Genomic DNA, 144,179 nt, shown 5'->3' with positions numbered 1-144,179 from the left:
ACTCTCTCGCATACACATTTTCTTTAAAATGGGCGGCATCGAGCAGGTGGAAACATTCTTTTAACGTTGGAAAACACGCTGTTAATACCCGTTTTCTATAGGGAGAACATTAAGGTATCACGAGAATTTCCTGCGCGATGTGTCCTATCATCAGACGGAATTCCGGACCAGTTTACCCTTGACGAGTTGGCCTATGACGAGTGGCCTTATAATTTGTAGGGCTGGACCCACTTTGGTTCAGGAGAAAAAAAAACGTGGGCATTTCAAAAACCCACGTTTCTCGTCATATCTGTGAAGCGCTGCTTAGACGCATACCCCTTGCTACAAATTTTTATTGAAACAACCCCACTTCGTGCGACAGCATGAAAGTAGCCAGCAATCCCACTAGGCTCAACCCTTTATCAGGCAAGCTAGGGCTGCTATCGCCTGTATGCATTTTCTATGCGAGGCTGTGTGTTTTATTGCTTCAACTTGTGACAGACAGAAAAACAAAAAGTTGGACCGCCACAGCAACGTTCTTCGTCCGGCCAACAATTCGTCTCTACCCACACCTCGCTATCAAAATGTAGCGTAACGGCTACTGTTTGCCAGTCGTGCGCTAAAGCTGCCATATTCATTCGCAGTCCACCGTTAGTCAATGCTGCCATAAAGAGGTCGCCTATTATGTTTGTACTTTTATGCTTGATAAACCAACGCTTATGCTGAGACCGCGAATTTTAAAACTGAACTGCATGCCGCGCATGGTGGACAAAGCCCCGGTACTGTCCATGAGCCGGAAAGCTGAACATATAAAATTGGCATGTTCGAAATAAACGTGAGAATATTTTGGATGTAGCTCCCATCTTGTGTCCATGAAGCTAAGCGAATAACAGAAAATATTACGGCGATTTCAGACTTCGGGTGCTAAACCAAATGCCACATTTCCATAAAACGCTTGTATAGGAGCTTGCTACCAAATTGTTTTAAGCGAAGGAGATGCGTTACTAGTGCGTTGCCCCGCAAGGTGCATTGCCTGGAATCTTTGCCCCACAAAGTTTACTTTCTAGTGTTTAAAGTGGCGAAAGGGTTTGCCCCGGCTGTGGTACGCGGATGTCGGAAATCTTGTTTAAAGAATGCGTGTAACCCGTATACAATTATAAAAACTGTGCTTGATCACTGACACATTCTTGATACATTGTAGGATACTAAATAAACATTTACAGGTAAATACATATGCAGCAAACACCGTGGCGGTAGATTAGCCATTTCTGTAAGCGCACGTTATTTTCACGGTGGTTTATTCTTTCGGTGTTACTCGCGAGCGCGAGTTCATTAAAATAAATTGACTCAGTTTAAGAACGCCGTGTCTTCGTTGGCTACGTGACAGCATGCCTAAATGGCATACCTCGTTAACGTACAAAACTCATCAAGGTACATTTTTCTGAAAGCCTAGTTAAAACCGCCTGTCAAAATATTCTTTTCAACAAGAAACAATGGTTCATTGAACTCCAGCAAGGTTTTGTTGTTCCAAAAAAACTGCAAGGTGTATTGTTCAGGAATTTTTAACAGTATCTCCATTATGTCAAATAAATATGCTGCTATAATTCTCCTTTCTGTGGCAAGTATTTCGAAAATCTAAATCAATTAGTCTAGAGAAAATGACGGACACCAATTCCTAAGGTTGTTCACATTTCGCTGGAAATTATGTATGATCTGTGCATTAATCAGAGCTCCGTGTCAAACAAGCAAAATACAAGTAGGCCGGATTTATCTTGGTATGACCTCTTTGGAGCATTGTAGGAGGCATAAAGGGGCCTAATTATCTCGACGCGAGTGTTAATCGACAATTTTTGCCAGTTTAGTACTAGAAAACATTGTTTTCGCCTCTGAGCAACCCTTGATTTTGCTAGAGACATTTTCAATTACACATAATTTTGAAATGTACGTTACTTTTTTAGGCTGGGAAATTCTTCGTTCTGTGCTTATTCATAACATTTAAATTTTAGGCTTTCTACTATGCTGAATAGATTTTAAAAATATGAGGTTGTCGAAGAAGTTGCCGTTTCTGCAGCTAAGCGGGCGTTCGCTTATCTACCAGTTAACACCCTTACATGTTGCCGTATCTCGGGTGGTCAAAACGCGCTGAGGAAAATCCCATTGATTAGCTGAAGACTGAATTTGGAATTGTGATGGAAATATTTAGGAATTGTGTTGCAAAAAATGTGGCTTCGCGCAATCAATCCTTGTTGGGCTGTGAAAAAACTAACTATGGGCCCCACAGAAACAACCTCGATCAAGCAGCAGACATGAATTCACAATCCCACCCTTTAACAAAAAAACGCGAGGAGGAATGCGCTGCTTCTCTCTACACTGATTCACTTGATTTAGCATCCAACGGCGCATTCGGCACACTGCCAAATTACGCATCGTTAAGTGCTGTCGATCTAGTTTTTGGAATTTCGCAAATTTCTTCGTACGTTTTGAGGGTTTGCGGTTAGCCTAGAGAATGAAAACTATCCCTAAAACAATTTCCCGTTATGCACAACTGCGCCCTTACGACCCCATACTGATATCACATACAAAAGTTTTTTCTGCGTTTTCTTTATCGTCTTCGCCCAAGTTTACATTTACAGACCCTGGAAGGCCGTCTTTTCTGTGGTATCTGCGTTGACAAATGGCGAATGTCACTATGCCATCTTCGCGCACTCTGGAAGTCGATTCCCGTCGTTGCCTCATTATTTGTGCTATATGAATGAATTTAAGTGGGAAAAGTCACCCTACTTCACGACCTGTCTTCGGTGTTCGCCATCTGACTGCGGGATTTCCCCAATCTATACACAAGATATAGTAATAAATTGAATTGGCGGGAAGCGAAAACTAACACGGGCACAAGAGAAGAAAACACAAACATCGACGAGACCAAGCGCTACCATCAACCGAAATTTTATTTTGAATTAGGTACTCACAATACCGTTGCGGAGCTTCTTGAAGCACAACGCGCGTCTCAAATTCATCGCCTTCAACTTACTCCAACAGGACGACACCTGCTCCGTCTTCTTCGACATGACACCCCAAAAGCTCAGGACAAGGACCACCCCATCCCTATTTTTGTGCGTCAACAAATTCACATCGTTCCTATTCTGAGGCACATGCACCGAAGACACAACAGGGGTAGATGACTAGCTCGTGTCCGAACGCTACAAAGAATACTTGACAGGGATCAACGCGTCCAATATACAGATATTGCGTGTACTCACCATGGCCGGCATACCAAAATTGTGCTTCTCGATTCTACGGGTACCACGATGACTGCTGCCACGTATCGCGGAATCTCCTCGACTACCACTGAATCCATCGTCATAGCTCATGCCGCGACCACGAACCGAAGTGAACACCCCTGACGATTGTTACGGAGACTCTCCAGGCATGCCTGCCCTACCGTCATGGACTAGCTCCTCTCGCAGCTATTCTCCTTCTGCAAAGGCTTCCCACTCTAGTATTCATAACAATATTATGTACCCCTGCTCACAGCGGCCTGCTGGGGAATAAACCAGCCCATGCTGCCGCCCGCGAGATGCACAACCGGGTATACGTAGCATCAGAATGGTGAGCCACTGAAGACATCACCACCGACCCTCTGACCACCACTGAAGCAATTCTCACCCACTACAGGCCCCTCAGCTACAAATATCCTGCGCCACACCCCTCCCTCACGCACACCCAAGCATACACCTGGCGACGCCTGCAAACAGATACTTACTACAACTGTACACAGACGCCCTGTTGCTCCAACGCTCTACCCGGAAGCCTTTCAACCATGTAATATCCCACTAGACACTTTCCATCTTGTCAATTGAATGCCCGCACTCTCCAACCCCAGCTCCCCGACTGACACCCACCCCTTCCCGTGAGCAGTGGGAGAGGTTGCTGAACAGCTCCAACCCTGCAGATGAAACTATGCTGGTCGACCGGGCGGTAACGGCGGCGTCCTGTCGCGGCCTCCTAGACATAAGAGGCTGACCAACACCTCTTCCTTTGCCCCTTTGCTCTATAATAAACGTTTGTTTATCATCATCATCATAGCAACACCGCTGATGCACACTAGCATGGTCTCACTGCAACGCAAGAAAGACGTCAGGGAGCCTACAGAGACTCTGGGAACTGGGAACTACGAATAGTCACTTCTAACTATGTGTAACAACCTGGAACACTAAGCCGTCTTACACCTAGTCGCCACGAATCAACAGATCGTGCAGTTTTTTTGGCAACAGTGATACAGACGGAAGGTTCATACGGTCATCACCTAATCAAAGAATTACCGCGGCTTCCATAATTTCTCGGTTAGTCTGCTCTCTGTGTCGGCCTATTACCCGGCATTCTTCAGAACACGGCCTGCACCGGAGCCAATGCAAGCCCAGATGGCCATTAGCAACATATGATACGTTGTTGCTGTATTCGCCGTTTTTCATTAAGGCAGCGGCTTGCTTGACCGATGTAACACTTTTTGCATGGTTGGAGGGGAAGCGAATACACAACTCCTTTTACTCAGGGCGCACACTTCGCTCTGTGTTGTTTATCGCACTTCTGCCACTGGGAAGGCTCACTGCTAAGTTTTCTGAAGAGTCGAGAAAGTTTGTCGGAGGCAGGGGCAACTCACAGACTAAAGAAAATTACGCAGAGATCAGGAGTCACAACAGATTTTTCTGCCTCCCACAAGCTGCCGATGTTTTCGGCTTTCCAGATAAGACGTCTTTTATTTTTCCAGGAGCTCATTTGTAGACACGGATACCCGAGGGTGCGACCATGGTCCAATGTACATTTTTCTGGACGGTTTTTCTACTGGTAGCCTCACACATGGAGATTCAATTACTCAACTTCTAACCTTACTTCCGCAATCAAAGATAGTTGGAACTTTGTAGTTATATTGCGACATTAGCAACAGTGCCACAAAAGAGCGGATATTTTGCTAAAAAGCTGCAATTGATTTATTCATTGATTGATTCATTGAATTATTGATTGATTGATTGATTGATTAATTTATTGATTGAATAAAGTTTATTGAAGACAGCGAGCGCGATGTTAGGGTGCAAGCCCAATGACAGGCGCCCTAAGTCCAGGATGCCTTGGATGTGACCGACTCGCACTGCCCTCTCTACCAACATGCGCTGCGTCGGAGATGTCGAGCACCTCCACCCACTGCTGTGTGCTAATTTCGGAGAGTGGTGGTTTGGTTGGGTTCGGGAACATTCCGCGGCATTGTAATAGAGAGTTTCCATGTTTGAACAAAACTGACATGTGTCTGGGTATAGTGTAGGAAACATGGCGTGGCAGAGTGTATTTTGGGGAAAGATATTTGCCGGTAGCTTGCTCAGTGCAACTGCGTCTGTCCTGAAGAGAGTATAATAAGGGGGTGTATATATCCGTCGTAGCTCGTTGTGGTGGAGGCCAGAGTACGGGGTTTAGGGCATGGCGAAGGATAGGCGGCCACTGGGGCTGTCGGCAACGGCCACAAGCACATGTTCGCGGGCTGCGGCATGAGCTACAAGCCCTAAAAAATTGTAAGGCGTGATACGGCCGGTACGGTAGTTGCGACAGCCTTATTAGGAATCTGGGAGTATCGCGATGTACTCTTCTGTGGTTTGTACAGCGAGGCCATGACAATGTCTTCCGATCTGGTGTGTTGTGTGGTCCGAATCGAAACGGTGGTGATTCCTTGCCACTGGTAGTTGATGACGCTGGCTACAAACGTTTTTTGGGTTGCATGGCGTGGTGTCTCCGTACCGAGTGATTGTTTTTTTGGCATATGCAGTCGAAGGCTGGTGACCTGTGGCTTGACGGCATCCGGTGTGGCGCGCGCCATGTGCTACTCTCAATGCATAATGCGTGGTATGGTAGTGATCTGCACGTGGTGGCAGATTTGAAGAGTATTTCGTTCATTTTGCTCAAGGCGTGCTTGAGGTAGATAGCCGAATGTGGTGAGTAGGCTTCGACAAGTTGGTCTGGGGGTGAGCCTACGTAGCATGTGCCTTTGTGGGCTTCGGTAAGTTCTTGCGGTTTGTTGTAGATACCCCAATAGAGTATAGTCTTGGTGGATGTAGCAGCAGGATGGCCAGGTACTGTCTTGTAGGCTTGCCGGTATAAAGTGTCGCTTTTCTTGGTTTCTGTAGTGTTGGGGAGTAGGTAAAATATACCGTACATGCTGCGACTCGTCATAAGTGGTTGAATACGTCTCGTGATGTCATGTCATTTAGGACAGGTCGTCTTCGTGCTACGCGATGTAAAAGGTGTGTTTGCTTGGTTACTGTACGCTGTAATGGCAAGATTATTTGTGCCCCGGAACTGTCTTCTAGGATATTGCGATCCAATATGGCAAGTTAAGAAGCATGGGTGATTGCTTCTCCGTTTAAGTTAAGTGGAAAAAGAATTTTATCCCTGAGAAGCTGTAAGATGCGTTTTCTGAGAGGCATGAGCGATGCGTTTTTGGTGAACATGTAAGATCCTTGGTCGCAGGTTGTAAGCCCACTTCAAAATTGTCTTTTTTTAGACGCTCGGGCCACTGAGGACGAGGACAATGCACAGCAGCTCGTGATGCTCAAGTGCCTCGGTTAGCATCGGCATCATATCGTGGCGCCACGTACAAAACCGTAATCGGCATCGTAACATCGCGTGTTGAATTTTTTTTTTGTTTTGTTTGTTTGGCGTGAACCAATCCGGGCTTAGGAAATTGATGTCCTTCCCTGATGCCAGCCTTGATATCCACCTGACATCATGTGAATAGGAACGCCAACAGGGGCACTGGCCAAATCCTATATATACCAAAAACCCCAGGCCGAAGGTGAATTTTGCTTCTCGCAAGCGCCACCCACCACCGGCAGTGCCGACTGATTTTCTTTTTAAGATCCACCACTTGGGTCTATTCTCTTTTGCAGAAATGTACGCTGTGGTTCTCTTCTGTCTTTGTACACGTGTGGTGTGATTGAATGCAGTTACGTTTTGTTTCCTTGTGCTCTTGCCGGGTGGTGGATTGCTGTGCACACTATGTGATGACGGTGGCTTTGATTGTACATATATACGAATGCGTGTCCACGAGTAAACTTTTCTGTTGCTAATAGCGTTCCGTCCTGTCTTCTTTCTTGTCGAAATATTGCTCGCGCTTTTCCCAACATGAATCTTTAACAGCACGCTCAACTGGCAGTCTTCTGTACCTTCGGCTATGCAGCGAGATATAAAGAGTTACCGCGTTTTTGGTATATAACGTAAATCTTTTTTTTGTGAATAGGTTGTGCATATAAAGTCCAAACTCTACCGTACCCAAGCATTTGCCTTCTTTCGGCCAGAAACCTTCAACCATCGACCCTTCGACTCCTCGAGAGCAGCCTCTGCTGACTCAACAGATCTACAGCCGCACCTACAGGCCTCTCGTTGGAACCTCCTTGGCTGACGGCGGTTCCAGCGGATCTACCCGAAGGGCGGAAGTCGAAAGCAAACTTAACTCATGTAGTCTTAAAAGATGTGGACAGCTTCTATAGACCCAGTAGAGGTGCATAGATGGTACACATAGATTGCGTGCTTGAGGTGCGGCAGGCATTGCAGAAGCGGAGGTAGGTCCTTCCTTTATTGGCAGGTTAAACAGAAGGGGGAAAATCACCGATTGTTGGGGCATGCCTTGTGGACGTGTAAGAAAAGGGGCAGTTCATACGTGGCTCAACCGCACTGTGGTTGTACGGTTTGTTAAGAATGCTTTCATTTATTGTATGTTGTCTGCAGTTTGTCGAATTGAGCCCCGCGTGTATGGTTCCATGGGGCACATTGTAAATTCCGTATTTAGTATCAAATGCCAGGATTGTATAGTGAGTGTGGGATGTATGGTGGCAGCGAAGGTGTTCGTTTAGCTTTAAGATATTATTGTATAAGGTACAACAGCTTCCGTCCCCACCTTCGCTGTGAGATAGGGACGGAAGCCAATCATGGTGTCTGGGAAGTGGTGATCTTCTTGTAGGTTGTAAAGAAGGGTTGAAAATGTTTTTCCACCCAGGAGGTCAGGAGGTGTGACTTAGATTGTTCAACTTGAGAGCTTTGTTGGGATTCGGTATAACGGTGCTGTCTGCGTGCTTCTATTGCCGAAGGATAGTGCCGTGTGCCCATGGCGCATTTAGATATTCCAGATGGTGATAAAGGATAGCGTGGTATAGACTTCTGAGGAGCGTATTCGGTATCGTGCCCTTGCTAGGCGTGGCACTGCGCGTGAGTTTGCAAAGGGCGACTTCGAGTTCGGAATTCATGAACGGGGCAGCCAATTTTGAGTTAGGTCGTCCTTTGTAGAGGGGAAGGGGGAAAGGGAGTTTGAGTGCGAGCTTGCATAGCGTTGGAGGAGGTCATTGACTATCTCTTGTTGCGAGCCCGAGTAGGTACAGATGAGGCGGCAAAATTGGAGAGTTGTTGTTGTCTTTCTTTCTGGTGAGCCTATAAGCCTGCAGGGTATATGCCATCCCAAGCGTATCTTGCAGCTCGTCGCAGAGTTGGTTAGAATTCAGTCTGCTGATTCCTGCCGCATACTTGGCTACTGCATTTGTTACGTGTGCGATGCGTTGTTGGAGTTTTTGATTAGTACGATGTTTTTTCAATCGTTGTACTAGTCCGGCGCGTACATCCCATAGATGTTGAAAATGAGTATCTATTGCAGGGTAGTGTGGGGTGAGGGGCATTTCTGTGGTTTACGGTCGAGTCTTGGCTCTATTGTCCTTGGCTCTATTGTCTTGGCTCTATTGTCTTGGCTCTATTGTCCAGCCTGTGATTGGTCAATTTTGTTGCTGATCGCGTAACTTCATCCAATTGGTTATGCTGGCAGTGTCGAAATTGAGTTGAGCGCATTTTTGATGGTGGTCGTCAATGCAAGAAGATAGTGATCCCGGCCCAGGTTGTGTGGCGTATGTTCTCAATGGGCGTCCGTCATATATTTCGTCGCCATGAGTGCAGGCGTGGTATCTCGGGCAACGCTATTCCGTATTGGAGTTCTCGTTTTAGAGTGGTTTTGAAGCATAAACTAAATTGTTGGATAGCCTCTTGTAGTCGGCTGCCTTTGCTAGCACTGCGTCTGTAGCAGGAGGCAGTCTTTTAGCCTTCAACCCAGCGTCCCCGCTAATTGCGATGCTAGCCATATATTCTCCCCTCGTCAGCCTGGTGAAACATTATTGCGTTACCGTTGCCAGAGCAACGGCGCGCTGTATTGGTCTTGAAGGAGTTATAATTGTCATGGCAACGATGCGAAGGAACGTAGCTTCAGTGGCGAGAGCTGATGGGCTCGCCCTCTCATACTGTTTTGATTCTGTGCCCCCCCCCCCCCCCCATCCTATTCCCACCTGAAAAATGGCGCTCCGCTCCCTCCACTGGGCTGCCTCCTCTCCGACCGGCACCCAGCCAGTGTAGCGAAGCTACGCTGTCCGGCGTACGCCGCTTGGACAATAACCACGCCCGCCTAAATATCACTTGAACACTTTATTCGCGTTACGTGCGCGAACGCAACGTCCGGCGAAAAGCACTGATGCGCAATACAATACAAACAAGGTTGTCTGTCATCAAGCCTAGCACACGCGCGCCACAAGTCCTGTCTTTCAGCTCAATTTCAAGGCATACAAACGAGGTTCTCACATTGCGCTAACAGCACTCAAATACTTCTTGATGAATTCTTCCTTGTGTTGGCGTTCATTTTACAACACCATAATGTCTGAGAGAGCACACGCGAGAGCTCTCTCACTAGACGACACGCGCATCGGCCTCGCCACCTGACCATACGCGAGCGGTCGCAGCCGTGACCGTTTGCGCGCATGCGCGCCGACAGTCACGCTGCGGAGAAGCAGGGAGAAAAAAAAACTGAGAGAAGGAGTGTTCCTGCAGGCCCGCTACCTCTAGGAGCGAAATACAAGAACAAAAACTAGAAGAAGTAGCATCGGCCTGTCTGTATCACCAGGCATTTTGTGAAGCTTCAGAATAACCCAGGAAAATGAGCTGGCAGTGTTTCGCACTAGTCGTGGTGCGTTTTAGTGGTCCACGGTGCCGGAGAGAAGATGCTTAGGAGGGCTGTTAATTGTAAGTACGAACAAGCTGGGAGGTGATTTGTGGCAAGGGGTTCTATAAACCAGCCGTTTACTGCGCTGGGTAGGGTTACAATTTGCGCAGTAAGGATAATGAGGAGTAGGATTGCAGAGCGGGAGTTAGGTTTGACGTATAGCCGATCTGGTTGCGGTCATCAACAGGGAAAGTGCCGGTTCGTTTTATTGCGACGATGTCTGGTTTGCCCTCTCGAACGAGCGGAAGACGTTGGGCGTGTTTATTGATGTACGAGCGACCATTCCGTTGCCATAGAAGCAATGAGATTGCAGCTACAATGGCCTGCTGTTCAGGGGGAAAATTGAAACGTGCAGTGCCCGTCGCCGCAATCAGGCATTTCCAGTTGTTTAGGGCCAGGAGGCCGGGGGTGTTGCTTGGATTTCTTGTTTTGGGCTCTGGGGTTTTTAATCTAATCTTCGATGTTTTGGAAGCGTTCTTCTATGTTGTCTATGTTGGAGTGTATGGTCTTGACAGACTTTGTCATTAAGACATTGATGCTATCTGTGGCGATTTTTATCAGTTCTTGCACTTGTGGTGAGGTGGTTAAAGGTGAAGGCATCCGGTCATCTTGTATAGCATCACCATGGGAGGGGCGGGGTTAGAGAGTCCACAGTTCTGCATTGAATTGAGTTCTTGGCCGTGATGGGTTGTTTTAGTTCAGTGATTTGGGTTTGTTGAATGGGATGATTTTGAGAGACGTGCATTTTGTTGTCGAACGATGGTTACTGTTTAGGGTTCTAGTGTGGTAGTGTTGCTTGTGTGAGGGGTAGTTGGGGATATATTTTATGGCGCGGCAGTAGTGGGTGCATGAGAGACAACTGATTACCAGCTGACCTTATTTGACTCAGCAGGGGCCGTCTTGGGTAGTTAGCTTTTGTAGGTAGGGATAAGGTGACAATGTTTCGAAACGCAGGTAGTCGTAACGGCTCCAACTGGCGTTCGCACTCGCTGCTGGTGGTAGTCTGGGAAGTCCACAATTTTTGCACCAAGGTCATGGGCGGGAGTGGTGTCTGGGGGGGGGGGGCACTGCGGGCCAAAGTTCCTGTGGGGATCGGGGCAGATGCTTTACTGGTAGTCAAGTTCGTCGCTTTGAGCGTAGTAGTGATACTTATTGCGATACGCGTACAGCGCTTTAACTCACTGTCGCACCCAGGTAGAATGACACGTGACGTCGGTCGAAAGTAATAACTGCTGCATGCGACTTGCCCCGCATTCTGATCTCTAAGATGGGTGGTCCAGTAATATGGATGGCCATGCGGAGTTCGTGCGGCTGAGGGGGGGTCCCTCCGGTGATGCCCTGAATGTCGTCCCGGGAAGTACCGGGAGGGGCCTTCATGTAGGCCGTGACTTACAATGTAGAGCCGAGGTGGGTAGTGTTCGATATTGCTTCCCGCAATCAGGTTCATTTGTACTGGCTGTTGTACTGTGACTTGAGAGTATTGCTGTTGGGCTGGTACGTTGCTGGAGGTTTTCAGACTTTGGTTTTAGTCAGTGGTTCAAGCTCGGACCCGAAGAGCCGAGCGCGGGCGAAGAATTTTGTAGCCTGTGGCATGCAGACGAGCAGCGAGTGGGGTACGGGAAGCAGGAGGCTGAGTGCTTCGTTCAGGGTTTACTTGAGGCGTAGTCGGAGAGTTGAGGTCAGTGAGGGTGTGTAGTGCTCAGTACTTTTCTCCATCCAGGCGTCGTCGCGTGGCAACGACAGTCTGCTGAGGGGGTAAATTGCTGGTGCGTCTGAGGCTGGTGTAATAGCGCTCGGAGGAGGGTGCATACGGGGCGTGAGGTGTGATGCCGGCGTAGCTACTGGTAGCAGAGAGCGTGCCGGCAGCGCGCCGCAGTTGGAGCTTGCGAGCTATAGACTTGATATGCCTAGTGAAGTCAGCAGCGTGGTCTGATTTTCAAATTGTGATTGCAGACTATTAAGACTACGGTTCGTCTTGTTTGTGGTGTCCATGAGATCAGGGTGGCGTAGCCAGTCCCGTGTTATAGGCTTTACCGTGATAACTGGAAATTGCCGGTCAAGATAGCAATCGATGGAGCAGACGATGGGAAGCGTGTATGCATGACGCGGCCCCCTCGCTGCCGTACTAGGGTGCCAAGCAAGTTGAGAATTGTAGACGTTGAGTAGGATAATAGCGTTCTCCTATTGATTATGGTGGTTCAACCGAAAAATACAAACTGCTTGTGCATGGGAGCCGAGCTCATGTACTTGCCAAGGTTGTCGGAAAGAAGATGGCAGCCAAACCGCTGCAACACGCGAGTCGCGCGCGGACAGTTTTGGGAAGCACCACATAATTCCCGCGACGAGCTGCCTTGTTCCGTCTAGCCGAGCAAGTTATGAAAATTTATATTGTATACATTATACAGTGATTTTTGCCTGGTTCTTCTATGCCCGAATTGGTGGCACCGGATTTCGTTCCTTTCCTTCAAACTCCTACGGCCGTTTATTATCCTGACCTGGAGGTGAGGCATTGCTGCCGAAGCTCCCGCCCTCTGAATATTTTTATTACCATCCAATAATTATTCTGACGTCAACGTCTAATCTCGTAGTCGAAGATATTCTACTACGTCGTTAGAGCGTTCACGCATAAAACTGCTGTGGTTGTTGGCGACTTAATACGCTCACCGCCCGCCGGTCGCCCTTATGACCACTATAATGCGGTACTTATCCAGCGCACTGCCGCCAGGGAGCCGCCCCGACTGCAGAAACTCCTCCCATCAGAGAAGCTTGGCGACCACAATCTCACCGAGATATTACGTTGAATGCAATGCTTGGCTGAAGGTTCGAATGCATTACGAAGAGCACCCTTCTGCGGAAAACCTCAGTGTTTTGCATCAGAGGAGCACATCATTCTGACACTGTCTGTTTCCCGAATTCCTGGCTCAGTTCGCCGAGAAGGTTCTAGATGCCAATGTTCCCTCAGTGGTCAAATATCATCGCCCTCTTTTAGCGCAACTGTTGGCGACTGCTACGAACACCTGATGGGTGCTAATGCGCAACTGACGCGCCAATTCACCAAGCTAACAGCTTGAATGGTCCACAGGAACATTAAGGTGCCAGTCACCGAGTACACGGTGTGGTCGTGCTGATCGCACCTCCCCTTCTGGTTCGATTATGATGTTGATGTTCTGATGCGACAAACCTGGAGGCCTAAATGAGTGTGGCGATTGCATCGCGAACACATTGTCGTGTTAGGGACATTATAAATAGTAAAATAACTCAGTAATCGGGACTGTAAGTTTATAGTGCCCAAAACGCAAGAACTGCACAGCAGACAGAGAAAAACAAACGTACCATAGGGAACTATGGCCAACCAGTATGGACCTTGGTAAAGAGTTCAAGCAAAAAGGGAGAAGGTCCAAGTCGCGAAAATAGGGCCGCAACATTATAAAGACAGTCCGTGTGTGCCACCTTTCCCAATGCACGTAGAGCGAGACACTAAGTCCTCACTGCGCTGGATCGCCGTTGTCTAACGGAAACCATTTGTTCCAAGAACCTCGGCAAGAGTAAATTTTTGAGAGCGTAATGGAAGGCTATAAGCAAGCGTAGTGTATGCATGCCAATCTGCCTGTGATGCTTCTTCAAAACCGTGCCTTCTAAACCGTGCGTGTCCCCGCGACGAAACAAGTCAGCCTAGCAGTTAAAACCGATCGGAGCGGTGACCCCTAGATTCATTTTTAATTTTTGCAAGCGCATGAAAGCTTTTCCATGGAGTATAATATTTCATCTCGCGCTACTTGAAGTGCACAAAACACCTTTCATCACACCTACGGTGTAACCCGTTTTCCACCGTTCGGCGCTCCCACTGAGCCACCTTTTCTACTCCTGACGAGCGCAGAAACCTGGCTTCAGTAAAGAATTCACAAGCTGCCTCGCCTTGAGGTCTCAGGTTATGCACGTTGGCGACGCCAACGGCAGTTACCTTGAGCCGGAGGCTGCAGCTTCGAAGACATTTCGCACAGTGTTAATGTGTGCGAACAAATCCTATTGAAGAAAAGTGTGTCGACAACCTGCTAAAAAGCGTTTCATCTACGTGGTTGCTGTGCACGTAGAAATACAAAGAAGTGCCGCCATACAGCTGTGAAACGCGTGAATAGGAAATTAGGCCGGGTTGAGGCTGTCGTCGGAACTGTCGCCACACCTTTAAAAAATGACGTCCCATGACGTCTTCGCCAACCGAACTGCGTGAAACACAGTTTTTTTTTTCACCTCCATACCGCACGATATGGCTGTTACGTCGGTAGCCTGAACATAGAATTAGGCAACGGGAATCAATAGAAACATAGCTTTAATGAGATTAATGTGCCCTTTGTCGGGTCTTTGAAGGTGCGCACACAATGGAGAGTTTTAGATAACAGTTTTCGACGGCCCGCTCCGGTATCACCGGCAGGGTCAGGGCAACTAGATCGTTCGCGGCCAAAGCGCGCCACGCATGCGCAATGGCGCTCCCACTTGCTATCGGATTGGAGCGGACCGTGAAACACTCGCTAATATCTAGTCGTCCGACAAGTTCCCATGCGCAGAGACACTCGAATATAATCGCACAATTCATCCATGGAGCTGCTAAGGAGCTCACCGATGCTCCCTGTCCCCATTGAACGCAATATGGAGGAACGTGCTCTTCAAGGACAACAATGGCGATTGACGTTATAGTGTTCAAATTGCTGAGCTCAGGTACCCGCTCTATAAGTGGTTTATACAGCGGGGGCGCAGCGTAATGTATGTCTCCAAAAGTACCAGCTGGAAGGACAGCTGAGGACGCCGGGACTCCGACGGCGTTCGTGCATCGACAGGTCTACTTGGGTTGCGGCCGGATCATGTACTGCGCAAGAGCGCTCGGCGACGGCTTACAGGAAGTCCGTGTTTCTTGGCCCCAGTGAAGTTAGTTTGTTAATGTCTACCCAAATCAGGTTCGAAACCTTCTCTGTCCGGGTCAACGCTAAACGGCTGGATTAGCAGGTGTTACTGTTCTTTTTCATGCCAGTGGTGCTAGTGCGTTTTCGACGTTTCGGAAGTCTTACTGCGCACGCTTAAGTTCTCGTGCTTTCGCACCTTATTGTGCTGAACCTCGTTTTCTACGTCTTTCTTTTTGAGAGGATCTGTTTAATGAAATGGACATCGTCGCCGCCGGTCACCCAGCAAGGCAAGATCAACACAGCAGATACAATGGATACAGGAACTTGTGACATAATTTGTAATCAATTCACATACATCATTCTTATTGCGCCGAATCTATTAGTAAGTAATACATACTGTGGTTTGCTAGTGTGTGTCACTGAAACAAAAGACTGTTTGGAGTGATTGTTTCTATCATACAGAAGATTGTGTAACGCACGAATGGATTGCCGTGCGCTGTATTTAGCCGCGCACTGCACTGGTTACGTTATCCCTTTACTGGTATGTAGTGCGGCGCCAAAATGAACGATATATTCTTTTATTGGGTGGCGTAAATACAGCTTGAGTAAGCCAACAGAATTTACAAGTTACCCTAACGACCAGTTAGGATTTTACGTACCATTTACGATTTTTGGTATCGTTACAAGACGCCTGCTACGCCGTTTTAGTATTACATACAAAAGATATTTTGTAGGTGTTTATAAAAATTGTGGTTATTTTATTACGTATTTTAAAGCGGATTTAAATCTTATAAAACGGGTTAGCCAGGACGACGTTAGCGGGGTATACAGACGTCTGCGCAAAAGTGGGTTTCTTTTCTGAGTAGCTCTAAAGATGTTTTATTCGCCTGAGATTTGCGCAGTACATACGCTTCGCAACCGTTTTGCGTGACCTGAAAAATAACTACTTAAGCTGAGAAATTTTTAGCAACCCACACTAAGTTTGCCACGTGCAGTTCTTTTTGTAAAGTTTCAACGCGGTTCGTGAAACATTATCATTACGCACTAATAAGCGTACGTACGTCTACACGTTTCTTGCAAGACACCCTCCCGAGCATATAGCGCAGTTGTCAAGGCGTATGACCTTTGCGCCTGATTTATTGCTTTAATCCGCAGTCTGCAGCCTAAATGTTTTTACAGCAGCACGAATAAACCTTTAGAAAAGAGACTTCCAAAATATGGATCTCACTACACATCAAAAATTGTCTATTTGTGGTCATTTATTTCTCGACAGCTAAATACAATTCGCCGACTTTCGGCGCCTGTCACTTAAACGCATGGGGAACGTCCATTTGCAATAATGAACAAACCTTTTAAATTTGCACGGTACTTTATTCGAGAAAACCGAGTTAAATTTATTTATTTATATACCTTAAAAGCCCAGAGGGCATTACTTATGGGGGGATACATAAACCGGGTAGAACAGTGTCAACTATACATTCCGAGAGAGAACTGTAACAAAGTGGTGAGTCAACAGCCTGTAATGGAAGAAGAAGAAGAAGAAGTTTATTAAAATGCAGTAGGCAAGTGTTACAATAGTACAAAATTTTACAGACAAGGGTCCCAAAGTCGAAGACTGTACCGGGACCCTCGATAAGCTAATAACAGGGGTAATCACTGATTAAATTTCAGGCAGCAAACAATAAACAGCGGCAAGCAATTATGATCTAAAACAACAATAGTAGAAAAAATTTCAATTGGAATTGTATGGCAATTGCAGCATAAAAAGAACTACAACATTTTGAGGAAACCATAGAAGCAGAAAAAGCACGAGGTAGGTGTACAAGGTCGTCATATCAATTATACAATGGGAAAGACTAACAAGAAAAAGAATAAGCGATAGAAACACAATTAATAAGACAACAAATGGTTTTTCAAGGATGATTTAAATGAAGACACGCATTTAGTGGATTTAACAGCAGCTGGTAGACTATTCCAAATTGATATGGCTGTGAAAGTTGGTCATTTTGCCGTAATTAGTGAAAACACGTGGTAGCAGAAAATATTTATTTGAAGCAAATCTTGTGGTGTTCTGGTTTACTAAGAATTTTGGGTCGACAAAATTGAAATGTAGTTGGGAACATAGAGACTTAAAAAATATTATGCTTAAATTATACTGAAACAACTTGTTGATTGGTAACACATTTTAATGGCGCAATAAATCCTGGGAATTGGACTGAGGATGGCTCCTGGTGATAATGCGAATTGATTGATTTTGGATATGTTGTGCTGATGATGTATGACAACGATAGGTGTTGCCCCATGCTACGATCCCGTAATTTAAATGACTATGAATGAAAGAAAAGTAAAGTGATAAAAGCGCATCATGTGAGAAAAACGGACGAGCTTTAATTTGGGCCCTAATACCGTATGCAGTTTTTTTCTTGATATGGTTGATATGAGAATTAAATTTTAGGTTAGAGTCCAGTAAAAACGCCAAGAAACGACACAAAGTCACAAGCAGCGATAAGATTGGTATCAAGCGTTAAAGCAGGAACGGAGGGTATTTGCCTTTGACTAGTTTTAAAGATCATATACTTCGTTTTTTCAGGAATAATATATAAGCAATTATTACGGCACCAATTAACCACGTTCGCGAGATCAGTGTCTAACTTAGATGTAAGGCCATCGATGGATTTGTCAGAAGATGTTATTGTAGTATCATCCGCATATAAAACGCAATGGCATGAATTCAGGCAATTAGGAAGATCATTGATGTACAGTATGAACAGAAGTGGTCCAAGTATCGACCCCTGAGGCACGCCTTGATTGATAGTTTTTGATTCGGAAAATACACCGTTAGTGCACACAAAGTATTCCCTGTTTTAAAGATAGTTTTTTAGAAGTGTTAAGGTAGGGCCAGTTACTCCAAACCTTTCAAGCTTTGTAAATAAGATGCTATGATTTATGGTATCAAAAGCTTTGGTGAAGTCCAGAAATACTGAGCCAACTAGGTAACCAGTGTCAATTGAATGTTTGATGTGATCAGTTAAAGAAAGTAAGGCTAGACTAGTAGAACTTCCCGAACGAAAACCAAATTGACATTGTTTTAATAGGCTAAACTTATCTAAATAATTAGTTAAACGCTTAACAAACAACTTCTCAATAATCTTGCTGAAGGAAGAAAGAATTGAAATAGGTCGATAGTTTGAAGTTGCCGTTTTATCACCGTTTTTATACACCGGAATGACCTTTGCGCGTTTTAACAGGGGGGCGGGAAATGCCGGTTTTGAAAATTAGATTAATGATATGGCTCATGGGTACTCAGATCAAGTCCGCCACTATTTTTAGATGACGTGCGCAGATATTGTCTAATCCGGGACTCGTATTTTTTAAGTTGCAGATTGTTCGATATACTTCTTCAGACGTTACTGGAAAAAGAAAAAATGAACGCGTGGGACGAGGCAAGTCTATTTGATACGTTCCTTGTTTATGTACGTGAGATAATGAAAAGTAGGCACTAAAAGCGTTGGCTATGTGGCCAGGCTGACTATGTTTCGTTGTTAAATCAAATTTTAGGTATGGTCTTAGGAGCAAAGGACGGCTTCAAAAATTCGTTCAAGAGCTTCCATTGATATTTGGGATTATTTTGGTTATTCACGAATGCATTGCTATAGTAGCGTTGCTTGGCCACTTTCAATAGTTTGTTCAATACGTTACAGTATTTTTTATATCGTTCCGCTAGAGTTGTGTTGAAAGGTTTTTTCTTAGTTTTTTTATACAAATTTTCTTTCTTTCTTAAACTAGTTAACAGTGCACTCGTCATCCAAGGGTTAGTAGGAAAGTTATGTTGTTTTTTGCACTTCACTTTCCTCGAGCTGACAAAAACTGCTTCAAGGAAAAGGCTACAGAATTCAGTTACTGCTTCGACGGGATCAGATGATGAATTAACGTTAGACCAGTCAGTGGAAATTATGGCGTCAACAAACTCATTCTTATTAAAGACCGTTGTGAAATACGAGGACTTCATTGGAGAGGCCTCACCAAGGAAAGCAACAAAAATGGGAAAATGATCGGTAATGTCAACTTCAACTACACCAGAGACTGAGGGTGGCGTAACATTTGATAGAGCATGATCTAATAAGCTCTTTGTCCCATGAATGCTGCATCTTGTGGGAGAAGTAATTAATGACTCAAGGCCATAGCCAGTAAAGCAATCGGTATAAGCTGCATACATATTGGAAGTTTCATGTAATAAATTTATGTTTATATCGCCCACAAGTAAGATATCTTTTTTTTTAAAGGATAATTTGTTAAGAATTTGATCCAGAGCTAATAGAAATTCAGTGACCGAAGATGATGGTGACCGATAAATGCAGCCGAGAATGAATTTTTTGCCACTATCTGGAATGAATGAATGGTCGGTCTCTATCCAAACTGATTCGCAGTTACTGACGTCAATGGCAAGGTCATGCCTGCGACTGTACGCAATGCCAGAAGAAACAAAAATGGCAGCACCACCATGACTACCCTTTTCGCGGTGACAGTATTCAGGAACATAAGATGGGAAACCATACAAATCAGAGTCATCGTCGCAGAGCCACGTTTCAGAAGTACAAATAAACGAAAAAGAGTGATTTAGTGATGAAATAAAGTTAGTGATACCATCAATGTTTTTCCGGAGGCTTCTTCTGTTAAAATGAATGACTGATCGGTGATCGTCGGTGAGCAGAGTTTTGCAGACACCCGCGGACACCAAAGACATCTCGATTTGATAAGCACATGACATTCTTCAACACTTTACCTGAAAATCCGCAGGTCAGCCTCGGACGAGATGCGGTATACTTTACTATCGCATGTTTTCCTAGCTTTGATAAGGCAATTGTCAGTCCAGAGGAACTGCCAAGAGTGTTCTTTCTTCAGTTTGAGGGCCATAGCAAACAGTATCTTGTTTTCGTGCGTCAGATGGTCATTCACGTATACCGGCTCGTGTTCCTCGCCAGAAAAGCCAATCTGATTGGTCCTCAAACGGGCTTTTCGTGCTTTCCGGACGAAATCATTTTTCTTGTCCCGGCAACAAAAACGGGCAATAATGTTCAGATCGTCAGATTTCGTGGGGACCCGGTGAATGGCATCCAAGTCAGCTGAAGAAATAGGACAGTCGATAGCGTCCCCAATGGCCGTCAAAATGGCTGCACAGTTTTCGCCTTTGGTGACTGGAACGCCCTTGATTTCGACATTATTGAGTCGAGAGTACTGTTCCAGGTTAGCGACACGCTTGTCCAGCGCTGCATTTTTAGCCACAAGTTCCTTGTTAGACGCCACGAGCGCTTTGTTGGACGTCACCAACTCATCCCGTTCCTTCACCATGTCTTCGTACTGTTTGCTCATGAATTTTACACTCTCCTGCAAGTCAGCGACTTCATCAACATCTACATCTTTGTCTATTGTTTACGCCTCAAACTTTGAAGCGAGGTCTGTAACCAACGTCTCAAGCTCTTCAATTTCTTTAGCAAGTTCCGCATTAGTGGGCATTTTGCAATTCAAGGTACACACAAAAACTCTGATGGGGCAGCAGTTGCGGTGTGGGAAAGGCCAAGAAGTAGACTATACAGTACCGAACAACTAACCTGCAAATATGCAGCACGAAGATTAGGTGATGTTCACCCGCCGCAACTGCGCTGCCAACTCTCGATCTTGGGCCTTGATGCGCCTTTATGTCTCCTTCGGTGAGGTCCCCTGCCGTCCGCGCAGCCGCAAGGGATGCTGAGGAAAGGGTCACGTGGCGGGCCAGGCAGGGATGCTGGCGACAAATCCACGGCGCTAGATCAAGGCACGGCGATGACAGCCTGCAAATATGCAGCACGAAGATTAGGTGATGTTCACCCGCCGCAACTGCGCTGCCAACTGTCGATCTTGGGCCTTGATGAGCCTTTATGTCTCCTTCGGTGAGGTCACGTGCCGTCCGCGCAGCCGCAAGGGATGCTGAGGAAAGGGTCACGTGGCGGGCCAGGCAGGGATGCTGGCGACAAATCCACCGCGCTAGATCAAGGCACGGCGATGACAGCCTGCAAATATGCAGCACGAAGATTAGGTGATGTTCACCCGCCGCAACTGCGCTGCAAACTTGAAAAGAATCGAGCACACATTGTCAACACGCGTAATACACCTTAAACCAAAAGAATCGCTACATGCCTTCACCGGTTTCTAAATAAGACAATAAAGAAGATTTGAAACGCGATGGATCAATGAGGGAGACTTTGGCTGAGGGTAGGGCATTCCATTCGTTTATACACAAAGAAAGAGGTGAAAACTGGTATTTCTTAGTGCGCCCAAAAACTGGTTTAATCCTACGCGCATGGTCGATTCAAGCAGATACGTGAGGAGCAGGGTTAATGAAGCTTCTGGAAAAAGTTGTGTCACTATTATACAATGAGTGAAAAAAGGAATGGCGAATCAACTTTCTCCGCATGGCAAGAGAAGGAAGGTTCAAATTATGCTCTAGTAATGAGACGCTTTGATAGCTAGACTAACAAGAACAGAGGATCCTGGCTGCTTTATTTTGCACTGATTCCAGCATATCAGTGAATATTGCCGTAGGAGGGTGCCAGATAGTTGACGCATACTCCAAGAAAGGCCTGATAAAAGTTTTATATGCCTGAAGTTTAGTGTCCTTGTTTGCGAATTTAAGACGACGCTTCAGGAGACCGAGTTTTTTAAAGGATTTATTAGTAGTATACTCACGATGACTGTTCCATGTTAAATCACAGCTTAGAAAAATGCCAAGGTATTTTATTGATGACACCGTCTCAACTATGGTGTCATTAATTCCATATGTGGGAGGAGCGTTGGTTGTACCGGAGGAAAATCTGATGTGTTTGGTTTTTCAAATATTAATTTCTGTTCGCAACAATCGGCACCAATCCGCGAGGTTCATTAAGTCTGATTGTAGGGTAGAAACGTCGGTTGGTTTGGTTATTTCCCTCTATACGGCACAGTCATCCGCGAATAGACGTATTGAAGAGGCAATGTTAGATCCGATGTCATTAATGTAAACAAGAATAATAAAGCGCCAACAAAAGATCCCTGGGGAATACCTGATTTGATTGGGCTTCTTCTTGAAATTATATTGTTGGATTTTACTGATTGGTGTCGGCTGCATAGGAACTCGGAAATCCATTGTGTCGTTTTTTTGTCAAGCTGAAGGTTACACACTTTGGTTATAAACGTTTGTGTTGTACGCGATGGAATGCCTTAGAAAAATCTATAAAGATTGCATCAGTAGGAACAGAGTTATGCCTGGATTTATGTAGGTCAGTTAACCGTTAAAATAGTTGGGTGTTGCAGAAGTGCTTGTTGCCAAAATCATGTTGGTTCTCGATGAGTAAATTGTTTCTGTTTGCGTGCGCTATAATGTGTGAGTGAAGAATATGCTCTAGTAGCTTGCAAGAAATACACGTTAACGAGATAGGCCGGTAATTGTTAGGAAAGGACTTTTCGCCAGGTTTGAATAGAGGTTTAACATGAGTATATTTCCAATCGTCCGGTACAGAGCTCGTATCAAGGGACTGCTGAAAGATGAGTGTAAATAGGTATGCTTATTCGTGGCAGGTTAATTTGAGAAGTTTGGCACAAATCCCACCAGGCCCCGGGCTAGTTTTGCAAGGAAGACGTCCTATAGCACGCGCAACCCCATTTTCGGTTGCGGACACTGAAAGAAAAAGGTGGAGAATGTTAGGTTGGGCCGGCATCGGAAAATTTAGTGGAAGTTCGTCCGCAAATACTGATGCAAAATGAATATTGAAGTGTTCAGCGCTTTCCTCTATTGATAAGATGTCGCCTTAATTGTTCACTAGTTCTGAATCAGTACTACGTTCTCTAGGATTGACCACACGCCAGTATTTTTTGGGATCGGATTTAAGAAGGTTGGGTAGAGTGCAGTTGAAACATTTGTCCTTGGCCTCTTTAATAGAAGTTTCAGATTCCTTCGATATATTTTTATAACTAAGCAAGTCCTCCAGTAAATTTGTTCGCGTAGCCTTTATGAATGCACGTTTTTTCCTGTTCAAATTTCTTTTACACCACGTGTAAACCATGAATCATTAGTTTTAGAGCTGACGGTTAATTTTGGGTCGCAGCATGCTTCTATTTGTTTCAGAGTGTCACGACATGGGTGCCAGTTTTGATTTGTTGTGCGATTTCCAAAATAAGATTCGAATCTGGGTATAAATTCTTTAAATATTCTATTCATCCTTTCAGTGTTAGCGCATGCGTAGTTATATAAGTGCTTGACAACCTTAGCACTATGGACGAGTGGTAGGGAAAGGGAACAGAGAACGACCCTGTGATCGCTAATCTTTTCCAGAACGCGGGTGAGGGGTTCCCAGAATGGGTGCTGGAAAGCAGGTCTAAAATAATAATGCCCCGGGTGGGTTCTTCGACTAACTGGGTCAAATGGTGAACATGTGCCAAATGAAGAAAACGCAAGCAATCGTGGCGATGAGATCTGGTTCTGGGAACAGATGAGGCCGACCATTCGATGCCGCGTAGCTAAAGTCACCACCTAAAATCAGGACAGCATTTGGATAGTGTTGAGGCATATACTCGAGGGAATCGTTTAACAAGTCTCTAAACTCAGGACCGCTGTCGGGTGGACGGTAGCACGCGCGAATAACGAAAGTGATATGGACTGACCGTGCAGTAACCCAAATAATTTCGAGGGGTGTTTCGTAAACGATAGCCGACGGTTCGAATTCTTTTTAACTACTATAATAACTGCTCCTCCTCAAGATACTCTGTCCTTGCAAAAAACGGCAAACTGTGTAGAAAAGTTGAGTTCTCTGTTTGAAATTTCGTCACAGAGCCACGTTTTCGAACCAGTGATTATGTCAGCCGAACACGTGTAGATAAGTGCTTTTAGGTTATCGAACTTGATGAAGATGCTTGGGAAATTGGCTAACACACTGATACATCAGATCTAGCCGTTGGTTTTCGATTAAGTGAAACGGATTGTCAATCTGCGGAAGTAGGGTGCAACGTGGGCACGTGTACAATAGCGCCTTGTGGGTTTGTTACATTCGTTGAGAATTCGCGGTTAGTGGTTAACTTGACAATACTGTCGGTGCCTGAGTCATATCAAAACATGCGATCCCAAATGTAAAGGCAGTTGAAGTGCAGCGAAAAGCGTTCGTTTCCTTTACGGTTTTCTTTAGCAAAGTCCCTGAATTTTTTGTGCGCTAATTGCACTTTAGGCGAGAAATCTTCATCTACCCAAACTTTTGCTTACTCGAGGTTCTCCACTTTTGGGGCATTCGCAAAATGTCGGTTTAGGACTTGAAGTTAGGAAACTTAACAATAATGGTTCTATCAAAGTCGGGTCGCCGCTTCCCTACCCGATGAGAGCGTTCAATATCGTCAGTTTGTACTTCAAGATATGTGGAAAACAACTCTTTAACTATGTTTTCTGATTCCTCATAATCCTACTTTTTGGTCTGAGGAAGACCTCTGACTATAAGGTTGTTTCTTCTCATTCTGGTATTCATGTCGTCCACTACGTCAGTCATTTCTTCGTTTACCTCGGTTATGCTCGATTTCACTTCATGGACGGAGACACCTACGCCCTCGCACTTGGTCTCAATCTGCGCCATTTTTTGAGGTCGCCCTCAATTACAAGAATTCGTGAGTTAATACTGTGAATGTCCTTTTTCAATTCTGCCAGGTTAGCCGTTGTTTCACCGTGAAATTCCCTCATTAGAGCTAAAACGTCATCAATCTTAGGACCGGGATTTGCTTCCACATCGCCTGCGCAAAGGAGCAGTAGTGGTGACAGCGGGCGGCCAGGCAGGAATAGGCGGCACGAGGCAAGGGTTCCTAGATCATCAAAAAGTTGACTTAGCCATGGCAGACAACAGCTGCGAATCCCCTAAATGTTCCCTTAAAAGATTTTTTGTCGCATAAAGAAAAGCTCCGCAAATAAGTGTGGATTTTTTATTCGCATTACGATAGCGTGGGGCGATCAAGCATGTCGAACCTGAGAACCAAAAGCAAAATTTAGCGCAAACGACTGCTATCTCCAACGTTACGCGTTCCGGCAAGAGAAAAATGTTGGTTTCCTCCGCTTTCACCGGATCGCCCCAGAAGGCTCACAGCGTGTCTTCACCAGACGCAGCGTCTTAAACACCTGCACCCAAAACTAACTGATAACAGAGTGCTACAGTTTCACAGCTATGCAATCAGTAAGACGTAGGAAGAACATACGGAAAACAAATGCGGTCTTCTTTTATACCTGCGTGTTTATCGCCCGAGCAGGTTTGAAGCAGCGGAAGGGTACCATGCATGCAGCCAGCCGGAAATTGTGGCATAAGGCAATGGATGCTGTGTGCTTAAAAGAAGAAATGCATGTGCAGTCAAACTTGTATGTCACGAAGCTCAGTGTAACAAATTCCGGTGCTTAACACAGTTTTTCGATTCCTGATCTCCGACCCTATTGAAGCCTATGTGTTTGCGGCCTCTAAGTAACAAAAACACTGTGACAGTTAACCTTGATGAAAGGAATTCGCAATAGTGATGAGCAATGGTTTTTTGGACCTCTTCCGAAAAATCGGCAGGATAAATCTTCATCATCACGTCTTCATTTTCATTTTCTTACAGAGCATGAGCCAATCACAAAAAAGAGAAATGCACTAATTTAGCGAACTTGGCCTGCAGCGAATACCGCGCGTTTGCATTGTGACTGCGAGGTCGGTTAGGGGCTAGGCCTGCCTGTCGGCGTGTAGTCGCACGACTCCACTGCTATCGGTGGTGTCGGTTCATCGGTGATGAGTTCTACTGAGAGAACTCATGACATGCTTGCCAATTACATGCCGTCCCCGTCGGCGAGAAGGAAGAAGGTGTCCGCCCGGTTCAGTATGGAAGCTAGCACCCTTTCAACAATTTTGAGTGCCGCAGAGAACGCCACGACTGCAAAAAGGCGCCCCTTTCTTCGTCCTTCAATAGGGTAGACGCATAGAAAATTGTCAAATGATAAAAGTGACACTTCAATTGCGTTTGTGAATATGGGGTTACGTAAACTTGCTTCTTTAAGGTGCCGTGTAGTGCCCAAGCGAAAATCGCGCAGTTTTTCGCCATGAAATAAATCTTTGAAGGGTGACTTCACCACCACTGATGTCTGGTATTTTGGTTTAGCTTCTGCTTCCTTCACGCGAGCCTTAACATGAAACCTGCATGTAACAAAAACGTGCATGTAACAAAAAATTGCGAATCTTTATCAACTGCGTTATATCCACGTTTAACTGTATTATATTCTTGCATGCCCATAAATACGTATATATATATTAAATAGGCCTTGTTTCGTGACACGGCACTGATCTCTGTCCCGCTGCCACGTTTTATTCCGTGGTTTTCTGTAGACGTTTACTCCAGCTTCTGCGATTCCTCCGGGAAATGTTTACATGCGACTGGGCAGTTCCCGCTTTCAGATGCGCACTTGGGTAAATATATTCGTATCCGACCTATTTACTAGCGCAGCCCTACTCCCGGATACCGAATACTTTGAGCGCAATCACTATTTTCGGATGTTGCCAGAGGATCTCCCAACTGTCGAGAGTGAAGGTGAACATGACACAGGACGCCTATAGGACATTGCGCTACACCTTAAGACGGAGCGGGTACCGTACCTATTTCACACAAGCGAGAATAGAAACGAGTAAACGCGAGGGAGGAAGGGAAGGCAGGCAACAAGAGATCGATACAAACACGCGAAAATTAGGTAACGTTCGCCCACAAGTTTTACTCAAAGGACATGTCAATGAACCCGCCGAACCACATTCGATGCACTTACCTCCCGCCATCCACGCATGTCGGTGACGTGACAAATAAAGGGACCCGTGTTGAGATCTTGCTGTGGCACCTCGGGCCATCGCCGCAAGTGGTGACGGCTAACCCGTCCAAGAAGCACTCAATTCGGCTGACGAAGTGCTGCTCTGGTGCGGTTGTCGCGTTCAACGCGCCTCAAACGAAACCTGGCGAGTTGGAAATCCGGCGAGTTACTGTGTCTCGACTCGGGGCTACACCAAGAGCTAGCTGGGAAACACGAATGGCCAGGGCACCCCATAACACCCAGGCAAAATACACCAGGAGCCGGGGATTTGGCGAGGCTGTCGAGAAGGCATTCAACACTCCAGAGCCCGCACAACACCCCACCTCGAACTCCAAAGCCTCATCTCGAGCGCGACGTTTTTCTTCTTCATCTTCTTCCTTCGTCAAGGCAGATATTGTGTTTTTCTCCGCGTGGTTCCTCACACCGGCACGCAGAGTCACAGCACACCGCCACTGTAAATTACTCCCTCAATCACTCGCTATTGGCCGCTGCTTCGCGGGTTTGTACGGTGTTGTACCGGTATTTGAGATTACATGCAATAGAACCTGCATATTCACAGGCATAAATGCTTCTACGTAAATGGTTTGAGTGCTTCATAGATTTTTCGAACACGGGACAATTTTAGGCCCATTGCCGGGAAATATCACGAAACAATATCTTACGGGACAATATCATGCCCCAATATTTTGTAGGAAATCACTGCTAAGATTCTTCATTGGGGTACACTGTTGGAAAAAGGGAATAAAAGAGAAGGAATACAGCATATTGCAATCTGTTCGCCTCTACCTTCAATATTGAAATATCGCATTTTAAACTTCAGGAAGTTTTATAAACAGTATGAAACCGCCATAGTATCAAAAAGCTAATACCACTCAATCTGTCTCTCAAATGAATAGGAATGCTTCTGAAATTTTCTAGGCAGTTTTACTTTCCTTAGAGACTGAAGTTCGTCAAAGAGAACATACTTTTCTGCTTCTGCGCACGTGCACCGTAGCATCATCAAAGAAAACAAGCGTCTGGTCACTCCTTCGTTCAATGGGGCGGGCGGAGAGGGGTTTAACGGGAAAGATTTAGGGCGCGTTATATAGAAATGTGTGTGCTTATAAGGGGACTCCTTCGGAAAACCTAGCTCTCAGTCGGAGAACTTCACCTTCACTCTTAACTGCGCGCGTTCACTGAGAGTTTGCGCTGGTAGCTCCGCTGTGTCCATGTGTTGCCAAGGGCAAAACTGCAGATGCTGTATTTGCTGCAACAAAAGCGCTGGTTCCTTTGTCATTTTAGAAGCTTGAAATACCCTTTCAGATGCACCATTTCTTACATATTGGAATGGGCGGTGAATGTTTTTGCAGATACATACTATTTTGTTTCAATGAAAAGGGATCCAAGACCCATATCGAACCCTTCACAAAGCGATCATAAGATCATACTATCATAAGATTTTCCAGATGCGTTCACTCCGAATATTGAAAGCGATCATCAGCAAGGCAAGCCAAATGCGCCTAACCTTTTATGCTCTTCTCTAATCACGAGAAAAAGATGGTCTTGCAGATGTTGTTTATTGGTAGCCTATGATTCCACCATTTGGCACGTGTGAGGCAACGACAATTCTCCATCCATTATGTATGACAGCGCTGCAGGAGACCAAGACCGCATTCTAGCCTTCGGTCGATAGAAAAAGTTTTGCTGCAATGCGCAGACAATTATTCGCTTATGGACGTGCCATTGAAAATGCAGCTATTTGTATTTCAGCCGGTACACGCCGTCCTTGGTGTGTATGACCGTGAAGTGAACCCTTGATTTATGCGCTGCTTCCGAAAGAAAATATAGTACTTAGCTCACAGCATGTGAACTAGGCGCTTTGACGTAGAGAGTGGTTAGCACAATAAAGAAAGTACTCATTATATTCCTTCTAGGGCTCCTTACAGTATTGGCTTACATTTTGACCAAAGCAGCATACCAGCCAATGGTCTGAGCCTTTCAGGAAGCAACCGGCGGTATCTGTGAAGGCATCATTTGGAACACATTCTGCTTTTAAACATCCCTTTCCTGCAATGCGCCGTCGTTAGGTTCCAAACAGTTGCAGGCAAGCCATTGATAAAGCTTGCATTGATGCTATATAACAGAAAAAGGCAATTCCAAACGTCAAAAAATATAACGCTTATTCATATTGGTTCGCCATATTTGGCTACGATGTCGCAATTTCTGCGCAAAAGTAGAATTTGTTGTTTGTGTAGGCCACTCCAGAGCATATTTAAATTCGGTATTATACTCCGAAGTTCACAGAAACCCGCCCTGAAAGCACAGGTGTGGTCTCGTTTGCCTGGTAACCAGCAGACTGAAGAAATCGTGTGTAAAAACCTAGTTGCGGGGAAAACAATTCCTGACACCATTACAGATATTTCTTTGTATTGAAGAAAGATTACAAAAAACAAGCAGAAAACGGAATATCCAGATGGAATAGCTGTACGGAATAACTGGATAGTCCAGCTATTCCGAATAGTTATATGGAATAGATGGACCAGCACATCAACTGTTCAAAATCTTGTTATCTGATAGTCGGCAAATTGTTTGCGTCAATGGGACTTTTTCTTCCTCTGCTTTTACCAGGAAAGGCGTCACCCGGGGCTAAGTTTTAGGGCCATCTTTTCAGACAACCCTGACATAGAAATATTATTTTTTTATTTCCAAAGTGACTTATCTTCCCCTGAAAATTGGTGTGCTAATGACACGCTGTCAACTAATTGGTCTATATTGTCCCTAATGGTATATAACAACTCGAATAAAAAATGCAAATAAATGCTTGCAGCCATATAGGTCGCAATCGCATTTCCCTGCGGAACCAAACGCCCCTTTTAGGTTCAATCTAAGACACTCACCTAAGGTTTCAATGCCATTTTCCTCCATTTGCAAAAATATATCATTTGGAGGAAAAAGATATTCAAAGCCACTACAACAATTCTATGATATGCCGGGTATGATATGATAGTGAGGGTAGGAGGACAGGTGAAGCCGTTACGGTGCTGAACAATGGACACTTCCTATGTTACGGGGGTCTAGAGGACAGAAGAGAACAGGGAGTGGGATTTCTAGTTATTAAAAGCATAGCGGGCAACATAGACGAATGCTATAGAATTAAAGAAAGGGTAGCCGGTAATGTAACTAGGCTTAATAAGAGGTACAATCTGAAGCTGAATACAGGGCCACGCGCCTACGTCCAGCCACGACGACCAGCTAGTTGAACGCTGCTATGATGATGTGGAATCGGCAATGGCTTAAGTAAAAACACAGTATACCGTAGTTATGGGAGATCGCGCTGCAGAACCGGTATTAAAGGAGCCATGAAGAGAAAATGCAAGTTGGTTTTATTCGAAAGATTTCGTGTTTTATAGTGCCCCCAGCGCTTGTCCGGATACAAACGGTGCTTTATTCACTGAGAAATTAAACAATTTAGGTTAAAATTTTGATTTTCCCGCTCAATCGTGCGTTTTCGTGGTCCCAAGTGACATCACAGGAACCGACCGCTCTGCAGCCTAGAGTACCTTCATTCACGCATCCGCCGTACAGGGTAGAGAAACGTAACGCTGGCGCCATGAAGGTTAAAGGAGCCATGAAGAGAAAATACAACTTTGTTTAATTTGAAAGAACTAGGATTCAGTATCTCGCTCAGCTCCATTACAGCCACAAAAGATGTTTTTTAACGAAAAAAAAAGCAAAAAGTATTGAAAAACTTTCAATTTCGCGCCACAGTGACGTCATATGGAGAAGAGTGACGTCATACGGGCCAGCACTAAAAACATAATTTTCAGTGCGTTAACTGCACATTAGCAGTCAAGTGATGCGGTCAAATGGACCTAGAGGCCCCGTTACAGACGTCCAGTCATGTGTCGTCGCGACAGCTCAGTTAGGAGGCCGCCAATCGGACAAACAAGGTTCCGTGACGTCATAGAAAAGTTGCGGGAAATTGGCTAGGGGGTCGCGACTGCTTCACACGTTTTCTTTAATATCTCCGTTATTTGTTCGAAGGTTGCGATGATATTGATAACATTGTTATCGGGACTAAGCAGTCTTTCTAATAAACCCAACTTGTATTTTGTCTTCATGGCTCCTTTAACTTTTCGTGAAAACCCATCATGAACTTCACACACAGCTTGTCTTAGAATAAACCTTCTTGGAGCGGTTAGTGCGCAACGGGTCTCAGGTACTACCTTCGTGTAATTCTAAAACGTCAAGTTTACTACGCGCTTTTATTTGCGTGGAAAAATTATTGATTTCAAGTGTGGTATACCAAAAAGCAACCAAATCTACATAACCCTACGCTACTTCAAACAACCATCATTACGAGTTATTTCATATATAATGTAATAGAATACTGTACAACGTATTTTGAAAAGTATGAAATATAACGGGTACGACTAATTTAGTTAAAAATAAACCAAGGTACTACTTGTTCACTATAATTGTGACAATATGTGTTGGAATCAAAGTACCATGCTCATAATAGCCCCTTTAAACATAGAAAATGCTTAATTGAAAGGTGCCGTTTCGAACAGGGTACGGTGACCTGAAGTTATTTTGGCAGATTTGTCACCTCCTCAGTCAATTTCCTGACATCCTATACCTCATTCAATTCCGTAGATTTAACAAAGTAAATAAAAGCATCAAAAATTTGTTGATGAAATAACAATTAGCGGTGACGCTTGTTGTTAACTTCGTTATCTTTGGTTACTGTTCAGGGGCTGAATGATTTCAATGAGTCCATTAAATGAGATTCACTTGCGGCTTGTTTTGCTGGTTGTGCAATCATATGTGTGCTAATTACTTTCCACTGGTATGCTACGACAGAGTGCACTTCTAAAGTTTATTCTGGCACACGTACGTTCGTGTTTTTTTCTCTCAAGTTTGCAGAGAATTTCTGTTCCTTGTGATCCCGCTGCTTCCTTTATGTAGTGCGTGGCGATACCCTGTAGTGGGGTTCAAGCCCCTGTTTTACCGTTAGCCATGCTACTAAAGGCCGTTTGTATGAAATTGCTTGACATAAACACACACAACACCAACAGCAATAACAGCAACAACAAGTATGTTTGCTGACCTAGTTTACATCGTACGACGAAGAAACGAGAGCGCGAAAATTGAGCCTCGAGCGCAGCGTAATAAATAGAGGCAAGCCTGGCAAAGAAAATTCTCTCCAAAAAAAAGTGAAGAAGCGACCAATTTACTATAAAACACTAAAAAGATATTTGATGTTATGTATGGCCAGGGTTATGTCTCCAAATTAAGTAAGCGGACTTAAATGCCCCAAACAATTTTTGGGGGTCTTTTTTCTCAGCAGAGCTGTTTAGGTTTACACAAATCCCTCCGGCAGACACAGAAAACTTCGAGCGCGCGTAAACGCGTTCCTCGCCACGACTTCCCAGCGTTTCCGGTCCGATGCGCGTGGCACGACCTTCCCGCAATGGGTTTACCAAAAAAGAGCAAGCTGACGTGAGCGCGTCCCTCGCGGTGACCTCAGGGCGCCGTCCAGGCTTGCACGTGGGCTGACGCAACATGAGGAGCTCCCGCCTTGGCCGTCGTCGTCGTGTAGCGACCAGTGAGCAACCGGTCCGCCGCCCCGAAGACGATGACGACGAATATGTCAAGCAAATCCTTAACAGTCCACACGTGGAGACGGCCGCCGTACCACCTGGGAAGAATTGGAGGTCTTCCGAGGTGACGAGGCGTTACGAAGCTATTTGCCCTACGCAGCTGTGCCGTCGGAAGAGGACGACGAATGGGATGACGACGATTTCTACTGAATACAGCACTGCACATTCTTAATTTTCTTTTATTTACAGCGCTGTCCAAAGCAGCCATTCACTGTTTAGGTCCGTCTAGTCCCTCTCTCTTGAGATTCGCTGCCAGTGTGAGGAGAAGCTAGGGCTACCTCCAGCTCCCCTGTTTTTTCAGCGTTGCACCTCTAGTTGAGGCTGCGCCAATTTTTGTCTAAAGCTCACAACGCTCGTGCCTGAAACATAAACAGGGAAAACGTGGCCTTCAAAATTTTATATATTAAAGCTCCTTAAGAGGAGGGCATGGAAAAAAATTGGCGAAGCTTGCACTAAGTGGCACACAGCTTGAACCATAGTGAACCTGTATGATTTCTTTCTATATAAGCACCGAAGGACGCCCCACCACACACAGCATTAGGTTTAAAATTGTTTATTAACGTGTTCCGGCATTGTTTGTCATTGTGGTAGTAATTGTCGTCGTCACAGCCATATATATCGTTACATTCCTCATGCATGACTACCAGCCCGGGATCATTTTGTAGCGCGCTTTCCCATTTCTCCCAAAGTGATGCGCGTCAGCACGCGCGAGAACCGGTGGCTACCGGCTTCGAAAACTGGGAGTCTGTAGCGCGAGATGCCCTGTGCTTCCCCTTTGAGGCACGGACGAACGGTGTTTTCTCGGTATTTCTTAGAGCGCCACACGCAACCCTTGTTGACGCCGAGCGCTAATCGTGACGGTAAGCTTCTTGAGTGACTATGACCCAGTTTTTGTTTTATGATGGCGCACACATTACGGCCAGCAACAACAATTCCGCTGCTAAAAAAACTCATAATGGGCCGCTTGCTCTTTTTGATTCGATAATTTAAGCACTTTTTGGTTGAAAACACGAAGAAACGCTTTCCCAGACGTGTAGAAAAAGTTTAAGCCTAAATTAGGCTTGTTTTCAGCTGCAAGTGATTTTATTGGTAGATAGGTAATATGGTTTAACTCGCTTACGCTACGCCGGCGATGAGGCGCACAGTAATGGAGGACTCGGAATTAATTTGGACCATCTGGGAATCTTTGCGTGAACAGAAATCTCGAACACACGGGCGTTTGGCTTTTCGCCTCCATTAGACAATCGGCCACCGCATTCAGCTGCCGTTTGAAATGGTTAGGCGCATTGTTTGCCATTTGTAATAAGCGCTGTGACTCGTGGAAGTACAAAATCATCACTTTGCCGCCTTACGGCACAAAAAGCAGAAATAAAATAGCAGGCTATTATACTGCTGTAAGAGAAGGAGGCTGAGGTGGTAGGTATTTTGTGCTTGTATTCCGTAGTTAATACTCCGCAAGCCTTTTTATAACAATTAAAAGCATAATATCTTGCTCTCTTCCTGGAAAAAACAGAGATAAAAAGAGCAATGTCTCCTAAAAACTTTGCTTGCAGCTTATTTGTTCTCAAAGAAATGCAAATGCAGTCCAAAAACGTAACTCACTTTACACTTTAGAAGGTTTGATCTGCTCACTTCTTGGGTGCGCTATTGTTCTCTCTTTAATTCATTTAGGATAATATTTTAGCTGCTATTTGTGAGACGCAAAATACCACAACTGAGAACTGAAGTGATATAAAATAGGCCTTCCTCCTATCAAAAAATCCCGACTAAATATGCCACACACAAAACAGAACCGGCTTTTTGTCTGCTATATCTCATTAAGTATTTTCATCTTCTCTGCCTTGGCTGATGGGTCGGAAGAAGACGAGGAGAAACCATTAATATGTCAACATAAACCGGGCCAGCCAGACGGATGGAATGTAAGTTTAGAAGCTGTTTTCGGGAAGTAAGCTGACGGATTGAACTTAGGAATTGTAAGTTGAGAAACTGAATTCGGGAACTGTTTTACTAAGACATCATTATTTATTTCGGCTTTGTGCGCTCATCAGCAGCAGAAGGTAAATCCCTCAGCAACTACCAAAAATATACCGGCGGCGGCTCTTTTCTGTAAGTTAAAAATAGAAATGTGATGTGCATTCAAATGCAACTGGCGGGCACTGTGCTCACACAAATACCATGTTTGTGTAGGTTAGGGGAGGAACCTGCTTTCGCGCTGGGGTTAATTTCCGCGTAAATTGTGTGTATGCACAGTTATTCAGTCCGAAGATAACACTCATGCTGGTACTATGTTTACTCATGCCATGCGCTATGCATTTTGCTGTGACCCGACCACTAAAGTTGTGTTCGCCGAATTGTAATACCCAGCTGTCGAATTTGAATTGGTAAACTGGTCAAGAAAGAAGCATTGTAAAGTAAACGCCACGATGGTAATTATGTAATGCACCCGCTGCTGCGGTTGAAGAGCTGAGGAACTGTACTGTCAAATATGAGAACGGGAGCTAATCCTGGCGGAAAAAAAGTGGATTTAACATTTTACGTACAGCAGGAACAGCCGAAAGTGTAGTGGTGCAGCGGTGGCAAGGAGGTAGAGCATCCGTAAAAGAAAGTTTGACATCCACCTAAATGCAGCCACATGGCTACCAAGGAAAGCTATACAGCTTTCTCAGAAACTTCGCCGTTGGAGAAAAATTCGTTCTGGTCCAGGATTCAAACCTGGGACCACCGCTTAACGAGAACAGTCGCTCTACCAACTCAGCTAACCAGGAGGCTAGTCGTTTGCAACGCGAGAGCGAACTGCTCAACAACTAGAAGTGAAGGACAGGTATTAATCGAACAGATATAGGGGAAATCCTCAAGGTGGAGTAAGTTTTGGTAAAAGAAAGTTTGACATTCACCTAAATGCAACCAAACGGATACAAAAGAAAGCTTTCCTTTGTAGCCATTTGGCTGCATTTATGTGGATGTCAAATTTTACAGAAAGTTACTCCACCTTGGTGATTTCCTCTAACTCTGTTCGAGGTAGAGCATCCACCTCGCGTGCAGAAGGACCATGGTTCGAATCCCGGTGCCGGACAATTCCCACCAGATTTTTTAAAATCTGCATGTTGATATAATTGCAGAATGAGGCTTGTGGTGCAGCCTTACCCCGGCGAACATTGCCGGTACAGCACTCCCTCACCAGAGCAGGACAGGCGACCCTGGTGCAGCAATGGCCGCAACATCTCATGAATACGCCAATTAACACACTTCCTTCCGTCTCTAGTGGCGGCCAAGCAACTCACCACGGCAGCGGTCAGACCTGTGACGCAGCAGAGGGTGCCAAGAATCGATGGAGCCGGACAGGCCGCTATTGCAATCTGAACCTGGCAACGTTTAACACGAGAACTTTATCTGGGGAAGCGAGTCTAGAGGTGTTGCTCGAGGGAGTAGAGGGCATTTATTGGCAAGCAATAGGGCTTAGTGAGGGTAGGAGGACAGGTGAAGCCGTTACGGTGCTGAACAATGGACACTTCTTATGTTACGGGGGTCTAGAGGACAGAAGAAAACCGGGAGTGGGATTTCTAGTTAATAAAAGCATAGCGGGCAACATAGACGAATGCTATATAATTAAAGAAGGGGTAGCCGGTAATGTAACTAGGCTTAATAAGAGGTACAAAGTGAAGCTGAATACAGGGCCACGCGCCTACGTCCAGCCACGACGACCAGCTAGTTGAACGCTGCTATGATGATGTGGAATTGGCAATGGCTTAAGTAAAAACACAGTATACCGTAGTTATGGGAGATCGCGCTGCAGAACAGGTATTAAGCTCTTACCGAGGAAGCAGACTTGACGACACAGGAAGCCAGTGACAATCCTACATGCATTATCACGGAGTGCGCTGTAGAAGTCGGGGGCACGAAGGCCAAACAGTATACTGGCAAACCTTTCCAGGAGAAGAAAGATATAATGAGGAAACACCAAAGAGTGACAATTTCAACCGCAGCTGACAGAATAGAAGTAGCGGAGCTTTCGAAGTTAATCAATAAGCGTAACACAGCTGAGATACGGAAGTATAATATGGAGAGGATCGAATATGCTGTAAAGAGCGGAGGCAGCCTGAAAAAAGTGAAGAGGCGTTTAGGCGTGGGGAACAATCAGGTGTATCCACTTAAAGACAAGAAAGGCAATGCCATCACAAATATAGATAAAGTAGTCATAGTAGCCGAGAATTCTAATAGGGATCTGTACAGTAGCCAGGACATCCAGGATAATGCCGAACGAGAAAGTAGCTCAGAAGAGATAGACCTTCCACCAGTAAGGGCAGAGGAAGTTAGGAAGGCTTTGAAAGAAATAAAAGGGGGCAACGCACCTGGTGAGAATCAGATAACAGCAGACCCCTTGAAGGATGGCGGAGAAATTGTACTTGAAAAACAGTCAAACCTGTACACGGAATGCCTAATGAACGCGGGTACACCGAAATCTTGGAATAACGCGAACATCGTCCTAATTCACATGAAAGGTGACATGAAGGACTTGAAAAATTACAGGCCGATCAGCTTACTGTCAGTCGTCTACAAGGTACTTGCGAAAGTAATCGCTAACGGAATTTCTGCATGCGTATATTTCAGTCAACCTAAAGAACAAGCAGGGTTCCCTAAAGGCTATTCAACATTGGACCATATTCACATGACCAATCAGCTGATAGAGAAGTGCGCGGAATATACTAAACCCCTATATATAGCCTTCATAGATTGCGAGAAAGCATTTGACTCTGTCGAAACCTCAGCAGTCATTCAGGCACTATGAAACCAGGGTGTAGATGAGCATTATGTAAGAATACTAGAGGATATCTACAATGGGCCCACAGCTACCATAATCCTACATAAGGAGAGCAGTAAAATACCTATAAGGAGGCGTGTCAGATAGAGAAACACAATCTCTCCAATGTTATTCACAGAATGTTTAGAAGAAATATTCAGAACATTGGATTGGGAACAGGGGGAGGAAGGGTTATTGGAGAATACTTCAGTAACCTCAGATATGATGATGACGTTGCCATACGAAGTATCTCGGTGGACGAATTGCAAACCGTGCTTACTGCATTGGACAAACAGAGTGAAACGTTTGTCCTGAAAATTATTATGCAGAAAACTAAAGTAAGGATCAATAACCTCGGGACAGCACAGCGGTTTCAGATAGGTGGCGAGACAGTGGATTTGGTAAGCGAATATGTCTACTTAGGCCAAGTTGTGACCCCGGATCCCAACCACGAGGCAGAGATAGTTAAAAGGATAGGAATAGGATGGAATGTATTCGGCAGACATTCTCAGATAATGAATGGCCGGCTACCATTGTCCCTGCAGAAGAAAGTGTATGACACCTGGATCTTACCGGTACTCACCTACAGGACAGAAACTTGAAGGTCACTAAGACGGTTCAACTTAAATTGAGGACAACTCAGTGAGCAATTGAACGGAAGATGATAGGTGCAACATAAAGGGACAAGAGGAGAGCGGAGTGGGTCAGGGAACAAACGCATGTTAAGGACATATTAGTAGGAATTGAGAAGACGAAATGGACGTGGGAAGGGCATGTAATGCGAAGGCAAGATGACCGCTGGGTATTAAGGGTAACAGGTTGGATACCTAGAGAAGGCAATCGTTGCAGGGGGTGGCAGAAAGTTATATGGGCAGAAAAGATACAGAAGTTTGCCAAGATAAATTAATCGCAGTTGGCACAGCGCCGGGATAATTCGAGAATAATGGGAGAGGCCTTTGCCCTGCAGTGGGCGTAGACAGACTGGTGATGATGATGATGATGTCCATTCGTCTCACTACATAGCCAGCCAAAGTCAATTTCTTTTAAAGCAATGTTTTTTACCTCTACCCCCAGGGGTTCTTTCGCGACCATCGCTGTTAACAGAAAACTCTACCCCCAGGGGTTCTTTCGCTACCGTTGGCGTCAACAGAAAACTCCCGCGAAGAAATAAAAGAATTTACTGGCAGCACCAGGAATCGAACCTTGAACTAACACAGTAACAAAGCCAGAGCCCGTTGTCTTACCGATTTAGCTACGAGCCCACGCGTACACGGGGAAAACAAGTGGTGCACTCACCAGGCACATGTACGAATTTAACCCCTGCATTCTCGCTGAATGCCATGCGATAGAGATTAAAGGAAGCTCACACTAACCCATGGCATCTCACCTCTAGTACGCCAATATGCTAAATCCCGTGGCTTCCAGTGTTCACGTAAAAAATCTCAGTTCCTTGTAGTCCGCCTTCAGGCCAAACGACACCTCAAGGAACACATTCAAATACTACTTGATGGCCAGGCCATCACTCCAAGCCCCAGCACCACGATCCTGGGCCTACATCTTCAGGCCAACACCAAGAGTGACGTATCCTTGCAGAGCCTGAAATACAGCATCGATAAAATCATGCACAAGATCAAACGAGTCGCCACCAAGAAGCGAGGCCTCAAGGAATCCGATACCTTTCGATTAGTTCAAGTATTTGTCCTCTCTAGAATCACTTACGTCAGCCCCGGTGTTCTTCTCAGCAAGTAGGACATAAAGATGCTTTATATAATGATTAGAAAGGCGGTTGAGCAAGCCATTGGTCTTTCTGTGAGTGTGTCCACAGGGAGGCCGCTTAGCACGTGGCTCTACAACACGATGAAGAGCAGATAGAGGCCCATTTTTCTATCCAGAAGCTCCGAACGGGCAGAAATGCGGTGGATTGCCACATTCTTCAGCAGTTTGGCTGGGCCGCACAGAATGTCACTACGCTTGATGTACTCCTGGACTTTTGCTGACAGAAACTAAAGATGCACCCTTTGCTTATAAATATGAACCCCGTCACACGGGGAGGCTCGGTGACAAGCATGGGCTCAAGCGCTCAACGCCACCCTCGGTGGGGATCATGCAGTTATCTACACAGACGCCTCCAAACATCGAGGGCAGCAGTACGCCATCATCGTGGCAAACTCCAGATTCAACCCCCTTGCGCGTGCCTCACTCAAGACCGAAGACATGACGGCAGCAGAAGAGGCAGCCATCGCCTTGCCTCTCACTCAACCAGGGGTTCGTAAGGTAGTCACTGATTCTCCAACAAGCCTACGGGAATTACCAGTCGGATGTGGTGTCCCGACCTGCACTGCGTGGGCTAAGAAACCATTCCCCGAATGGTTCCATTCAGTTCATTTGGACACCCGCTCACGCTTCCATGAAGGGCAATGAATACGCCCACCAAGCCTGCACTTTTACCCCCGTGATGTGGAGCTGCACGAGGATAGTGACCCGCCTGTCCGGCTCAGGGGCATAACCCTGCATTATCGCCTTCTGAGACATACCCTACCTTCGTCTAACCCTGACCTTTCCATAGAAAACAAACTACCCTACAGCTCATACAATAAGGGTGCTTCCCACACCCCACACGTCTTCACTTAATGCACCCAAATCACTACGATGCTGAATGTAAATTTTCCTCAGAAGTAGGACCACTCTGCCACATAATCAGGGTGTGCAACTTTAGCCCTTAGCACCCACCTGTCTTTCCGTCAACTACCGAACAAAAGCAATGGGAGATGCTGCTGTACAGCCCCTGTCTGCCTATGCAGCTTCAGCTGGTGGACAGAGCACACGCGGCGCGGACTGAAAATGGACTACGGTGAAGAAGAAATCACTTCCCTGGGCCGAACTCTTGGCCGTTCAGAAATCTGAATATAAGTATTTTCTCCTTCTCCTACTCCTCCTCCTTGTCCTCTGCCGCCGATTTCGTTCCCTCCGTCCGCGACGGCAGGGGAGGGAGAAGTGAGATCGTCTAACCCCCGGTTTGAGTTTGAGTTTTATAAAAAACGGTTTCCACTCATGTGCTACACCAATAGAACTCTACCAACCACCGTTCTTGCATCATGCAATAATTACACCTTACCAAGAATAGCTCTTTCAAGTAATAGAGGATGTGGTTAAGTGTATTTCACTTCTTTCTGGTTTCACTATATCTGGAGTGACGTGAGGGAATTTAAGTGACGTCGCATGGGTAATCGTTGTGGGTGCCGTTTGCAGCTTTACTTCCAAACGACGTTCACAGGGTGGAATGGCGCTGATTTTTTTTTTCTGTATTTGAACTATTATATCGTCAACTGTAGTTTGTTTTCTGATTCAGGTAGTTCGTTCCTCATCCCCGAGTGTTGCTCCTAACATAATTCATTTCATGGCACGTTGAGCCGACCTAAGTTTGCTTTCTAGGTGTTTAGTAAGGCGCCACGTTTCAGCTCCGTATGTCATCTGAGTTAAAGAAAAAGCAAAATAATTCTGCAGATATTCAGCGAACTGACAACTGAAATTTGAATTTTAACGAAAATGCCGGGCGTTACAGGGTTCGCCATTTTCGCTATTTTTTGTTTCTAGCTTGAGCGTTCTTTCGGGGTCTTTTTCCGCTTTTTATTTTGTTTTGGGAGAAGACGTATGACATGCTTATTTGTGACGTGATATCATTTTTGTGAACATATGACTGGCTCTGTTTTTCTTATTTTTTGTTTTTTCGAAATTCATTCTGACAGAATACCCCCTTCACGCTAATATAACGATTAAAGATGTTACTTTTACCAAATCTGCATTTTTTTTTCGCAAATGCAGGGCGTTACACGGTTCGAATTTATCGCTATTTTGACTTCGTATTTTTAATGTGTTTTTAGGATATTTGTTTATCTTTGTTTTTTAAAGAGATGTATAAGCTGCATGATTTTAAATCACTGACTCGTCTCTGTGTGCTTGTATAAAATGCTTTTTTGCAGTACCCAAAGTGAATACCTGATTCTGCTGTAAAGGTAGTATTGTCAGCCAACTGAAGCATTAGTATTTGCGTGCGCGACACAAACTCGCGGAGAATCATTAAAAATACGTTTAAAGGGCTTTATACCAAACCAAGAGCCGAAAAAGTTAAAGGAATCTTCTCTGATCGTCATGCGCGTTTTTCGGCGTGAGCCATTGTTGCAGTAAACCAAAATTATGATATATTTATTCCTTCTAGAGTCAGGGTAACACACTATTCTTTTGCCATTTGCTTGTCTACAGGGGTGGGATAGTAGGAAATCTTTTATGACAGTAGGTGGGCTCCGAAAATCTGTTTTCGTACCAGTTTAGCATACAGACATCGCATTCTATATAAATACGGCGTGAAATGATAACGAAGTGGTGATGATAGCTTACCCCCGATTTTCCTAAATTACGCACAGGTCGCGATGCAAAATCCCCATATGGGCCGAGTTTTTCGTTCTTACAACTCGACGCTGTCCGCTGTTTACTGTCATTGCGTATTTCGTTGAAACATGGCAAATAAAATCAGTCGTAAGTGATACCTCATTTATCAGAGCTGGGAATTTACCATGCATAATGGTGCTCCAATATGGCGTGTCTCCAAACGTTTTATAAAGACGATATATTTTTGTTCTTAGATAATAAATAAAATTGAACAATAAAAAACGTTTTGTTATCTTACTGCCCGCATTTCTCATCATGCCAGTGAGAGAGAAAGGGGGTTACAAAATGTACCTGAAACATTTACGTACAGCAATGAAGTCCTTAAGTTTGTACTCTTGCTAAAAAAATTACGCATGCGCGAGATTTTTAAATATTGCGACCATGTATCACCACCACCAAAGCCACTTCATCTCCATCGCAGAAAGGAGGGCATGGATCATTCATTTGCGACAATTTTTTTGTGTAGTTAGCCGAGTTTATTTTTCGCCCAGAAGTTGGTAGTTGTGGTCACCATCGTAGCCTTGGACTTCCCATACCGTATTTACTCGCATAATGATCGCGCGCTTTGGGTTTGTCGTTAAAATTAGTTTTTTTTTAACTTCCCGCACAATGAACGCACCCTGAGCTTGCCACAGCAGCATGTCCTATGTGTGCCAAGTCTAGCTGATGATGGTCATGCGTACATCTGTTTTCGTCCCTTTCAAAGCAGACATGGCTACGTTACTGCCGCTGACTTGCTGATATTAGCGATATCGGCAAGTATGCATTCAATATTGATGAGGAAGAATCTCACACTAAATGAACATACTGTACTCACAAGACAAAGAAAAATTGCGCTGTGCTTGCTCCGTCGGCCCCCATGTCTGTTTTGATGTCCTGCAATGTGATAGCGACAGCCACTTGTTGGATGCCCTGTTGTCCCCTCGCAGAAAACTTCTTCCGGCGCATTCCGTAATTCATGATAACATTGCATTTTCCGTCACTTCGCAAAGCGGCTGGTGGCGGTATGCAGAGTTTTTATTGTTTTATTTTCGTTATGTTCATGAGACCTATCGTAGAAATTCTGACCCGCAACTACCTTGCGTTTGCTCTGCTCAAACGTCTTTTGCGAAAAATTTATCCCGCGTAATAAACGCACTACCAAATTGGCATCAATATTTTTGGGGAAAAAATTCGATCATTACGCGAGTAAATACGGTATTTCATTTGCCGCACGACAGCGGCCGTCCCACTGAACGAATGTGGGAGAGCGTGGCCGTTATTCCCATTATACGATACACCCGAGATCGAGTACTGCGCTTTATTTCATTTAGGAAGACTTGCATTCGTTTGTTTTCCTATCCTTACCGCAATTATCGTATGCACAATACTTACCTGTAGCATTGTTCTATGTCTCATTCAGCCTAACTGGCCTTACGTTGAAGGTACTCAGTGATCTTTCAACGTTAAAACCCCTAAAACATCTCAAGTACACATGAGTTCTGTACGGGCTAGCTTAGTGTTTCGTAGTTTGGAGTACTTACTAAGTGGTGCCGAGCGCCTACCAGTTTTGAGTATAAATTTTATCATGATTTTAGTACGCACCATTTAATTCTATTGGCTACTCTAAATCGCTGTCTTTTTGAAGTGTTTCGGTAAGTACGGTCGTTGTCAAAATTTGGTAGGCCACAGCCACCGTGTCCGCAGCAGGCTCGCAGCCAAGCAAGGAGGTTTCTCTTGCCGCTGTCTTCCGGTAGCGCGGCGGAAGAGAGCGTAGAAAACTTTTTCTCTCGCTTTGCTACTGCGGCTGGCGCGATTAGGACAACGCGCGGACGATTTCTTAGAGAACGCTTTGAGCTTCAGCTAAAGCACTTTGCCCAGCACTTGTCACCAATCACACATTCATCTATTTAGTGCCCCATACAGTCGATGCTTGTTGCTACAAACACGCCCTTTTCTGCGTTGACGGTGATGCCAGCCAAATCGAGGCGTTGCAGCACTGCAAGGAGGCGATGATCGTTTTCTTCGCTTGTGCGTCCAATGCCCGTGTTGGGGAGTTCAATACACGAGTACAACAGCGCTATACCTTTGCATGGGACTTTCAAGAGGACGTTGAGATTGTTCCATACTCTGTGTTCTATATGTCCGTGTCCGACTGCATAAGTAAGCAGTGGGCTACATTGCAATAAAAACAACAGGCGGTTACCTAATATTGCTCTCAGAAACATTTGGAACACATTTCTTATATATCTTTGCGTTAGGAGAGAAAGATGTCTTGGAAAGGGCGAGCGTGTTCGGGCTATGCTAGTGGGACAACAACAGAGCAGACACAGAGCGAAGGGGAAAAATGTTGATTGGAAAATGCAGGTGACCTGATTGTACTATGAGATGGCAACTTCACACGGTGTAGAGACAATACATGTGAGCGAGCACGTGCTGGCCCCACAAAAGTGGGCGTCCAGCTCAGAACAACGTGATTTCAAAAGGAAGAGAAATGCAAACAAATCTATAATCAGTGGAACGGGAGACACGCGTAGGCGGGTACATACAGGCAATAAAGGAATATTACAATTTCAGTGTGCTATAGGCCAAGGTGTTGGCCAGCGCAGGGTTTCGGCCAGTAATTATAATGCTTCACGCGAAAGGATGAAAAGAGGCGGCTACATTCCAGGCTTGTTCTGAATGTTGCACTCTATCCTCTCTTGGGAGTTTCAGTTTGCATGTTTCCTCTGCGCCTGTCGAAGGGAGCCGTAAAATTGCATTTATATGTATGGGATTTCAAGCAGTGTTTCCTATGGCATTGCGGCTTTTCGTATCATTGTTGCCAGTGGCGTGCACACATCTAGTTGTAACAATTATTACCGTCAAAACACCCCACAATTGTTCTTCAACATAGTTCGTATCGTACACGTGGGAGTGGTTATAAACTAAAGACGAGATATTGCGCTTAGTTCCTGGTGCAGCTGATGATTTTTTACACTTTCTGGTGCAGCGCCTGGTGTCGTATCTACGTACATGTTCTCATCAGAAGAATATCCTAGACACTGAGCCACAGCACTTAGCGCCGTTTTTTGACGCAAAACCGCCTTTTTTCAGTTTTTTAACGTCCATGAGCAAGTAGATTATAGAAAACGAAACTTTGACCCAAATGTGAAAAATGACACTAAGTGTCTCTGTACTACGCCCCAAGAAAAGGACGAAGATTCTCACGTTTTGACAACTTTGACAACACATCAAGGTCCTGCCACTGCAAGGTAAGCTTATGAGTAAGTGGTCTGGGTTTTACTCTTAAGAAACGTTTTACAACATTGTAATAATTTTTGGACTAGCTACGTTTTTCGCAAGAGTAACAAGCGAGTAGTGAAATCTCCTCAGTCATAAATAATATTACTGTGCAGCCCAACCTCACCCCACCACCTCTAATTCTGAGACCATGGCAGGTGGTCATATATATATATATATATATATATATATATATATATATATATATATATATATATATATATATATATATATATTGGTTGGAAAGAAAGAAAGAAAGTGGAGAAGAAAAACCACTCTTGACATGTCGTAGACACTCGAGTCCCGACCGGGGGGTAAAAAGAAGGTCCGCTTCACCCCGTTTAGCCAGAGTGGCGCTGGCTACCACCCCCAAGCACAGGATACAAAAATACCAAAACCTAAATACCCCAGAAAGTGGAGTGGAAAATCGCCCGGTAGCGTGGTGGTTATCGCACCAGACCGGTATTCTAGAGGTCGCGGTTTCGGATCCAACATGGCGGGCATTTTTTCTCCACTTTCTTGCTTTGTTTCTTTCCAAATTCTTTATCTGTTTCAATGACCTATCACATCGTCCCCTTTTCTTTCCGAGGTTTTCTTGACTGCCAATTTTTATTTGTCTTATTTTCAACAAGCCCCCCATTTCCCATTCTGATTCGCTACATGCATAGCGAGGACCTCTCTCCTGGCAGTCTTGGTGCCATAGGAAGCTTAAGAGGGTTCAACGCTGGTCGACCACTCTTGTCATGTCCTAGACACTCGAGTCAGGACCCGGGGGTAAAAAGAAGGTCCCCTTCACCCCGTGTAGTCCGAGTGGCGCTGGCTACACCCCCCAAACACAGGATACAAAAATACCTAAAAATAATTACCCCAGAAAGTGGAGGGGAAGATTGCCCCGCCGGTAGCGTAGTGGTTATCGCACCAGACCGGTATTCTGGAGGTCGTGGGTTCGGAGCCCACCTGGCGGGCATTTTTTCTTCACTTTCTCTCTTTCTTTCCAAATTCTTTATCTGTTTCAATGACCTACCACATCCTCCCCTTTTCTTTCCGAGGTTTTCTTGACTGCCAATTCCTATTTCTGTGTTATTTTCAACGAGTCCCTAAATTCCCGTTCTGATTCGCTACATGCATAGTGAGGGCCTCTGTTCTGGCAGCCTTGGTTCCATAGGAAGCTTAAGAGGGTTCAATGCTGGTCGACCACTCTTCACATGTCGTAGACACTCGATTCACTCCCCGGGGGTGAAAAGAAGGTCCGCTTCACCCCGTGTAGTCCGAGTGGCGCTGCCTACCACCCCCAAGCACAGGATACAAAAATACCTAAACATAAATACCCCAGAAAGTGGAGGGGAAAATCGCCCCGCCGGTAGCGTAGTGGTTATCGCACCAGACCGGTATTCTGGAGGTCGTGGGTTCGGATCCCACCTGGCGGCCATTTTTTCTCCACTTTCTTTCTTTCCAAATTCGTTATCTGTTTCAATGACCTACCACATCCTCCCCCTTTTTTTCCGAGGTTTTCTTCACTGCCAATTCTTATTTCTGTCTGATTTTCAACGAGCCCCTCATTCCTCATTCTGATTCGCTACATGCATAGTGAGGCCCTCTGTTCTGGCAGCCTTGATTCCATAGAAAGCTAAAGAGGATTCAACACTGGTCAACCACACTTGACACGTCGTAGACACTCGAGTCACGCCCCGCTGGTAAAAAGAAGGTCCCCTTCACCCCATGTAGTCCGAGTGGCGCTGGCTACCACCCCCAAGCACAGGAAAAAAATTACATTGACATAAATACCCCAGAAAGCGGAGGTTAAAATTGCCCCGCCGGTAGCGTAGTGGTTATCCCACCAGACCGGTATTCTGGAGGTCCGGGGTTCGGATCTTACCTGGCGGGCATTTTTTCTCCACTTTCTTTCTTTCTTTCCAAATTCTTCACCTGTTTCAATGACCTACCACATCCTCCCCTTTTCTTTTGGAGGTTTTCTTGACTGCCAATTCTTATTTCTGTCTTATATATATATATATATATATATATATATATATATATATATATATATATAAATCTAGAGAAAGATAAACTCACAAAGCGCGCAGAAATAGTATAAGTAAAGAGACGGATACACAGCAAGAACAATAACAAACAATGTTTACTTACGTAGCGGCAACGGGACTTGCCTTCATCAGAGTAAAGTTACATGATTTTACTGTCGCAAACTCTTTGAACACATTTCTTATATAGGTTTGCATAAAACTGTGAGAAAGAACGGAAAATGTTTCGGAAATGGGGAGTGTGCATACAGTCAGGCTACGCCTATTTTACAACATCAACAAACAAACAAGAAAAATAAAAAGGGGGGGGGGAGAGCGAGAGAGAGAAAAAGGGGTCGTGTTAACAATGCAGCGTTCAAGGTTGCACCATGACGGGTCAACGTATGCCGCGCGGGCTGCAAGTTCAGACAATGGGGGAAACTGAACAACCCCGGTTTGAAAAGAAAGGGAAGAGTATACAGTAAGGTATTCAGTGACTGCGGAGACTGGTTCGGGGGAAGCGAAGATGGGTGTGCCCCTCCCGCGGGTCAAGAGAATAGATAGGGGGCACAAAAGAGCATTTCACAGAAGCGAGCAATTGAACAGGAAATAGGTAGGGCCACAAAAGGTTAAACATGAATACATCACAAAGAGTTAAACATTCTTAAGTGGTGGTGGGAACGAGGCCTCCCTCCCCAGGACAAATGGCATTGTTGAGCCGCATTAGGCTAATAAAGCTGCTGTATTAGGAGAGTTTCTGCGAATTCTGATGGCAAAGTCGAGGGTAGGAATAATGAACATAGTTATTAAAATTATGAAGCCGCTAATTTTAATCGAGGGATAAGCACGTTAGTTTTCCGTAACTTTCATTAATTCCAAGCGTGGCTGACCCAAACTTATAAATGAGATAAGGTTCCCGAACCTCGCGGTCGTGGTGCGTTTTGAAGGTGGATTCTAAAATCGTTGCTTTAAGATGTTCAAATGCATGCCCGGGACTGTTCACATGTCTTGACAGGGGCAAATAAGGGCAGCTTTTTGCATGAGAGCGGTGATTATTGAACCGTATTCGGAAGGGCGTTTCAGTTTGGCTGATATATTGTTGCCTACAAACAGTGCACTCTAGAAGATATATGTCATTAGCGGAGTCACAGTTAAAGTTACCTTTTATATTTACGTAGTAGTCTGAAGCCGTGCTGGTGGCGCGCTGTGTAGTGGTCATGTGTGGGCATACTTTACATCGGGGTTTATTGCAGGGCATGCAGCCAGTAGTTGCCGGTCGGTTCATACGAGAGTTAGTAAGAAAGTCACCTAAATTCTTATTACGCCGGTAGACAACGAGTGGTGGTTCGGGGAATATGCTTTTTAAGCGGTCACTTTGCATTAGGATATTGTGATGTTTTTTTAGCACGGTTGACACTCTTGGAGCGGAGGATGAGTGGGTTAAAACTAAGTTAGTTTGCGGGTTCCTGTTCGGGGCTTTTTTCTTACAGATTTCGTTACGGTCTAATTGGTTGGCTCGCACAATAGCGTCGTCGATAACTTTTTCCGGGTATTTTTTATTCAGGAGGGCGGTCTTGAGTTCTCGACAGTTTGAGTCAAAGTCGGCTTGGTTTGAGCAAATTCTCCTAAATCGGTGGGCTTGGCTGTAAGGTATTGCTGTCTTGCAGTGTCTGACATGGCTGCTTCGGAAGTGCAAATACTGCCGCGTGTTTGTCGGTTTTCTATACAGTTTAGTTTGAAGCCGACCTTGGAAGGTAGTAACGGTGACGTCCAGAAAGTTTACACTGTGTTCCGAATAGGAATGAGCAAGGGAAATACTAGGATGGGCTAGGTTAAATGCCTCAATGAAGGTGAGGAGCTCCGCCTCACCGTGTTGCCAGATCATGAATATGTCATCAATATATCTTTTATAGTACATTGGCTTTAAATTTTGGGTGTCAAGAAAGTTTGATTCGAGGTGAGCCATAAAGATATTAGCGTAGTTAGGTCCGATTCGAGTTCCCATTGACGTTCCGCTGACTTGCACGTAATGAACTCCGTCGAACTCAAAATTGTTAAGTTCAAGAATAAGCCTAAGGAATGTTTGGAGAGCAGAAGAATCGATAGGTTTGTCCACGATGACTGCTCATACGCAAGGGTTACAGCGGCGATGCCATCTTCATGGGGGATGTTAGTATACAGTGACGCAACATCAAGGGTGACTAGAAGGCAGTTATCAGGAATTTCAATTTTTGAGATGTCTGAGAGAAAGTCATTGGTATCCCTAATGAAGGAGGGAAAGCTGGGCGGAATGTCGCAAATGAGATTATCCACATAGCCCGAGAGGTTTTCGGTAACAGTGCCAATGCCAGAAACAATGGGGCGCCCTGGGTTATTCACCTTGTCAATCTTTGGGAGAAGACAGAATTTACCGGCTACTGGGCTTAAGGGGATCAGGGAACGAGCCGTAGATTCATTTATTGTTTTATTTTTAACAAGCTCAGCAAGTTTATCTTTGACAATTTGCTTATAATCTTGAGTGGGATCATTGGGTAGTGCTTTATAGAACGTCGATACTGATAGTTGCTTATTGGCCTCGTTAACATAGTCGGTTTTGTCAAGGATTACGATTGCGCCTCTCTTGTCGGCAGGTTTAATAATTATGTCGGGACAGCTTCCGAGTTCCTCTAGGGCTTTCTTTTCATTGGTAGTCATGTTGTGGTGGAACGAAATTTGTGTTTGGTAAGCTTTTCGCACATCACGTTGGACAGCTTTGATGTACATGTCGAGGCAACTATCACGCTGTGTGGGAGGGGTCCAGTGCTTATAGCTAGGTAGGGCTCTGCGGGCTACTTCCGTCGCGGGGTGATCGTAGAAGTATTCTCGTAGTCTCATGTTTCTGGCGAAGTTATCTAAGTCCTTAAAAAGTTGAAATTCATCAAAACCACCAGTAGCCGGGCAAAAGTTTATGCCCTTTGACAAGACGTTCATCTGAGCTGGGGAGAGGGTTATACTTGAAAGGTTCATTACATTCCCGGTAAGGTTTTCTTTTGTGACAGCAGGCGAGGGAAAAATATTAGTACTGGGATTTAACTGAACTGTTTGGGGTGCAGTAGTCGAAGCATTTATTACAGCCGTAGTGACATTATCGGCCGTATTGTCAGAGTTGTGGCAGTTACTAGTGCCGGAGCTTGTTAGGTTCTTACGCATGTGGCTAGTGTTAGAAATGTTATCTCGGTTAAACTTTCGGTCTTTCGGGATATGGCGGAGGCCGTCTTAGATTCGTAGTTGCTTGAAAGGTTCAACTCTCTTTTGCTTAGTTCCTGACTAAGAAGTTCCTCTTTCTTTTGGAGAAAATGGGGTTTAGTTTCGTAGTGATTGAGGATTATTTCAGTTAATTGTAAGGATGTTTTATCGAGTACCTGTTTCCATTTATTCGTGTTGGACGGGGAGAGTTCAATAGTAGCAGGTTTTATTCTAATCCTAAGACCCCTGGGAGCGACCGCGGCAGTCAAGTACTGTGCAAGAGCGGAAACGTGCAATTCGGAACGTATGCGCTTTTCGGTGATTTTTCTTAGCTTTAAAAACTGTCTTGAAACGGGGAAGGAGGCCGCGTTACCTGTTTTTTTTGTGTTGTAGTCAGTTGCTGCTATGCCGATTATTTCGAAGGTTGTAAGGGTATGTGGCACGGAGGGCTGGATTTTGGACCCCGGAAGGTCCGGCGGACGCGCTGCTGTTGGTTTTCATGGGCTCGGTGGTCGCTGAAGATGCGGAGGTTGGGCGCGGCATGCTGTTGTTGCGGCGCCGGTCAGGGAGCTTCTTAGTGTAGCCGCGAGCGTTCCCTCGGGGCGTTGTGGCCGCTGCAGGTTTGCCAGTAGGGGTTGGCATGTCGCTGGCGCGACGCTCGTCCGTGGACTTCGGGGTTGGGGCGCTGGCGCTCGCCCGGGGCGCCGTGGTTGTGGTGGATCTGGGAGGTGGTGGCAGTGGGCTGCTGGCACGACACTGCTCCGGGGTCCTTACACTGGATAGAATTGGAGGCAGTGGTGGAAAGTCGCTGTCATTTGGCAATATAGCCGGGGCTGCAACTGGGTCGGCGGTGCATGCGAAGTCGCGCCAGCCCAGAGGATTGCAGCGCTGTTGCATGAAGCAGAGTGCACGAATGTGGCCGGCCAGCAAGGCCACACCCTCGAAGCTCGGGTGTAAGCCGTCCGCAGCGAGTACTCGGCAGGCTGGAAGGTGCTCAAAGCCATGATCGACGAAGCGGACAAAGCGTGAGTGGCGGCAAAATTCGCGGAGAAGTGAGTTGAAACGGCGTGCCTTTTCGTTGCAGCAGCGAGCGAAGCGAGAGATGCGGTAGTCGCGGCGGCGGTTAGCGGAGCGGGGAAGAATGAGACTGGCGGTAATAGTGGAAATGTTCGGTCGAGATTCCAGAATGAGGTCAGTCAGTGAGCGATAGTCAGAGAAAGCATGCTCAGCAGAAGTACAGCAGAGATCATTAGTACCAACATGCCTGTCTTGCCCCTGTCAAGACATGTGAACAGTCCCGGGCATGCATTTGAACATCTTAAAGCAACGATTTTAGAATCCGCCTTCAAAACGCACCGCGACCGCGAGGTTCGGGAATCTTATCTCATTTATAAGTTTGGGTCGTCAAGGCGGCTTCGGACTTCGCAGAATTCACGGCGGTCAAGGGTGAGTGCGGGACTTTTCTTCACTGAGTTTTACCAGGCTTCTCAGGATAGCTGGTAGGGAGTCTGTTTTTGTCGCGTGGGTTATTCGCGCAAAACTTTTTTTGGAACAGTGGGAAAGCAGTACTCTAGACCGGCCATAAATTTGAAAGCGTTGAAAAAACCGCAGTTGTTGGAGCTTGCAAAAGAGTTGCGCTTGGATGTTACGGACGCGCTGAGAAAGCCAGAGCTGATACAGGCTATACTCTCTGTTGGGGCTGACGATGACGAGCTGTCCGAGTGCATTGAGACGATCAATGACAGGGAGACCGCTAAACGTCAGGCTGCAGAGGCTGTGCGCCAGCGTGAGGAACGCGAGGAAAAAAAGCGCGAAGAGGAACGCGAGGAGAAGGAACGGGAGCGACAGCATGAGCTAGAAATGAAGCGTCTAGACGTCGAGGCGTCTCGACCTAGACGTCAGAGTGGCAGCAGCGTGCAGTCTGCGGCGACTGAGCGACCTACGTTGCGAATGTGTGACCTAATGCGACCCTACAAGGTAGGAGAAGACATCGGTCTTTTTTTGGTCAACTTCGAGCGTACGTGTGAGAGGGCCCAGTTTAGCCGAGACTCATGGCCGCAAAAGCTGCTTACGCTTTTGCCAGGTGAGGCATCCGACGTGATGGCCCGCTTGCCAGAGGAGGAGGCGGAGGACTACCAAAAAGTCAAGTCAAGCCTTCTGCGTAAGTACAGGCTGTGAGCAGAGGCGTTTCGCCAGAAGTTCCGTGAAGCCGAGAAAGCTAGAGGCGAGTCGTACTCGGAGTTCGCCTACAAGCTGAAGGCAAATATGGAAGAGTGGCTCAAAGAGGCAGAAGCTTTCGGAGAGCACGACAAAGTAGTTGAGTGCTTCGGTCTTGAGCAGTTTTACCGCCGACTACCGGAGAACCTGAGACTGTGGGTGCAAGATAGGCCAGGGGTAAAAACTGTGGATCAGGCAGCTCAGCTAGCCGACGAGTTTGTCGCATGTCGAGGTGCGCAGGGGCCGACAGACGGCCAAAAAGAGTTCAGGCCGAGGCCTGATAAGTCAGGGCCGAAAGGCAGACCTCCCCGGGAAGACTGTGGAGCAACAAGGGATGTCGTTCTCGTGGATAGAGAAACTGGCCACGATAACGAAGAGAGAGCAGCAGACGCTGAGGAGCAGAGCAGAAAGAAAGCTTTCGAAGCCCGCAGCCAGGCTGCGGGTTACAACTGCGGCGAGACGGGACATTTCGCTGCCAGTTGTAAGAAAAGAAAACTAGTCTTTCACGTGCTAGATCAGAGTGAGGACAGCAGGCAGTTTCTAGAGCCGTACGTACGGGAGCTTGTCGTCAATGGTAAACCGTGCCGAGTTCTTCGTGACTCCGCGGCGACGGTAGACATGGTCCACCCTTCGTACGTGGAACCGGATCAGCTAACAGGACAGTGTGTTTGGGTGAAGCCAGCCGTAGGTGCACGAAACGTGCGTCTGCCGATTGCTAAGGTCAGCATCGGAGGCCCGTTTGGTGAACTTGTGACACAGGCAGCAGTATCCCCACAACTACTTCCGGAGTACAAGTACCTATCTCGAACAGGTCGGGTAAGCTGTTAAGAGAAAAGGGGTACCATTTTGAGAAACTGCCGAGGAAAGAACCAGCTGGGCTCGCTGCTAAGAGCTCGAGTATCGATAGGGTCGCCACCTCTGTGAGGAATGGCGAAACTCAGACAGAAAGCGATGATTGGGCATTGCCAGAGGTTCGCGACGGAGGGCAGCGTAAGTACACCGTGTGTAAGGCCCCTATGGTGAGTGGAGATGTTTCGTCGCCATGTTCGAAGTGCGCTACATCACTGGAATCCTTGAAAACGGCTGTCGACCCGAACGCGCGCATTTCGCGGGCAACTGAGTCGTCTTTTGAGACAGGGCAGCCTAGGTGTAGTGTGGTTCTGGCAGGAAGGAAGGAAAACGGAAACACGCTTCGGTCTTCGCGTGCCGAGGTTGTCGCTGAAAGCGCGAGGGACGACGAGGTAGTGACGGTTGGGAACTGCAAGGTGTTTAATGGGCTCGTCGTGCCCGTTTTACTCTCAGCTGATGCTCCCGACGATAGGCCAACATCAGCTGAGCTAGTTGAGGTTTCGGTGTCGCCTGTGGCTGAACCGCAGTCGGAACCGACAAGCCTATAGAAGAGAACGTAAACGCGTTCCGGCGTTTGCTTGCCGAACGCGTTCGTAAAAAGGCGAGCAACGACAAAGTAGCAAAAACTTCAGCGCGTAATTGTGGCGCATGTTTCAGTGCGGGCAAAGCCGTGAGCTCGCATCGCGCCGAGGGAACGCCGCCTAGAAGCAGTGCGCGCATAACGTATGAACGGGGGAAAATCCCGCTCGCTCCTCCGCGCGCTCAACCTTTGTCGAAGAAGACGACCGGTGTCATTTCACGCGGTCATAGCAGCGTTGAGAGAACGGCTGCACCTAAAGTGCGGTACCGAAAGGGAAAAACTCGGGGCATTGACGAGGGCTCAAATCGCAGCTCTGAGCGCGAGGAGTGGCCTATTGACGCCTGACTTTCTCAAATTTCATTGTTTTTCCTGAAGCACATTTCGCCTTTACGATTACGTTTTTTTGTGTGGGACATTTCCATTCACGCGAAATGTCACCTTTCAAGTTTTTGCACTTGTCTAAAGTACTGCTGGGCTAAAATATAACTAGTGTAGTTAGTTATTAGCGTATTTTTTCGCAACTAAAAGGCTGGTAGATCTTCAGTGTGGATTTGTCTTCGCACTTGCCGGAGATGCGGTTGTGTCTTGCTGTGTTGTTCTGTTGCTTGCCTGACCAAGCCAGATACGTTCTTCGGGAGCCCCTTCTCGTCCAGTGATCGGCCCTGTGAAGCTCCAGCACGGTGTCGTACAGCCCAGGCCTGGAGTCGATCGTCTGCTTAGCACTTCACTGCGAAAGCATCCCTCCGGACAATGGTTGAAGACCCTTATCCATCGGGATCTCGGACCCCTGGCGGAGAAGCTGTTACGAATCGGCCAACGCCACGTGTTTTCCCGCATCGGCCGCCGCGAGTTTCCCGCATCAGCTTCCACGTGCGAAGCCACGACGCTAGCCACACCCTTCAAGCACCTGCGCGTCGGTGAGTCACGCCCCGACATACCCGGCTCAGACGTTTCGCTATCGGCACGATCAACCTTTAGATAGCGCGACCCCGGCACCTTTCAAGGACACTCTCTCCCCTCTCTCGGACGCCACGAGGGGCGAAGCCATGACTCGCGAACTATGGAAAGAGTGTGTGTGTGTGTCTGTGATGTTCGTGGCGTGTTACTCTTGGGGGCGTTTTTTGGGTATAAATAGAAGCAGCACAAACGTTGAAATTCATTCCTGTCTGAGCAGCGAATCCATGCGGTCGCTCTGCTCGTGTCCTGTATTGTAACCTCGCCCGTCGGGCATTGTATGTTTTTTTGGCTTCGGCTCACCTCTCGCTTTGAAGTAAACAGTTACGTTATCCTACTGCTCTGGACTTCTTCACGGCTGCAACAGCGGCTGGCCGCTCGCATCATACACGCTACCCATCGTATGTTGGAGGCCACGGAGAAAGGATCGGGTGCCCCCGCCCGGTCGCAACACGGGGCAGCTAGAGTCAAAGCGCCTTAAAAAATTCTCAGTGGCATTTGGCCAGATTTAGCCGCCGCAGTCGTAAAAAAACTAGGCAACGCTGTCTATGGGCCCAAAAAAAGGACGTCACTTCCTCCACTCTTTTAGCAATGCGTTGAGATGCTAGGGGCCTCTCATGGGTATTCTTTCCTCCATGCGAGAGAAGCACATCACTGGCGCAAATCGCACAGCCAACTCCTACGTTGCTGCCTTGCCCCATTTTAAGCGGCAGCGCGCCTATGGCAGTTTGTCCGCGGAACATTTAGGAGTACTGCAACCCAGACGCGCAAGCTGGCACGTTACGTGGTATTTTTTTTTGTATTTCGCGGGCATCTTCAATAACCTGAAAAACACTAATGCATAATGGATAGAAAGAAAGAAATTTTTTCTGACGTGTCGAACACCGCTCTGCAACTTTCTAGTTAGGATTCCTTTGCCTATCTTCTTTGATTCAAAAGTTGGGTAATTAAATTTGACTAATAACTGAATTAGGCCAAACAAAAAATCGCGTGAGAAACTATATTCAAAGGTGTGCAACATGCATTTGGTTGCGTCAGCTTACAGTGCATTGACATATTCTGAAGCTGTGTCTTAAGTTGGGTGAAATCCCCTTTATTTATTTATATATATATATATATATATATATATATATATATATATATGGTAAACACATGTCGTAGACACTCGAGTCACGGCCCGGGAGTTAAAAAGAAGGTCCGGTTCACCTCGAGTAGTCCGAGTGGCGCTGGCTACCACCCCAAGTGCAGGCAGGCCCGCCGGTAGCGTAGTGCTTATCGCAGCAGACCTGTACTCTGGAGGTCGTCGGTGCGGATCCCACAAGGGGGGCCTTTTTTCACCACTTTCTTTCTGACTCGAAAAATTCTTTGTCCGTTTCTATTACCCCCCAACAACCTCCACTTAGCTTTCCGAGGTTTCCTTGACTGTCTACCCTTATTCCCATACTCTGATTCGCTATATATATATATATATATATATATATATATATATATATATATATATATATATATATATATATATATATATATATATATATATATATATATATATATATATATATATATATATATATATATATATATATATATATATATATATATATTTATATATATATATATATATATATATATATATATATATATATATATGAGAGAAGTTAAATTGAAAAACACAACAATATTTTTCTAACGTTTCGACCGGGGGCCGCCCTTTTTCAGATACAAATAGTGCAGATCATTTGGGTTTAAATACAGTGCAGTCGTGGGCGGGGCAAGAAGATATATCAAGTAAAACGTATGCTATACGCGACACAGAAGTATGCCAAGCCCCAGAAAGGGAGAGGAGGGGGCGTTGGGGTAGTACCTGGGAGCAAAGGCGAAAGGGGGCGTAATCAAGACAGGCGAGGCTATAGGGTAACAGGAAAGTGTGCATAGTACTGAAGTCACCGATGGAAAGGAAGAAAGTGAGGGACTAAGGAGGGGCTCGTTTCCTGCTCGTTTCTTGACTGGAAATGGACTGGTTAGGAGAAAAGGGTGGCGGAGCCCAGAGTTGATTACGGACGCCAAGAGCAAGCGTTAACACACACCTACACACACGCAAAAAAGAAAGAAAAGGGAAGGAAGGAAGGAAGTGGGGGTTGAGGCAAGAGAGGCGGTTGTTTTAGCGGAGGGGCGCGGGTACCCCAGCGGGGGAATGCGGGGACGAAAGAGGTTAGAAGAATGCCCAAAACAGCACGTGGTTTCACATAAAGTGAAATCGCGGAAACGTTTTCCTGCCTAAAACGTGACAGCCGTCCACGAGGCGGACGCAGAAACGCAAGGTCCTGCAATGCAAGGACAAAGAATGCACAGTAACGCTAATATAATCTAGATCACACAAATACCCAAAAATAGGTGGACATAAGGACACATACAAAAACGGCGATATACAGTGCCAGTTGAAGTTCTCGAAGTGCATTCATGAGAGATTATATTCCCAATAGCAATTGTTCAGTGCAGAAGGACACGAAATTTAATAACAAAAAATTAAGCAAGGGGTACATTGGTGAAATCTATGTACATTCGTGCCTGTAGGGTAAGGCAACAATACACAAGTAGTACACTGACACCGTACAAAGTGCATTACGTACACAATACACTATACAAAGATTTAAAAAAGATAGAAAAAAAGTAGAAACGCTTCTCGTTCAGAACAAAGTTTCTTAGTTGCTCGCTCTATCAGCCTTCTCCGGTGCCTGATCGGGCAAACAAGATAATCGGCATGTGTTTTCATTTATGCCGCTCAAGACAGTGTTAAACTTGTATACAAGATACGATTCACGGGCTTCACGGTCATAATGTGTTTTGAAATTGGACTGAAGCACCGTTGCTGTGGATGAGTGGAAGGGGGTCGGTAGGACAACCACCTGCACCAGACCCTACGTCGAGGATACGCACGCGCAGACGACACGTGCCAGCAACACTATGCGGGGCAGACAGCGGCTGAGCTGGCCCCGTCCTCCGCTCCACCAGCGCCGGCCTCCCCAGCGGCAGCTTCCCAGGCTTCAGCCCAGGCTCTATCTGACCCAGCGGTAGCATCCAAGGCTTCAGCCCAGGCTTCAGCCCAGGTTCCATCGGACCCAGCGGTAGCATCCCAGGATTCAGCCCATGCTCTAACGGATCACGCTAAAACATGCGAAGGACCTTCCCGTCCGTCGTGAACCAAAACCGAAGGAACTGACTAGAATCAGGTGACTTTTGTGGTCAGAACAGACCAACCCTTTCAAAAAAATTGTATGAAGGCTAGGAAAATCGTCGAAAAGCGAGTGCTATGTCAGTGCCATGTTAGTGCCCTCCTCTTGTATCGCAGATGTGACGTAAATTCGACAGAGCTGTGAATTTACGTTAAAGCAGCCACAGCCGACTTTCCCAAGAGCTTAAGGCTAGATGGGCGCTATGCCTACATGAAGCATCCAAGCAACTTTTGAATATTGTTATTGACCACGATAACTAAGAACTAGAGCACATCCTCAGTGAGGAACGAAAATTCACTGACCTGGTAGACTGGGCACCCCATGAAATTAACATTTTAAAAGTGTTTACAGAAAACAACGAGCGCCAAGTAATGCTAACAAAAGAGAAAAAGCTGCTTGGTGACGGCATAACTTCCCCTGTTGAAAAAGTAGGCACGTCTTTTTTTCCTTCCCATGCAAGCCCCGAAAATGTTCCTGACATGAACACCTCACAGCTCAAAGAGTGCCACATAGCAAACCTTTCTGACACCCCCCTCACTAATGACGAAGAACGCGTGCTATCAAGAGGTTTGAGTTTTTGCCCTTCAACCGGCAGACTAGACGAATTCCAACTCGATAAGGATCTAGAGAACTTATCCCGAAATTTTTGGTTCAGCGGATATTACTACGGTAAATCACAACACCCTACTATGGACACTAGGCTGCCATCACTACGCCATTGAACTCCTCCCCCACAAAGGGACAAATGCTTAGACATATACGTCAAGGCGGTACAACGTGCAATTCTCTCTCAGTGTAAAAATCGATCACCGCTTCCCAAAAGTCTCTCACAGAAAAAGGAAAAGGCATTAAAAGGTGTAGGTGGGCCCTCCGACATCACATTCAAACCCGCCAACAAAGGTGCCGGAATTGTTATTATGAATAAGCAGGACTACATCACTAAGACAGAAAGACAGCCCAGCGATACTTCTTTTTATAAACCAACCGACACCGATCAGACTCCCCAATTTAAAGGGGTCCTGAAATACCTTCCGCCGATGCGTGGATGTACATGCAACCAAATAAAGCAATGTATTAGCAATCTCCTCCCGCAAGAATTTTGTTAAAGCGATGAGTTTTAGCTGAGAAATCGTAAATCAAAAACCGCGCATTATCGTCGCGCCGCGTTTCCTTCTCCTTTCAACTTACTCTCCGCTGTTTACGGTGAGCGAGCCTTCCCTCCCATGATGCTGCGCTCCTCGGCGGTGACGTACTTCCGCTATTGCGCTGCTCACACTGCCGTCTGCTGCGGGCAAGCTTTGTTGACACCATTAATCCCGCACTCAGCTCAAGGCTGGAAAAGCGAACGAAAAATGTGGCCGCATGTGTGCGGCGGCCTGGCCTTGCCCTTTCGCGGTGTACGTTGCTGCAGAACTTTGCTATCGGCGGCACGTGACTTTTTATCGGCGGCGAACTCCCAGCCGCGGGGGGAGGATTGTGCACTCTCTCCCTTGGATGCACAGCGCACTGTTTATCCAAAAAGCGCCGTATCAGATGTGGCCCCGCTGGTGCCGGGTCTTATTTTGTCGCGGTGGTAATTCCTGCCCGGGGCATGTGAAAAAGACATTTTAAACCGATACAGAACCCGTACACAAAACGCCAGTTCAGCTTGGGGCGACGCGTGGTGGAGAGCGGCAACGTTGGCAAAACATGCTCCGCCGCGGCTCTGAGCTTTCTAGCGCTGGAGCGAGCACCATTTCTTTGACAATATCAAACATTGGTTTCTCTGGCAACAAGGCACAAACCGCTCTAGAAGTCAATTACGGTTGCGTGATCCCGGTTCAGCTTGGGGCCCCACCTCGCGGCATATGGGCACTGCAGGCATACTACTCACTCTCATTTGGAAGTGCGAGATGCGTTTGGCATTACAGGAGGCGATGGTGTGTGTGTTGTGGACGCCTTTGTTTCGCGATGAAATGCGACGCTGTGCTTCTGCGGGTGGATAGTGCTTCCCATGGTCTGAATTATTTTTCTCGAGCGGCGTACGACTCAACCTCGCATGGGGTATGTGCAGTTTGCGTGGCTAAAAGCCATCTCGGCTTGTGCGCCAGAGTGAAGTGACTTGCTGTTCGTCCCCGCAAACCGCGCGCGAGGTGAGTGCCGAATTTACGAGGGGCAGGAGGAGGCAATCCATCGTCTCTCAATCGCGGTTCGGACTTGCAACGCATGTTGTGACGTTGTGTTCGTTCGAAACGCATCTCTGGATTGTTTGGAAGTTGAATAAAATGTATGCGTCAAACCCGGGCATTCGGCTCAGGGCGTTCTCTGAAAGAAAGAAGTGCCACGGGGCTTCAACCCTTTGTTTATGAAACATACTCAAGTAAGAGAATATCCATCTCTTGTTATGGCCCTGTTGCATTCAATACAAACGGTTAAGCGTTTGTTTACACTTGTTTGGTTTGTCGTAAACTGTCCAAGCACTCCGGCACTCCGCTGGCAGATCAGCCGGCGAGCTGACGCTGAGCAGACGACTGATCTCTTTGCCGGAAGTGCGTGAAAAAGCCGCCCAATAGCAGGATGTCTAGCTCATGACGAACATCTGGGAATCGATGACGTAGACATGTGAAGATGGCGGCGTCCAAATACACGAAGGGAAGGGTGAGAAAAAAGCGTCAAACTTTGCAACAAAAGTGTGAGCTTTCCGCTGCGCGTAAAAGAGTAATACTTAGCACAGATGATGTTGACGACCCAATCTAACGATTGCGCTAGTCAATTTAGTGTGCTCAAAACGCCTTTCAGGGTCCCTTTAAGAACAAGGTAATCGAGACAATTATGGCGCTCGTCAAGGACGAAAAAATTCCGGAAAAAACTGCACCCTCACGTCAAGTTTTAAGTCCAGTTCCACGACGATTTTGTGTTGCCTAAAATACATAAAGCAGTTAACCCAGGCAGACCAATCATCTCCGGGATAGGGACGGTAACAGAAATTGTCTGTAGTTTTATGGATTATATTAATCAAAGACATTCCTCTCACACTACCTTCGTATGTAAATGATACAAGCCCTTTTCTGGCTGATATTACGGATCTAGTTATACCGAAACATAACCTGCTAGTCACTCTCGACGACGCCACGCTATTACAAATATTCCACACTCGGACGGCATCCGATCTGGCATCTATGCGTGCCATGATGCTTCCCAATACAATTCATTTGATGGTCAAACTCTGGGCGTGCTTCTAAAGCTTGTTTTGCAGCTGAAAAACTTTGAGTTCGACAATAAGCACCAGGTGCAAATCGACGCGTCCTCAATGGGAACAAAAATAGGACCCACTATGCTAATAATTTCATGGGCACATTGGAGTCTGAACTTCAAAGCAACGCACAGCTTCACCCTCTTTTCTATTGAAGGTTTATTGACGATATTTTTCTCATTTGGTGCCATGGGGAATCGGAACTTCTAAAATTTATATCCGCTTTCAACAACGTCCACGAGGACATTTTATTCTCCCACTCATATTCAGCATCTGCCAATAACTTTCTCGATGGTAGAGTGAGAATATCGGACAACAGTCTTGTGACCTCAGTGTATAGAAATCCAGCCTTGGCTTCCCAATTCCATCCTTGGCTTGTTGCGACTCTCTCAAAATGCTGTATGTATGCGCCTGACTTATCTGGTTCCTCATTAAGCGTGAGAATCAGTTTGTAAGGGCTGTGGCCGCTTTGTGAAGCATTAAACGCAGTATGGGCTCCTACGTCATTTGAACTTGTGTTACAACTCTGCGAACCTTCCTTATTCCGCAGCTTAAGTTCTAAGAGGGCCCGTTCAGCGTTGATAGGTGCTCTGGTCTCTAACACCCTATGATGAGGTGTTCTCACGGCTTCTTTAGCCACCTGGAGTTCTGTCGCGTGGTAATCCCTTCGTGCGGTGCGTTCTGCATTCAGCGTTTTATTTTTCTAAAACTGGACCGAACAATCCTCATTGTTTCCCAATGCCCATCAACCTTTCCAGATCTATCCTCGTTTTTCACACCCGCTGACTGCTTACGCTCTCAAGATGGATTTAGAGCAATGTGCTTTTGCGCAGGCAAGAAATCGTGGGGTCAGGTGCTTTGAGCAAGCGGGCGTGAGACCAGAGGAGCAAGATAACAACGCAGTGAGGCCATGGCTCTTTAACCATTCAAAAACGAAACCTATTTTTTGGCATCAACCTTTCCAAATCTATCCTCGTTTACTACACCGGCTGACACCTTACGCTCTCAAGATGGATTTAGAGCAATGTCCTTTTGCAGACGCAAGAAATCGTGAGGCCAGGTGCTTTAAGCAAGCGGGCACAAGACCACAGGAGTCAGTTAACAACGCAGTGAGGCCATGGATCTTTACAATATAAAAACGCAACGTATGTTTTGCAGAAGCACACTAACATACACACGAAAGGAAATTAGAAGTAATTTAACGGCGCATGCCAAAGTCTGACTAAACACAAGTTCAGAGCGACGGGCTCACGTCACATAGCGCCCAGTGTGGGTATTAAGTGGCGTCGATGGCTTCGCTTCGTACCGATGTCTGCGCAACAGTTGCCACGTCTTTTGGCCCTCAAAAGGCGAGAGGAGGGATATGCTGATATTTCAGCCATTTGGAAGCTCGAGCTGCTGAGGCAGTAGCTCGGAACGACTTTGCCGCGCGCTGGTGGCTCGCCAGCCAACGCCTCGCCAAGGAACAGTGGAACCAAAGAACAGTTCCTTGCACGACGCGGCGGGTCTTCCGGGACAGCAGCGCGAACAGAATTGAGACCTCAACAGGCACCAAACCCGGTGGAAGCACGTGCTTGCACGGTGCACAAACAACCTCGCGATCGTGATCTTTTCGCTATCTCACCGAAGCTCCGTCGCCACAGGTTCAGCTAGCTTATCGGGCACCGGTGCCACAGTGGTTTGCGTGCTTTCGCAGATGTCATCCTCCTTCTTGTCCGTTCTAGGCTTGTAGTTGTCGTCTGCTGCGCCAGTCATCATAATGATGAATTTCGATTGGACTAGACGTTTTAATGACCAGATGAGCTGCGAAAAATTGACTTCTAATATCATCACTCTGTAAGTTCACGCTGTTCGCAGCTCAAGTCACTACTCCTGAACGGGGTTTCCCTTGATGAACTCTCTTCTGATTATCAAGGTTTTATTCAATGTTTCCCGCATGACTGCGTATTTTTTTCATGAAACTTGGGCGTTTTTTATTACAACTCAGGGATCATGTGGCTGAGGAAGAAAAAATATCCTGCAAGAGCCACCCACATTCCTGCTTGTAAAGCGTCTTCGAGAAGTCCACGACGGGTATCTGTGACATTGAACGTACGGAAGAAGAATCCACAGTACAGACATAAATTTTATGTGGTCTGCGGTCTCAATGGTGGCGACGAAAGTAATATATTTACCGATTGCTTCGTTGATTCCATTCATAATTTTATTGCTTTGTCAATGCACCATTTTGAACGAAGGTATAGAGCATGGTTCAATAAACCAGTGCTAGTATGTCCTCAACTGAGTGTCTGTATCCGTTCGCTAAAATCATAACTTCAACGTTAAGGCAAACGCTGACTTATGCTGAACTTTTTGCTTTGAGGACTTATGATTTAACCCATCTTCAAAATGCTTCACGAGCAATGAGCATTTGTTATAGCTTGGTTGATTGTTTTGTTGTTTTTAAACGTGCAAGCCAAGATAGGGGCAAAGAGTGCCAAAATTATTTTTGTTCAATGAACTCGCAGTAAACTTTATACCTCAAAATTTTATGTTTTATGCCTATCAATAGGCAACATTCAAGGCTATATTTGAAACGTTCCAAGCAACTTGACATTTATTATATGCCTAATTGGTGGTACCGATTATCTATGTGGGACGTCAAAGCGCCAGGTTGGACCCATCGTTGCGCGGTTGAAATCCGCCCCGTTTCTTTTGCTGGACATCAACCGTTGCCCAGGCGGCTTAAAAGCGTAAACAAGGCTTCAGAAAAAAGTCTTCATCAACAATTTTAAAAATCGGCCTAACCACACAGCCTTGACACATTTACCATGAAATTGTAAGCGCAAAGCCAACACTGCTGTCACCCAAAAATGCGGAAAGAGCTGAAAATTGCATCCCAAAGTGTTCTCACACAAAAAAAATGTCTAAATCATTCTTGCGGTTGGCATAAAAAGCAAAACAAAATTGTACTATAACTTCCTAAACAAAACCGTTTCGTGAGTTCGGACTGGAATTTAAAGTATTGCTTTGTTTATCACCCGCATTAGAAAAACGTGGGCAAAATATGGTCCAATAACGTTGCTTTGAAGATACCTTGAATACTAAAAATTCTTTTTTTTTTTGCATTTATCTTAGTATCACTTTCGGCTACAACGAAACTTTCGAGTTTTTTAAGGACTCTAAAGGCTTTTTTAATATTATGAATTCCACAGGACATGGTAAGTAGTGTTTTTTGCCGCTGCCTAAACATGCAAGTATGATTGATCCTTCCGAAACAGCTTTGTAATACGCCTTTATTCCACATAAATAAAGTTCTGTAGCACATAACCAATTTTTATTAATTGTATTACAACATTTTGCAACGGGCTACAGCAGTGTAAATGTGTTTTCCCTGTAAGGCTGCGAAGCTCGGTAGGACTAGTATTAGATCTTGGAATTATTTCACCGGTGATGGTGTAAAAACAGTTTTAGTGTTTTTGAAGACCGTAGTATAAATCGTATGCTATACAACGTCATATTGCAACTAAATAATGCCTTTTAAGACAGATGAAACTTGGAGCGAATACTGCCTTGAGTGGGGCAAAAGAAAATGGTTTTAACTTTATTGGGGACAGAGCCACCTGCGCCCTGCATTCACAGCTGCCAGGCTTTTGACTGGTTTCAAACGGCACAATGAACGTCGCATCGAAATAGTAATGATCAACGGTAGAAAACCACTAAAGTATATAAAAGGTCTCTCACGTCAGCACTAACATACTGAGAAATGTTACTGATTAAAATTTTTACAACTCATTCCATATACAGCATTGAATATAGCGCTGCTTACAAAGCCACCATAAAGGCCGTATAAAAAAACATTAGAGCAGTTGCACTCAATATGAAAGTTGTCGGAAATGCGGCGCAGTGATTCGCTATAGCGGCCGTAGCGCCCTTCTCTGCTCTTTGCTACCACCCCTCACACTATTCCACTCTCGGTCTCACTCCTTTCTTTAGGAATTGAAAAGACATTCGTCCAATGGCATTCAATTTTCGCACCTTCGCAGTGCTCCCGCGCATTCTCCTTTTACCCCCTGCATCCTGTTCTTTATCTTTTGTTTCTTGGGCTGCCTGGAACAGCACGCCTGGAAACGCTGTTGGTAATGGGCTCGCCATATTTTGCACCCTCTGCCTTTCGGTGGCGTTTTGAAAGCATCGACGTTTTTTTTCCGTTGCCATTTTTTCTAGCTTACTATCGTAAAAACCAACCCAACGAGCAATTTTAAGTAAATAAACGCAGGTATTGCCGGTTATGTGTACGTATTTTTTCACATATGTACCTGATGTTTTCATTGCACCAAATAATGGGGACATCTATGACAAGTACCAGCAATTCCAGGTGTTTCGAAGGGTTCTGCACATATTAAACTCTTGTTCAAGTATCCCCTTAAGGCCCAACCTCATGCACGCGTACAAGCGACGTACTCACGCAACGACGTACGCCTGCGGCGATATACGCCACTGCCTTTACGTCGACCGACGACGTCGGAGAGGGCGAGAAAATTCATACCGCCGCAACGCGCGCGTAAACTAATGCGCCGCGCAGTGTGGCTTGACTACTCTTTACTCAGCTTTGTAGCGACCAGTTCAACTGCATTTTATTTCAAGTGAAACAAATAATGCCTATTACTACAAAATTACGTATATTTAATGCAGAAACAAATAAAACAGTTCTTGGGACATTAAAAAAATTAAAGCCGTTCCACTCAACGTGAAAGCTGTCGGAAGTGCACAGCAGCCATTCGCCATAATGGGCTGTGCCGCCGTTATCCGCTCACTGATACCACCCATCACGCTCTTCGCCCCCCGGTCTTACTTCTCTCTTAATTAATTCAACGGATGTGTATCCAGTGCAACTCGAATTTCCCGCCTACGCAGTGCTCGCACGCCCCCTGTTTAACACAGCGCGAGCGGGAGTTCTGTTCATTTTGTGCTCGTTTTCATCTCGCACGAGCCGAAGCCTTACTGCGCAGTTTGGAACGCGTCGTTAATTATTTGCGGCTACATTTTTAGCGTACTATCGTAAATTGGGCCCATCACCCCGCGAGGGGGACTCCAGTAAATGCGTCGCATAGGGAGTGGGTGTATTGCGTTAACATTTAGTGTTTGGTGAGTTGGTGTTAGTGAATGCGTTGTATCAGCAGCTTCTTGACGTAGTTTGAACGAGTCAAGGATATAAGGCGCGTTCGTAGCCTCCCATTCTGTGTAGGCTTTGTGGCGCAGTGGGTAGAGCACCATGTACATTGCGTTCCGCCCGCAGGGTCGAGGGATCGAAACCAGGCGCCGGAGAGTATTTTTTTATATAGTGTAGGGGGAGGGGTGCGGACTATGACTACAGACGTCAACGCGGGTGATATCGTGAGTTACTGAAATGCTCTGCATTTAAAACGTTAAGAATTAGTATGCATACTTGACAGGCACAAAACCCTCCGCTAGATTTGGCGTAAACTGCCTAGCTCCCATAGTTTCTCGTTGCTTCGCGTGTTTTGTCCGGTTGTTCGGTCTCCGTATTTTACAAATTACTTTGTTTTATTGCATGATTAATAGAAAAGTTGGCTTATTTATCAATTTGCTGACTTGTTATGCGACCTGACCGCCGATAACATCACCACCGGAGTTCTACGTCGACACCATGCGCCCAAAAGTTTGCGTCTATGTCTGGCGGGCTCTGACTTGGTCGTAAAAAGCGCGTAGCAATGCATTCGGCGTACGCCTGAGTACGCCGGTTCCTTACGCGCTTACGCCGGTTTACGTCGTTGCGCGAGTACGTCGGTTTTAAGTGTGCATGTGGTTGGCCCCTTAACTGTTAGCCGGAAGACTGAATCGAGGGAGAAGCCAGTATATTTTCGAAGCCTATGTTTGGATGCATGATGCCGCGGGACTGTAAGTGCATTACGCCGCGTGATTTCGGTAGCAAGATAGCTTGACTGCGGACGAGCTACGACGACAAGTCGGGCCCTTATGGTGCTCTGCACACAAAGCTTTTAGACCCTGTGTAGCATCTCAGCGTCCGTTAGGAACTGAAGCTTTTGAAACAACCTAGAAAGAAAGCTTGTATGTACCGTGTGTTTCAGGGAAGACTTTAGGGGTTTTCAAAAATCGGCATTCGGAAGTAATAATGCTTTTCGTGCACGGAGTGATCAGGGGCCGTGGCGGGCGCGATAAAACGAGTCCATATTGCTTGTTAGAATAACAATAAACTGGTACTCAGTAATTATCATCTAAATAGCACCTTTTTAATTAATGCATTTCGGAGTTTGATTGTAATGTGGAATTTTTAGAGGATCATCAGTCAAGCCCATACCCAGTGTTAGATTTCCACAAATCTAATTGCTCGCTCACCCATGCGCTGAGTACTTCAGTTCTCCAGAAGCGCAGATCTGGAGCTCGGCGGTAACAAAGCGCTGTAAAAGCCTTCTCCCTTGTTGGTTTCACACAGAGCTGTGTACACGTCACACGTACGCCAAGGTACTTTCCGTTCGAGGCAAGATAAAACCACGGCCAAGATACACGCGAAAGCGCGCGCAACCGCGCGCCTACGCAGTAGCCTGACAGTGGTAAAGTGCGGCGCACGTGTGACGTGTAAAGCTCTGTGATGTCAGCACAGCCTTGCGGCGCTTTGCAGCCACCGAGCTACAGATGCGCGTGTGCAGAGAACTCAAGTACTCAGCTCATGACTGCGGGTGATTATATTTTCGCAAATCTAAAGCTGGCTATCGCGTTGACTGATAATCTGCTATAATTTCTCCTTTAATATCACACGACTTACAGCCATTACTAAAAAAGGTATTGAACAGGTAATTGGTATTTGTAACTATAAATAAAGAGTGTAACTGGTTTTAGTGCACCCCCGCCATCCCTCATAACTTCGCCCAAGGAAAACAATTTTAATTCGGAAAGCCCATTCCTAAATATTGCTTGAAATCTTTCCTCGAACATACTGCTGAAGAAAACATGTGGTCACTGGAAAGATTGCAGTGCTGCAGAGTCTTGTATAGAAGTCTTGTATAGAACAATTCTTGAAGAAGTCTTGTATAGAAGTCTTGTATATAAGAATTAAAGCAGTTTCAGTCAACGTGGCATTTGTCTGCAGTGCAGAGCAGTGATTCCCCAGAGGGGCTGTGGTGGCGTTGTCCACTTATTGCTACCACCCCTAACGCTCTTTCCTTGCGTGTCTCACTACTTTCTTCATGAATTGAACAGATGTTTTGTCCCATCCAATTCAAATTTCCCTAATTCGCAGTGCTCGCGCGCCCTCTGCCCTGAACAGCACGATCATCAGTTATGTTCGTTTCGTGCTTGCTTTCATCGCGTACGTGCCGCAGCCTTGCTGCGCAGTTTTGAGCACGTTGTTTTTCGCCCTCTGTGCCCACTATTTTCCTTTGCGATCGTAATCCTAGATGAACGTCTGCCGGTAACTTAAATATATTTTTGCTTCAGGTCTACCTGCAGTTTCCCTTTACAATAAATAATGGGGACGCGCATAGTAAACGCCAGTGGTTCAAGACTTTGGAATGGTTATGACTACATAAACCACTTTTTCTATTATGCTCTTAACTTTTGCACGAAAGGCTGAACCGAGGGACAAGCAGGTATCCTTACGAAGCCTCTGCTTGAGTGCATGACGCCGTCTGCCATGGTTGGGGTCATGATGGTGCGTGGTACCACCTGATTGCGGTGGCTAGATACCGTGACTGTGGACGGGCTACGACAAGGCGGGAACTCTAGAGTGTTCTACACTTAAAACAACTTCAGTCGTAAACCACCTTCTGAATTTGTTAACACATAGCCGATCGAGTCAAAGTATGTTCCCAAAGCACTACTAGTTTGAAATTTATAGCGGAGTTTTATGTGTGCTGGAGCGATATTTATTTTCGTGATTATTATACTTGATATTACACAAACACCCATTTCTTCACTGAGAGTACCATTTCCTTGACTGTCAGCTGTGCTAGCTTCGAGTTTCCGTAACCAACCACTGTTAAACTGACTGACTGCTCCGTGAACCCAACAGCGAGCATGCTGCCCACATCAACCCCAGGCAGCTTCCTGGACAATACCGTCTTGAAACAATGTATAGCTGGGCTTCATATCTCCCCTTTGCCTTCACTTCATACAGCAGGAGCTGCACTTTGGTACATGGTGCGTCAACAGAGATTGCATCATTATACATTCATGCGACGTACTATTTAGCATATTGCAAGGATGTTTTTCTATGCTTTGTACAAAAGGGATATAACACTTCGGTGTTCATTCGATCTCTAATCTTATGAGAAACGTAACAATTGCCTAATCTCTACCGTCATCCGATCTATCTGTCTTGTTAATACCACCTTCTTACTTTTTTTGCATCTATTCCTCTGCTTCCCTGGTCATCTCCTTCATATTAGGACCCATTTCAATCCCTGCAAAATAAAAAAGAATGGGGTTCACTTTAACGCATAATGCAATGCAGTACCCGAACTGTATTGAGCTGATGCCGCCCAAACCGGTCGTTATCGTTTCGAGCACCTATTCATTTCGGCCTTCCATTTTTTTTTCGACCACTCACCTTTTCTAGGAGTCACCATAGAGCTTGCGCAACAGCCAAAGGCACGTAGGGTAAACTATTAGCTAAAATTATCTTCATTTGTGGTGGAGTGCACCCTGAACTGCGAATAACAGGCTCGAGTAACAACTTTAAAGCTCCAATCATACCATTAGAAATTAACACAATCGGCCATTTCTGTTTTCAAAGAGTGAGTTAAAATATTCATATTAACAGCCGAGTTTATGAGTCTCTTCGAATAATCAATATTAATCGTAAGTGAAACTACTATTACAGATTAACACCAGCAGTCTAACGGGCGGCATGCTGCCTGCATACTGGTATATAGGCATCTGTAAACCACATCAGAAATTTTGACTGATGCAATATACACATGTATGGGCATCCTGTGCAGACTCTGGGTATATTTTGTATGGACTCGTGGCCCTCATCTTCATACGCCTTTAAACACGGCTTATTAAAATAAATTCTGCATATTCCATTCCTGGTTTTTCACATACGTAGGTAGTTATGTTCATGGTGGTTTTCGGGTTAGTACGTTCAGCCATCATGTGTTTGAAGCAGCGACATTTGGAAATATGAGTATTGACAACCCTTATCTCTTAACTTCTTTGTCGGCATCAGCCACAGATTCGGTCATCCACTTATCCCCCGTGTGGACACTATTATACACCCACAACTCTACACAACAACGTATATAACACGTGGCGTACAGCAATATTCGACAAAAAATACCAATGCAAAATCTTACCACTCATCCCATTTGTGTACAGTGTAACATTTTGCTGCCATTTTTATGTACATTATACAGTTTTCTATCCCACTAGTGCCAGTTTCAAACACATGTTCAAACCTTCTCTGAACCCATACCTTTTCCAAATCTGCTGAGCCCAAGAGCTCGGTGAATTATAGCACCAGCGTAAGCAAATAACAAAAGCGTCTTATGGCGGCATTCTCAGTATGTTCTCCATTCCAGGTTTTCCCTTGAATCTGCAGAGTAGAGGATACCGGAAGGCTTTTACATGCAAAAACTAAATTTGAGGATCTCCTCAACCGTAGGTTGACGTGGAATAGGTATTCAAAATACTGGGGTTGATTGATTGATTGATTGATTGATTGATTGGTTGGCTGTAGTGTTTAACGCGCCGACGCAATGCAGGTGAAGAGCGCGCCGTAGTAAAAATCTCCGGATTAAATTTGACTACTTCGGGACCTTTAACGTGCGCCGAAATCTCGTGCACACGGGCTGCTTTGCTTTTCGCCTCCATCAGAAAAGCCGCAGCCAAGGCCGGAAGCGCACCCTGGTCATCGTGCTCAGCAGCACAACGCTTTAGCCACAGAGCCACGGCGGCTAGACAGGATTAAAGAGAAAGGCTGAATGAATATAACTAATAGACAATTGAGCACAAAGCAACACGAACAACAGAAGTGACAAATTATAACGAAACCTTTTCTCTACGCATAAGATATTATGTTTTGTATGGCGCTATGTAGGGGCGACAGAAAGGGGCCTCAGCCAGGACGATCGCGCGGGATAGAAAAAACAGTCTACTTTTTGGGAACTCAGCGAGACCCCGTGACGACGTGCCCTCTCGTGGCCGCGCAGCTTGTCACGCCATTTCGCTCTGCTGCCACCAGAGGAGTGGCGCTCGATCCACCCATGTCGCTAGAGCGTCTGCTACAGAGCTACCCCTACCTAAGAGAGGAGTGGTTGTGATGATCGATCGAAAGTCATGCGAAATTACGGTGTACACGCCGAGGGGGTCTTGTTGTAGGGGGCTCATCAGGTTCGAACGAAGTGACTGTGGCGAGAGGCTCGAGGTACGCTGGCTTCGGTCGTTCAATGGCCGCGGTGTCCTGCGTTTCATTGATCTTCACGACAAAAGTAGCCGACTCGACGGTGAGCAACCCGATAGGGACAAAGGTAATGAGGCCGCATTGGTCCTCGGACGGGTGCATAGCGCAGGAAACCATGCGTGGCAGTTTTGAGGTCAGGGTGCGTATATGCTGTCTGGTACTTTGCAAGGCGTGTGGGTTGAGGTTGAAGGAGCCGAAAAAGCTATCGTACGTGATCGCTGTAGTCGCTTGCGGGAACGCGTTGCGATGACTTGCTAAAAACGTCTGCTGGCAAACGCACAAATGTACCATAATTAAGCTCAGCAGACGTGCAGGAGAGGTCCACTTTATACGCGCACCGCATTGCAAGGAGCGTCAGTGGTAGTCGTTAGACCCACTCGGTTGGGCAGCCGTGCGCTGTCATTGAAGTCTTGATATGTCGGCGGAAACGCTCGATGAGGTCGTTTGACTGCGGGTGGTACGCAGCCGTTCGGAAACAAGTCATGTCGAGAAAGTGTAGTGGTTATGAGAACAAGGACTACTCGAACTGCCTGCGGCGATCGGTGACGACAGCAGAATGGCATCCGTAGGGCGACACCCAGGTAGAGACAAAGGCTCAAGCTTCTGTGGAGACCACGATGTCAGGAAGAGGTTCAAGCTTCGGGCCAACGTGCAAAATGGTCAACATAGGTCAGGATGCGCCGGTAACCTTGGCCATGAGTCAGGGGGCCCACGAGGTGAATGTGAACGGTAGAAAAACGTTCACCGGTCCTGAGGAACGCCTTTGTAGCAAGAACGGAATGCCGTTGATTATTTCAACGCTGGTACGGTGTGCAGGCTCGTACCCAGTCTTCAACGTCAGCATTCAGACGTTGGCAAACGCAGCGGGATACAATAAGTTTTTGAGATGCCCGAATGCCGGTGTGGGCCGTGTGGTAGATTGCATAAAAAAAGCGGCGACGATGTAAAGCAGGCAGGAAGGGTCTTGGAACACCTGAGGACGTTTCGCAGATCATAGACACACCACGAAACTGTAGGTCTTCAAGCTTGAGATCTGTAGGTGCTGCACGCAGACGGGAAAGTTCGATGTCGTTTGGTTGCATCACAACCAATTCGTGGACGTCAAGTGGGTCGGTAGATGCTTTCTGCGTGCTCACCAAAACGGCACTTACATTGTCCATGTGATTAAGAGTGGCCGCCGTAGAAATGGTCGAACCACTGATGTGCTGGATGTCAGAGTTAACCTTCAAAAGGTAACCCAGTTGCGCACCTCCCCTGAATTGTAGAGGGTACGAGGCCGGTTTAAGGCGAAGGAGAGAGGCTTGTGATCGGTGAAGATGTTGAACTTGCGTCCTTCAAGGAGGTGTTTGAAGTGATAAACCACGCGGTACATGTCTGGTAGTTCGCGGCCAAAAACTCTTTATTAGGTCTAAGCCCGACTCAATCGCTTGGAGAACAATGTTAGCGGTTACCATTCACCTTTAACTCGCTTTTGACGCACAGCTCCGACGGATGACCTTGACGCGTGAGTCATGAGTGCCAATGGAAAACTCGGATTCGGAAGAGCTAGCACCGCGGTGTCGGCGAGAGCGAGTTTGATGGCTCCAAAGGCACGTTTGGCTGCACCGTCCTAATCAGGTTAAGGGGAGGAGCCTTTGGTGGAAAGCAGCCAGTCCAGAGGTTGCAGCAGCGTGACTCATTTCGTAATCAAGAGGCGGTAAGAATTTAACCGTCCGAGAAACTGGCGAAGCTTTCTCATCGACATGGGCTTGGGAAAGTCGATTATGGACGGGATTTTGGCGGGAACTGGACGAATACCAATGGCGGCCAAACGACGACGACGAAATGCCAGAGCAGTGACACCAAACTCGCACTTCGAGACGTTGATGACGATGCCATGAGGAGCGAGACGCTCGAAGAGAAAGCCTAGAGGCTTCAGATTGTCTTCCAGAGATGTGCTGGCTTCTGGAATGTCGTCAACGTAGGCGTAGACGACCTGTAGCCCTTGTGTTACGGCATAATAAAACGCTGAAATGTTTGTGCAGCGTTGCAATGTCCTAATGAGATGCGCAGAAATTCAAACCTGCTGAATGGGGTTGTGATGGCACTTTTGTGAATGTCTTCTGCCACGGGTATTTGTCGGTAAGCACGGACTATGTCTATCTTAGAGAATATTGTGGCCTCGTGGAAAGTGGCGGTGAAGTCTTGGAGGTTGGGCAACGGATTGCGGTCAGGAACAATCCTGGTGTTCAAGGACCGGTAGTCTCCGAACGTGCGCCGGTCACCAGTTTTCTTTGGCACCGTGTGCACTGGTGATGCAAGGTTACTGGATGATGGAAGGATGATTCCGAGTTCTATCATAAGCGCGAACTCCGCACGGGCGGCTTTGAACTTGTCAGGCGCGAGTCGCCGAGGCCGAAAGGAAACGGGAGGGCCAGTGGTGATAGTGTGAAGGCGGACGTCGTGACGAAGAGGCTGAACTCCGTCAGAAGGTGCTGTCACGGTTGGGAAGTCATGTAGCAAGGTTGGGAACGGTTCATCGGCAACTGTAGCGTAGGATGGTGCTACATTAGTAGGCGCCTCCGCTGAAGCACCATGCAATGAGAGGAGTGGGGTAGCATCATGTAGTCGCTGCCACTTTAGGTCGACGAGAAGGCCTGTTTTGCGATGAAAAGTCGGCATTCAGGGTGGCTGTGCGAACGTCGGCACAGAGAAAACCCCACCGGAAGCTCGGGGCACTCCCAGGTTTAGCGTGAGTGAGCGTTTCTTGTAGACGTTTGTGAACGCATCGTTCAATGCTTGTATATGAGAGATGGCACCAGAAGCCCGATCCCAGCGCATAGTGGGCAAAACGCTCACATTGGCACCGGTATCCACAAGAAACCTCTGTGAAAGAGGCGACATTCCTGAGTAGGGCGGAAATCGCTTGCCACCGTTAACGGTGGGCCAGCCTGTTTCCCATCCAAGCGCGGGGCCGACGGCATTGGCGGGTGTCAGCGCCGAAACGCCGGTAATAGTAGCAAAAGCCATGGTTGGGCGAATCACTGTCGGGGTGCTCTGGGCGTCATCGCTGTGACGACGAGCGACGACGTTGAAGGGACGTTGTGGCAAGCCATCGCGGCGTGTTGCGGCCAGAATGTTCTCAAGACGATCGCAAAAGCTGTAGAGTCTAGATGAAGAGGCGGACTTAATCGGCGCTGAATCGGGGATTCTGAAGCAGGAGGAGACGGAGGCTTAGCTGATGGAACCTCGGTCATTTGAGAATAGGGGCTGGCGACCTCCAAGACTTCGTCTGACAGCGTGGCGGCGACGGCCTGAAGGTATATAGTTGCAGCGGTGGCAAGAACCATTTTCACGCTTGAAGATAGGTGCTTAAGGAAGCGCTCAAGGAGCAGTGGTTTATCCAAGGCGTGGGAATGCGTCCCAAGGAGTTGCTTCATGCGCCGTAACAGTTGGTTGGGCTGGCGGTCACCGAGATCCTCGGACGAAAATTGCTACTGGGTGCGCGTGCATTCAGAAGCAGCTGTTGGCTCCAGGAAGGCAGCCTTGAGCTGGAAGTAAGGCGCTCCTAGGCGGTTGTAATTGAACGAAGCAAGAATGTCGGCGATCACCTCTGCGGCTCCGACGACGTGAAGAAATTTGGTTTCTTGAGAGGTGATCCGAGCCACCAGGAATTGCGCCTCTGCTTGTAGAGAAGACGTCGGCGGGTTGTGCTCTCAACATTCCGGCAGCCGAACGCTCTAGGCTGAGACTGCTGCGCCGGCTCCTCGTGAACGGATTTTGTCATTCTGGAAGGTCACCAGTTGTATGGCGCCCCATTCGGGAGAGAGAAAGGAGCCTCAGGCAGGACGACCATTCGTCAGAATGCAAGCAGATTCTATTTTTTAGGAACCGAGCGAGAACCCGTGTGCGGGGGGGGGGGGGGAGGGGCGCTGCGGTCGCCGAAGCGAGCCCACGCGTTCCACGTCGGCTCTCGAGGAAATGCTTGTTTGCACAGTGAAATCTTAATTGTGCAGTTTTAACGTATTCGACGAGTCGCAGAACATCATTCGCTGCGAATTGACACATGATTCAACGCAGAGGATGCCAGATTTCGGGAATTATCGGACTTTCAGTGCACCGAACACCACGCTTAGGCTTAGCTTGGTCTGATGGCCTCGGGCGGCCTCAGCCCCAGCGGGCAGCCTCCACCGGTGCGCGATGGGTCTAACAACGGAGATGCGCGTGAGTACGGCCACAACAACAATGGACTGCAACTCGGCAGCCATGAAGGGAGGACAAGCGTTAAAGTACCCGGCAAAGACTTCGTGCTTGGCGACACGGCGGGGTGGATGGCCCCCGGCAGGCGCCCCAAGGGTGTCGGCACCGATCCGAAATCCGGTGAGTCCGTTTCGACAGAACATCGATCCCGACCCTGGGATAGAGCAAACTACGCGAAGCTAGTTACCACGGCAATAATGTGGGCAGCACGCATGCCAGCAATGCCCAGGGAAGAAGCGAAAATTATTGTGCGGCCACGTGACGGCCTTAACATCGCTCGCACGAGAGCCACGACCAACATGATAGCCGTAATATCGGCAGCGGGAGCGACCAACGAAAAAGCGCTAGCGGACGATCTGTTCTAACGAGACCAAAAACATAATCGTCGTGAGTACCCCGGACGAGCGAAGAGCGGGACTATAGAACAGAATGAAGAACCTGGTTGTCGGAGTATAACACACTAAGTGTGGACATACCGGGCCGCTACTGAAGGAACAGTGAATGTTGTTAATAAGAGGTGGACGTCGCAAACACTTCCGAGGACATCAACGACAACGTTCTGGATCCGACCAACCCCACTGCGATGCAGGCGCACCGCATTGGCACGTAAACAGCGGTCATCATGCTATTCGACGTACCAAAGTGCCCAACTACAACAAGTACGGGCCAATACTGATGCGATGCGTCGTGTACTGCAAGCACTTCGACGTGCGTAAGCAGTGCAGGAAGGTCGGTCACAGGAGCGACTTCTGCCCCTACCCGGATTCAAGTGTCTGCGTCGCCTGTGGGGAGCTGAATCCCGGCGATCACCAAGAACGCTGCAAATCTAAGTGTTATCTGTGCGGCTGACAGCACGCAACCGGAAATCGAGGGTGTGGTAACAAGTTGAAGGTGCCATACGTCGTTCAGAGGCAACACTGGGAGAGAAAGCAAGGAGCAGCAATAACAGCAAAACTACTACGAGGAGTTCCCACCGCTGTGACAAGAGCGGAGCGTCCGCCGAGGACGACTAATCCACAGGTCAGAGTGGCGCAGGCGGTCGTCAAGGGCACTCCCGGTCAAGGCCGGCGGCGACGGCGCGGAACCGGCGCGGGGAAACAGCTGGATGAGCGTCGTCAATGGCGCGAAGCGGTTCGAGACGTCGACAAGGTGCGGTGAACCTGGCTTAGCGGGAACTGTCGAGATCGAAAAGCGGACCTGGAGGCCAGCCAGGGAACGCCGACAAAGAGGTGGGCTGCCCCAATGGGTCTCCCAAAACTACAACCCCTGAATTCCCCCTCTCCTTGAATCCCTCTATCTAACTCCGCCACCCCTTTCTAAGCTACACAGAGCGAAAACGCAACAATCTTTGAGTTAAGGAACGTTATGGAAAGACATAACGGACTAATTCGGGAGCTTATGAGAAGGCAGGAGAAAATGGTTAATAAATCACACCATAACGAATCAAACAAACATGAAGAGACAAAAGCGAGTGACAAAAGAGAAGGGCCCCGCCAAATGCCGGGGAGGCGGTCGCCTCCCCCGCTCTTCACAAGCCAACACCGCCTACACAGAACGTAGGACCGCAGAAACAAGATGAGATGGAGGCCGAGGAAGTCCTACAGGGTACCAACAAGCAGACAAACACGACACCGAGGGCAGAAGAGATCCAACTGCCACCTGGAGAGACGGCCTTTATGGAAGCAATAGGAAGACAAGAGGACCGCATGACCACACTGAAGGCAAACACGATCGCCTAGCTGCCAGAGTGAACGTCATGGAGGTCCGCAACCGATACGCATCCCTCAAGAAGGAAAGGGTGGAAAGACTCAAGGAGAACATCGCGAAGAGGCGAGGTAGCTTAGACGATATCACAAAGGATGACACCGAACCCCAACAATAGGCGGGTGCAGAAGCGGGCAGGGAAGTATGCATCTACCAATGGAACTGCAGAAGTATAAGGAATAAGGATAATGAACTTATCGTGCACATGGGAGGACAAGATAGACAACGGTAACTGGTCGTGATAGCGTTGCAAGAGACGAGAGGGAAGCCGCGCCTACCGGGATACATAACATACACAGACCCATCGGACATAAGCACAGCAATCCTCGTACGCAACACCGTGACGGCAACCCAGCACATCACGACGTAACACGGATGCGAACATACGCTTAGAGATACATGCACGCTAGATCGGAAGCGCAAGAAACAGCTTCATATTGAATGTGTACTGTAGACCCGGAGCAAAGCACTACTGTGATTTTTACATCATAGTGAGGGAAGCAAAACAGGTCGCGAAAGACGGACCGCTCCTTGTCTTATGTGACTTCAACGCACCACACCCAATGTGGGGCTACAAGATGGCGTCCAAGACAGGCAGGTCACTCATACAAGCGATGAAAAAAAAACGAGCACACACTCCTTAATTAGCCGAGCGTCCTCATTAGAAGTGGAAACAGTGTTACTAACGACACCACACTGGATCTAACGTGGATGGTAGGAACACTCAAAGCGGAGGGGAGATGCGACGACGTTGATCTGGGATCCGACCACAAAATCATAAGCATGGATGTCCATGGTCCCCAATACCGGGCCGAGCTGGGCAATGCAAGGATTGCAGACTAGGACAAGATGAAGAAGTACACTCAAGAAGGCAACGACCTGGCCGAGGAGACCAGAGCAGAGGTCGAGCATAGCTTACAACAGTACGAAAAGTGGGCAAAGAAGCAGCAAGAAACACTCCGGAAGTTCACCCAAAAGATCACGACAACGACGGAAACACCGTTCGTCGAAGCCAGGCTATCGAACATGTGGGCAGCTAGATATTCGTTGGCTCGCAGATGGAAACGCCAACGACAAAACAAGAAGCTAGCAAGACGCATTGCTCTCCTAACAGGCAGATTGCAGAATATGCAGCGAAGCTCTGTACAGAGAACTGCCACAAGACCTGCGAAGACCTACAGGGATAGCTATCGGGGGGCAAGACGTGGAAGCTACTACGCCACCTTATAGACGACCTGGCACAGAGCATGACGGCAACCAACCGAAACCTTACCAAAGTACTCAAAACATTCGACGGTAACGAAAGCAAACCCTTCAGGGCACTCAAGAAGAGATACCTGCATACTGATAAAAAAGTTGACCTAACACCCGAAGTATATGAGGGACTGGACAACGGCGAGTTACACAGATCCTTCACCATGGCGGAGCTCTGGTCGGCAATACTTAAAAGCAACAAGAAGAGCGCACCAGGAACGGACAACATAACGTACAAGCTTCTTTCCAACATGGGCCGCAAGACCGCGAGCCAACTTCTACGGTATAAACTACGCCTGGGAAACCTCGAAGCTACCACCCAAAATTAAAAGAGGCGGAAATATGATTCATACCAAAGCCAAAGAAACCCCCCTCCTCCGAAGTAGACAACCTGCATCCGATATCGCCGACCTCCTGCGACCGAAATGTCATAGAGCGAATGGTGCTACGGCGGTTACAAGGATACCTGGAAGATAAGGGACAAATACCAGCTACAATATGTGGCTTCCGAAGCACCTTGGAATGCAGGACGTCATGTTGCAGCTCCACTAGATGGTAGTCAAGCAAGCCACCAAAAACGGACCAACAGTCCTCCAAGCTTTAGACCTCAAAGGACCATTCGACAACGTGTCGCACGCCAGCGTGTTGCGAAACCTCAAGAAGACGGGGTGCGGGCGCAGAACATTCAGGTACATTCAATACGTCCTCACGGACAGGACTGCGACTATACCCATCGGCGGGACGAAATCAGACCCCATAACAATAGGGGAAAGAGGCATGCCTCAAGGGTCTGTGATTTCACTTTTGCTCTTCAACGTGGCCGTCTTACCCTGCCAAGCCTATTAGAGCACATCGAAGGAATAGACCACGCCTTCTACGCAGACGTCATTACGGTAGGGATGACAGGGGCTGGATGTGAAGGGTGGATGGAGGAAACACTACAACAAAGAGCCACGCTGGTACACGTATACGCCAAAGTGTGTGGCCTGAGCTGCGCACCACAGAAGTCCGAGCTCTTGCTGCAAACACGGTTAGACTAACCGTGTTTCAACAAGAAGACAAGATGCAGGATCACTGTCCAAATCTATGCAGTTGAAGTGAAGCCAACCCAACAGTGTCAGATACTGGGATTGATGCTACGGAACGACGGGAAAGAAGGTGCAGCGATCACTAAGGTCTGCACAACGACCTACGAATTGCTGGGTATGCAGCGGCGAGTAGCAAACCGCAACCTTGGCATCAAGGAAAATGACGCCATCTGTGTAGTACGGGCCTTCGTCATCTCGTGGATTATGTATTGAGCACCGTACCTGCAGATGACAAGGACACAGCAAGAGGCACTAAGCTTACTAACAAGAAAGGCAATGAAACAGGCTCTGGGACTCCTTATATACTCGTCAACAAAGTGCTTGAATGAGATGGGGGTTCACAACACCGTCGCCCACCTTTCTAGTCAGAGAGTACGGCTTAGTAAGATGGAGCACGAAGACAGGTACTCGAGAAGTTGGAATGGACAGTCGAACCCACACTAACGACGAGTAAACTACCAGCAAAATTTCAGCAAGTGCTCACGTCGAAGCGTCTGCCAAAAAACATGGCACCGGGAGTAGACGACGACAGACGAAACGCCTGGACAACAGCGCTAGAGCGAAAATGGGGGGAAATGCCGCTTCCTCTACGCAGACGCTTCCCTCCTGAAGGGCAGCGACCGGGCGGCAGCTGTTGTGACAAGGAGAGGCCGACTGATCGTCTCGGCTTCGACGAGGACCAGCGAATCCACGATAACGGAAGAAGTGGTCATACCCTTGGTGCTTGTTCAACCCGGTGACTAGGTTGTGATAACGGAACGCAAGAAGACATATAGCACCTACCGAAGGGGCTCTATCTCCTCCTGGGCACTACCGATCGTAAACAATAACGAGCCACCGGAACGATCCGTCGAGCTCGTATGGATCGCGGCTCACTCCTCACTAGTTGGCACCACCATCGCTGAGTACCACGCGCGACAGATGACACGCCGGGCACACGAGAAGTCAAGCGGAGGGGAGGATGACCTGATCCCGGTCACCAGCTACACAGACATCACACAGATGTACAGAGAGGATCGGTGTACAAAACTAGAGCTTCACCGTCCTCTACCACGAAAAGAACAAACTATACTACGAAGAATACAGGCAGGGTCATTAGTACATCCAACAAGGCTACATAAAATGTTTCCAAATCTGTATGATGACACATGCACATTCCAGAAACAAGAAAGAGGCACTCTGCATCACGTCATTGCAGAGTGCACGTCCCTCAAGACCCCCATACCACAGATTCCACCTCCCTCGACTCACCCAACCCTTCACCCAAAGAGCTATGGGAGATCTTCAGGTCCAGCCCTGCCGTGCCGACCCACATAGCGCTCGTGGCTCGGGACCTGCAGGCACTGGAAGCATAGGGGCCCTGACAATAGGTGACTGCCCTTCGGCCACCTTCATGGTGACCCTTCTATGGGCTTAAATAGAGTTCAACCAACCAACCAACCAACCCGTGTCCACGTGCCCTCACGTGGCCGCTCAGCCTTTCACGCCATGTCGCTTGGCTGCCGAGCGCGGAGCGGCGCTCGATCCCCCGATGTCGCTGGAGCTGCAGCTACATATTCATGCAACAGAACCGATGAAAAGGGCTAGAGGGGATAATACATAAGGCGTGATTTTGATCATATTGAATGGATTAAAGGCGGCATTGGTAGGTGATACCCCAGGCAGCGATTCCATAAGTAATGTGACTGTGTATGAAAGCAAAACATAGAGACATCAGTGCATTCAATGAAAAAATTGATCATGCTTTTACGAGCACGCAAATACCAAATGCACATTTTTTTTAATTTTCTCACACAGCATTTTGATGGGGACAAATTGTCAGAGTCAGAGGAGTAGGCAGATGTTTATGGCTAGAATGATAAAGAATATCATGGGTTTTAGCTGGAATAATTATAAAGCAATTACTCTTACATCAGTTCATTAGTACTGCTAGGGAGTCAGTTAACTTTAATGGGACTGAGACTATAAATTTGCCAGAGCAATATATGCAACTGCCATCGGCGCATAAGGCCCATTAATTGGAATGCACAATGTTGACAAGATTGTTAGTGTACAGTATAAAATGTAGGCCTCCTAGAATCGAGACCTCTGTACTGTTTTAGTCTGAAAAAAGCTGGTAGTACAAACTGTATAAATTCTTTTCAACAAATACTTTTTCAGAAAGGTTAGTGCAGGGTCAGTTGCACCCTCAGATTGTCGATCGTTAAATATATGCGGTAGCCAATATTATCACAGGCGTTGGTAGTCCAAAAACACCTGACCAACAATAAAACCACAGCCAATGGAACGCTTAAAAAATCACGTTATGAAATTAGGGCAAAAGTAGTGGACTGCCATGACGAAAACCAAACTGAAAAGGAAAGTTGGTAATATGAAATTTCTCAAAGTAGCTAGATAACCACTTAAAAAAGGGCCTTTTAATAATCTCGCTTTTACATGAAAGAATCGATACGGTTCAATACTTGGCTGTTAAAAGCTTGCCTACTTTTTTAAAACTCGAACAATTTTTGTTCATTTAAGAACGTTGAGAAAACAGCAAGTCCAGAAAACAAGATTTGTTATATTGCTGATATTTTCAGAAATGCGATTAGCAATCATTTTTAACTGGCGGGCACTAAGTCCGTCTGTCTAGAGTATATATGCATTTCCATTTTTTCAGGTGGGAAATCGCCAAATACACTTTATGTGGGGTGCCAGGACGGAGAAAAAAAGAGTGGGGCAGATGTGGTATAGAGGGTTGTGAAGTGCGTGCCGTATAGTGTGAGGAAAATAAAAAGGAATTACTGAAAGAATTGGCAATTTGGGAAGGCTCTTTATAGGTGATGTTACGAGAATAATTTTTTGAAAGCGGAGTAGACGACGACGGTTCATTTTTGAAACTATTTAGTAGTTGCACTTCCTTCTCATGGTTCTTCTTATTAATGGTACATTCTTTAGCATATTAACCCATTTTCGCTTGCTTCAGTATTCTTTTTGCGTAAGTGTCTGAACGACACAAAGAACCGACGCTGGGCGCGAAACGTACCAGCAAACTAGCGTTGCAGGGATCATTTATACAGCAGCTGGAACTCCATTTATTGCGCCCTCCACCGCGCCTGATCACAGCGCCCTCAAAAAACAACTTTCCATGCGAAACACCATTTATTTATTACTTCCGAAGTCTACCGAAACACCCTGCAGATTAGAACAACGTATTTTGGTAATACCGCTATCGGCTGTAGGTATAAAGTTGACGGTCAAGAGTACTCAAGAAAGTTAACATCACGCCAAAAGCATAAAGAAATCCATTTTTATAATATTTCCCGAATGTCTGCGCATGAATCTTTTTCTTTTTCTCATATCTGTGTTCAGTGTCTATCAAGTCATCGTACTTGTTTATGTACACGGATCTACATTGTGCCGTCATGAAATTGGTATCTCTGATTTTTCCCTCAGGAGGTGAGTGCACTCTAACGTATCATACTTCTAAAACTTTCATTTTACCTATGTTAAAATCACCTGTCTTAAAAACTTTACTGCATGCATTTACGCCTATAAAGCTAAGGAGCAGTGAAGTTCTGTCAAATGCCCATTTGACAAAAAAAAACCAGTTTTTCAAACGCACTGGTCATAAGATGAGGAGGTAGAACAGTCATTCAGCCTTCTTATTGGGGATATAGCAAGTGGAAACAATAGCAGACATTGCGGAAAATGGGATTTTTTGCAGGGCAAAAAGTTATGAGTGCTTTTCTGCCCACTGCCAAGTAATTCTTGTAGATTAAAATGTTTAGAGGTGTCCTGTCTGCGCAATTATTTTGTCTTTTTGTTACACATAAACATTAGGGTCTGTATTAATTCCGACTGTTAAACAATTCTCGCTTTCAGCATCAAACATCGGTTATATCATCGAAAAAATCTAATTATTCATTTTGTGAAGTGTTTAGAAATGAGCCGAAACATCCAGAACATGGGCCACTTCATGGATTCTGTAATTAGAGCATTTGAAAGTTTATACTTATTTCGCTATTCTCCAATTCATGCAAACGGCTAGAACATCTATTATAGAAGCACATTATGAATTTCCTTGAAAGTAATAAATTGTGACGAACATGTAATACGGTTTCGAGCGCGATTTGAGTACACTAACCCAATCAGCCGAGTTTTCACATGATATATGCCAGAGTTTAGATACGGGTGCCTAGGGTGATGCCATGTTCATCGACGTTTCTAAAGCATTTGACACTATCTCATTTCCAAATGCACGCTTAAACTACAAAATATTCCTGAAAATCCGCAACTGCTTAGCTGATTATATTGCTTTCTCACGCAACGCACACATTTTGTTTTCTTCAACCATGTGTCTTCCTCGATCCCTACATCAAAGGGCTTCCCTCTTCACATAAGATCTAAAATTCGGCGTTCCGTGGATGATTCTGTAATATACTGTCACGACATGGCCTGTTGCGCGCGCCCGGCAACAAAGAACAAACGAATGAAACGATGCCTCGTGGAGCAACCAACAAACCAACAGCGCCCAATTAACTACTCCACGTGCTGAAGCAGAAGGGAGACAAGCGAATGTCTTGGCTCGCCCGCAGTTCCACAGGTCAACGGCACATCGTCAACTGCAAGCTGCTGGGCCAGGGGCTCGGCCCGAGCTCTGACTCGAATGTCACGTACACAAGATAGACGTGTGGCGTACTGTTGACAAGCGGCCCCTGTGTTATCCCTGCGGTGAAGAAAATCACGTCTATCGTCGCTGGCCGTAGCGAGAAATTGGACTTCCCGGTTTTTCGTCATCTGCTCCCCGCCTCCGCTTTGGTGAACGACCTCCAGAAGTCGAAGATTATGTTGTGACGAGATCAAGTGCCAGGCGTCGGCCGTGTTCTCCGGCACCATGTCGTGTAAACAGCCCGCCCCGCGTTCATCGAAGCCGCTCGGACGTGCCTAGAAGAAGGTCGCCAAGTCTTGGGAAACAAATTAAATAAATGCGGCAACCTCAGAAGGCAAGGTTGCTATGCACGACAGCTACCAAGCACTTGCGACGACCCAGACGAACAATCCCACAAGGTTGACGTTGGATGAAAGTGGCGACGACGTGGTGACCTGCGGTGCGACGACGCTGACAACTGAAAAAAGTGCCGATGACGTCGTCAGTGCTGAACTGCGTCTTTTTGCCATCGGGCACAAAGTGACTGCTTTGGTGGAGACTGCTGTGGACTTTTCTAGAATTAGTCAACGTCTCCCGGCACGCTTACGAAAGGTTAAAACCCCGTGGACCGGAGCTCATCTCCGTTGGGCTACTGGAAATCTAATGCAGCCCGTTGAAAAATACACTGCCAAAGTTCGCATCGACGCTTCTGATTCTGTTACCTCATTCTTCATTCTGCCACAGTGTGGCAAAGACCTCATATTAGTAATAGACTTTATGCGGGAACAGAAAGCAGTAACAGACCTCCGCGAGCGTTCCCTCACATTTTTGTCTGGCTGTGTACCTTCAGAACTCAAATAGGACCGATGCTCGGCGTTGCGCATTATCGACGACGGGGTTACTTTGCACCCCGATGATGTGCCCTTGTGTTTGTCAAGTTTGACTCGTCCTGCCACAGGGATGGCATAGCAGAGCCGAATAGCACTCTTTTTCTAAACATTGGCATTGGAATCGCTCGGGGTAATGTGCATTAAACGATGGTTGCACCGCGATCTTACTAACAGAATTTGGACATGAGCGTCAGCAAACCCAAAAGGTACCGCCATGGCAATCTTTCAGAACATCGCTGACGGCGCAGAATGTCTCATTTTGCACACCGAAACACCAGACACCGCTGAGCGCCCTTTCCGCCCCCCCACTCTCGACATTCCTGCAGACCGGCCAAGCCTAAAACATCCAGGGCTTCTGCAGTTATTGCTCGAATTTTATTATTGCTTTTCTTCGACGACGGGGGTTCACCAGACAGCGCTAACAAAGCACCGCATGGTTACCGACGACGACCACAGGCGTATTCATCAAACTTCTTTTGTCTCCCCAAAAGAACCCAATGCCATACATCAGCACGTGCAACAAATGCTCGAGGACGATGTTATTCAGCCATCTCAAAGCCCGTGGTCGTCACCTGTGGTTCTAGCGAGAAAGAAACATGGCACTCCAAGCTTTTGCGTTCACTACCGAAAGCGGAATCAAGTCACGAAAAAGGATGTGTATCTGTTCCGGTGCATTGACGACTCTCTGGACAGACAGCGCAATCCGCGCTACTTTACGTCGATAGACCTAAGAAGTGGTTATCAGATGGAAGTCGATAAGCCGGATCGTCAAAAAACTGCCTTCGTGACACCAGACTGATTCTATAAGTTTAAAGTTCTCCACTTTGGGTTGTGTTCCGCTCCGGAAACGTTTCACAGGATAATGTACACTGTTTTTACGGGCTTGAAATGGCATATTAGTCTACCTTGATCACGTTGGCGTGCTTTCCGAAACTTTTGATTAAGACTTGAATCGACTGACTTCTGTCTTTTGTTCTATCCGTTCCGCTGGGCTCTCCCTGAAGCCTGAGAAATGCCATTTTGGGTACGAGGAGCTCCGTTTTCTGGGCCATGTTGTTAGCCGTCAAGGCGTCCGAACTGACCCCTACAAAACTGCAGCCGTCACTGACTTCCCTGTGCCTGTAGATAAAAGTCCGTGCGTCGCTTCTTGGGCCTGTGTTGCTATTTTCGAGGTTTTATACGGGGCTTTTCGCACACTGCTGCCCCATTTACGCAACTAACACTAAAGGGCTCGAGTTTTCCCTGGACTAAAGAGCAGCAAGCGGCTTTTGACGAGCTCCAGCAACGCCTACAAGCTCCACCTGTGCTTGCGCATTTTGATGAAAATGCAGGCAGGGTGGTCCACACAGATGCAAAACAGGTCGGACTCGGAGGGATCCTCCTACAACGGCAAGACGCCGCGGAAAGAATGATCGCTTTCGCAAGCAGGGCCCTTCCCGCGTAGATTCCAACTGCCCCGCCCAAGAAAAAGACTATCTTGCTGTTGTGTGGGCTGTGCTGAAGTTCCGCAATTATCTTTATGGCCGGCCATTTCAGGTCATAAGCGACCACCACTCGCTGTGTTGGTTGACCAACCTTAGGAACCCGTCGGGACGTCTTGCACGCTGAAGCTTATGGCTCGAAGAGTTTGACATGGCTATTGTATGTAAATCCGATCGCCTACATTAGGAGGCTGACTGTATTTCCCGAGCCCAAGTGGAAGCAGCAGACACTACCTAATAGGCCGATGACGTGTTCGTCGGCGCCGTAGAGGTCGGCACAATGTCCGAGCATACGACACACATCGGTCGTACCAAAAGATTTTCCAAGAACCTTGCCGGAACTTCGCCTCTACCGGCAAGGAATGCCTGCTGGTTATGAACAAGTCTCCGCGACGAAGTACCACAGGCCTGCTACGACGAGCCAACTTCTGGTCACCTTGGCTGCTCCCAAACACTGGCGAGAGTCAAACAAATGTATTACTGGCCAAAGCTTTCAGCGACTATTAGGCACTACGTACGGACGTGTCGGGACTGCCAGCGCCGAAACATGCCTCCTGGCTGCTCTCCCAGCTTGCTACAACCCATTCAGATTCTAGCCGCACCATTCGCGCAGGTTGGAATGGACCTTTTGGGTCCGTTTCCCACTTCGTCGTCAGAGAACCGATGGCTAATTGTCGCAACCGACTACCTCACCCGTGATGCCAAGACGCAAGCTCTACCTCGAGGGATAGCTGTAGAGGTAGTCCACTTCTTAAAGAATATAGTCCTTCGACATGGTGCTCCATCCTACGTCATCACGGATAGGGAAAAACGGTATTCATGGCCCAACTTGCCCGAACAGTTATGACTCTCAGCGGTACTTCTCCCAGGAGAACTACTGCGTACTATACGAAACCGAATGGACTGACCGAGCGGATGAACAAAACAATCGCCGACATACTGTGCATGAATGTAGACGTGATACGCCATTTTCCCGTATGTAACGTTCGCATACAATATGGCACCACAGGAAACAACGCGAATGACTCCATTTCGTGTTCTATACGGTCGGGCCATAGCCACAATGCTAGACGCTATGCTGCCGAACGTTAAAAATTCTGATGACTGTTTTGCCCAAGAGATCACGCAGCGCGCTGAAGAAGCAATACAGCTTCTACAGAAGCAATAAAGCTGTACAGCAATACAGCTTCAGAAGCAATACAGCTACCGCATCAGGAAAACAGCACCGCGATGGAAGCCACTACAATCGGCGCCAAAGGCGCACGGAATTCCAGCAAGGTGATGAAGTTCGGGTATGGATACCCTTCAGACGCCGTGGTCTCTCCGAAAAGTTGTTGAGGAGATACGTCATCGTACCTTACAAAGTGTTGAGACGACTAAGCGATGTTACGTGCGAGGTCGTACCATCCAGCCATGTTTCCTGGCCCGTCGCCAGCCGCGACCAGAAGTTCATGTAGTTCGCATAAAGCCCTACTATAGAAGCTAGCATTCTGTATTACGTCCAAGGTACCTGACACAAATACTCTCTTTTGCGTATCAACACGGTGTGCCTTAGGGAGGAGGGCTAATTTCACGGCATGGCCTGTTACATGCGCCCGGACACAAAGAACAAAAGAAAGCAAGAATTCCTAGTGGAGAAATCAACCAAACAACAGCGCCCAACTAACCACGAGACGTTCTGAAGAAGGAGAAGGGAGACACGTGGCGCGCGAGACAGAACTTGGTGGCAGCGGCACTAGGACGTTCGTTTTTGTAAGGCACAAGTTCGCCTTTTAATAAAGCTGTCCTTTTACCACCAACATCGTCTTCTTGAGTTTCTGCCTGGCTACAATATTCGGAGATTTCGTCCTTTCAAGATCACTTAGGGTTACAACAATCATTTTAGCACTTCCGCTGGTTGCCGGAAACATTGAAAACGAAAATTAGCTTTCGTAAAACGGTGAAATTGAGATTTACAAACAGTACATGTCCTTCAGTTTTCGGCCACACTTTTAACCCTCATTTATTGATACTCTCACTGAACACAAATATATCGATTGTGTTTTTACGTCTAATTTGTCTTGCTGAAAATACATCAACTGAATAACGAATAAGGCCTTAGAAATGATTAACTACCTTCACTTCACGTTGACTGAAGTGCCTAATGAAATGAAGCTGATTATGTACAAGTCAATAATACCCCCATCCTCGAATACGTATCGACGGTTTGGATACACTACAAGCCGTGCGAAATATTCCAGATTGAATTTGTTGGAAAGAAAGCAGATGGCTTTGCCTGCCATGACTTTCATTATGAGTTTTCGCCCAATACAGAACTTCCTTTCCTGGGAGTAACACCTGTAGGTCTGAGTCGCAATACTGAATCGGTGAAGTGATTTGTCGTGTAATGAACTCGCAGGGTCACTTTCTTAATAATGATTATGTAACCTCTGCTGAACCATCCAGTACGCGTCATTGTCACCCCCTTAACGTTCACCAGTATTTTTCCCGCAAAACGTTTTTCAAGTACAGTTTGTTCCGCGATACAACAGAGAAATGGAATGCACTCCCAGGCTGAGCTCTCTCTCTCCGTTTGGATGAATATGTGCCTGGTACTGAGCGTAGTTGAATGTTCCTTGTTGTTTGTTTCAGGTTGTTTCTTTTGTACGCATCGTATCTGACCCACTTCTGCAATAGCCCTCTGGGATTAGAGTTTGCACGAACAAACAAACAATAAAGGTAACCTAGGCCAAGATGGTCTGGGAGACTGTTATCGCAACCTACTGAAAATAGGGCCCTACAAAACACTTTTCTACATACCCTAATAGCGAGAGCATAAGGTCATGGTATCAGACGACGAAATGGCTACATGTGTCTGCCTTAGAACGTTGATCCTCCTGTCCCCCTAACATACATTTGGTACCCAAAACTGGAAACTACAAATTCAGGAATTTTACCTACATTTCCTGCAATCTATAGTGTACAGGCTGGTCCAGCCTGTCGTGTGAGTGGTCACCATTATCACTTAGGGCCAAAATGACTGGCAAGACAAAGAGATATACTTACAGATTACAAAATAGGGCTTACAAACAGGAAGAAATCTATCGAAAATGAGCGTCTCATCTTCTGAATTAAGTAATGCTTTCGTTCCTGATCGCTTCCATGCACTGGCTTGATCATTGAGAAGGCCCATTTTTATAAATGACGCGCTCGCAGACTTCTCAAATATAAGCGCTCAGCATAAAGCATTCAGGTATTTTTTTTTCTCTCATGGGAGGCTAACCACTTCGCCTTCCCTCTCCCTTAAGATCAAATTAATGTTTTACCACCGCCACCACCACCAAGCAGCCTTCAGCCCGAGAAGCGCAACGTGTTTTCGCCGGTTGCTCTATCAACAAACAAAACAACAGCAATTAGGTTCAGATTTTCTCGCAGCGCAGATCCAAACAAGCCAATGGCCATTATTATATAAGAATTGGTTTGTTGCCTGGATAAGAAAAAATGAATGCCTTGCGATCGAACCAAAGCTGTTGTTTTTAAACCGCCAGCAATTTCTTTCCCTTACAGAGGCATTCCGGGACTCGGAAGTCGTTGGTGCGCACAGGAATGCTGGCGGGTGTCAAATACTGAACCTCAGCAAGAATCCAACCAAACACTCCCGTGCAAGATAGTGGTTACGGGGGGCTTCATGCGAGTCTATCGCGTTTGCCGCGATGACGCTCAAAAGCAGCTCTTTTTCAAGCCACAGATGGACCGCCAATGCTCCAGTTTTACGCCGCGTCTGCTGTAAAAACACGCAAAGCCTAATGAAGAGAAGGTGCCGCCCATGACCGTACAGAAGAAGTGGTTCGTCTTCTTTCCCTTTGGGTCAGAAATCCCCTATGGCGACCCCGCGCTAGAAAGCCAAAAAGGCCAGCGCTGATCAGCTGGGCCACTGCCATCTCATTCTGCACTCACTATGTGTATTTGGGCATCTTGGCTCCGAATCTGCGTTTACGATGCACATTCTTCCGCTGTACTGTCAAATTGGTCAGTGGAAAAAACTTTAGGGCAAGAGTTTCGCAAACAGCCAGCGGCCGTACACATCCGGCTGCCGTTTGAGTCAGCCGTACAAACTACGTGCCAAGAGACCTCCAAGACAATCACCAGTCATTGGGCACAAAGCGCAGTCACGTAATCATAATCAAAATTCACGCATTTACTTCTCAATGAAATTCTCGCAAAATTTCTCTACATATTTTGCGCCACATACCGGACAATTTCGGTGAACATAAAACGCTTAACGTGCTTTTCTGACGGGAACTAACCCATGTACAACTCATCAATGCTCGTGCACGTGATTTTTGTTACGTGCAGTACCAGAATAAATTTGTTGACAAAAGCAAGTACGTCGATTCAAAATAGTCGATAAACAATAGAGTGACTTGCAATGAACAACAGAGGGGCTGCACTGTCGGATGAAAGCGATTCGTTTTCTCGGCTTCCAGTTTGTTTTTTATTGCTCAACATGCTGTATATTGAAACGCTGTCCGGTATATTTCAGCACCTTACGCTCGGGTTGGTAATAAGGGCTTTTTGTTAACCGTCATCATGCAAACATATTGGTCCTGTCTACAACCGTTTTATTCAAAATCTGACAAGGTCAACTTTTACAACATAACAACTTTTACAACATAACAACATAAGCTCCTTTTTTTCACGATTGCGACGTCCAGAGTAAGAGGTGTACTTATATTCGAAAAACCTGAGTAACACCCCCCTCCCCACTCCACTTGATTTTTCGGCCGTATCTCGACGAAACGGGAGCAAGGAATAACGAATAATTGGGCGAACATTGAAAAGAAAAATAGGTACAGACAGTGAACCACTGCTTACGGCTGGTACTCAGTCATCCGGACTATACCCATTGACTATACCACTTCTGTTCTGTTTAAATCGTTTGTAATTGAAAACTTCATAAATTACTTGGTCGCAACGTCAACTCGGATCCGCTTCCGGGCGTCTCAAATCCACCTTGCCATGGTTGCTTAGAGGAGGAGGAGGAGGATAAACTTTATTGGGAGCATCGTAATGTGGTGTGGGGCCCTCATTCCAGGACTCCATTGGAGACCCCTGCCGCTACGGCCCTTTCCACCAGCCTAAGCTGGGAATCGAGACCGGAGCTGGACAGCTCCTTCTCCCACTGCTCACGGGATCGTATGCAAACTTCTGCAATTTTCCCACCGAAATTAGGGGAGGTGGCTTAGAATCGGGGGTGCTTAGAATCATAAAAACACGGTAATAGTGTGAAATATTTTTAGATTTATTGACCTAGAAAACTGAACGTGCCCAATCTAGATGCTCTAAAAAGTCACTTCTAAGCTACGAAACCGCAATTTCGACGAAATGTTTACTGATTTAACTGTTGAAACAGACCGTGTTTATAAAAATTCTATCTTCAAACCAGCATTTTAAGTTCCAGCAGAAGTTAATTAAATTGCAAAGATACGCTTTCTTTTAAAAGAAAAAAAGGTGTTTGATCTCTCTTCCACAGGAATCGGTAAAGACGAAAGTGAAATGTGTCTTCACAGGATCAGTTGAATGTTTATTCGGCGTCGGTATAAACTTGCACATCGCTATTCATATTTCATCGGTATGACGCCGTTGGAAGCATCAACATTAGACGCTGGATTGCACGCGCTGGAGCACTCTGTAAACCCGCATGAAACCACACGCTCTCGCAAATAATTCGAACGAAACCGAACGGGTTGCCAGCGAATAGTTTGCAGAACTCAGGTTCCGCGGCAGCGAAAGAGCATGATTTGCGGGACTAACTTGTGGGTGTGCTGGCTAGCGACGACTTGCTGGCGCGCCGCTCTGTAAAATATGCGACCACTGCGTTCCTGCTCCGTGGAGTGAACGGCAGACGGTTGTGTTTCGACGAGCTCAGCTGGTGCCAACTGTCGGCGCTCATTAGCATCGTGATACACTACTTTGCTTGACCTCTCTTGGATGGCAGCATCATCAAAATGAAGGGGATTATCGGGAGGATATATTGCGCGTTCATGCAGTTTTCTCCGATTCAGCCGCGCCACTATCTGCAACCTGTTTAGATGCAAAGCATCTCTTAGTCGACCCTCCGTCGTCCGGGTCCGGCGTCCTCACCTCTCCTCTTCTCCACAGCAGCTGTGCTAACTCCGCTCTCTCTCCCCTCCTCCTCTCCACACCACCTGTGCGCTACGCGCGCTGCTCGTCCTCTCCCCTCTCCCCACCAGCTGTCCAACCACGCGAATGCGCGCTACTCCTCCTCCCCACTCCCTGTGCTCTTCAAATAAACCCGGCCGGCGCTCCGCTCAGTTGCTTCTTCGGTACCTCGCCGTCCGATGACTGGAAATGGAGGCCAACAATTCCGTCAGCGAACTGGCTGGAACACCTTCAACTAGCGCCAGCCAGCACACTGTCAGAACCGCGAGCACCTCCGAAGACAAGGCTGCACAGAGGAGAGCTCACTACGCCGAACGTAAACGGCAGCGTCGACCAGCGGATTCCTCGCTTCGAGAACGAGAAGCCGCGTTGAAACGCTAGCGGCGAGTAGCTGATCCAGATGGCGTTCGGCAACGTGACAACGCTTCGAAACGCCAGCGTCGAACAGCGGATTCCTCCCTTCGAGAACGAGAAGCCGCAAAACGTTCCCCACTAGTCGATAAATAAAGAAGACATTTAATACGCTACTACACGTGTCTTTAATATACCAACCAACCAACACGCTACTACTCAACGGCTTTGTATCCCCTCAGGGTTCCCACGTGAGAAGGTGGTGTAATTTTTTTTGTTAGCCAAAGTGTGGTCCGTGCTGAAAGTGTTGTGTATGCCCCGTGCTAATGTCCACAAAATCCACATAGTATTTGTTGTCTTTATTTGGTCTTGCAGCTGGGAATGAACCAGTCGCTATAATATTTTTCGGCGAGTAAAAAAAGCAGGACTTGGTCTTTGTCATTTATTTTTACGACAAGTTGTCGCAAGGTTTTCTTTTGTGCGGGATCAAAAATACGCATTCTTGCGCACTGTAGTCCAAGTGAAATTGAAAAATGTGCTACCTTTGTTTTGTCCTCCAGTGATATTATTTGCAGGGGGGTTAGAGGATATTTGCTAGAAGTGGCTCTGTCTGTTGAATTCTTGAAGGTGCGGTTTTCTTTCGGCTACCTGTGTAGTGTTGCCAGGAAGCGCCTGCACACCGATGTAGTGGATGTTTGTTTACCCGTGCCACTGTATAGGTCCTTATACGGTTCAGGCACTGGGCTTCATGTTTTAAAGAGGGTGAAAAGTATGCCGGTTAAACCTGCAATTACGTTATTTTTTTAAACTACACAATAAAACCCTTCTCGTAAACACTTGGTTAGCAGAAAGAGTCATTTTTGTGCCGTGGACAATTTACTGCAGTCTATGAAGAAAACCGGAAACGGAACTATTAATCACAACTTCATCGACTGTTGGGACCGAGTGTTCCACTGGGACGTCTTCCAACGCACGTTTAAGAAAGGCTTACCGATAACACCGCACGAAATTCGGTTCCTACCCGTGAAAATGAGTGTGGTGTGCCGTACGATTTGATCATACTCCTTATTCTTCATAGTATATGGAGGATGAGAATGGCGGGTGAGGAATGCGGATATAAATGCCCGGCCTGTCAGGGAAAAATTCATCGAAAGCGTACAGTATATATGGGAAGTATTTCACGCAGAGGATGATCCCCCTGAGTGGTTGCCTGTGCTTGACGATTTAGGGTATCTCAGAAAGTTTCAAAGCCACTAAATCAGCCAAGAAGAGTTGACGCATCATTACAATATGACATGATGTGTGGTGTAGTCTAGAAATTTCGAAGCACGCAATAAAAAAAGCTCATAGCTCAGTGGGTAAACCGCCTGCCTACTCCCGTTCCGGCGACGGAGATTCTGGGTTGAATCCTGGCGCAGCCGCGTCAACGAAGTTTTTTCTGGCGATGTCATTTCCCTGATGGATACGACTTTAGTCAGATCTTGGTGGATGCCCGCACTAAATACTTTCGTTTTAAAAATTGCAGTGCAAATTGCAGTACAATTCCCTCCATACGACGCCTTATCATGCCATGAGCACTGGGCCGATTGAAAGGTGCAGCGGCATGCTGACGACGATGCTCAGACGGATGTTCCACGAAAAACTAAGATGCTCTGACAGTTACTTGGCGCCGCCGCTTTTTGCGTACCGAGAAATACCCCAGACCAGTGTCGGATTATCACCTTCGACCTGACATACGACCGACATGCCCGGGGACCTATGACAGTCCTGAAAGAACTATGGACTGGTGAAGCCATCGAAGAAGACGTGCAGGCCACGTACACGTACCTCTTCGAGCTACGACACAGACTAGAAGAAAAGCGCAAATCTTCCCAAGAAAAGCTGCAAAAGGCGAAGATGACGCAAATGAAAAACTGACCGGATAGCCCTTTCACGACAGCTTAAACTTGGATGTCGCGTTATCGTTCTCCTTTCAATTGAGGCTAACACAGTCACGATGCAGTGTAGGGTTTCCTTCATGGTAGTTCGAAAGCTTAACGACCTCGACAACGAAGTCTACTTGGCAAGAAGACGTTAACACGTGAACTCTTCCCCGTGAACACGCTCAAGAAGTATAAAGACCGACAGCAGGCGTCTTCGTGCGTAGCAGCAGTCACCGCGATAGAAGGTTGCATCGATGGAGAATTATACCCCTTCCTGCACTTCACACACGAGCAAAATATCTCCTGTTTGGACAGACGCTTCACAGAGAAGCCTCGGAGCAGTAAACCTACCGGAATACTGCGGCGAGCCGAAGCATTATTTAAATGCAAGCAGAGCGTTTTCTCCGCGAGGCAATCGTTATACAAGTTGACTGCGAGTTCTTAGCGCTTTTGCGGGCCATCGAAATGGACACTTACCTTTACGGAAAGAATTTCCTTCGCCGTCCAATACATCAAGAAATGCGAGAATGTAGGTGCCGATTTTCAGAACCGATTTAAGGCTACATAGCAATTTTTACCACTTTTGCGTTTTTATATCCCGCCTCATTTAGGTTCCCGAGAAGTTCTGAAAGTACACGTGTTTTCTCCGGAAAACTTTCTTGTGCCGGGGGGGAGCGGGGTGCTGTCATCAGGTGCACCGAGCGTACGAAACACAAGAAGAAATTGTGGGGAAAGGACTCACAAAGCGCGCGAGTAGCTGAGTGAAGAGAAAGAAGAAGCGAAGATACGACGGTGGTATCGAGACAATGGAGGGGATCAAGAGGAGGAACGAGTCACGGGGCTCGAGAAAGATTGAGAAGCGATCAAGGGCAACCGGCGGACCGTCTACCCCAAAGTAGCCTGGCGGACCAGCGGCAGTCGACTGGACTGCGGCTACACCAATTCTTCGAAGACCCTGCGCTCCAGCGGCAGTCACCCGGACTGGGGGAGCGCTACTCCAAGCAGTGCCCGTGTTTCCAGCTAACCAGCGTCTTTGCGGAATAAATGGTAGCGTCATCACGGTGCCGTGACTGTTCTCGGATTAAGGGGCCGTGCCGCGCCAACGACAACAAGCGCCAGTGGTATTCACCTTCGATGGGAGCTTCTACCTGTCGCCGCCGCCGCCACCAAAACTGTGAGGTTTACTCGTGAAATTCACCGCAGGCTTGGACTCAGACTCTTCTTCCTGCGATAGTGTGTTCGCGTGGTACGCCTGACTTCGCGACTTCTTTATTCATTTTTGCTGCTTTGTTTTCCATATTTTTTTATAAAGACTTCCGTTTTTTCTAATATGTTAACCGGCCTCGTCACTGGTGAGCCGCTCCCACTACCTCTCTGAACCTAGCATAACATCACACAGTAAAACATCCATAGATTGATGCATTTCCTACCGGCAAACAAGCCAAGGATCCGTAAATGTGGACGCCTTTGAGGAAACAGTAAGCGTAACACACCGAACAATTGTTCGAAATTGTAGGAGTCAACCCAGTAAATTCGTCCACTAATTTGCAGACAATTACACTGGCGAGCACTTTAATCACTGGCTATTTACAGCTTACTCGCGCATACATCTCTTTTAACCAAACATACGGCGCTATTAGCGGTTGCTGTCACCCAACACCTTAGTCTGAATGCTGCAAAATTCTCTACGGCTCCTTGTACTCCGTGAGCATGCGTTTTAGGTTATATCGGATTTTTCCCTTAGGCTATACTGCTTTCCTGGTGCATGAAGTGCTCATGAAAGCGTCACGCCCGTAACGATGGAGCGTATATTTAATAAATGCAACTAAGAAAAATTTTCCCCACTTACGAAGTACCCAAAAACGATTTGTATGTGATCACCAAGACTATGCAACCCAATTTCCCCGTATCTTCACTGTCTGTGCGTTCATATCACTTCTATAGCAAACTATTCTACTCACAATGCTTATCCCAAATTTGGCTACCTGCGCCTTAGCGTTTTTAAGGTAGTCATTTTCCTAAAATAGTTTAGTGAATGCTTGTTAGCACTTCACTGAAATACGCCTGCTTTTACAGGGATCCACACTGGCCATCCTTAAATTCATGAATAAAATCTAATAAATATAATTATCATTTCATTGTTTACACTCCAATAACTGGCGTATCACCGATAAAAGTGAACCTTAACCCTAAACCTTTATAGGCTGACAGCGAAACTGCTTCTCTACGCCTTCTTAATATAACACACTACTCTTGGCATTAAAAGTGACATTTTTGAAAACAATTACTACTATTTTCTGAAAACGTGCCAATTAGGGAACCCTGCCGCTGTAAATGCGGCACACATGTACAGCGATGCGTCTGTTTGCCCATGACGGCGTTGAACTAAAATATCCACATCACGTTAGTTGCCATCACCCTTAATCCTTGTTCTTAAGACGACTACATCTTGAATTTTGACACACAAGAACAAACAAGACAAGAGGTCTACCAAAGATGCAAGTCGACGGTGAAGATCAATTTTTAGAACGAAGTGTTCTTAAGGTCTAGTGTTTCTTATTATTCGTTTAATACTTGTAGAGTTTTCTGATTTTTTGTTTCAAATAAGGAATATTTCCTTTCATGTTCGAAAAAAAAGCCCGCTGATAGTTTTTCCTTTCCCGGGCGGTGGTTGCTGATCTATCTTCCCTTCCCCATTACCCCTTCCTTTTCCTGCCCCAACCACCTTTGCACCACTACTTCAACCCATATTTCTACCCTTTCCCTTCGCTTTCTCTCCCTACGATACATATGTGGTGCAGGCTGGGAACCTCTTTCTCTCTCAGAGTCACCTCACCTCACCACTCTGACTTATGCCACTCTTTTCAAAATGGTTTTGTGCTAGCAATAAAATATACGCCACATAGGGGGATTTTTCCCGCCTAGCCACAATATGTGCGGCAAATTTTCTTCGAAGAAACAATATAAAAGCTCCTCTGCTTTCTTTCAGATGGGCAAGGTACTCTCAAGAGCCCAAATGATGGAAACCGTGAAAAATACGCTCTTTGCGTAAAGTTGGTAAAAGACAACTTTCTTAGAAATATGACGCACCAGTGCTGCGAAAAATTCTTTCGAGAAAATTGCTATCAAGGCGCCATTTACAGAAGCTATAGGAAGAAGCAGTGCGGAGATTTATAAGGCTCGCCTGTTGATCACGTGTCTGAAGCAAAAATGCCATAAAACCTTACACACTAAGAATAACGGCTGACGTTTCGTCATTTAAAACACGAACCCAGTTATGCTTGAAGAAATAAACTTTGAAAGCTTTGTATTTTGCCTACGAATAATACTACTGTATTATATATCGCATACCTTAACTCCATTTATTACGCTTTTCGTCATACTAGGCAAAATCCACAAATAAATATGAAACAATCTAGCCAACAAAATCCTATGAAAAGTCTCAACTCCAAAAGGTTTAGGTTCAGATGTTGCAATCAATGGCTTGGGTGCGCTGGAGCTGATGCACTGGAGTGGTACGCTTGCCTTTGGTGCTGTGGGGGCCGAGAAATGGCACGGTTCTCTTTCCCGTGCGCTCTGGTGAAAGACAAGAGCTACGTCGCGGACGCTGGGGAGCCATCACTGGTCTTGCTGGCCATACGGAAGATGTGGCTCGGCTCTGGTCCTAGGCGTTAGCGCGCATCCAAGAGTATGCCGATCGCTCGTTCACCCTGCTTCAAACATGTCACCTCGGTTGCGCTCCTTTGGGTAGTCTTCTTGCTCTTCTTTTATTCTTGTGCCACGTTTTCCTCCACCGACATCGACACGCACGCCTCCTCATCTGCACTTCCAGGCGCTATAAAGATCGTCTCCTCAAAATATTATGCAAATAGTGACATTACTATTTATAATTTAAGAAATAAACCTTTCTCGTCATCACAAAAATACAGTAGCCATTAGGCCAGTCAACGCCAACACGTACTTGTCGAAGATGGCACGGAATTGTTGGCACGGCAGTTCCTCCTGGGATCATAATATGGCAATCAGAGACAGGGAAATAAAAACATTGTCATCCCACTTACTCTTAGCTTCTGAAATGAAATACCATAGAAATTATCTTGACTCACAGAGAAACAATAAAAGCTCTACCAGCCGAAAATCACTGACTTGTAAAAGTTACACACCGTGCTACGAAAGCACCACAAATAAATTTTAACTTCCATTTTATACTAAACGCACAAGGATTAAGTTTTTATGCGATATCTTTGATGTACGTTGGCAATCGAATGTCTTGCGGTATCGTTAAGAATGTTCCATAAGCACATTGGCTGCCGTGCTTCACTATACCTGTTGGCAAACACCACACTACGAAACAGAGCATGCGCGAAGGTTCGAGTTGGGCTTCAAATTTATGTGCGGAGTACCTTAGGACCGCACAATGTCCGTTCGCGCCCATGCGCATAAAATTTACAATCACAAAAAATCCCACAGGCACAAGCAGGATTCGAGCCTGTGTCTGGTAGACCAGACACAGTTACCATCAGTTCTCTTACCCATCGGGCTGCGGCCGTTTTTTTTTATTATTATCGGGCTACGGCCGTGAGTTAGTGCCCGAGAGTCAAACGGATCCATCGCCTGTAACGTTGCGAAGTACCTTAAGACCTCCCAATGTTCGTCCGCGTCCATCCGTGCACACACCACCCTCAAGCGAAAATCAAGCGAAATTTGATTTGAGCAGAGAGTTTCAGCTTAATTTAGGGAATCATCAAGGTGCAACTCACGGCTCAAATATAATGATGGTCGGGGAGCAAATCGGATGTAACTCGGGGTGCAACTTGGATGTCATTTAGATTCCCGATACTCCGCACCCTCGCCATAATCCACGGAATGGAGATGCTGCCAATTTTTGTCTATGAAATTCTGCGGCACTCCTGTTTCAAGAGGCGGCGAATAGAAAAAAGTGAAGGCGAGGGTTGCCAAAACATACTGATGCAAAGTGGGAACCACCTAACGGCCACCCTAAATGTTTAAAGGAAGTGGCGTCTTCCGTTAAACATCAGAATAAGTAAAACAGAATGTCGAAATATTGATATCATACCATAGTATGCTGTAGCAGTGTGTTTGTTTCACCGGAATTGGGAGAACACTTCCAGAATCGCAAGTTATTCACGTAACTCCTAAGCTTGCTGCCAAGGTGTGCTCAGTTTCTACGCTATGCTCGATTACAAGAGTAGGCCTATGCATATTGTTGATCCCAGGTATCTCACTCTACCACAAACACATTCTGCAACAAATGTGGAATTCAAATGAATTTGCTGTTCTTTTATTGCAGCCTTGAAGGAATTTATACAGCAAGGATTTTGTTTGGAAAATATTGACTACCACGCGTGGATATCAAATTAGTCGACTGCGCTACGAACACCATTTCGAATAGCTTCGATGGATGGTTCGTAGCATGAGTGTTTTACCGTCAATATAATATCATCAGCAGATTGGAAGATTAAGAACCCCTAGAGTTCAGCGAAATAATTGACCAAGATGTAGGACCTACGGGAGAGATTATTCGGACTTGGGAAGCTCCGTCTTTTGAACACGCATTGGAGTTGAAGTGACTGTGCAATACCACAAATGTATATCAAATGACGAGATCATTATTAAGATTCCTGACGAGTAAACAGTGCACACTAAACGGACGGAAGGGAAAGCTACATTACACGGGTGCTACAAACAACTGAAGATATAATAAAAATATGGAGAAAAAAACATACCAAGAGTTTAGCCTGTGCACAAACCACAGCCGCGACCTGGACCACGCGCCAAACAAGCTCACCACTACACCGAATCATGAAGCCCGATTGCGCTCAAAATAGCAGCTTCCCTATCCAGCAATGATACCGAGGGCGAGCTAATGCACGTTCCAGAACTTTTTATATCAAGAAGCCTTCCAAAATCGTCCTCCCGCACGCGTATTTGTCTGCAAACACAATACTTGTACTGTTAAACCAGGGTGACAACCATGTTAAGAGCAATGCGACGAAAGTTGGGACCAACGTGGTCGTACTGTTTAACTAGTTGGGATGTTCCCGCAGGCGCTCACTGATGTACCGGCACATCTGTACAGTGTGTATTTCATCACACGACAAGGGCATGAAGTAAAACACGTTGCTCTTGCATTCGACAAGCTATTATTGGTGCTTTAAATCACCGCTCTTCTTTGCAAAGGCCCTCTTTTTTTGTTTTCTAACTTTCTGTCCACCACAAAAAAAAAGCTTTTCTAACTTATTCTTCCAAAAAACCTGTATACGTTAAAGGGACACTGAAGTGATATGTAAACATTCCGGGATTACTAGCGCAAATTGTAGTCCGGAGTCCCCAGGCCATGTTTCGACCACTCTAGGCGCGTTTACGCGATTTTATTTAGTAGAAAAACTAATTCGAAAACGCTGTCCTCCTCTGTTTACGCTCGCCCATTTTCTGTGGCGTTTTCGTGTGACGTCAGGAGGGGATGAGCTGGCAATTGGCTGCGCCACGGCTGCGCTACTGCACGGCTCCCCGGCCGACAGAGCCAGTCGGCACAGCGTTTCGTCCGCCGGCCGCCGGCGGGTCGTCGCAATCAAGGAGGTTAAAAAAAATTGCTTGGTCGCAATTCGTTCGCTTAGTTGAAGCGAAGCCAGGACACGTTTGTGAATGGAAGAATGTGCCTTTCTTTACTTGGTTTGTTTGTACACTGTATCTAGCTCGAAGTCAAGGTCGCTTCACACAAGCGCTGCACATGCGACGCTTCGCTGACTGGTACGCCAGTAGGAAAATATAAGGCCTCTTGAAGGCGGCAGAAGAGTCAGCGAAGGCAATATAGGTACTAAGCAAATAAAATCAACTGATATGTTTACCGTACAGCGTAAAACTAGGGCGCGGGAAGCACTTTTTTGCCCTGGGCGAACAAGCACAGCGGTCAGCAGCACGACTACGCAACTGCGAACGCTTTTCCGTCTACGAAATGCAATTGCTAGACGTGAGCTACTGTGGAAACTCGGGCGACGCTTACTGCACGATCGCAGTACAACAAATAGTCACCTAAGCGGCTTGAAATGCCAAAACTAAATAAAAGTGTAAACCGGTTGTACAATATATACCCTATATTAGCAAAGCATTCGCGTCCCGCTCCGTGGCCTAGCGGTCTGAGGCGCTAGAAATTCTCCGCAAATGTTTTGCGAGTCACGAGTTCGAATCCCCGCGGGTACGTGCTTTTTTTTTGTAAGTTAACTTTTTTGTTTTCCGCCGATGTTTTCTATATTGAGTTCACCTTTTTTGGGGCCGAAACGTTCATGGCTACACGAACTAGTTCACAAAACGCGCGCAGGCTGGCACTGGCGCGCTAGCGAGTTCTCGTTGGCGTGCTGTTGCCATAAGCACCGACTGCTTGCAGGCAGTGGGCACAGGCCAGAATGAACAAACCCTTGGCCTGGTGCGAACACGCTTTTTACGATACAGGCATGAGGGAGGCAAGCTCCAAATATGGGGGAAAAGCGCATGACATTTGGGCGTCTGCGGGTACGCGGAGGGCGTTCATGCACTGCGTAGGTCTCGGCTAGTGAATGCTACGACTACAAGCCGTCCTGGGAGGCTTATCTTGTGCATTTTACAGCCGACAACATGGCAGAAGCGCGGTACGATGATTACTGAGATATTGAGAGTGCCCATCCAACAAAGCCATTGGTTATGTTTTACAGAACCGAAACCGAAACCGAAACTTGTGTGATTGCTAACCTTGGGCATCGTCCAATCACGGCGCCCCTCCTCTCAACGTCACAGCCTTAGTTGGTGCGGCCGCCGCAAACCGCGCATGGTAGTTTTTCTTCTTTCGCGCTTTGTAAAATAATTACCGATTTGTCAACCGGATAAACGATGAAAAGTGTGCTAATTTGAGCCAGTCTACGCAGTGCCAGCAAAAACGGGAGCTTGACAAATTCACTTCAGTGTCCCTTTAAACCTGCCAGCTACCTTTTTCAACGTATGCGAAAGTGCATTAAGACACGGGATAACAGGAAGACGCTAGCGCTTTTGCTTTGCCTAAATGACAGGACATAACTTTCTTAATTATGAGAAAACCTTCTTAGCGGCAGAAAAAGCGCATGATGTGGAAATCCAGCCTGCTTTACTCTGGTAACTTTGTATACAAATCTGGCACCCGTACTGTGCACGCAAGACTTCGTTACAGACGAGTGCAGGCTGTAAACGGCTATACCCAGCCTTACCACCTTCGAGTGTCAGGAAGAAAAACTTAACAAAGGCTTCTTTGAGATTGGTGAGTAGGTCGTGCACACGTGCTAGTCCTGGCAAAGAAGTTACAGATCCAAAAAGTGAATAACGCCTTTCTTGGGAACTTCGGTGGTGAAAACGAGGCTGTGCCCATTTCCCTAAAACGCATGAAGCATGTTAGACATTTTTTGCTTGAAGCTACTGTGACGAGCAACCAACAGGTTATCATAAACATACCTAAAGGTTTTTACAATAAACGTTTATAACCTTTTCTCAAGAACGATATTCATGGCATTCAGAAAGTGTTATTCAATACAGCGGGCCCACGTGAACAAATAAAAATCATTGATTGCTGATTGTAAACACTTTCACCCAAGGCTACGAGGATATACTTCAGATAACAGCTCAGACGTTCCAATAAACTCGAAAGGAAATGCCACACTTGCAAAGCACAGCTCCTCATTTTGGTCTATAATACACTACTTCGCACAGGACATAAGCCTCTCATGAGGAATAGAGCAGAAAAAATCGATGACATCAATACTGAAAGCAGAACATTGGTTAGGTTTTTCTGTAGACAAATCCGGCGCTACTGGCGTCGTGGTTTCGCATACCAATGCGCCATACGTTGCGAGATTGTTCTAAGTTAAAAACATGTGGATATGCCGCACTTCGCCCCGTGGGACCGCGGCTTTGCTTTCCTTTTCTGGCTACCAACCAGCCATTCGCATTCGCTTTCTTTCGTTGATGAGCCTCCATATGTGGTTGCATGCTGCGAACTCAGAGTGACAGCGTGGTATTGGCCACGCGACGAAACCAGCTACGTTGCTCGCTTGAGGAACGAGAAACCGAAGAAGGATGAGCTTGTACTCCCTGTGTATGCAATTGCATAAAGACGAGTGTAGTAATGCCGGGATCTGGATCCTTGTAAGCCAGATGAACAGCCTCGCTGTGTTGCGAGCTCGTTTTTTGTGATTCTTGCCTGTCGGTTCCTGTTGTCCACAGCCAGCCATGTTTGCAAAATTCCTCGAAGCATAGGCCCGATCTGAGCCATGCAAACATGCCGTGACCCCGCGGCCATAAGTCGGGCGCATCCAACGTGACGGAAGCGGCCAGAGCGGCACCCCCCCCCCCCCCCCCCCCACAAGACGTGAGTGCCTCGTTGGTGCTTCAAGCGTCTTTTCTAAAAAACCTTTCCCAGAGTTGCAGTACCAACAATATATCTACACGGGCTTCCTAAATTGTTCACGTCACCTACATTAGCGGAAGCCCTGACTGACACGTACATTGCGGGGAGAGGACTGTGTGACATTACCTTGAAACCATACTTTTTCTTGACCGTTAACTACCCAAGGTCTCGCGTATTTTCATACTCGTCCTCCTCATCATCATCAGCCTGTGTACGCACACTGAAGTACAAGGGCCTCTTCTACAGACTTCCATTTCATCCTGTCCTGTGCTGACTGCGCATAATTTATCCATTCAAACTACTTGATCTCGTGTACCCCCCTCACTTTGTCTTCCCCTGCCACGCTTGCTTTCTTTAAGGACCACTCTGTTACCATTAATGACCAACGGGTATCTCACCTTCGCATTACATGCCCTGCTCACGCCCTGTTCTTAATTTCTACTAATATGTCCTTAACACGCGTTTGTTCTCTGACCCACTCCACTCTCGTCTTGTCCTTCAATGTTACACCTATCATATTCAGTTCCATTCCTCGCTGTCTGGTCCTAAATTTAAGCTGAACCTTCTTAGTGCGCCTCCAAATTTCTGCTCCGTAGGTGAGTACCGGAAGATGCACCTGTCATACACTTTCTTTTTCGGCGACAATGAAAGGCTGCCGTTCATTATCCGGGAATTTCTGCAGAATGCACTCCACCCCAATTTTACCTGCCTAATAATTTCTGTCTTATGGTTGGTATCTGATCTGGGGTCACTACTTCCCCTAAGTAGATATATTCGCTTCCACTTTCACAGCCTCGTTAAGTATCTCAAACTGCAGTGCTCTCCCGAGGATATTGAGCACTACTTTAGTTTTCTGCATATTATTTTCAGGCCCACGATTCTAATCTGCTGGTCGAATGCGGTAATCATGCTTTCCAAATCGTCCCCCGAGTTACATGAGAAGGCAACGTCGTCACCATATGTAAGGTTACTGAGGTATTCGCCATTTACTCTTACGCACACTTGTTCCAAATCCAATGTTCTGAGTAGCTCTTGTGAACGTGCTGTGAATAATGTTGGAGAGATAGTGTCTCCTTGTATGACGAAATTTCTTATGGGTGTATTACTGCTCTCCTTATGTACGACTATTGTAGCGTTCGACCCATGGAAGATGTCCTCTAGTATTTTTACGTAATGCTGGTTTAAACCTTGATTTCGCAACTTGTGCTTGACCTGTGCGGGTTCGGCCGATTCGCATGTTTTCTCGTACTATATGAAGGCTATATATACAGGAGTTTTTTATACTCCCCGCATTTCTCTATGTCCTGATTGATCGATTTGGGGTTTGTTATACTCCGCGCATTTTTCTATCTCCTGATTGATCGTGTGAATGTGGTGTATTACTAAATAGCCTTTACGACACCCTGCTTGTTCATTAGAGTGACTTAAATCTAAGATGGCAGAAACTATATTATCGATGGCCTTGGTAAGTATTTTGTGGACGACTGACACTAAGCTGATGGCCTGTAATTTTTCAAGTCCTTCATGTCGTCTTTCCTGTGGATTCGGATAATGTTCGCGTTCTTCAAAGATTTCGGTACACTGGCAGCCATTTCAGTTTTCCTCGCAAACTTGCCCGGCATCCTTCGAGAGGTCTGGTGTTATCCGATCCTCACCAGGTGCTTTGCCCCCTGAGATTTCGTCCAAAGCCTTCTTTAGTTTTGTGTAGTTGCTGGTGGGATGTCTACCTCCTCTGGACTACTTTTAAGTTCGCTATTATCTTGGACGTTGGAAAACATTACTGATCTCTATAGAACTCCTCGGCTACTATAACTATTTATTCCTTCCCTTCCTGCTTTCAAGTGCCTGTATCTGATTTTTTCACATGCCTAGACATCTCTTCACTGCTCGTAAGCTGCCTGCGCTCATAGCATGCTCGTTGTTCTAACACGTAGACTGCCGTATGTCAGCTTTCTTACGCTTATTGATTAACCTCGAATGCTCCGCTGGTTCTATTCTGTCAGCTGGGGTGCAGATTGTCATGCTTTGCCGTTTCCGAATTAAATCTTTTGCCTTCTGGGAAAGTTTACCAGTATCGTGTCTAGGTTTCCTACGTTTGACTTCTACAGCACACGCTTGGATAATTCCTGTAACATTGGAGCTCATTTCATGTGTCGTAATCTGGTTCCTCGGTTAGAGCTTAATATCGCTTCTGCACCATGATCCTCAATTGTTCGACGTTTCGTCTTAGTGTTAGCTCCTTAATCGGCTACTTTCGCACTAGCTTCTTACGGTACCTCCTCAAATCTTGCAAAATTCGACATCTGACCATCCTGTGGTCACTACACTTTACTCATCCGAGCACTTCTACATCCTGAATGATGGTAGAGTGTGTTGTGTGTACCTGTTTTGCTACTGTAACTTTCATCCTCAGCATGTCTTTTTGCTGTTCCCCCAAAGGGCGAAACATAAAAATTCACTGCCGCGCGCTAGGTGGTTGTTCTATGTTTAGGGCTAGCTAATGGAGCTAGCGGGGTTCTCTGCCAAACATTTGGCGAGCTCGCCAGCATACCTGCTAACGTACCAACATACGGAGCGCAGTTCGGTCCAGAAACACCCGTCACATGGATCCAAAAAATTGGCTCCAATCCCCGATGTGAAGGTGGTTGGAAAGCAAAGCTTCCAAGTAAACCCCCAACAATTGCCCATGCAACGTCCCTTGAATTCACACACGTGGCTCTACAAATAGTGAAACCACAGATTCCGCCAGCCTTGACCAGCCGCGACCGACATTCTGCCAGCCGCGGGGGTGGCGTCCCGAACGCCGCAGCGGCGTCGGCTGCGCCGGGCTAGAGCAGCGGACTTCGCCCTGTAGCCCGCCCGTGCGTTTTCAGAAACAAAATGGACATTAATGTCTTTAAAGGGTGAGCTAGCGGAACCTACCCATCCTGATGTGCTAACTTGGGGCTACACCACCGCGCGACACTAGCGGAAACACCGAAACAATTTGGCGAGTGAGCTGATTAGGCTCATTAAAACTGGTTAGTTCAGTGAGTTTGAGAATTGCCAGAAAGCTGAGGAAACATTTCTATTGGCTATTTATCAGAACCAGTTGCTCCTTTCGCCTTTTGTAACACCTCTTAAAACACAACTGAGTTGCTGCTCACCAATTTAGAAAACAGAGTCCATTCGTGGCAAGAAGTGCGCCAAAGCTAGCTTTTCTGTAGCGGCAAGATGTCTATATGTGGTCTATACTTTTTGGTTTCCCGCCCTGAAAACGAATCCATAACGTACCTTTGGGTACGTCCACCTAATACCGTCAGGTCCGGGTTACCAGGGCGGTGCTCTCGAACAAATTAATCAAGCCGTGTGAACGAAGCGCGCCATGGAGGCGAAGCTGCGCCTAAACAGGCCTGCAAGAACCGTCGGTAAAACAAACAAAAGGACCTACCGCAGACGCACCCACCGGCGAGCAGGCACCTCCGCGCGGGAAGCGCTGGGTACCATCGCCACCCCATCTACAGTGTGCTCCGAGAGTGGATACCCTCATGCGCCCCCGCCGCCGCCACCTCCGCCGCGTTGGGAGTTTATTGTCACGAACACCGCCAAAGAATCGTTAGCTGGTAGAGGTAGAAAGCTTAGCTTTAAAAATATTCGCCATCGGTATACGTTTCCCATTTTCCGGAGATGAGCTTCAAGCTTAGAGACAAAACGCACTCAGCACCCCGTAGCACAATCCGCGCAAACGCAAGGCAGTTGGGAGGGAGGAATAGAGGCGCAAAATCCCCGCGAAAGAGCTTTTCCTGATGGATCTCCGACACCTGGAGGTTCAGCAAAATAAAGTCTTATGACGACCTCAGCCAGGAGAATGGTGCTGTAATAATTTCTGGAAGTCCGTCCGGCCACGGTTAACTCCCAAAGCTCCGCCCCATCTCCGGTAATCAGACTGCTTACCTGCACGCATATCTGGGAAGCTTCGAGGGAGTGGCTGCGAAAGAACAGATACAAGAAAAGCTGCCCACGGCCACCAGAATTTGCTTCCCTTGGGAGACTTTGACCAAATCAGTCCGCATAGCAGCGGAGGTCTCCTTTGATTATTAAGCGGGAAAGATGGCAATGTGTCAGTGTTTTTTGTTTATCTCTCTAGGCTACCAAGAGAAATTTAGGGGAGGGTTAGCTGCTGACGGTGGGACCGCGCGTCACCCCGCTGTCCGATTTTATGGATACTTCGCCCACTACATCTAGACGGTGGCGCTCAAAACGTTTCAGGGACTACAATACTATGTTTTTTTCTGAGACATTTCTTTCCTGTTACCAATCGAAACCTGTCGTGTTCATGAAAACAAAGAGGACCCTAAAGCTCTGGGGGTTCTGACTGCGCATTCAGATCAATTTATGGAAGGGCACAATATTTAAAACCTCGAAAGGCCTCTCGCCACAAGTGCTTAGAAATTATTCGCAATATCCACAAGAAGGCGTCGATGAAATACTTCTTAGATTGTCGCATCGGCCACAGCTCACCGAATTGCCGCAACCACGCAAGGCATATATAAGAATACAAAAAGTGCCAAAAACTCGAAAAAAGACGCAACATTGTAGGCGCCGGCCGGGCGACAGAAAAGACAGTCGCTTGCGCCCTAAACCCCAACTTCGAAGTGTAGCCCTGGTGTTGTTACCCTGTCGTCTCCAGCGAAGCAAAGTCTGTAAGCTTTCAAGATGTAGTGCAGCAGGAGATCGCTATTTTTTCGTTTATGATATGCAGGCAGTCGGAGTACTCAACCTGAGAAGAACCGCAGGTGCTCGGCGGGACACCGGCAGCAAAACTGCCTTCATTCGACGTGACCTTGTGTCTCATGATCACCTAAAAAAGAAAGATAACGAAATATCTGTTTTATGGGCCACGTGGCAATTCAGGTTGACACCTGTTACTTAGGTCACCTCCTGATGTATAGAGAACATATCTCAGGCCTTGCAAGTATGAACCTGTCGGGTACAAGCACCACATAGCCCATATCTATAGTAGGAACGTACACGATGCAAAGAAGGAAAAAAAAGTTGGCCGCGTATCTGCTCCTTTCGTTGCAAATGCCGTCAGAAGACGATAGTCCTTGTAGACATTTGCCAAGGAAATGCCCCCTTTGCTTTCCCGCTCACCTCTCATGCTGTTCCTGTACCGTCGCGTTCATTCCAAGGTAAACCCACTAAAGGTTTGCGCAAGGCGATTTCAATTTACCGCGTTCTACTGCCACAGGCCGGGTTCCTCGATGCCAGCACTGCAGTACGGCGGGGACGCGCGTGAATGGAGGCGGCCGACTAGAAGGTTTATAGAGCCGCGTCGCCGTGCTCCACGTGCGTTCCAAGCAGAATGTGGAGCCTAGCTAGTGGAACCTTTCGTTGCTGCTGCCGCGGGAGTTTTCATATGCCGCCAGGAGGCCGCGGTTTTCTGCAGTAGATGTAAAATATCATTTGCTATTAAAAAACCAAGCATCCATTAATTTTTTAATAAACGAACACTGTAAGTATCTCTTGTGTACTAATTTCCTGTCTTATATTTGCGTAATGTCGTGTTCTTTTTGAACAAAGTTGACAAGTATGTACATAAAAACCGGGCTTAGACGTTCACATGTGGCTGTGAGTATATACGACTATTGCGCAATGTCAGTTTTACTTTGGCCGGGTGGATGAATCGAGTCACAGACAGACAGACGGACAGACAGGCATACAGACAGACCAAAATTTCCGGGTTTAAGTAGCCCAAGAAAGACTAATGTCTTAAAAAGAGACAAGCCAACCAGCTGCACCCATACTGATGTCCGCTAACGGCAAAACAAAGAAAGAGAAAATTGGCCCTCTGAAGGTGCCACCCATGGAAGTCTCCCATGTTTCCCGGGATAAATTGAACGAAACGCAAAACTGAATTCTTTCCCCCGAAAAATCTGACAGTGGTTATTCTTTGGTAAAGTGAATTCCTGCGTTTTCGTCAAAGAAAACAGCATTTCTGTATTTACAATACCATGTGGCGATGGTGCAACGTTTCCCTAGTGGCCGAATTCTCAAAAAGGCCTGCACTTTGAAGCGACGCTGTGTGGGGGTTCGTTAGCATGTAGTTTTCGTTTCGGGAGTCCCGTGCTGTGGTGAAGGTCTGCATACCTCACACGGCGCGTCCCCCCATGTACTTAGGCCAGAGCTCAAAAACTCAAGCAAAGCGACTTGAACACTGCCGAGTCTTTTTCTCGCTGGTTTAAGCTATGTCTGAGGCCCAGGAGAGGGACGCGCTGCATGACGTGCTGGCGCAGTTTTAGAGAATTCAGCAAATGCTTCAAGTAACTGAAGAACTTCAAGCACCGGCCCTCTGAATCTCCGAGTAAAAGTATTACGGTCCGCTACCAGGGTATATACCCAACGACGAACCAAATTCTCCAGAGATTCACTGGACAAGTTTACACGTTGACAAATGGCGGTTCGCCAAGCGCTGCCACATTTCTTGGAAAACAACCTAAAAAATCAGGTTGGCATCGCCCGTTTAGGCCACATACACCTCATTCAAACTCCAGTCCACCGAGTCGTCACAGACATGATAGGGCGCTTTGCTGCTGCATCAACCAGGAGCAACTGTTATATTCTGATAATGACTTTGCCTAGACGTACGCTTTAAATATTGCTCTTCCTGGTAATGACGCTGCACACTTCGCAGAGGTGCTGGATGGGATATCTTCACGTGGAAGGCTACCTGAAAATTTTTCCGTAACCAGCGGATGCGCTGCACATCAGAGCTCATGAAGGAAGTTGGCAGGCTGCTGTCTGTGAAGCTCCTACGGGGAATTTCCTATGACGCTAGGGCAATTAGGATAGTTGAATAATTCAACAGTGTTACGTGAACGGATGGTGGGGTTGTCTTTACCAGCTCAGAGATGGACTCAGGAAAGTCGTTGACTGGTTTAACATATCACCCATTTATTGCACACATGAAAAACCCTAACACAAAGCACTCAATAATAAAACTACACACAAATAATAAACACTCAAACCTCTAACAATCCCTAAACACAAGTCAAATCTAAAACCAAAAGTCTATACAATAAAGTCGTGCACAATTATTTAGAATCCAAGCATTACATCAAGTCCTAGTTAAAGTCTTTCCTACCACAACTCCATATTTGTGTCCTGCAACTACGTCCCGTAATGCAGTGGCCTACCCCGCTGTCGTCGGCGCTGACGTGTCGCAGCCGTTGCGTACCCGCGACTCGGTGGTAGCCATTCTCGTCTCGCTTCGGTGCCGCCGTTCTATGCGCGCGGTCACCCCTTGGACTGCGTGGGCTCCGCGTGTATTGACTGGTTTCCTTGGTGGCTACCCCCTGGTAGCCGCTGCCGCTGGAGGTCCCAGGTAGGCTCGGCACGAACGTAGCCTTTCGGGGTCGTCGAGACGAAGGTCGACAGAGCGTGCACGTTCGCCGCTGGTGACCGACCGATGCCACTGGGGCCATGAGGACACAGGTTCATGGTTGACCTAGGATGACGGTGCCGATGCGAAGTCGGCCCACTCCCGCCGAGGCTCGGATGGCATGGTCGATGGCATGGCCGCGTCCCCCTGACTCGTTCCTTGAAGTGCACGTGCTCCTGCCGCCTCCTGGTTTCTGGCCTCCCCCTTCTCTTTGTGCGCCCCGCTTTTATCCCCTCCGGGCTCTGTCGTGGCGCAGTCTCATTGGCTCCTTTCCTCTCCCATCTTCATATATGACTATCACGCCACTGGTCTCCTGCGCGGCGTTCTCTAATTGGCTGACCAGCGCGCTGCCATATCTGACCATGATGCTGCGAGGTTTGGGCGCTGGCGTTCGCCAATTGGTGCGCTCCTGGCGCGCACTTCAAATCTGCATTCCTTTGTTCTTTTTTTCATTTTGTGGGGGTTTTGATGTATCCCCTCTCGGGGGGGGGGGGGGGGGGGGGTGCCCTGACACATGACAAACACCACACTCAACATTACGGTGAGATGAAGGTTTCAAGACAATCGCCGGTCGAGAAACCGCTACATCGCCCTTTTTGCTAACAGAGGCATCGCTCAAGCAAGTCCTGGATTCTCTCAATTTTAGCTGATCTACAGACGATATATTCGAGGACCGTTGTCGGTTCTCCGAGATATACTGACAAATGAGAAGATATTTGAGGAAGTCGTGACCTTGTACAGTTACGTCGTTGATCTCAGGGTCTAATTGGAGAAAACCTGTCAGCTTGCTGACGTCGACGAGCGGTAAAGAAGGCGCGAATGGAACACATATATATTGCCAACAAAGATGCAACTTAGAAAACTACAACACAGAGACAAGGTTCTGATCCGGTAGTGTATAAACGATTCAAATCAGCTTCCCACGCAATGGAAGCGTGCTTTTGAAGAGTTTTGAAACTTGGCCCCTCTTCGATTTCGCCTGCGTGGTGGCGCTATCGCCGCTGCCGACCTAGTGTTTCTGTGTAGCTCCCCTAGGGGAGCAGATTTGCGCGACCATCCGCCATCTTAAGTTCCAGGTCGTGTGAAAAAGAAACAGGTCTCGCATGTCGGAGCTGCCACCTTGTCACCGCACGAGTGGCAGCGCCGAGGACGAGTGGCGAGGAGCGGCGAGGACGAAACCTGGCGCAGGATAGTCGGCTGCTTATCATCTGAGCGGCCGCCGCTGCCTCCACTTCCACATCCGCCGATGCCCTGCTGAGCAGAACTGAGTGAATACGCGGTATTCTGCGCAGCAGTGAAAGCGGGCTCTGCTGTTCAACTGCAACCCACGGCATGTGGCAATCAGACGCGCAACTCTTGCGCTACGCGATATACAGGAACTCTATGTTGACCCGATCGGTCGGCTCGCTGGACGCTTCGTGGGGCAACACTCCTCAGTAAACAGAAAGCAAAGAGATTTTTTTTCAGGTGGGTGCCCCTGATTTTCAGCTTTTAATCTCATGGGACAGGTTCGGACCTTGTATATTTATGTGCTTGACGTATCACAATTTGTGGCTGACGCTGTGGGCTGGGTAGGTCCGTAATGCCCGCGAGGTGGTGCAGACGCTGAGAATTACTAGAAAACTGAACGCCTCTGACAACTGGATAGGTAAGCCTGTTTGTTCAGCATGCTTTACATATAACTGATGATTACAACTGATGAATATAACTGATTAAACCCAACCTCCTTGAGTGTGCAGGTGCGATCGCGGAGAGATTTCACCTATTGACGTTCTTGGGGCTTCGGTGCCGATGATTCCTTTTTCGAAATTCTATTTCGCTAACGGGTAAGATACTAATTGGCCCATGATTGAAATTCGGGCAATGACAGCTTTCTATACTATGAGTCGTCTTAACGATACTAAATATTTCCTGTTTAGTATAAATACCACTGCAGGGTATTCGCACGTCATACGAAGACTGTTCTCGGTGACCTTCCCAATGTATATACCTATATTCTCAGTATTTCGAAACCTCGGAATTTGCCCGTAAACGCACAGGATCTTGATATGTTTTCAAGAGATGCCATAAGGCAATAATTAATAAATACCGCCCGAAATCAATTCTACAATTTTTCAGCAGTCATTTAAAATCTTATGCACCCCGCCATCCACCGCTGACGATGGTTGAACGCCAAACCTTCTTGTAACGAATTATCTTATTGTTTTGTTAGTTTGAACTGAGTATTGGCGATGTCTAAGCGGATAAATCTGGTATACACGGCGGCTTCATAATGCGAGGGACCCAGGTTGGTTTCTGGCCAGTCAAGCATTTTTTGTTTCACTCCACCACCGATTATACATCCTTATCGTCAGAGAAACTTGGAATTCCTGCAGGGCGTGTTCACCTTACATACACCATCAGCGAGAGCACTAACGCTGCGCTTTAAAACTCGTGGAATAGCGCCTTTCTTCCCATACTAATTTGTTTGTCTTTCTTAGGTACCGTAGTATAGCATAGTCTGCGCTACGACTCTTTTGACTGCAGCAAAGCTGCGTGTGAAAAACAAAAGTCTTTGGTTCAAAACTCTTGTACCCTTAGCCATGTTCCCGCAGGATATCATCATGCTGTGGAAGAGACACAATCGGTAACTGCTCCTTGACGACAGCACCGATGAATTCCATGGATTGGCGGTGAGATGTTTGAATGGTGCCCCCTGGCTGTGACGTCGGGTTACGGCTTTGCGCCCCCGTCTTCTGCTACACTCCGCTTGTGAGGGGCAGCCCCTGTGCTAGAAATTGCCCAGTTTGATACTTTAGTGCATTAAAAATACAATTTCCTGTAATTAAGGTATTTTCGCCCGCTTCTGACACATCTCAATATTATCAAGCTGTATCCCCCACATGTTTGCAACACACGAGCAGAAAGAGAGCAACTTTCTTCAGAGCACCGGTCAGAAGATCGTGTGTAACTCGTCCTTTCTAGCTTATTCGCGAGGTTCAGCGCTCAGAGCTCCTCGTTGAGTATTCAAAATGCGTAGACTTTCCTACAGTATTTTGGAGATGCTCTTATAAACACTCCACAGTCTGTAACGCTACGTACCAAGCAGCGGGCACCTGCACACCGCAGGGAATAAAGCAGCTGTCTTCCATTTCCGTCGTTGTTGTTGACTTGTCTAAGATGAATGTTTTTTTTTTCTGTGCCCGACGCTTTACTTTAATTTTAACGTCTAATTAATAGATTTGGGGATGTTTTGGAGGCTCACAAAGATGGCATGGACGTTTGCTATATGTTGCAAACATTCCATTCTTCACGAATGTGCTTTCGTTATGATGACGTTGAAGAAAGTGCATATCTGAAGCATGCGTTTCTTTATTCACAACCAACTACAATGAGAATGTTTGGGTTACACCACCATGATCGCTCCCCAGAAAACGCTGTCCAGAGTACTCGAAGGCGGCTTTTGTGCTCCAAATTTTTATGGTAACCATCCTTATCATAACGACCTGACTCTCAACTCGAACAATTATGACTTGATTACTGTGTTAAGGCTTGATGTACTCGCTTATGAATGCAATAAATAGTATACGCGCATATATATCAAGAATCGAAACAAATTAATATTTCCAAGTAGCTCCTTAATATTTTACAACCCTTCCAGGCGTAAAGAAGAAATCCTGTTCTACTCGGGATGGCGTTCTATGAATTGAAAAAATTACTCTTACGACCTTGCCCTCAGTTTAGTACCCTGCCTCTAATCAGCTAAATTTTACTGTTAAACAATTTGCCTCCTCGTCCTCCTCTTGAGTGCAGTTTTCCTACAACGCATATCTGAATATAGGGATGATATGGCTGTGGCAAATGTACCAAAATATCCCCCAGGTCTGAACAAACGTACTGTTACTGTATCTTTGCCGTAGACGTGGCTCGTTTAGCTTAATAAATCTCCATACTGTTTTGAAGCCACGTATAAAATAAGCACGCGCCTATGGACACAATGGGTTATTTCGAATTCAACCAACGATTTTTGCGGTCCATAGTGGGCGTCGACATGTACTTTCATGCCATGACAACGTAAAGTGATGCGATACAATAATTTCGAGCGTTGGACAAGGTTGCAGAAACTGTTTTGTCTTGCACATGATTATGGAGAATCGTAATACGGTCTGCCTAAGATGACAGCCCCGAAGTCCTGGAATTTTTTTTGGTCTTACGTTTTCGCTGTCGTCGTATGCTATCAACTGGCTGTTCTCTTTGTTCAAAAGATTGCATAATATTGAAGCTTACGCATCGCTTCCACTCTTCGCGCTCCGCGCAGGACCGGCTTCGCTAGAAATGGGGCGACGCCGGCAATGTTTCTTCCGTAGCAGTACCGAAAACAATACTTTAACTCACGCCTAGAGATAGTGCATGCGATCTTGATTGATTGTGGGGTTTAACGCGCCGACGCAACGCAGGCGATGAGGCGCGCCGTAGTGGAGGCCTGCGGATTAATTTTGACCACCTGGGGATCTTTATCGCGCGCCGAAATCTCGTACACACGGGCGTTTTTGCTTTTCGCCCCCATCAGAAAAGCGGCCGCCGCAGCCGGGAATCGAACCCGCGACCTCGTGCTCAGCGGCGCAACGCCTTAGCCACTGAGCCACCGCGGCGGGTGTGCATGCGATCTTAAGTTTATATTTATGTTAAAAAGTTACGCACCCGCTAAGACTGGTGAGGACAAGCATCATAAGTCTACCGAGAGCAAAGAAACAGCAAGAAGAGGGCGCCTGAGTGAAGCAGACGACAAACGCGAGAATCCCGTAGCCGACGTCACGGAGGCACGCTTCACAGCGCCACTGGTGGTAGCCCTCACCGCCAATAGCCCAGTGAAGTGCAATATTTCCAGATAAAATATGGAGTAATCCTGTAAAAAGAATTGGATATCCAGTACAACTGCTGGGCATGCACTATTCAGCAGCTGAGCTATTTACACTGATTAACAAAATTTGACAGCACGCCAGATTATTTTCAGCTAACCCTTAGAGCTGGATTGTAAACGACTGAAAGGTAAGGCGGCACTGCAGATGACGGTTGTTGCCACCAGCCTGAAGAAGTTGTGATATGCTCGTTACGTTTCCTATTCCTCTTCCTTCTTAAGGCTATACGTCCTGCGTCTTGACTGCTTGAGATGGTCCCGTGATCGGCGGCTGGTTGTGCACGTGTTTGTGGCGTGTCCTTCAAACTTTCGGGTGTGAGATGGCGTGGTTTTTCTCCGGCTGGGACTCTTCAATCTTTAGGCGCACATGCCAGGTTGTTCCGCGTTCATTACCTTCCTTGCTTATCTTTTATAGCTACAGCAAAATACAGGCATGGCGTGTCATTGATACCTGGACACAGCGTGACAGAATAGCATAGAACGAAAAGTTCATGCTCAGGCCCGCCGGTGACGTTGCCTGCAGTTTCCCTGTGTTTGCGCCTGTGGCAGCCCAGATTAGTTGCTCCGAATAACCCAGGACGAGGTGGAGGCTGCTCGGGCGCGGGTTTCGGCCTCTCGGCCTGTTTGGCATGGCGAGAATTGCACTCGCAAACGGCGTGAGACAAATATCATGTGGGGGGATGGTGAAGCGAAAACAGCTTTGGCGGAACAAGAACGCCAAAAATAAAAAAAAGCGTTTTTAGGCGCTATAAAGTCATATAGACACGAATCTGAAGATAAACACATAAAGACACAGTAGAGTACTGCTTAAATTGCTTCATTTTCTTTATTTCATGGTTATATCTCAAATCGGCTCGATATATACAAAGGAAAAAAATATGAATTTTGCACAAGCTTACGGGGTACACTAATAAAGTGTTTTTTTTATAATTGGTAGAAAAAGTTTGACTGGCCCGAACGTAACGAGATTTACATTGGTTACGTTTTTACTCCCAAAAGTCCGAAACAATAAGGGTAAACATACCGTTGGCTTTCCCGCCATCAAACTATGAAACGACTTGCCTATTCATGCTAAAAATGCCTCAACTCCCTAATCTTTTAAACAACCAATTCTTAAAATCACCCTCGAAAAACCCCGTCCCTAAGCTGATTACTCCACAAGATTTTGTTCGTCTGTTTCTGCCTATTTTCGTTTCCTTTTTTTTTTGTTACTATCCCTTTCTTTTGTCATACGTCTTGCTACTTTTTTGTATATCGGAGACATCTGTGCTGTGTTTGAACTATCTTTTACTGTGTGAGTTTTCGTGTAATGTAGCAATACTTTTCGCGCTGATTCTTTTGTAAGTTCCTTCTCGTGCCAGTCCGATTATGCATGATTTTAATGTTAATTCACAAGAGGTCCCGCCGCAGTTCTACACAGCGGGACCTCTTCATGCAATATCAATCACCGTGCACTGTACTCTTGTAATCTCTTACAATACACTAAAACTTAACTGAAGCTTTAACATTATACTTGCAACCAAGACGTATAAAAAGCGCTTTAACTCCATTAAGTGTTTTTAAGTCCAAAAAGCTACGTTTGCCGTGAAACCAGCGAAGTGTGATGTTGGGAATTTTCGCATTTTGTTCCTCTGGCATCTAATGGGTGATTTTAAAATAAAGCCTCTGGTAAAAGTGCCCAAAAGGTTCAAAATCTAAAAGCCATTCACGCGTTTCCTGGAGCGCTGTTTATTACAGAAGCCTGATTCTGAACTACTGAAAAATACCTAGACTTGGGAGCGATCAAATAAAAAAGCTGAGAAGAAGACGGGGTAATCGGGACCCTCACCGAAACACGTTTTAGCGCCCTTAGGAGGAACTGCCTTTGGCTCGAATTCTACAAGAAGCAGACATACTTCGTATTGGACACCGACATACCGAACACCACTTTTAGCGCCGTTCTCGTGGAAACTACTGGAAAGAGCTACACCTGAGTGTAGAACAAGTTTGATTCGATTGTGGGGTTTAACGGGCCGATGCAACCGAGATTATGAGGCGCATTGTAGTGGAGTGTTTCGGATAAATGTTGACCACCTGGGTTCTTTAACGTCCGCCGAAATGTCGTACACACGGGCGTTTTCGCTTTTCGCCTACATCAGAAAAGCGACCGCCGCGGCCGAGAATCAAACCAGCCATCTCGTGCTCAGCACCGCAACGCCTTAGCCATTGAGCAACAAGGGCGGGTAGTGTAGACCCAACCTACAGCCCCAATAAAATATCCGCGCGGGCCCCCTTCACTCCTCACGACCCCGACCTGAGCGGAAATTTTGATTACTATGTGACATTTTTTTACAGCTATATTTACTAGCCGCAAAACTCCGCATGGTCTCGTTTATGTTACGTGTACTTTTGTCCTCTGCTGTAACTTTCATCACTAAGGTGTCTTTTTGTGCTGGCTTTGGGGAGGACGAATATATACGTGTGGCGTGCCGGGCGTCATGTTGTCGTTCAATTTTGTACATTTAGCGCAAGGTGGTACCGAGGATCTCTGTGACACCATGCTTGGGAGGTTTTTTTTTTTTCCCGCCACCTTTCGCACAGGCCGTTACCCATAGCCACGAACAGCTTCACAGTAAAAAATCAGTAGCACAACTGCAGTTCATTTTAATGCGTAGGATTGTTAGCTCGGTACTCTGACACGCGAGGATGGTGTAACGATCTGCATTTCCTCAAACACGCAGATTTGGCCGAAGCAATTATATGATTTAGCTTAGCAGCCCATTTGTGTGTATCGACAAGACTTGTAATGTTCCTGAATGGTTCGAAGCAGAGAAGTGTGGAACTCTACAGCGGCTCAAGGACGCACAAATATCTAAATTCATTCTGAAATGCTTTAGATTCATTTTCAAGAAGAAATCGTAATTTCAACGGACAATTCTTTAAATCGCGACAGCCTTCCATCTTGGCTTTGACCAGAAGTCTTTCTTGTCATGGCTTTGTTTTTTCCTCTACATATTTTTAGTGCTTCTAGTGTGTTCTCTCCGGTTGCTAAGAAGATTTTCTATCACTCCCATTCGTGTGCTAAACAGCGATGCTTTGTTTTCTTTCCATCCACACCCTGGCACTGTTTTTCAACACCCTCACGCTTGCACTGTCTTTTCCATCCACACCCTTGCGTGCCCTGGCACTACACAGTACGTCACCCACCATCCAAAGAGGGAATTTCTGTAAAATAACTTTACAAAAGGACAGTTTTTAAAGGCCTTTTCTTTCTAAAGGAATGACAGTATCTTTTGAATCAGGAAGCAATCGTGTTTAATGATAACACGGGGAAACGCGTAGCTGAAAATTATCCCCACTTGGATAGCCCATATTCACCACGCTATGCTCCGGCATGCTAACTTGTGATGCACTTGACAGCGGCTGGAATGGTGAAGTAGCTGCCCCGCACCAATAATACGGCACAAGGGAAGAGATTCCAAAAAAAATGGCATTAATTTAAATATTTTGTGCTGCACAGTTGGTCACAAACTTTACACGAATGACGAAAAGCGTGCCCTGAACCCCACTAACACACGATGCAATACTCATTATGTGCTAGATAATGCCGCGAGTATCCTTAGGTATAAATGGGAACAGCTGGCACACAGGCTGCCTTGCCTGCTTCGCGAGGGCCGGCCCCTATGTAAAAGGTGTGTTGGTCAAGAAGGCACTTGTACGTTTTTTTTCTCATGAATGTGGCCTTGCACCAGCCCCAGCACCCTTTTTTTCAGGTTTTGTATTGCCTAAACCCTGAATCATAATAAACATTTTACACTGAGAATACCTCATTTGTACCACTACCTGAATTTTTTCAGTATAGTTAACTCAAAACCCGCCTGAATGCTAACAACATTCGTTTCGTTAGACCGGCTGCCTATGAACCAAACTCTTGAAGGTGCGCGAGCTAGAGACGCATGGTGCGGACTTTCAAGTTTTTTTCAATAGAATAATAAACGCATTGCTGGGGCGAGCGAGACCGCACTTCCGAGGAAAGCATAGAAATGACTCCATTATGAGCATGGTTTCTATAAGCAACGTCAGCCGCAGGCGAAAACAAAAATCGTTCTGCGAAGCACCTATCTCCACCACCAGCCACCACAAGCGTACCGACAGGGTAATCAGACAATGACATTCACTTCGTGACACTGGCGACATTTGTGTTACGTTTGTACCCAACTGTATAGGTCGTACCATGCCGAACATCTTTCACAATATACTAAAGTATTTCCTATTCTGAATTTAAAACTCACATCTCTCATAGGATGTGCATGACTAAGTTACTTTAGAGTAACGTCTGGTAGCATACACGTTCCACATTAGAAAATTTGGCATGCAGCTGCATATTGTTCGAACAATATGAATAGATACACTCCAGTTACATATTTATACAATTTGCATGGATTTTTGCTTAGCTGAGAGACCTTGCTAATTTTAATGCAATTTAGTACCTTCTGCATATCTGTTAAACTAAAGTCCACGAATGTTAACAATATTCAAACTCTGGTGGTTAACGCGCTGAAGCTACTTCTGCGCCGTGAGATGCAGAACGTGGTAGGGCTGAGGATTTGCTTAAACATGTACGTTTGTCACAATTGCAAAATTTAGATTTTAAACATTTTTCGGTACCATTAAAGTTCAAAATTCTGTGCGTTTTAAACCCTAAAAGAATGAGTTGTACCATAAATGAGGAGTGAATGTTAATTTAGATAGCGTGAACTTTTATTGGGGGCTCAAATCTCGAGGTATGGTCGTTTTCGTTCTTAGCCTTTATCATAAAAACTGCCAGGGCTAGGATAGAATCTACACTACGCAGCACAACGCTTTATCTGCTAAGCTACATCGACATACCTAGTGTTACTGTAATAGACTTTGTTCCCGGCCAATCATCACCACGTAATTGTTTTAATGTTTTCAGATTTGCTGATTTGCAACCCAACACAAATACCTCCTTGAATACGATCTTCTAAAAACCTGAGACATAGCGTCTGAATTAAAGCTATGGGCCAAGTTATGAAAAAAAGCATTTTTGAGGATGATAGCATGGATCATCAGGCACTATTATCAAACATTTCTTCATTTCGGAAGAAATTTGAGAGAACGCAAGCTATTTTAGAAGACACCTTCTGAACTAAAATTTTATTTTCACCTATTTCGCAGTATCACCTTATCCGTCATCACACGTCATGCTTGCGAAACATGCTCGCAATGCAAAGTTTTCTGGAGACTTTCTCTTTTTCTCTAAAATGCTCCTCCAGCCAAGTTCGATGTTTCTGCCACGACGGGTGCCTCCTTCGGCATCATCGTCCAATAATCAAGCAGGCATCTAAACAAAAACAGTCGCTGTTATGAATGCCTCGAGCATCACGTTGGCTCTGCCACAAGGTGTTTTTTCAGGGTGCAGAACGCGAATTGACCGAACCCTGATCCTACACAGCTTTGATGCAAATGATCTTTCTTTGATGTAAATGTCCTTTCTTGCTCTTCTGGACCCCAGTGCACATTTGTGTCTGAATGTTCGCTCCCATGAACATTCACCCATTATCAAGGGGCTGAATGTTGAAGGGGTTTAAGGCTGCTCTACTCCCCCTACCTGTATTAAATATGCAGCAAACATTCTTTGGGACCTCGCTGTTGTTACGAGGACATGTCATTCTTACCAACGCTAGAATTTGAGAACCACAGTTTGGGCTCGTACGTTTTTTGAACCCGCGAGAGCTTTCAAAACTATGAATCCGAGCTTGTCGGAGTTCTGAATCTATTTAGAGTTCTGAGCCGGAGTGAGTTCTTAGTTTATTTGTAATTTTGAGCCAGAGTGAGTGCTGAGTCCGTTTTGATTTCTGAGCCAGAGTGAGTTCTGAGTCAATTTTGAGTTCGGAGCCACACTGACTTTTGAGTCCATTTTGAGTTTGGAGCGCCAGTGAGTTCTGAGCCAAAGTGAGTTGTGAATCCATTTTGAGTTTTAAGCTCGAGTGAGTACGGAGTCTTTTTTTTAGTTCTATGTCCAGTGTTGTTTTAAGCCTTAATTAAATTCGCAGCTCGAGTAAGTTATGAGTTTCGGGCTCGCTGTGCATTTTAGTGAGCGCAGATGAATTGCTGAGCAATGATTCTGCGTCTAAGCAAGCGGTGATGAGAATTCAATTTGTGAGTTACTTGAAGTGAGCTACTCCAACCGTTGCCGAGGTATGGTCAGCAATACTATGCTCGCATAATAGACACTTCAGGCTTAGTTCGAAATGTATCCTGAGGAAGGCCTTAAAAGCCAGTCTTTAGGGCTGTGGCAAATTCTGCAAATGACTGATCAGGTTATTATTTTTTCTTCGGTATTACCTTTATATTTTTTCAGCAATTATTTTTTTCAGCAAATATTTTTCTTCGGCAATAAATGAAGGTTATACGCAATTAGTCGGCGTAGTCTCCACGTCAGTTTCGTCTACGCGTGGAATCATCATGCGCTGTGTCAGGCAGACACTGGGTCACCCTGTTGCATCTTGTTCTCAGGCTGCTTCGATGTTTCTTGAGTCGGCTTCCGTTCGCGTCTTCATTCGCGGTCACAAGAGCTGAGAAGGCGGATGAAGAGTAGCATAATCTTCTAAGTGTGGCTTACCTCTCTAGTTCACTTGTCCTGGGTTAAACGTCACCACAAATATGTCGAAAAAGCGGTCAGACGCCTAGACTTTTCCCGATTATACTTTTAATATTAACCTGTATACCGTGCGAGTAAAGTTATCGTCCCCGCTGAGGGCAGCGATGGCCCAGGTCTCCATTACGTCATTCTTCCGTAATAGATATTGGGGCAAAGCTACGTCTTTATTACCAATGACGAATGATGTCAGCGGCAAGAAAACTACATTGATTATTGGGTTTAACGCGCACGTGCTGCTCAGGCGATGAGCCACGCCGTCGTGGAGGGCTCCAGATTTAATGGGACCATCTGGGGATCTTTAACGGACGCCAAAATCTCGAACAAACTGGCGTTTTCTCTTTTATCCTCCATCAAAAAAGCGCCCACCGCGTTCGGTAATCAAACCTGCGTCCATAGTCGCTTCACCACAATGCTAAAGCCCCCGAGCCACCGCCGCGCGTGTCAGAACAATATCACAAACTATTTTTTGTTCTCGTGGTGGTAGATTGTGCACAAGTGAGCTAATGATGCGGTTGTTAGATCGTTGGTGACAAACAGAGCGAACTTATTACACTGCTGAATTAGCAGAACATGACAAATGAGAAAACGTGTACAAAGCAGATAAAAATGGATAGGATAAAGCCTTACGTGAAAATACAATATTATTGTAACGGTGTGTTTTTACAGTGGCAACGCGGCAAATCCCGCTAGCGTTAGCGCGAGAGGGCAATGAACAAAAAGAGGAACGAAGCCCTCTTGCCGGTGCTTTTACTCCAGCTGTGTCGCCATTTTTACTCTCCGTGTGCTTAGTAATTCAAAGTGCCCCGAGTTTTATCCACAGACAAAAATATTCACACGGTGCCTGAAAGGCATTTATATGTGCTATACTATCTCCCTAACAAGCAGACTTTTGGATGAACTTCACCGTCTGAATAAAATTTTGTCGTTCAAAATTTGTGTGCATGCGTCTACTGTTCTACTGAAAAACGAGAAATAAAGGTCGTCTTGCTGCTGTGGTGCGCTTGATATACTGAAGACATTTTTACACAATAGCTGCTTTTACAGGGTTGGCTTTGAGTGCAAGTAAAATACGTCAGACTCATGACGCTAGCTTTTGTTCTTAAAACTTTACCTAACCTTTTTTCTTCCAACGCTTTAAATTAGGGTCTGTAATGAGGTTATTGACAATTGTTGTGAAAGGGCTTCTACCGGATTCTCTATCCCCTAAGCATGCACGACTCCTTAAGAATTTCTCTATGTTTCCTCAAGGTACAATTAATAAAATTTATGCACTGCTAAAACACCCCGGTCGGTGGCCCCAAATAGGTCGGTGCTCCCAAATATTTATTCCCTGACACTGTACGTCGGTGTCCCCACTTACCATCAGCCGGTTGCTTACTGAAACCTCTACTAGTATGCATACAAAAGGCATAGCTGTGTTTTGCTTAATTCTTGCAAGTTCATCGACAAGTTTCGCAGCTCAAGACGGCGTAAGTATGCCTGTACACACCATAGCTTTATTGATCAATCTCGAAACATTGTAATACCATATCGGGTGTGATTTTCAAAATCTCATTTTAATTCCCTGCAGATGTAAGTACAAGTTAAACTTGTGCAAACTCTTAGTTTTCTCTTGGGCAGCTTTGTCACCTTTCTTGCGCCCGTCCTTCAGTGGTCAGTGACACCTATGGCTGCAGGGTGCGTGAAGAGAATTCAGCGCTCACATGTTCTCCCGGTTAGTTTGAGCACGACATTCTGCAGAGAGAGTCTCATATACTTTTAAAATGCTGTCTAACTTGCTCCACTGCTTGCCTACAGCTAAAAAAGTGAAAAATTGTGCTTAAAACCAGCTATTAAGAATCTAATAAAATACTAAACACGGAAGTTTTTTATCAAAAAACTCATTGTTAGTTTTAGGGCGGAAGTATTGTGTAGAAGCATTTAAAATACAGTTAAGACTAAAATTCCTGTGACGCAAACATAAACGCTAAGCTTAAAAATTCCGGTGATAGAACTGTCATCCTTCGGAAGAAACGTATCAACCAAAACCTCAGTAAATTATCTAAAAATGACCCTCACTATACCTAGTACAAACATCTCACCTTGCACTACAAAAAAACAACTGATAGATCCCGTTGCCCCCACAACCGCTTATTCCACCCCACGAGAAAATTGTTTGGCAGTGGTCATACAACACTCCAGATGAAATAAATACACTACCATCAGTTTATAAGCATTACCACGGAACAAAAATTATCGTACTGTACTTACGTCGATACGAAAAAGGCCAAAGACAATGACTGCACAAACCAAATATTCGTGTCTGGCAGGAATATAAGAAAGCAATTGCGCTTATAAATGACTTCATGCACGACAGCACTAGAAGGCGCTGTGGTAATGAAAAAAATGGCGATGGCAAAACCCTCCCCTACACTGATAAAATAGGAAATCCTTTCAGCATGTTTTTTTTCTGTTCCAGCAATGTCATCTGAACCGCCTTCTTTAAATTACACGCAACGCGTGCCTCAATCTTTCTTCGCATTGCCTACTACTCCCAGTATAGCACCTTCTGCAATTCGTAACAGTAATAATAGGAGTGCTGGACTATCAAATGTTTATGAAAACTACCCTAGAGACATCGCTGGAACCATTTGCGATACTTTTGCGCATATTGTTAAACTTATACAGTAGCCGGCTAATTTCTCGGACCTGTAGAGAATGAAAAATAGTCCGAATACAAACTCAGCCCAAACATTCGCGAGTTCGAAAAATAAACTTTATTTCATTTAAAGAGGACTGGGGTATCTAGTCGCAAACGGTTCCTTGCCTTAAATTTCTCCTTCGTGTGAGAAGGTCTGCTTGCATATCTGCAAGTGTCACATTTTCTTCGTAAACATTGGACAACAAAGAAAAAGCGTTGGCAATGCCTTGCGTTGACGATTGCGGACTGTCGACAGTGTCTTCGTCGGAGTCAGAGCCGCTTTGCGGCAGCGCGGTTACTTGGCGTACGATCTCGCTGTCCGTCAGCCATGGGTACAGCGCTATGTTGCGGTCCACTTGTTTGTTATCCCGGCATGTGACAAGCCAATCCCCATACAATTCGAAACTAGTCAGGTGGCTTAGCGTTCGCAATGACTCTGTCGCGGAAATTTTTTTGCGGTAAATTGAACTGTTGCCTTATTTTTTTGGAATATTCGTTGTTCATGTACATTGCCCCTATGGCGACCATATGGAGTCCGAAATAGCAGTGGGCTACTATATTATAGACGGGCGTTTTCCCGAAACAACTGAAAAAAATATAATTTCTGCCCTTCAAATTTGTGACGGATCATGATTTCAAATTACCGACCCATCTCAATTCTTCTGTTCTTAAGTAAAGTGTGGAAGAATTACCTTGACCAAAACAACGTGATACATCAACGGCAGTTCCGTTTTTGCATTAGCTTTTAAATACACCTTCCAATATAAGCCCTAATAAACAATCTTATAAAATCAACCAAGGAAATACTGTGCGGTCTGTCTTCATGAAATTTTACCGAAGCCTTCCACACGATTGCACCTATTGTACGTTTCTGTGTGCGCACTTAAGAGGAATTATTCGATGCCCCTGAAACTGATTTGAAGCTATTTATGTAAACGTGAACAAATGATGTCGTTCACGTGGTGTCAGATGCTAGAATTATTAAGTTTGGGGTTTCATTGTTTGGAGTATTTCATTCTTGTTACACATTAACAATCTACCACACGTCCATAGCCCGGGAATGAAATGCCTGCTCTGTGCTGATCACACCACAGTCATTACGCCCAATACAAATACTGAAGTAATAACTGAGCAATTAATCTCTGACCTCTGAAACCTAATATATGGTGTTAAAAATAATTTAAACATCATGAAACCTAATATATGGTGTTAAAAATAATATAAACATTAATGTGGCCAAAACTCAATTTGTATCAATTGGCTAGCCAGTCCAGCACACTAGCATTAGCAAAAGGTTTAAATCGCACCCCATAATATGTAGGGCTCACAGCTCCTTTCAAGGTGTTCAGCTGCAGAGCCACCCTAACTTTGGGTTACATATTGCAGCCTTGTAATAGTACAGCCTTTGGCTATAGTGTACTGTATTAATCCCGCCATTATTTTTGTTTGTCCACGGTAATTACCCCTTTTTATGCTTTCATCTATACCCACATAAAGTACTTCATGATATCCTGGGGGAACACTTACGCTTCTCACCTTACGTCACTACAACATATTTAAAACCAAGCTGCCCGAATAATCAGTTTAGTCCGAGACACATGCCTGCTACTCCTCTTTTGCGATATGTCAACCTTCTCCCTATCAGGGACCTCATCTCTAAAACTAAACAATTACCGCTCATCACTTTCACGGCCACAACTACCTTCTTTCTTGAATAGGATGAATAAATTTTACCAACCACAATAACAGGTAGTTCTCCATGACAAGATGATTTTTGGTTCCTCCATTCGGTACGAACTACGGAAAACAAATGGTTTAATTGAAAGGATAAGATTGTGGAAGAACCTTCCCCGCCTCCTGAAATGTCGATAACCATTATCGTATTTTACGAGATCATTTAGAGGTTTTTTTTTAAAGTCCTTTATTCACTCTCACTTTCTAAAACCTAAGAGCACGCAAAAACGAGTGTATGTTTTGCGAGAAGCTGCACATCTTCAGGGTGTGCCACGGCTTTGTGCATCGCAATAAATGTTCTTATTCATCCCAATGCAGACACGTTGCTTGATTGGATCGCGTTCTGTGGTTATTGTGTAAAACAGTATTAAGATCATTTGCTTTTTACGTATATTCTCTATGCTTTGTTTCAGGGCTGAATAAATTAGCCATACCTTTTTTGCCGCAAATGAATTCTTTTTCTTCTAAATTTTCACATGCTTGCTGCCAGTGACTCTTCTTGATTTTCAAACCTCCACAGTCAATGTTTGGCTTGATAACTGATGAACGATTATCGTGGTATTCTGTTCATTTTGTTTTCAATGACAATTTGATTTGAGTATAAATATGCATTATATTATATATGCAATATATTATATGCACAGCGGCTCTAGGACGCACAAAAATCTAAACTCATTCGGAAATGCTTTTTCTAGAGTCATTCGGAAATCTTTTTCAACAAGAAATCGTAATTTCAACGGACAGTTCTTTAAATCGTGACAGCCTTTCGGCTTTGTCTTTAAGAAGTATTTCTTATCATGGCTTTGTTTTTGCCCTATACATATTTTTAGTGCTTCTATTGTGTTCTCTCCGGTTGCTAAGAAGATTTTCTATCACTGCCATTCCTGTAGCTAAACAGCGGTTCTTTGTTTTCTTTCCATCCACACCATTGCGCTGTTATTTAACACCCTCACCCTTGCACTGTCTTTTCCATCCTCACCCTTGCGTGCCCTGGCACTACACAGTACGTCACCCACCATCCAAAGATGGAATTTCTGTAAAATAACTTTACAAAAGGACAGTTTTTGAAGGCCTTTTCTTCCTAAAGGAATGACCGTATCTTTTGAATCAGGACGCAATCGTGTTTAATGATAACACGGGGAAACGCGTAGCTGAAAATTATCCCCACTTGGATAGCCCATATTCACCACGCTATGCTCCGGCATGCTAACTTGTGATGCACTTCACAGCGGCTGGAATGGTGAAGTAGCTGCCCCGCACCAATAATACGGCACAAGGGAAGAGATTCCAAAGAAAATGGCATTAATTTAAATATTTTGTGCTGCACAGTTGCTGCCAGTGACTCTTCTTGATTTTCAAACCTCCACTGTCAATGTTTGACTTGATAACTGATGAACGATTATCGTGGTATTCTGTTCATTTTGTTTTCAATGACAATTTGATTTGAGTATAAATATGCATTATATTTCTGTGTATTAATTCTGTCTGTTCATTTAAATTGTTCTGCCATTTTAACAAAGGTCCACCCACAGTGACAAACCATGAGAGTTGTTTCTGTATTTCAAACAAATTGATGATATTTGAAAGTCCCTAACAAACTTCAATCTTCAAACGCGCCTGCCTGCGCACTCTGTTTAGCGCGAATGACCTTTCATAATCTTATTTGCAAACAGATCGTACATTATTTACCTCATATTTCTACCGCTGGTAGCTGGCCCATGGGCGAGTTGTCTGGACCGCTGGGTATGCTATTTTGCAAGTTGCAATTTCGAATCCCCGAAGATCCATTCTTTTTTATAAGGGGATTTTTTCGTTTTAGGCCAATGTTTTCTATACTCAGTTCACCATTTTGGCGTCACAACGTTCACTGCTCCACGAACTAGATCGCAGAACGCGCGCAGACTGACACTGGCGCGCTAGCGAGTTTTCGTCGGAGTGCTGTTGCTATAAGCACCGACTGCTTGCGGGCAGTGGGCACAGGCCAGAATCAACAGACCCTTGGCCAAGTGCGAGCAGGCCTTTTAAGATACAGGTAAGAGTGAGGCAAGCTCCAAATATGGGCGAAAAGCGCATGGCATTTGAGCGTCTACGGTGACGCGGAGGGCGTTCATCCACTGCGTAGGCCTCGGATAGTGATTGCTACGATTCCAAGCCGTCCTCGGAGGCTCATCTCAGGCATTTTACAGCCGGCAACACGGTAGAAGCGCGGTATGACGTTTATTGAGATATCGAGAATACCCATCCAAAGATAACATCGGATGTGAAGCATGTTGTTTTACATAACCGAAACCGAAACTTGTTTGCATGCGAATCTTGGACATCCTCCAATCACGGTGCATCTCCTCCCGACGTCACAGCGTTTAGTTGGTGCGGCCGGTAGTTTTTCTTCTTTCGGGCTTTATAAAATAATTACCGACTTATCAACCGCATAAACAATAAAAAGTGTGTTCATTTGAGCTAGTCTAGGCAGTGCAAGCAAACACAGGAGCTTGACAAATTCACTTTTGTGTGCCTTTAAGATCGCGGATACACCATAAAGCCCGTAGGAGAGCGAGATTTACCCAGCACTCCCTTTATGAGGTAGGTGATGCATTGGTAGAGCCAAATTTACTAGACGATGACCGAAAGCGCCACATTACCCAAAGCGGCATTACGCCGCGCCGCCGCCGCCCCCTCCCCCCAAACGTCTCCATTTTTGTGCACTTCTACGCGGATTTCATTGTGGTTCTATAATGCCCCCAACAACGCTTCCTTTCATAAATTTTCACCAGTTCGATCATCTTAGCTGAACAAGGTAGTTTTATATACACCGCATCTTTTCGTTTCATTGTAATTTTTTTTTGTTTATAGGGAACATCCCAAGCCTATGTGTCAGCACTGGCCACCCCTTCGTGCAATATAATTTCGTTCCATTTACTTAAGTTATGATGCGTTATCTTTTTCGTCTCGAAAAGCGTGCGAAAAGACGAAAACACAAGAGGTAGAAAGACGAAAACTCAGCGCTGCTTGTGTCCATCCGTCTCTTGCGTTTCGGTATGTTCGCGCTGTTTTGCACTGATGGCATACCAGCTCGCTCAAGCTTCCGCCTTTACTACTTTTTTTATGTTTCATCAGTGTTGTACACGTTACTATAAAACAAGAACGAAACGCCGTTCCTCGTTCCTCCGAAATTTTGAAATAAGTTCCCGTTACAAGTTTCTTTATTGCAAAAGGAACCGGTCCTGTTCACTTTTAACATTAGAACGTGTCGTTACATTTACGTTACATTACATTACAGCACATGAAGATTTGCACAAAAGCAATCACGTGATCCACCGTCCCACTCAAACTCCCAGCTACTCATAAAAGTGAAAGTATAACACACGCTAAAACCGACCAACTAAACTAACCCTGAACGCCGGCCACCGAACTTCAGGCGGCCTCTCACAGGTTTTCTCCATGTGGCGCGCGACGAAATTATGGCCAACAATAAAGAGATTCCAGTGGTTTGTCAACACTACGCGTGCAACACAAAAGTCACTGCCACTCCCGTCGACCCATCCCCGCCAGATCGGCGACAGACCGCGCCGTAACGAAATGCGCGCGTACTCTGCAACTTCGAGCAGGACAAACCCCCCCAGACACAGCGGTGCGCCCAGCTCTATTGATAGCCCGTGACCCTTCGAATGACCTCACAGCGAGCGCAACTCCCGAGACAACAACACACCCGCGCCTCGCGCGCACTAATGCCGTAATTACCCTTGACAATATACAGATACGGCTGCGCTATTCCCCCTTTCGAACGCCGCGTAAGCTCAACCGGCATGAAAGCAAGCACAAGCTGCGGCCCGCTGTGTGATTACTCTTCTGCCTTGGACCTCCCAGGAATCCTGTTCCGCTCTAGGGCGGGCAAATTGGCGAGCGTATGGGAAGAGAAACGCAGTACCCACTTGTGGACTTTCGTACTCGAGCCTTGGCATCAAAAAAAAGCCAAATCCTAGCGATGTAACCTTTGCACTAGGAACGCCGTTCTTGCCGTTCCTTCATAAACCTAACGAGTTACAGTTACAGTTACAGTTCAACCGACCCTGAACGGAACGGTGGCATTCCTCTGTTCCCCCAAAAATCAGCTACCGCCGTTCTTTACAACAATGTGTTCTATATACGTACTTCCGACAGTGTTTACGTGCTTATTGACGCCATGCATTCAACGTATACTGTGCTTCGTACGCGACGAACGGGAAGTGTGCACCGCCCACACTATTTACAGCGACGCGAGAGATTGCGTCGGCGGTTTTAGGTAATTTTTATTTGGCGGAGTTGTTTGGAAGACGCTGTGGCGTGCAATGAGGGGTGTTGCACCAAGAGTGTTGGCTGCGTGTTGAAACGAATACGGAGAAAATTACCATCGGGTCCTTGCATTGCGTTTTTTCTATTCATCAGATGTTATGGTATGCTTGGTATCAGAGGTCAAACGTGGTCGGTAAAGTTGCACCTTTTTCACAGAAAATGAATATGCGTGAAGACCACGGATTCTCGGACAGCACAGAAAGTAGGCCGCGTGCGGGTATATTATATAAAATAATGATTTATCGGCAATTTACGACAAGTGCTATCTGCCGCCCACCATTACCTCGTCGTTTTTGTGGTGAAGCTAGAATTTGTTGCAGACTCACAAGCCCAGTCAGGCTCATATTCAAACGAAGTTACAAGCATGCAATGGGCGCTCGATATTGAGACTTTGATTGCGTGCCGTTACTTTGACGCAATATTATTGCTTGTGTGTGCGCTACTGTGGTGATTGGGTGTCCTTGGTTCTCCTTGCTTTCTATCGCGCAACACCATGGTGCCCTATGTTTCTATTTGTCTTGCTTTCTCTCCTTGATGGAAGCACAGACGCTCCTGTTTGAGAATGGGAGGCCCAGTGCAAGCATTTTTCCAGCTAATGAGAGCCGTTCTCCTGCCTTCACTTTCCTTTTAAATCTTGAAGGCCTTCATAATTCACGTAAGCATATATCCACTTTGTTGCGAAACAAGTGTTCTGTCTTCATTTACCATCTCGGCAGCTTGCGCTTTGTACAAGTTGTGTTATTTTATCGCAATAAGGTCAAAACGAATAGCGTACGTTATGCGCGCAGCAGTAGAGAAAAAAGCCAGAATAACGTGTACATTGAACTCCGTTGGTATTGAACGTTCTGATTAAATGAGAGTTCCAGAAGAGCTGTAGCGGATTTCGTGTTTTAACAGGAAATTAAAATAAAAATTTCATTTGTGGCTCGTTCTCTTTTTTTTGCTTTGACCGAGATAGATCAGTAGACCGGATACATCAAATGTTTCTTTGGCTTTTTGTGTTCACACAATTTGATTGCTACGGCATTTTCTTGAAAACAATATCGATTGTTCCCAAAAAATGAGGTGTGCGTACTGCACCATCTGTGATTTAGTTAATACAATGGCACTTACGTTACTAGCGTTACATACAACTCATGGCCACATGTGATAACGAGTGGGTTGTTCGTTTTTTTTCCCAAGACAGAAAGACAGAGAGACAGTTCATTGCCCCTAGTAAAAGAGGAAGGCTGTATGAGTAGATGTATCCAGACAAGGGCCCCCAGCAAACCACGTTACGTTGTGCAGATATCCTCGAGACGTAAGCAATCAACATTGCAGATGTCTAGGAGAAATACCGTTGGGGTTGAAATTACATATATTCAAGGTTGCTACAACTGCAAAAAACCCATACAAATCACACGAAGGATAGCGTAGAATAGACCTCTCATGGCACTTTTATATGCTGTTTATGGCACGCTACCTTAGTGGTACATCTTATGGATATTGTATTGGCACGCATGCAAGACGTATAAAGATGTCTGTTCTACATTGGTTTCTGTTATTGGCACAAGCATTAGTTTGTTATATTCATAGCTTGTGTACGTTAGTATGATATTGTTGATATGAACCTGTATGCCTGAATACTGTACTTACTAGTGTACGTTTACTAGTGTACTTAGTGTACGTTAGTATGATATTGTTAAAATGAACCTGTATGCTTCAAATATACAGTCTTTACACATATTGGAGTTTGGCCAGCCCTCTTTCCAAGGTTGCCTACGTGTTGTGGGCAGTAATACTTCAAATACATGTCTTGCTAGCTATTCAGCACTGTTTGCTGTTACTTGGCACCTGGTTTCTGGATTAATGTGTTTCCACTTTTGAAGTGCTGCATACTGCATGAAGTCTCATATGTGAAGTGCCAAGCTGACAACACACTCTAACAGAAGCACATGAAGCACAACTCTAAACAAGAACGGTCGCATCGGAAATAAGTGGCAGTAAGTAACAGCAAACCAGTTCTGATCAGCACAAGCGCCCTTGACACTAAGGCAACCACAGTAGCATCATCGAATTGTACCACACAGCACGGCTGTACAGGCCTTCTGCAAACAAGCTATGAGCGAAACAATTCGAAAATTAAACTAATTAAAATGGCAGTCTTGCCAAACTAGCTTTCAGTAAGTGCAGCTGGGTAGTAAAATAGCTTTCAAAGTACACATAAAACCAAAAAGAGTTTATGTAAAACAGTTTATATTGACTTCCAAATTATGCAATATGCTTTCGCAACACAACCATTTTAATATTGATTCCTATCTGCCCTGGCCCACCGGGTACGCATTGTATAATTACAAGAATAGTGCAAATATTCCTCAATATAAATAAGTCACACAGCAGAAAGGTTGACAAAAAAAGCAAACATGTAAACCCAGGGTAGAAGCACAAAATTCTTATCCAACTTGAAATATTTCACATTAAGTGAAATGGGTGAAAAACAACGCAAGAAAAGTGTGAAAACAAAGAAATGATTGAATGATGGTTACAAAAACAAAGCAAAATTACGAAAATAAATAGTTCGCATCTAGTGAAAAGTTTGGGGAACAATAAAACTAGAGCACCTTGGAAACACAGAAGTTGCAATGAGTGGTGGTTGTCAGTGCCATACAAATTTAAGCTACTTTAAACAAACCAACATCTGATGAAATGGTTATAAACTATAGAAAAGGTTTGTATACAGAAATGACTGTACGGCGGTTACAAGAACAGTAGAAATTTACGTGATGAACTGATTCACACATGGTGAAATGGCAAGACAACAATAAAACAACAAAAAACCTGTAGATACAACTTATGGAATTCTGGTTAGGAAAACAATACAAAGTTACACTATTTCAATATTTCACACAAAGTGATATGATTTGGGAACAAACGAAAAAACGGGAACACGGAAATGATTTAATATTAGTTACAACAAGAAAGATTTACATGACTACGTGATTCACACCAAGTGATACGCTCAATGAACAATAACACAGAAAAGTGCATGGAAGCACGGAAATGATTCAATGGTGGTTCAATGGTTCATGCCTCCATCATCAGTCGTGGTAGGGATTCTTTCCAGTTTGCGTTCTTCATTGTGGTGCCAGAAACTGCCAAAATAGTTGCAGACCGGACTGGTTGGAAAGTGAGTAAAAATTTAATTGTCCAAAGGCTGAAAGAAATTTAATACCTCTTCTAGCAATAAAAACTAAGGAGCTGCAGGTTGTCGACAAAGCTGATACTAGCGCAGAATGTGACTGACAATAAAAATGTGGGCCCCATACATTGTCTGGTGAAAGAATTTCATGTCTGTAACAACACGAAGATATCTAGTTACACACAATGCAGGATGCCATTCGCAGGTGGAAAAAAGCGCGCTTCTCTTTTTATGAAATCAGGAGAATTCCTGCGCCAACTTGACCGTCAACAGCAGCTTGAGCGGGCGCCTTGTGCAGACTGTTGCAGTAGCACCTCCCTTGCAAGCCAGTTCTTCTATCTAGGCATGGGTACATAAAATTCTGCGTTGTTAATACAGCTTTTTAAGACTGGTATATTACAGAATGGCCGCCTACAATTGTACCTGAAAAAGACAGTGTATGACAGCTGCATCTCACCGGCATTCACCTACCGGGGTAGAAACTTCCACGCTTACTAAAAAGGTCTAACTTAAATTAAGGATGACTTAGCAGGCAATAGAACGCTAGATGATTGGTGTAACATTAAGAGACAGGAAGAGAGCGGAGTAGATATAATTTAATGTCGGCATTGCACTACTAAGGCAACTTTAAAACTAACTATGACTGCTAATGTGAGGTACCACTATTTATAAGAACTATATTTTGTGAATGGGGACTCCGAGGACATTTTAGCCCAGCTACAGGTCCCATCTCAACTTGCAAAATATTTTTGTGTGTCTATCCGAACCGCTTGGTTGATTGAAGTGGCAATATATACACGGATGAAGCCATGTCCACAAAATATGGCAAAAGGAAACATGAACAAACCCGGACAGCGTCACTGCCGTGGACGTTTACTTCCTGCAGCAGAATAGTGAGAAGGGCTAGTTGGTAAAAATGCATAACTTAACTTTCAAAAAGCACATCACTGAAAAATTCGTCCTGATGTCCCGTTCACTTGACCTGTTAGGCCTACATTTTTTGTTGACGTATACGTTGTACAGCAGGAAGCATCAAAGTAGCGCAAGAAATTATTATTGCACAATCACATTCACACATAGTCTAAGTTGCACCAGTCAGCAGCCTGCAACATGTAAGTTATTAGCAAACGACATGCCAGACACCAGAATTATACTCTGCCATAAACCTGCGAAATCCCAAATGCTGTGGCACTCTGACCACCAAGGTGTGTTACACTCTAAATTCATTAGGCTGAAAATTCCATTAGTGACAATTTTAACAGCCATTTTTTGAATATTTTTAGTAGGTTTTGAATTAATAATTTACGTTTGCGATGCTGCAGTAAGAGTACGAACGCAACCAGAGCTGCTCATACTACTGTAAAGGCTACGACACGCTTGTAGTTCTGACGTTACAAATAAATTCGGGTTGCATACACGTTCTTCACCCCAACATTTCACGACCAAACTGAGCGTTCGAAAAAATTGAACACTCGATCAAAACGCGAAAAAAGCATCCAAACGGCATTTTAATCTAACGCTGTACGCTCAGAAATCACTCGATTTATTATTTTATTCTAATGCTACACGCACGGCAATCATTCAATTTATTGTGCACGTTTTTTAACCGACAACTATTATGACCAAAAAACGGCATCTGCAAAAACGAAACAAAAACCAATTTGCAAAGTACACGATGTGCGTGTAACGCATACAAGCACTTATATTCGCACACGCACTTGTATTCGTACTCTCCAGCTTCCCTTATTTCATTTCATACGAAAACATTCGGGTAGCAAAACAGGACAGGACACAACGACTTCACCAAACACAGGGCTAGAAATTGCGTGAGAATTGATTCTGTTTACACACGCAGCAGCCAGGTACAAAGGTCTACCAACAAATCTGCGCAACGCACAAAGCAACTCACTCAAAACGTTAGGGCTAACCGCTTACACGGACCGAAGTTCGAGAGCACCTCTGCTACGTTAAATACATATGACAAGAAAACAAGGCTCACTAGTACTCACTTACCTTCACTATTTGGAAGCATTTCTTCGTCCGGTAGATAAATCCATGGTAGTCAAATCACCGAAATAACGAAATTTGAAGGCGCGCACACCCGTGCCGTCACAGGCCAGTAGCACGCGCACCAATACGGAGTGCAGGGACACTGAAGTGATATGTAAACATTGCGGGATTACTAGCCCAAATTGTAGTCCGGAGTCCCCAGGCCATGTTTCGACCACTCTAGGCGCGTTTACGCGATTTTATTTAGTAGAAAAATCAATTCGAAAATGCTGTCCTCCTCTCTTTACGCTCGCCCATTTTCTGTGGCGTTTTCGTGTGACGTCAGGAGGGGATGAGCTGGCAATTGGCTGGCTGCGCTACTGCACGGCTCCCCGGCCTTCAGACAGAGTCAGTCGGCCCAGCGTTTCGTCTGCCGGCCGCCGACGGGTCGTCGCAATTCGTTCGCTTAGTTGAAACGAAGCCAGGACACGTTTGTGAATGGAAGAATGTGCCTTTCTTTACTTGGTTTGTTTGTACACTGTATCTAGCTCCAAGTCACGGTCGCTTCACACAAGCGCTGCACAAGCCCACATGCGACGCTTCGCTGACTGGTACGCCAGTAAGAAAATATAAGGCCTCTTGAAGGCGGGAGAAGAGTCAGCGAAGTCAATATAGGTACTAAGGAAATAAAATCAACTGATATTTTTACCGTACAGCGTAAAACTAGGGCGCGGAGAGCACTTTTTTGCGCTGGGCGAACAAGCACAGCGGCACGGAGCAAGAGTGCACAGCGGTCAGCAGAATGACTACGCATCTGCGAACGCTTTTACGTCTACGAAATGCAATTGCTAGACGTGAGCTACTGTGGAAACTCGGGCGACGCTTACTGCACGATCGCAGTACAACAAATAGTCACCTAAGCTGCTTGAAATGCCAAAACTAAATAAAAGTGTAAACCTGTTGTACAATATATACCCTATATTAGCAAGGCCTTCGCGTCCCGCTCCGTGGCTCAGTAGTCTGGGGCGCTGGTTATGTCACCGGAAATGTTTTGCAAGTCAGGAGTTCGAATCTCCGCGGGTACGTGCTTTTTTTTTTGTAAGTTAACTTTTTTGTTTTCCGCCGATGTTTTCTATATTGAGTTCACCTTTTTTTGGGCCGCAACGTTCATGGCTACACGAACTAGTTCACAAAACGCGCGCAGGCTGGCACATGCATGGCGCGCTAGCGAGTTCTCGTTGGCGTGCTGTTGCCATAAGCACCGACTGCTTGCAGGCAGTGGGCACAGGCCAGAGTGAACAGACCCTTGGCCTGGTGCGAACACGCTTTTTACGATGCAGGCATGAGGGAGGCACGCTCCAATTATGGGCGAAAAGCGCATGACATTTGGGCGTCTACGGGTACGCGGAGGGCGTTCATGCACTGCGTAGGTTTCGGCTAGTGAATGCTACGATTCCAAGCCGTCCTAGGAGGCTTATCTTTATGCATTTTTACAGCTGACAACATGGCAGAAGCGCGGTACGATGATTACTGAGTCATTGAGAATGCCCATCCAACAACGCCACCGGTTGTGTTTTACAGAACCGAAACCGAAACCGAAACTTGTTTGGTTGCTCACCTTGGGCATCGTCCAATCACGGTGCCCGCTCCTCCTAACGTCAAAGCTTTAGTTGGTGCGGCCGCCGCAAACCGCTCATGGTAGTTTTTCTTCTTTAGCGCTTTGTAAAATAATTACCGATTTGTCAACGTAAAAACGATGAAAAGTGTGCTAATTTGAGCCAGTCTACACAGTGCAAGCAAAAACGGGAGCTTGACAAATTCACTTCAGTGTCCCTTTAATACAACTGTCGGGCGGTCGGACTCACCGCGCAGCGACTTCCCTGTCTCATGTTCGTCCGAGGGGAAAACTAGTTCCTGAAAGACACCGACCTTGATAAAAACGCGTTTGCGAAACCGATGCCCAAGTTATTCGTAAATTCAGATATTAGTTGCCAATTATATAGAAGAAAAGCTTGAGCGTGGTTGGTTTAGAGAAAACGGTAATTGTACCGACAATATAGATACCGCATATAAGGAAATGTCAGAGTCTACGGTGGAAATACAGCTGGCGTGGGGATGCGGGCGCTATAATTTTCCGGTTTGTTCTGAGGCCGGAACTACTTGCAGCGTATTTTCCGCGCTTTCGCGCGTCGACATCGCCCCGCGTTGACGGCGTCGGGAAAATGCAAGGCGACGTGAGCTGACGCGGGAGCTACGCCGATGTCTATGCTCGCCGGATATCAGCGCCGACGCAGCGCCAGAAAGCCCCCGAAAGCAGGCGGCATCGTCCGGATTCCATGTCCATCTCCTGGTTTGGGGCATTACTTTCACACAAAACAATCGATTTCTTTTTAACCTGCGGTAATCGGGTGCCTTCAGGCAAATTACAAGCTATTTCTGTTCGAAAGTGCGCATTTTTTTGTGGCTAGCTTGGCTTTAATCGTGAGTTAGGGGGTTTGGGATAGCGTTTTGTGAGTTAAATACGGGAGCTCTGGCTACATCGCTTGTAGTGTTCGCATGATAGGCTTGTCTGCAAGACCGGTGCGTAACGAACAAAGTTTATCAACGCCAGAAATGTAGCGGCGCATTCAATTTTATTCGCGGCTACCGTAGCTGTCTTAGGGAGAACGATGAGGCGGGGTAGCTTTTTTTGGCTTAAATAAGGGAGCTTTGGTTACATCACTTGCAGTATTGGCATAATTTGCCTCGCCTCCAGGATAGGTGCGGAAGAAACAAGCCTTATCACTGCCGAAATTTGCAAATACGACCAAAGCGAATCACTCGACAATATTCGTTGGCAGCCTCTGTTAGGGTACCAAATTCTTGGGTCCACGCATTTTGTTTACGCCAATGGACGAAACGATCCCGGCCGGCCACTCATGGAGAGCTTTCAGGAGCAAGTTAGGAAATCCAGGTCAGGTGCAACAGCCGGGTCTCCGAAGAAGGGAGAGAGAGAAAGAGATAGAAATCACGTTATTGTCCAAGCAAGTTGAGTAGGAGCGCGTGGTGGCTGCCGGCCAAGGCTAGCGGCGGCAGTGGCGGCTGGGTCAACCAGAAGTAGCTGCGCCCCCGGTTGCGAGCAGCCGAGCGCGCCCTCCCACTGATCGACACTGGAGATAGGTGGAACGGGCTAAGAGGACAGGCCCACATGCCGTGGCTTAGTGCGTCCACGGAGTCACAAAGGGGACAGTTGGGTGCAGAGAACTTAGAGGAGCAGGTCTTGTGGAGGTGGGATCGACGGGCGACGAAGTTGGCCTGATGGAGTCACCATAGGCGCTTCTAAGCATTGGTGAGGGATGTGTGGGCAGTGGGAAAACGGCCGTGGGAGAGGCGATAATGCTCCGTGGCGTCTTGATACGAAAGCAGACGATCGCGTGCCGACCGAGCACTGTGTTAGAGAGCAGGAGCGAGCCCAGCACGGCTGTTTAGTTGTCGTGCTTCTGTGTGGGCCCCCTCGTTGCCTCTCACCCCAAAGGGGCCGCGGTCGAGACGTTGTCGAATGGTTGAGTATGGGGATTTTGGAGAATCTTCAGTGCTGTAGCCAAACGCTACCACGAATGAAGTTTTGAATGACCCTCTTCTAATAAGTGATTATAATGTATGGTGGCCGCCTGGTGATGGGGGCCAGAGCTATTGCCGCCTCTTCCGCCGTGTCGGGGTAAGATGTCCGTACAGTGAGGAAAGGGACCGGGGGAGCGCCTGCCAGCTCCCCTGTTCCTCCAGCCATCCGCCATCGGTACATGCTGGGGAAATTTGTTAACATATGCGGCTGAACAGTGTCACCAGCGATTTGTCAGGTCAGCATTTGTATTTTTATTACGAAGGTAAAGCGACCAAGTAAAATGGTTGTTTCACGGACTAAGAACTCCTATGAGCATCAAATTTTGTTCAGGGATATTTTCAGTCTAATTTATTTATTATGTCCTCCGCATTTATATTTCCGTAAAAAGAATATTGGTGGATTACAAAACTTGCAAAAAAACCTCTCGGTACAAAACCCATACAAAACACATACAAAACCCCTCGGGAACTTCAAAACAGTACGCCTGCGGAGAGTTTGAAAATAAAGCATAGCAGATATAGCTAAAATAAATCTAACTGCTGTAGACATGTACGAAGTAAAAAAACGGAGATACCAGCAACATCTGAACAACATCAGCAAAATATGTTTAAATACCGTCCACAAATGAAACAGCGGCCACATCGAGAGTACGTCTTTAGCATAGTTGAAAGAACGTCCTACTGTAAGGTACCAGCAACGTTATCTCAACATCCAAAAAAGTTTCATAAAAATATTGCACGTTCTACGGATATCTAATAGAGATACTGCTGGGACATAGACGTTGGGATCTTTTTGGGGCGTCGCAGAGGTGTTAGTGGTTTGCTGGGCCCATACTTGACACTGCACCGCACCCTCGGTGCTGTCTCTGTATAAGTGACGCAAAGGCAAAGTAATATCTGCCTGTTTATCTTTCTGGCTGAGTGGCTTGTGTGTGTTGAAACTGCGTACAATGTGCAGGAAAATTTGTAAACTCTTACAGGCCCGCGAAGTTTTCCTGCTGCTTTGTGTGCAATTCTAGGCAACCAAGAAAAAACGCCAAGACAGCGTGCGCAGGGATTAGGAATGTAAATGTGTTGAAGTTGAAGTTCATTTTTTCTTTCCGCATACAGGGCGAAATGACGGAAAAACCGGGGGAAAAGCAAACCGCTAGAAGCCTGACAGAGGCTTTTCCCCCGATGGCAGTCTTGCACGGCAATGCATTTACAAGAAGAACATATTAGGAAAAGTTACACGGCACACATGTTCGATGTACCCCAAAACACTATTTCAGTATTGCGAACATGTACAAAAAGCGGAGTCCCTGAAAAAGCATACATCTCGTAATAAATCAAAACATCCAATGTTAGCACGGTAGATGAAAGCAAGCAAAAAATACAAATTTTGCCCAAAAGTGAAGCAGCTGAAAAAAAACACAAATTCAAAAAGGCCGTTTACATACACAATCTGAAACATTACGACAATTCTATGTCATTTTTAACCAGTGTTTTATATTTGCTAGTATTTTATATTGGTTTTAAATTTATTATATGCTGACTTAGGCCGCAAGTGTCGCTAACGTATAATTTTTTGCTCCTGATGTAATGTAATAACTTAACATAGAAAACTTGGGTTGCTCGCAATATATCATGTTTTATAAACATTGGGGTGGTATGGAGAAGTCGAGGTGAGCCTGTATACCCTTCTAATAGCCCTAAAATATTCTTCTGAAGTTTAGTTAGTCTGTTGTAGATTCCACAGGTCATGGCGCCCCATACTAGCATGTCGTAAGTTAACTTGGAATAGAACAACGTGTAATACCAAACTTTCTTCAACCATAAAGGAGTAAGTCGTGGCAATTTGCATAAGCATCAAATCTATTTGCTAAGTTGTACAGCTAGTTTATAGACATAAGTGTTCCAACTCAAGTTTGCCTGGAACCACACGCCTAAAATTTTTCCGTTTTTACACGCTCAAGCTTGGCTCCACGAAAGTCAATATCAATGTTTTTATCCAGTGGTTTGTTATTAGGTGCAAAGATTATGTATTTGGTGTTTCGTGTTCAGCTGTAACTTATTTATGTAAAGTCATATGGATAATTGTTTTCCGAAATAAGCATTTACTATGTTTTAGAGCTGGGTAAGCGAAGATGCTGTTAAAAATATATTGGTATCATCGCCATACATGATACATTTTGGGGAGTCAGGAATACGGCACAAATCATTTATGTACATGATGAACAGCAATGAAGCAAGTATGGATCCCTGGGGTCACCATTTGTATGCCTAACATTGAGGGCGACGCTTGGTTCACTTTCACAAATTGGTTGTTGTTAGCTAAGTAGCTTTCAATTAATTTTACCACAACCCCTCGAACACCATATTTATGTAATTTAGTCAAGACAACATCGTGGCATACAGAATCAAATGCGTTGCGTAGATCAACGAATAGCCCTATCGCAAGCACACTCCGCAAAGTCAGACTGAATTTTAGTATGCCAAGAAGTTTTAATATATTTGTAATTGCCATCGACTTTGGCCTACAGCTGCATGTCAGTCCACTGATTGAAATATTAGGTCATCTCCTGCTTTATCAATCTTACAATATCACACATTATAGTACTTGAAATCATATGATTGGTTGGTTAAAATAAGGCTGATAATTAAGAGCTGAAGCTTTAAGCTCGTGTGTTGTTTTAAACTCGAGGAAAAGCGGCAAAGTATTGTTTCTTAATTCTGGGTCTTCTAACTTCAATGTTAGTAGTGTTCAAAGTTATCAAGTGGAAGAATATGAACCGCTAAAGTAAGTTACTTCTTTCACGCGTTCAAGTA

The sequence above is a fragment of the Haemaphysalis longicornis genome, unplaced genomic scaffold, assembly GCF_048455015.1.
Source record: "Haemaphysalis longicornis isolate Haplotype H1 unplaced genomic scaffold, Haemaphysalis longicornis Haplotype H1 scaffold_2, whole genome shotgun sequence".
NCBI classification, from domain to species: domain Eukaryota; kingdom Metazoa; phylum Arthropoda; class Arachnida; order Ixodida; family Ixodidae; genus Haemaphysalis; species Haemaphysalis longicornis.
This window is presented reverse-complemented; position numbering follows the sequence as displayed.